Source organism: Miscanthus floridulus, chromosome 19, assembly GCF_019320115.1.
Source record: "Miscanthus floridulus cultivar M001 chromosome 19, ASM1932011v1, whole genome shotgun sequence".
Lineage (NCBI taxonomy): Eukaryota > Viridiplantae > Streptophyta > Magnoliopsida > Poales > Poaceae > Miscanthus > Miscanthus floridulus.
The window spans coordinates 23,486,833-23,623,400 of NC_089598.1; the positions used below are offsets into that span (position 1 = coordinate 23,486,833).

Consider the following 136,568-nt stretch of genomic DNA (forward strand, 5'->3'; position numbering starts at 1 on the left):
CGACACCACGTTTAGCCCATCACTCGAGCGCCGTAAGAACCTACATAAATGAGGGTGCTCAACGACACGAGCAATTTACTAGAGTTGTCTTTGACGCTCCGCCAGGGAAGGCACAATACCCCTCACAACCAACCGATCCGAGTCGGAAACAATCACCACTTCTGCTCAACGATCCCTCAATCTCCGAGCCGTCTAGGTGTCGACAAACAACAAGAGTAACAAGCACCACCAGCTTATAACTCGATCACCTAGTGTCATTCGATGCAATCTCACAATGCAACGTACTAAAATCACTCACTCGCAATCGATTTGCACTCTTGTAAGAACAAGTGAGTTAGAGGGCTTCCAAGCACAATCAAGCATGGACACTAAGTCCCCAAGGTGCTCAACGTCATCCAAGGCCGAACACCACCTCTATTTATAGCCAAAAGGACAAATAAAGCCGTTGCTCAAAACTCAGCCGAAGAGCCGTCGAACCCAGGCTCCGGACCCAGGGTCCGAACCATGCCACACCAGGGTCCAACGCTCAGATCTCTGTCACGTGTCCCCGACTATTTAAAGATAACCGTTGGCAAGCAACGGCTACTTTCGTGTGCTCAGCCACCTCCCGGACTGAGCTCTGGACTCTCAGTCCAGACCAACGCACAGACAGGCCCGGGGCAGTCAGAGAGCTCCCGAGAGCCTCAAAACACCATGGACTCAGTCCAGTTGGGGCGGTCGGGCCAAGCCCTTGGTCCAAATCCCCCTCGCTGTCTCCCGTCGCGCCACATGGCCTAGGGTCAGCAACTAGACCCATAGCCGTTGGGCCGGAGCCCCTACGTCCGGAGCCAGCACCTAAGTCCGGAGCACAGCCGGCCACGCTCGAGAGTAAAGGGAAGGCTCCGGATCCTCAGACCATGGGATAGAGCCCCAGGGTCCGAAGCTCGCTAGAACCCCACCTGGCTAGGGTTAGGTACCTGACCCTCACGCTATGGTCCGGTGAAAGCTCTAGTTTAGTTTTGGTTAATTGATAAAATGCTAGGTACTAACCTTTGGCTCTAAGTGAATATGAGATAGGTTAGTACACACCAAGTGTTGGAGCAAAGATGAAGTCCGTGGTAATGTTGGTGGACATGTAATGATGGTGATCAATCTCTACACTTGGAAAAGAAGAAAGAGAAAAACAAAAAGGCTCAAGGCAAAGGTATACTTGATATGAGCTTTTTGTTTTGGCACTCAAGACACCTAGTGGGTGTGAGTGTGTTTAGGATAGATAGCCGTACTACTAAGAGGGGTGAAACTCGTCGTAAAATATGGTTATCAAAGTGCCACTAGATGTTCTAATTCATTGCATATGCATTTAGATTCTATTGAGTGCTAGCACCCTTGAAAATCCTTTGCGAAAATGCTAACACACGTGCACAATGGTGATACACTTGGTGGTTAGCACTTGGGAGCAAGGGTGGAGAAGTTTGAGAAGAGGAGTTGTTCTTAAATGACCTGACTCTGGCCATGGCAGGACCGGACCCTGCCTGGCGCATCTGGTCAGTTGGCGTAGAGAAGGGCGTAGCTCGGTCTCCTGACTGGACTCTGATAAGAGGTAGGACCGAACTCAGGTGGTTATGTTCCCACGTCCGATCATGGTGACATGGTGCTCGAGAAGTTTGGCCAGAGAGGATCGAACGCGTCAGGTCACGAAAAATCCTCTCTGGATGCTTACTGGAAGTGACCAGACTCCACCTAGGGGAGCGTCCGGTCATTGAGCAACGAGTTCGATCACTGCCTATGGTGCTCGCGAGTGCGCGCGAACGAACACAGGGCTAGCATGTCCGGACATGTTCTGTTGCGTCCGGTCGTCACTTCATGCATGCGCGGGAGTCAGTCGATCGTTGGGATCGTGCGGCTGTGGTTACACATGGGGAACATGTGGCCGCCATCCAGCGACTGGACGCTGGGGGCCGTGCGTTCGATCATCCTGACCGGCGTGTCTGGTCGCCCCGAAAACAGTGCAGTGAGGGGGCCAACGACTATATTTGTTTGGGACCTCTATAAATAGAGGTTGGCCGGCCATGGCTCACTCTCTTGGACATTTCTACTAAGATTACACCCTAGTGAGCCTAGCTATTCCTCTCTAACTCATCTTGCTTGCTTGATTCATCATTTGGTGAGATTAGAGAGCATCCAAGTGCATTGCTTTGAGTGATTGCATGTAGAGGCACTTGGTGATTGTGTTTCACTGCGAGATTTGCTTATTACTCTTGGTGGTTGCCGCCACCTAGATGGCTTGGTGCTGCGAGGATCATCGAGCAGAGGGTGGTGCTTGTCTCTAGCTCCGATCGTGGTGATTGTGAGGGGTTCTTGAGCCTTCCCCGTGGGAGATCACAAAAGGCATCTTTAGTGGATTGCTCGTAGCTTGTGGATCCCATCTTGTGTTGGTTGTGCGGCACCCGGTTGCGGGTTAGGCGTGTGATGCCTATTAGCGCGTGAACCTCCAAGTGGGTGAATCCCTACAATGGGGACGTAGCTTGCCGGCAAGTAAGTGAACCTTAGTGAAAAATCATTGTGTCATCTTGTCTCGGAGGAATTCAGTGGTATTCATAGTGATTGATCTCTTGCCTGGTTTGGTGTACCATCCCTAGTTCTTCTATTTACTTTGTCATACACTTGTGTAGAGCTAGTTGTAGCTAGTTGAGTAGAGTAGCTTAATTAGTAGTAATTAGCTTTGCTAGTTTGCTCACCTAGTGTAAAGTAGTGACATAGCCATTGATTGATACTTAGAGATCATAGTATACTAGACTCATGGATAGGTGGCTTGCAACACTTGTAGTGCTAGCGCAACACTCGCTTCACCATTTAGTGATCTAACCATTTGTCTTAGTATTGTTGTAGAAAATTTTTATAGGCTATTCACCCCCTCTAGCCATTTAAGACCTTTCATCCGCCCCCCTGCCAAGGCTAGGTCCAGAGCTCCCCAGAGCCGCCTTCTCACTTCCAACTTCTTCTTTGTAAATGTGCCAACACCACCAAGTGTACATCACCATGTGCAACTGTGTTAGCATTTTCACAAACTTTTTTCAAAGGATTGTCACTCTTTTCACCACACCACTCGATCATAGAAACGTATGCAAAGTTAGATCACTCAAGTAGATGACCAATATGCAAACAAGTTTGCCCCTCTTGATAGTACGACCATCTATCCTATATTTAGTCATGCACTTCTCTACACAACCTTTGGCCGGTGAAATGAAATGCCCTATAGGTTATACATTTGCCTTACGTATTCCATTCCATCTCCTCCAATGTTGATGCCACACAAGCACCAACAACTATCATAAATGATATGATCCACTTCATATCTTCATGTGACCTTATTGGTTCATTGATCTTGACCTCACTTGCTCTTCATTGTTGCTTCAGTCCATCGGCACCAAGTCTTGCTCAAGCTTCCCTGCCATGCGGTTTATCGCTTCAAAGCCTCTGATTTGCCCTTCACGCTTGCAACCGGTCCATCAAGCCAAGACTCATCTTGATCTTCTCCACCTAGTCACATGACTCTATGTCACGTCTCATATGCACATGTGTGAGCATATCAACAAATCCAAGCCATTTCCATCTCCATGGCATGTATTGCTCACACTAGTGTACCTATGGACTAATCACCTATGTATCTCACATAACACATATTAGTCCACCATGGTTGTCACTCAATTACCAAAACCAAACAAAGACCTTCCAGCTAATGGTGAGGAACTAAGCTACTCCTACCACTACTTTTGCTCTACATTTGATTTGAGTTAACCTAAATAGCATGGATGATCATTAACATAATAAAGAGCCTTAAACTGTTAAATACAGGACATAATTGATAATGTGCATTTAGGCACCAAAAGGTAGAGGCCACTAACTCGTGTGCCATTAGATTGTCGATGTGTGGCTAAGCCTAATTCCACAGGCTAAACTAACAAACTAAAGCAGAATGGCATTGCAACACATTTAGCTCACACTACCTCCCATCTAAAGATCCTTGCCCTTAAGGATGAATGATGGAAAAAATCTTCCTAATAAAAGTTGCATCCCTGTGTAACTTTAGAAGCTGGTAGGTTGAGCCACTCAACTAACCATGGGACTACTGATTCATTGTTATGAGGGTCAAGACATCATTCAAGAATCGTAACTAGGGCCACTTTGAGGTTGTCATGCTAGTCAATCATCAATCAGAGGAAGGTCAGGGCATGGGACAGGACAAAGGTGTTGTTTAAGCTAGCTGACAAGGTGAAAGTGCAATCAAGCCCTAATTGTGGGTTTTGGTGATAATGACCACGCAATTAGAGAACTAATGAGGTTTATCAAGATGACAAGTAGGGAATTTATATTCGAGGATGCTACACAAAATGGAGGAGCCCCCAATTACAAATGTAGATGGCTTCAAACTCAAAGGAGGTTTAAATTCTTTTATATTTTGAATTTGAGTATAGGAAAAGCCGTACTATAAAGGGGGACACAATGCTTAAGCTAATATGTGCTACCAAGTGCTCAAACATACACATGCATCCTCAGATTCATAGTCAAGACAGTCTACACTTCACTCTTACCCTTGTTGTCTTGCGTGGTGCTACACTGCCACACTGCCGCACTTGAGCCGCGGCACTGCCATAACTTAAGTGACCGTTGGGGGCTGGGAGGGTATTTATACCCTTCCCCTTCCTCCCCAATGGCTCTCTACCTCTTCTTCCTCACTTTAGCATGCCCAAAACAAAGCAGGAGCTCTCTCTCTCTCTCTCCCACCATTGTTGACCTCAAGCCCCCAAGCAAATCCATTGATTTTCCCATCAATCCTTGAGGAAAAATGGTCTAAAACTCGATTAGAGAGCAGCTCCATTGATCCCCTAACTCTAAAGAGCACTTGGTTCACGCTTTGGCCAGCAGTTGTGTTTGTTACTCTTGGAGCTTGGCTCCTAGCCGGCTAGAGCATCGCCCGTGGAGCTTGCCAACTTGTGTAGCAGCCCCGAAAGGTTTATAACCATCTCTTGAAGTTAGTAAACTCACCCCTTATCTCAAGAGTTAAGTCTCTTGATTTGAGAACGAGGAAGGGTTGAAAAGCCCTAAGCCTTAGTGGCTAACATCAACAACGTGGAGGTAGGCAAGCCTTGGTGGCGAATCGAACCACGGGATAAATCATTGTGTCTCTTGTACTTGATTTACATTACTTACATGACATATTGTGGTTGAGGTGATTTCTAGGGTTTCTAGTCGATCTACTTGTGTGTGGTGTTCCTACCACTTCTAGCTCTTGATCTGTGATTGTCATACCTATAGTAAGCTAGGAAATTTCTCCGATCTAAGTTTTTGTTCATGGATTTTGAACTATAATTCAAAGTTGTCTGCAGGTGCGGTAGTGCCATTGTTCTGGTCCAGCAGTGCCGCACTCTAGAGCGGCCATGCCATAGGGTGAATTTGATAAAATTTTGAGTATTTGTTTTGACAGGCCTATTCACCCCCTCTCTAGGCCAACCAGAGATCCTACAAGTGGTATCGGAGCAGGTTACCTCATATACGCTTCACCGCGTGAGGTATGGAACCCAAAGGAGGAACTAGTGGCGTGAAGTGGGTGGATGTCAACACAGACAACAGTGAGCTGAGCGTGTCGACAGCAAGCAACACCACGCTACCACATCTTGAGGCTACTGATGCCAAAGGAGCTCTCAATGAGAATGAGAGAAGAAGGAAAGAAGAAAGAAAGCTAAAAAGAGAAGCAAGAAAGAAGGAGGAGCAGCGGTTAGAGGAGAAGAAGTAAAGGAAAGAAGAAAGAAGGCTCAAGAGAGAAGCAAGAAGAAAAAGAAGAGAAGCTAGGAAGAAAAAGGAAGAAGAAGAGAAGGCAACAAGTGCATCATCAAGTATATCAAGTAGTTCCGAAGATGGAGATGATGATGAGTCATACCAAGTGTCGAAGGGGAACAAGAAGGAGAAGAAAGAAAAGGGCAAGGCCGACAACAACAAATATGCCACTGTATCCTTTAACTATTCTTCTATTCCTATGACTAACCATGATTGGAGGCCTTTCATCAATGTGCCCATCGGCAAGTTACCTCATTTCAATGGGACTAACTTTGCCAAGTGGAAGCACTTGAGAGCCTATCTTATAAGTCTTCACCCCGGCATTTGGGAGATTGTTTACAATGGATTTGAGCCATCGGTTGATCCCAAGAACCCAACACTAGAAGAGATGAGAATCATTCACCTCAATGGTCAAGCCACAAGTGTGTTGCTTAGTGCCTTGGATGGTGATGAGTACAATAGAGTGATTGGAGTTGATATTGCCAAGCAAATATGGGACACTTTGCACCTAACACATGAAGGGGTTGACAAAGTGAGAAAGACAAGAATTGACTTATTGATGTCAAAGCTGAACCGGTTTGTAATCTTGGATGGAGAAGGGCCACAAGAGATGTTTGATAGGTTGATGACAATGGTGGACAAGATTAGAGGCTATGGTTCTGATGAGCTAGATGATCACAAAGTTGTCAAGATTATGTTGAAAGCTTATTCACCTAGATATGAGACCATAGTCAATCTAATTAGAGACAAAAAAGGTTTGAGTACTTCACATCAAATGATGTACTTGGGAAGATCTTGACCTTTGACATGCAAAGAGAAGAAGCAAATGAGAGAAAGAAACTTGGAGAATTGCAAGCAAAGCTAGAGGGCATCAAGATCAAAGATGTAATTCTCATGGCCAACAAATCAAGCAAGCAAGGCTCTACAAGCAAGTCCAAGATCAACCAACAAGCTTCAACTAGCAAGCCCAAAGCAAGCAAGCAAGTTCAAGAAAGAGTAGAGACCATATCATCTTCAAGTGAAAGTGAAAATGATGATGATCAATATGAGAAGATTGATGATGTTGCTCTCTTTATGAAGAGATTTCACAAGGGGCTAAAGACGCAAGGCTATAAGGTAGTGAAGAGAAACTTTCCAAACAAGAAAAAGAGGACATGCTACAACTGTGGAAGCACCGATCACTTTATTGCCAAGTGTCCATATGAGATCAAGGACAACAAATACAAGAAGAACAAGAAAGAGGAGAAGGCCGACCATAGAAAGAGCAAGAAGTACATGGGAGAGGCTCATATTTGGCGTGAATGGGACTCAACTAGAGAAAGCACAAGTGAGGAGGATGAGAAGGTTGCAACCGTTGCTATTCACAAGTCATCCCCTACACCAAGGCTCTTCAACATGTCCGACGATGACTACTACTCCCCTCACATTTGTCTCATGGCAAAGGGCGAGAAGGTAAAATCCAAATCAAAGGCCAAATTTTCTCCACCTCCTAGTGATATCTCTAGTAGTGATATTAGTGATAGCTCTAGTGATGATGAATCTAGTGATGAAGAAATAAACATAATAACTAAAAATTTGGATGGAAAGACCAAATTATTCATCACTAAGCTAATGGAGGATTTAGAGAGTGTCCAAGCCGAGCTAGAATCTAGAGAAGAGACTCTTATCCAACAAGAAGATCTCTATATTGCTAGCAAAGAAGCTCTTGCATTAGAGAGAAGTGAGGTGGAATCCTTGCACAAGGCTTTGGCCAAAGAGCAAGAGGACCATGCTATTACAAAGAAAGCAAATAAAGCTCTCAAGAAAATATATTGTGACTTGGATGAAAAGCACAAAGAACTTGAGATGCAATATAGCATTCTTTGGGATAGCAACTCACATCTCCCTAAGGCAAAGGAAACCTCTATTCCCTTCACTAGTCAAGGTTGTGGAAAATATTTTAATCTTGATTTGAATGCCTATTCCACTAACCTTGCAAACATGGAGGCTATGAGAAAGGAGTTTGCTAGGCTCAATGAAGTCATTGGAAAAGGGTGGATAGGTGAGACCCATTCCAATGACAAGAAGAATGATGAATCAAAAGGGCCACAATTCAAGCAAGGAAGGCATCCCTCAATCAAGCATGGGCTTGGACACACAAAATGAGCCAAGACAAATGGAAGAAGAATAATGAATGGCTATGATTGTGTGTAGTTTGAGAGAAAGGGCAAAATTGGTACATATCAGCCTACATAGATCGCGACAGTGCCGCGTCCCCGAGCGGCAGTGCCGCGGTTAAGGGCGGTAGTGCCGCACCCCACAAAAATGAGAAGGCTACCAATTCTACTCCTGATCAAACTAAGCCCAAGAAGAAGGTGTACCAGAAGAAACATGTTTTCCAGAAGCCTAAGGAATTAGGGTGGGCCACCAAGAATAGTATGCCTATCAACCAAAGACTTATGCACCTCGACAAAGCTTGACATCATGCTTTATTTTGAGGAACAACAACAGTGGGAAAGTGGTTGCAAAATATATTGGAAAGGAAATAAACATATATAGAAATACTTCTACTTGGGTTCCTAAGATTCTTGTGACTAACATGCAAGGCTCCAAGTCAAATTGGGGACCTAAATCTAGCAACTAAACTTGTTTTGTAGGCATACTCCTCCGGTGGATCAAGTTGGGTGCTTGATAGTGGATGTACAAATCATATGACCAGAGAAAGGAGTATGTTCTCATCATATTCCCTGATGACGCACTCAAATGAAAATATTGTCTTTGGAGACAATTCAAAGGGGGATGTGATTGGTCTCGGTAAAGTTGCTATAACCCTTGAGCATTCAATTACAAATGCATTACATGTTGATTCGTTATGTTACAATTTGTTGTCTGTTTCTCAATTGTGTGAGATGGACGATAATTGTATCTTTTCGGATAAGGGTGTGGAAGTCTTTAGAAGGGAGGATTCCTCTATTGTCTTTACGGGTCAATTAAAGAACAAGCTTTGCTTAGTTGATTTCAACAAAACTAAAGCTAAGCTTGAGACTTGTTTAGTGACAAAATCTAGCATGGGTTGGCTTTGGCATCGCCGACTAGCCCATGTTGGGATGAGGAACTTGAACAATCTTCTAAAAGATGAACACATCCTTGGACTAACAAATGTTCACTTTGAGAAAGATAGGATTTGTAGCGCTTGTCAAGCCAGAAAGCAAGTTGGAGTACCTCACCCACCAAAGAGCATCATGACCACCAAGCAACCATTGGAGCTAATACATATGGATCTCTTTGGACCGGTCGCCTACCTAAGTATCGGGGATAACAAATATGGTCTTGTTATTGTTGATGACTATTCCCGTTTCACTTGGGTATTTTTCTTGCATGACAAGTGCCAAGTTCAAGAGAAGGTGAAGATATTTGTTAGAAGAGCTCAAAAGGAGTTTGGTCTTCCCATCAAGAAAGTGAGAAGTGACAATGGGACTGAATTCAAGAATACTCTAATTGAGGAGTTTCTTGATGAAGAGGGCATCAAGCATGAGTTTTTAACTCTATACACCCCTCAACAAAATGGTGTAGTAGAGAGGAAGAACCGTACACTCATTGACATGGCAAGGATAATGCTAGATGAGTATAAGATGCCGAACATCTTTTGGTGTGATGCCGTCATCACCACTTGTCATGCCATCAACCGCCTCTACCTACACAAGAAGTTGAAGAAAACTTCATATGAGCTTCTAACCGGTAATGTAACACCCTCGGTGTTACACTATAAATCATTTACTAAAACATGTCATGAGGATCATGTTTATATGTTAATGCATGTAATAAAGTGTGTAGATCAATTTCTGTAACTTGAAATGATCAACTAGAATGCAAAACGAAAAGTTACTCCACGATTCGTACAATTATCAAGTATGGTTGTAAAGCAATTTTTATTGAGTAAAATTACTATAGAAGTTATATATGGGGCTTAAATAAAGTTTGGAGTGTGAACTTTGTAGAAGATGATGAAATACTTGCTGTTCAAAAATAACCTTGCTAGCTAATATTTGCAATAGCTTAGAAATGCAATTTGAAATAGAGTTCAACTCAAAACTTAGAAAAATTTCCAAGTCTGTTGACAATTAGACATTGCTATGTTTAGCAAACTATTTTGAGGAATTGGGTTAAAGAGCGATGTAGTGTTATAGCTTGATTAAGTAGCCTCATATACCATCTTGAGTGTAGTGAAGACCGTTTATGTTTAGGAGTAACAGCTTGGTCGCAGTAGAAGCTTTAAAATCCATGCACACCACGTTTCCCGTTTGCTTCCCCCATGTGGATGCGGTCACCGCTCATCAGTGGTCGACGTCACTGCATTAGTGTGCCTCACGCGCCCGCATGTTGCCGCGTTAGGCTGGTCGTGTGCCGTGGGAATAGTCATGGGCGCTGCCGTGTGAGGCCGCCGCTATTGCCGCGCGTCCGTGCCACGCTGCCGTGCTACCAAGTCCGCCATGCATCGCGACACACCTACTACCGCTGCCATCACCACCCCCATGCTCGTGTCTGCGCTGCAATGCTCGGTGCCCTGGCACGGTTTGATTCCGTGCACGTGGTTGCACCCACCATCATCACATCATTGATGGCACTACGACGCGTGGGCCAGGCCGGCGTGAACACGCACATGCTCATTCGCTAGTGGCATGACTAAGTCACTGCAGTTACATCAATCGCATCCCACCAAGGCGTGTCATAGCAGAGCCCTGGCCGCATTCCACCATCCTCGCTCTGCCTCCCATCTCTCTACCGCTGTCGTCGCCTTGCGCCGACTAGTGCGCCAGAGATAGGTCACCTCTATTCAATTCGGCTCGTCCACACCTCCGCCCTCACGTCTCCTCGTCGCCCAACCCCTCACCATCTTGATGATGGCCTGGCCAGGCGCCAATTTAGCGTCTTCCTGCCGATGCGCCGTTAAGGCCGCGCCGCGGCCATGACCGAGGGCAAACCTCCCATCCATCCACCCGAACCCAACTGCCCACGCCAGTAGGTGTGCCTTGCCTTCCTCTTTATCATGCATGCCTCGGCTTAGTCGCTACCAGCTCTACCCCGCCGCTGGCGTGATCGTGCCATCGTGGTGCACCACTACATGGCTCAGCTGCACGTGGCCAGCTCCTCTCCACCACTCTCTTTGCCAACGCTCACCGCAGCTAGGCTCACGGTAGCCTGTTAATGCTCACTCGCTAGCTAGATGGGTTTGTTTATGCTTGAGTTCACTAGGGTGGTTGCGCCACCGTCACGGACGAACACGTATCGCTGTGGCTGGCTCCAGCGCATCCCATCACCCCGCGCTGCCGCTAGGTGCAGCTGGTTGAACCAGGGATGGAGGCCGGTCCGACCATCGGGCCAGTGGCAGTCCCAGGTGGCCGGCGCAGCCGTGCTAGGCCACCGCTCGCCGCGCCGCCATGCACTGAGCCCCCGCGGTGTGTGTGGGTAAATTAGAGAAAGGCCTAGGGGTTAAGGGAGAGGGTATGTGAGTAAGTAAAATAGTGTTGGTCCTTGGTTGCGAATTAGGGAAAATGCAAGGTCTCTTTTGCAAAAATGCTGAAGCGCGCGGGACTCTCCCGCCGCGGGCCGCCTCGCGCGTGGGCCTGCTTTGCGTGGGCCGTGCCTGCGGGCCACGCGTGTGGGCCACGCGGATGGGCCATGCGAGAATTGGTTTTCCTTTTTCCAGCGAATTAGCAAATATTTTTCTAATTTAGTTTTGAGCTAATCTTTGAAAAATTATAGCAAATTCTATAGATGTCCAAAAATTATGAAACTAGTTTTGTTAGGTTCCTAAAATTGTGCTCTATCTATTAGTATATTTAATTTATATATATATTTGTTGATACTAGTGGCTATTGAATCATTTGAGAGTGCTTAATATGATTACGTTAAATAATTGTAGGAATTTTTGTGGTAGATTGGTGATAGCAAAAACCGTAAAAATTTTACAGTAGGTTCATTGTAATATTATGTGATCACTGTAATTTTTGTAGCTTTAGAATAGACTTAACATAAGGGTAGTTAAATGCTCTTTATTTCAAATATACATTAAATCATTAGTAGAAATAAAGATATATTCTTCATTTATAAAGCTAGGTGTTTGTTAGTTGACCCCAACACTTTATTTGATGAACATGATAGTTAGCTTAGTATCCTAGTCACTAGAGCTAGCTTAGTAGTTTACCATGTGTATTCTTATTTTAAGAGTTGCTGTTGCTGAAATGCTAAGTGTTGCATCATCATCGCATGCATGTAGAGAGCGAGTTGGCGGAGATCTTGAACATTGGAGATCACGAGTTTGAGGAGGTGATTGAAGAGTATGAGGAGGAGATCCTCGTGCAGGAGGAGGTCCTAGAGCCACCACAGACTGACTGAGCTGTGCCCAAGGCAAGCCTCGGTGCATAACCCTTATTTTGAATAATCACTAGATATATATATGTGATGTGCATTTATGTTATAGGCATTTTATGGAAACTACATGCATAGATAACCTACCTATGGGTTCTACTAGCATAGGTCGAGTAGCTGCTATGCTTAGGCTATCGGTAGCGTGAGTAACCTGCTGTTACTCACAACAGGTGATTATTATTATCACTCTCATGATAAAATAGTGAAAGGAAATGGAGACCGGATAGGGATATGGCATGGGTATTAGTGTGTGTAAGAGGTTATGTCCTGCATCTAATGAGGCATAGCTTGGTTACACTATTTTCCCTATCCGTGTCGGTTAAGGGCCGGCCGTTGCATTGGGTTCTAGTCAAGTCATAGACTTATTATCCTGAGCACATACTTGTTTATGGGAGCAGGGAAGGCTCATTGCTCTCTTGTCATGGCTTCCAGCTCTTTCCGGACTGACTGATTGGAGACAGAGATGGTCGAGGTCTAAGCACCACACTGAGTCCAGGACTCAAGTGTGGGGGCATAGAGTCTAAGTTTCGACGGTGACCTAGACCCCTTGACAGGAGAGTAATGGGTTGGTCCTGCTTATGCCTAGGGTACAAGCGGGGCATGTGTTTTGGGGTACCCAGCTGGGCACATTGATTCACGAATCACCGGTTAATCCGGTACAACTTGTCTACAGTCTAGCATCGTAGTAAGACCTGGAAGATGAAAGATGGTGAAACAGGTCTGTTTGCTCAACTCTTGCATGAAGGTAGAACATGTGCTTACCTAGAATGGTTAGATAATGAACTAATCATGACTGCTAATAAGAAACATACATAAGGATTCACTACTAGTATTGCTTTCCGCAAAAAAAGAAACCCAGCAAACCATAAAGCTTATCATATCATTTGGAGTCGGGAAGTTATTCCCACTAGTCGGGTAAGTCTTGCGAGTACATTGTGTACTCAGGGTTTATTTATCCCTGTTGCAGGTGCAGCTTGAAGAGTAGCTGTTGTGTGGAGGATTCTTCTGGGGGCACAGACAGATCCTTATATTCTACCATTAGATGTTTATTGTAATTTTGCTATTTAAATTCCGCACTCTAAACTTAGTATTGTAATAATGTATTTCTAAGAACTCTTGTTGTATGAAATGGACTAAGTATTGTAAACTCGTTCTCATTATTGGACCCTAGAAGAAAAAACATGGATTATTTGAGTTCTCCCTTGGGGTGTGCTCGACGGAACCATCCGATGTAGCTTACTTTTGGGGCGCTTAGTGTCTGGTGGAAGATGAGCGCCTCCAGAAGCGGGCTATTTTGGGTGGTTCTACCACAGGTTGTATCAGAGCCAATAATGAGTCTATGAGTTTCATAACTCTTTTCAAAACCTAAAATTTGACCAACAAAAGTTTTGCGAAAAGTAGGATACGATAAAATTATGCGAATAAGTAGAAGCCCTAGTAATATGGTCTATCTAGGATAGCGGCATTGGTTTTATCTAATCAAGTTTCTACAGGTACACTAACTTACACTACGTAAGAATCATTTAGCAAGCGGAAAGTGAGTGTGCGATGTGCCGAATTTTTTTGCGAATGCCTCTATATTCTGGCTTGAATGAACTGGTAGGCCGATGCACGCATCTTGAAAAGAGAATCTTACTTAAACTAAACTTCCCCCACACATATAATTTGGATTAGTGAATTGATAGGGTAACCTAAAAGAATGGCTTGCTAAAAGTCTTATCATTTCTCTAAGTCTCTTGTTCCTAATCTGGAGGGTTGTCCCTGATGGTTGGTTCTTATCTGTTTATAGATGAACCTAAGGTCTGGTCGGGGGAGTACCAGCGCTGGGGCAGACCAGGGTTATAATGGTTGTGGTGAGGACATTGGCAACACCAATGAGGATAGCCATGAGGCCCCACTTCTGGCTCCTCCGTTGTCGCCACCGCCACCTCTGATGACCCATGCGGAGATGATGGCGGGGATGATGGCTGCTCAGCATGAGTCAGCTCGTGCCTTGGAGATGCTTGCCCAGGCGATTGGTGGCTTCGCCCATGGGGGCCACAAAGGCAATGACAGGAATGGGGGTGGTGCTCGCGGTCTCGAGGGACCCTATTCTTACCAGGATTTCTTGAAGATGCACCTACCCATGTTCACACCGACTGCTGAGCCTCAGGATACGGAGCATTGGCTTCATATTCTAGAGCAAAAGTTTTTGCTACTCACTGTAACTGAGGAGCAGAAGGTGCGCTTTGCAGCGCAGCCACTATTGGGTTCTACTAGTGCATGGTGGGACACGTTCAATGCCATGAAGCTAGTGGATCACTGTGTGACTTAGCAGTAGTTTACCGCTGCTTTCAGAGAGTTCTACATTCTTGCTAGTGTACTGAATAGGAAGTTGATGGAGTTCCTAGACCTAAAGCAAGGAAGCATGTCTGTGATGGGTTACGTGAACAAGTTCAACCATCTATCATAGTATGCTGGGACCCATGTTGATACTAATGAGAAGAAGAGGGACCATTTCTATCGTGGCCTCTCTTGTAATCTACAGAAGGAGTTGTACATAGGGAACTACCAGACTTTTGGTGCTATGATGAATGCTGCTATTGCCATGGAAGGACTTCACCGTGACTCTTAGGTTGAGTGGAAGCGCAAGTAGGTGATTACTAGGTCTTCTAGTCACCCCAGGCTTAGAAGGTACAGGTTGTCAGGCGGGTGCCCTATTAGTCTTTGAGTGGGCAGTCATTCCCTCAGCCTCAGCAGACCTACCAGGCACCTTCCACTCAGTACCATGCACCTTCTCAGCAGGTGCAACAACAGCCTCAGGAACAGCAGGTTTCGCCTCGTCAGGGGCAGGGGAACAAGCCTGGTGCTTGTTTCAAGTGTGGTAAGGAAGGCCACTATGCTTGGGAGTGTCCACAGAACCAGCCTGTGCAGTCTTTCTAGCCTTCAGCCAACTCTCGTCTAGTCAAATAGACGATTATCAAGAAGAAGGTGCCCGTAAGACGCTCTGGGCAAGTCAACTTCACTGAGGCTGAGGAGATCTTACAGAATGAACCGGTGATGGCTGGTATGTTTACCATTGATTCCCACCCAGCATGTGTGTTGTTTGATTCTGGTGCATCACATTCATTCATGAGCATGCGGTTTGCATAGAGGCACAATATATCTCTTATGGCTATACCTATTGCCTATAGAATCAGTACTCTGGGTGTGTAGTTGTGCGTTAATATTCAGACGGATACAGTCGGATTAGTGCTAGCCACTCACACTTACCGCCTCCAATTCATGGTGCTGCCGGGCAAGGCATAGATGCAATTCTAGGTATGAACTGGTTGTGAGTTTATGGGGTAGTCTTGGACCTTAAGCAGAGAGTTGTTGAGTTATGACTTCCTTCTTCTAAGGATAGGATGTCTCTTCTTATGCCCTCTGATCCAGTCTTACCAGTTGCTGCTCATGTTAAAGCTTCTCCTGATCTTGCCTCTATTCCTATGGTCTGTGAGTTTTCAGATGTCTTTCATGAAGATCTACTTGGGTTGCCACCGGATAGAGATGTGGAGTTTTCCATTGAGTTAGAACCTAGCACTGCTCCTATTTCCCGGTGTCCCTACCGCATGGCTCCTAAAGAACTAGCTAAAATAAAGAAGCAATTAGAGGAATTATTAGAGAAGGAATTTATCCGTCCTAGTTCTTTACCATGGGGTTGTCTAGCTATTTTTGTGAAGAAGAAGGGCGGTACTCTTCGGATGTGTGTGGATTACCACCCTCTCAATGTGGTAACCATTAAGAACAAGTATCCTTTATCTCGTATTGATATTTTGTTCGATCAGTTGGTTGGTGCCAAAGTGTTTTCAAAGATTGATCTTCGTTCTGGGTATCATCAAATTAAGATCCGGCCACAAGATATACCAAAGATAGCTTTCTCTACTAGGTATGGGTTGTATGAATACCTAGTCATGTCTTTTGGTCTCACCAATGCTCCTGCATTCTTCATGTATCTCATGAATTCAGTCTTCATGCCGGAGCTGGATAAGTTTGTAGTGGTGTTCATTGATGATATCTTGATATACTCCAAGAACAATGAAGAGCATGCACATCATCTTTGGATAGTACTGACTCGATTAAGGGAACACAAGTTGTATGCCTAAATTCAGAAGTGTGAGTTTTGGTTAGATCGAGTGTAGTTTTTGGGACATGTTCTGACACCTGAAGGTATCTCTGTAGACCCAAGCAAGGTGCAAGATGTGTCTAAATTGGAAATCTCCTAAGTCAGTGCATCAGATCCGTCAGTTCCTTGGTCTTGCTAGTTATTATCGGTGCTTCATTCCTGACTTCTCCAAAATAGCTCAGCCGATGACCAAGCTGCTCCAGAAAGATGTCAAGTTTGTATGGAGTCCGGCTTGTGAAGAAGCTTTCCAAGCCCTGAAGAAATTTCTTACCACTGCTCCTGTTCTTGCCCAACCAGATATTGACAGGCCATTTGATGTGTATTGTGATGCCTCAAGGATTAGACTGGGATGCATGCTTATGCAGGATGGACGTGTGATAGCTTATGCTTCACGTCAGCTGAAAAAGCACTAGGTGAATTATCCCACCCATGATTTAGAGTTGGCTGCTGTGGTGCACGCTCTAAAAATTTGGAGGCATTATTTGTTGGGAAATAAAGTACACATTTTTACTGGATCACAAGAGCCTCAAATATATCTTCACTCAGTTCGAGCTGAACATGAGGACAACAGAGATGGTTGGAGCTAATCAAGGATTATAATTTGGAGGTTCATTACCATCCTGGAAAAGCTAATGTGGTAGCTGATGCTTTGAGCCGGAAGTCGTATCAAGTTGAAGAAGCACCCTTGTCTCTCAACCATGCTGAGGTGCTAGCCTATATTGCTCTAGTCTCGGATTTACTCGAGCAAATTATTATAGAGCAAAGGTATGATGCTTCCGGAAATCCCACACATCAAGAAGTTAATTGCCGAAGGGCGTGGACCTCATTTTAGTATTGATAATCAAGGTGTAATGAGGTTCAAGAACAAATTGGTTGTTCCCTCAAGTGAGGAACTTAGAAGAAAGATTTTGGAGGAAGCTCATCATTCCAAGTTGTCCATCCATCCAGGAAGTAACAAGATGTACCATGATTTGCGCCACTTGTATTGGTGGTCAAATATGAAGCAGGATATCACCAAGTACGTCGCGGAGTGCGACACTTGTGGAAGAGTTAAGGTAGACCATATGCGTACCCCGGGATTTTTATAGCCCTTGCCTATCCCTGTTTGAAAATGGGAGAAGATTTCCATGGATTTTATTGTGGGTTTCCCCTGCACGTCCAAGGGCTATAACTCTATTTGGGTCATTGTGGATCGCCTTACCAAGTCCGCTCATTTTCTCCCGGTGGATACCAGATATTCAGCCAAGAAGTATGCCAAGTTGTATTTTCACTGGATTGTGACCCTACATGGAGTTCCTCTTACTATCGTCTCTGATAGAGGGTCGGTCTTTGTCTCTCGTTTCTGGGAGCAACTTTAGCAATGTCTTGGTACTAGTCTCCTCAGAAGTTTAGCTTATCATCCGCAAATTGATGGTTAGACAGAAAGGGTAAATCAGGTACTTGAGGATATGTTGAGAGCTTGTGCCATTTCCTTTCCTGAGAAGTGGGATGAATGCTTGAACTTAGCTGAGTTTTCTTACAACAATAGCTATCAAGAAAGCATTCGTATGGCACCCTTTGAAGCTCTATATGGAAAGAAATGTAGGACACCACTTAACTAGGTTGAAGTAGGTGATCGTGGATATTTTGGGCCTGATTTTATCAAAGAAGCTCGAGAGCAAGCTAGTATTATTCAGAGCCATTTGAAGGCAGCACAAAGTCGTCAGAAAACTTATGCGGACAAGAGAAGAAGGCCCTTGCAATTTGAAGTGGGTGATCATGTGTATCTCAAAGTGTCTCCCAAGAGAGGTGTGCATTGATTTGGTGTCCATGGGAAGTTAGCTCCTCGCTATGTTGGGCCTTATAAGGTTTTGGAGCGATGTGGTCCTGTTGCTTATCGTCTCCAGCTTCCAGATATTTTGTCAACAGTATATAATGTCTTCCATGTTTCCTAGTTAAAGAAATATTTGCGAGTCCTCGGTGAAGCTTTGGAAATTGAAGGACTTCCCCTCTAGCCCGACTTGTCTTATATTGAGCATCCTGTCAAGATCTAGGACGAAAAAGAAAGAGTGACTAGAAACAGTGTGGTGAAGTTTTACAAACTTTAGTTGCAAAATCACTCGGAGGACGAAGCAACGTGGGAGCAAGAAAGCTATATCTTGAAGCATTATCCCCACCTTCTTTCTAGTTCACTGAGTTAATTGTTTAAATCGGAATTTATTTCTTATATCTTTTCCCACACTAGGCACATAAATATCGGGACAAGATTTTATTTAAGGGGGTAGATTTGTAACACCCTCAGTGTTACATTGTAAATCATTTACTAAAACATATCATGAGCATCATGTTTATGTGTTAATGCATGTAATAAAGTGTGTAGATCAATTTCTGTAACTCGAAATGATCAACTAGAATGCAAAACAAAAAGTTACTCCACGATTCGTACAATTATCAAGTATGGATTGTAAAGCAATTTTTTATTGAGTAAAATTACTATAGAACTTATATATGGGGCTTAAATAAAGTTTAGAGTGTGAACTTTGTAGAAGATGATGAAATACTTGCTGTTGAAAAATAACCTTGCTAGCTAATATTTCCAATAGCTTAGAAATGCAATTTGAAATAGAGTTCAACTCAAAACTTAGAAAAATTTCCAAGTCTATTGATAGTTAGACATTGCTATGTTTAGCAAACTATTTTGAGAAATTGGGTTAAAGAGCGATGTAGTGTTATAGCTTGATTAAGTAGCCTCATATACCATCTTGAGTGTAGTGAAGACCGTTTATGTTTAGGAGTAACGGTTTGGTCATGGTAGAAGCTTTAAAATCCATGCACAACACGTTTCCCGTTTGCTTCCCCCATGTGGATGCGGTCACCTCGCGTCAGTGGTCGACGTCACCGCATTAGTGTGCCTCATGCGCCCGCGTGTTGCCGCGCTAGGCTGGTCGTGTGCCATGGGAATAGTCATGGGCGCTGCCGTGTGAGGCCACCACCCTGCGCGCTGCCGTGCTACCAAGTCCACCGTGCATCATGGCACGCCTACTATCGCTGCCATCGCCACCTCCCATGCTCATGTCTATGCCACAATGCTCTGCGCCCTAGCTCAGTTTGATTCCATGCACGTGGTTGCACTTGCCATCGTGACGTCATTGATGGCACTACGACGCGTGGGCCAGGCCGGCATGAACACGTGCGTGCTCATTCGCTAGTGGCTAGACTGGGTCACTATGGTTACGTCAACCGTGTCCCACTAAGGTGTGTCACAGCAGAGCCTTGGCTGCATTCCACCATCCTCGCTCTGCATCCCATCTCTCTGCCGCCACCGTCGCCTTACACCCACGAGTGCGCCAGAGATAGGTCACCTCTATTCAATCCGGCTCATCCGTACCTTCGCCCTCATGTATCCTCGTCGCCTGACCCCTCACCATCTTGATGATGGCCTGGCTAGGCTCCAATTTGGTGTCTTCCCATCGGTGCACCGTTAAGGCCACGCCACAGCAATGATCGAGGGCAGACCTCCCATCCCTCCACCCGAACCCAATTGCCCATGCCAGTAGGTCTGCCTTGCCTTTCTCTTGATCATGTGTGCCTCGGCTTAGACGCTACCAGCTCCACCCCGCTGTTGGTGTGACCGTGTTGTAGCGGTGCATTGCCACACGGCTCGGCTGCACGTGGCCAGCTCCTCTCCACCACTCTCTTCACCAACGGTCACCGTAGCTAGCTCACGGTAGTCTGTTAATGCTCACTCGCTAGCTAGATGGGTTCATTGATGCTTGAGTTCATTGGGGCGGTCATGCCACTGTTGCGGATGGCCGCGTATCGCTGTGGCCGGCTCCAGCTCGTCCCAACGCCTCGCGCCGCCGCTAGGTGTAGCTGGTTGAACAGAGGATGGAGGTCGGTCCGACCGTCAGGCCAGTGGCGGTCCTAGGTGGCCGGCACAGCCGTGCTAGGCCACCGCTCGCTGCGCCACCATGCACTGAGCCATCGGGGTGCGCGTGGGTAAATGAGAGAAAGGCTAGGGGGTTAAGGGAGAGGGTCTGTGAGTAAGTAAAATAGTGTTGGTCCTTGGTTGCGAATTGGGGGAAATGCAAGGTCTCTTTTGCAAAAAATGCTGACGCGCGTGGGACTCTCCCGCCGTGGGCCGCCTCGCGCGTGGGCCTTCTTCGCGTGGGCCGCGCCTACAGGCCGCACATGTGGGCCACGCGGATGGGCCGCGCGAGGATTGGTTTTCCTTTTTCCAGCGAATTAGCAAATGTTTTTCTAATTTAGTTTTGAGCTAATCTTTGGAAAATTATAGCAAATTCTGTAGATGTCCAAAAATTGTGAAACCAATTTTATTAGGTTCCTAAAATTGTGCTCTATCTGTTAGTGTATTTAGTTTATATATATATATATATATATATATATATATATATATATATATATATATATATATATATATATATATATATATATATATATATATATATTTGTTGATACCAATGGCTATTGAATCATTTGAGAGTGCTTAATATGATTACGTTAAATAATTGTAGGAATTTTTGTGGTAGATTGGTGATAGCAAAAACCGTAAAATTTTTACAGTAGGTTCATTGTATTATTATGTGCTCACTGTAATTTTTGTAGCTTTAGAATAGACTTAACATAAGGGTAGTTAAATGCTCTTTGTTTCAAATATACATTAAATCATTAGTAGAAATAAAGATATATTCTTCATTTATAAAGCTAGGTGTTTGTTAGTTGATCCCAACACTTTATTTGATGAACATAATAGTTAGCTTAGTATCCTAGTCACTAGAGCTAGCTTAGTAGTTTACCATGTGTATTCTTATTTTAAGAATTGTTGTTGCCGAAATGCTAAGTGTTGCATCATCATCGCATGCATGTAGAGAACGAGTTGGCAGAGATCGTAACCATTGGAGATCATGAGTTTGAGGTGATTGAAGAGTACGAGGAGGAGATCCTCATGTAGGAGGAGGTCCCGGAGTCACCACTGACTGATTGAGCTGACACTGCGCCTGCCCTAGGCAAGCCCCGATGCATAACCCTTATTTTGAATAATCACTGGATATATATATGTGATGTGCATTTACGTTACAGGCATTTTATGGAAACTACATGCATAGATAACCTACCTATGGGTCCTACTAGCATAGGTCAAGTAGCTGCTATACTTAGGCTATCGGTAGCGTGAGTAACCTATCGTTACTCACAATAGGTGATTATTATTATCACTCTCATGATAAAATGGTGAAAAGAAATGGAGACCGAGCAGGGATATAGTACGGGTATTGGTGGGTGTAAGAGGTTGTGTCCCGCGGCCAACAAGGCATAGCTTGGTTACACTGTTTTCCTTGTCCGTGTCGGTTAAGGACCGGCCATTGTATTGTGTTCTAGTCAAGTCATAGACTTATTATCATTAGCACATACTTGTTTATGGGAGCAGGGAAAGCTCGTTGCTCTCTTGTCGTGGGTTCCGGCTCTTTCCGGATCGATGGATTGGAGGCGGGGATGGTGGAGGTCTAAGCACCATATTGAGTCCAGGACTCAGGTGTGGGGGCTTTGAGTCCAAGTTTGGACGGGGACCTGGACCTCTTGATAGGAGAGTGATGGTTTGGTCTTGCTTATGCCTAGGGTACAAGCGGGGCATGTGTTTCAGGGTACCCAGCTGGGCACATTGATTCGTGAATCACCGGGTAATCCGGTATGACTTATCTACAGTCTAGCACCGTAGTAAGAACTGGAAGATGAAAGATGGTGAAACAGATCTGTTTGCTCAACTCTTGCTTGAAGGTAGAACAGGTGCTTACCTAGAATGGTTAGATAATGAACTAATCATGACTGCTAATAAGAAACATACATAAGGATTCACTACTAGTATTACTTTCCGCAAAAAAGGAAACCTAGCAAACCATAAAGCTTATCATATCCTTTGAAGTCGGGAAGTTATTCCCACTAGTCGGGTAAGTCCTGCGAGTATATTGTGTACTCAGGGTTTATTTACCCCTGTTGCAGGTGTAGCTTGAAGAGTAGCTATTGTATGGAGGATTCTTCTGGTGGGCACAGACGGATCCTTATATTCTACCATTAGATGTTTATTGTAATTCTGCTGTTTAAATTTCTCACTCTGAACTTAGTTTTGTAATAATGTATTTCTAAGAACTCTTGTTATATGAAATGGACTAAGTATTGTAAACTCATTCTCATTATTGGATCCTGAAAGAAAAACGTGGATTATTCGAGTTCTTCCTTAGGGTGTGCTCGATGGAACCATCCGATGTAGCTTACTTTCGGGGCACTTAGTGTCTGGTGGAAGACGAGCACCTCCGGAAGCAGGCTATTTTGGGCGGTTCTACCATAGGTAACAAGCCTAAGGTGTCCTACTTTAGAGTGTTTGGGTGTAAGTGTTTCATACTTAACAAGAAACCCAAAATCTCTAAGTTTGCACCTAAAGTTGATGAAGATTTTCTTCTTGGTTATGGATGAAATGAGCATGCCTACTGTCTCTTCAACAAAACCTCTGGAAGAGTTGAGATTGCGGTAGACATGACATTTGATGAATCTAATGGCTCTCAAGTAGAGCAAGTTGATTCAAGTGTTGTAGGAAAGGAGGATCCACCATGTGAAGCAATCAAGCAATTGATAATTGGTGATATTAGACCACAAGAAGATGAAGCCACTAAAGTGTAGGTTCCTCAAGCTGCTACTGCACCAATTTCCACTAACGTACCTGATGCTACACTATAGCAAACACCTGCTGCAACTCTAGAGCGCGATAGTGCCGCACTTGAGGGCGACAGTGCCGCACCTACACAGTCAGCAGCAGCTAATTTGACTCCAGCTCGCAGACAAAACCTACAACCCATATTTGAGCAAGATGATGACAAAGATCTAGAAGATGAACAAGAGGCCATTGAGCATCCAAGGCTAAGGCAAACAATACAACGGGATCATCCCGTAGATAACATCCTTGGGAGTCTTTGAAAGGGGCTAACAACTCATTCACATTTAGCAAACTTTTACCAATATTACTCGTTTGTTTCCTCTTTGGAGCCTCTTAAGGTAGAACAAGTACTTGGAGACCCGGATTGGATGATGGCCATGCAAGAAGAGCTCAATAACTTCGAAAGAAACCAAGTGTGGACTTTGGTGGAATGACCCAATACCAATGTCATTGGCACCAAGTGGGTCTTCCGCAACAAGCAAGATGAGAATGGAGTGGTGACAAGGAACAAGGCAAGGTTGGTTGCTCAAGGTTTCACTCAAGTAGAGGGCTTGGACTTTGAAGAAACATATGCACCGATGGCAAGACTTGAAGGAATTCGAATGCTTCTAGCCTATGCCGCTCATCACAACTTCAAGCACTTCGAATGCCCTATTCAAGAACTTGTCTATGTTGAGCAACCACTAGGCTTTGAAGATCACAAGTTTCTCAACCATATCTACAAACTCCAAAAGGCGCTCTATGGTCTTAAGCAAGCACCAAGAGCATGGTATGAATGCCTTAAGGAATTCTTGCTTAAACAAGGCTTTGAAATAGGCAAAGCCGATCCTACCCTTTTCACTCATAAAGTTGGCAAAGATATATTTGTGTGCCAAATATATGTCGATGACATAATATTTGGTAGTACTAATCATTCTTTTTATGAGGAATTTAGTAGGATCATGACCAAGAGATTTGAGATATCCATGATGGGTGAATTAAAGTTCTTCCTTGGATTTCAAATCAAGCAAGTGAAGGATGGAACTTTCATTAGCCAAACGAAGTACACCCATGATATGCTCAAGAAGTTTGACATGGTGAATGCCAAGCCTATCAAAACTCCCATGCCAACCAATGGACATCTAGATCTCAATGATGAAGGGAAAGCCATGGATACTAAGGTATATCGTTCCATGATTGGCTCTCTACTTTATTTGTGCGCATCTAGACCCGATATTATGCTTAGTGTGTGCATGTGTGCTAGATTTCAAGCTACCCCAAAAAAGTGCCACTTAGTGGCCATTAAGAGAATCTTGAGATATTTAGTACACTCTCCTAACCTTAGCTTCTGGTATCCTAAGGGCTTTAGGATTGATCTACTTGGGTATTCGGATTCCGATTATGCCGATTGCAAAGTAGATCAAAAAGGCACTTCGGGGACATGTCAATTCCTTAGACGGTCCCTAGTGTCTTGAAGTTCTAAAAATCAAAATTGTGTAGCCCTTTCCACCGTCGAGGCCAAGTATGTTGCAGCCGATGCATGTTGTGATGTGCTCAACTACTTTGGATGAGGCAAACCCTTCAAGATTTCGGATGTCATTTCACTAAAATCCCACTCTTTTGTTACAACAAAAGTGCCATAAAGTTAGCCAACAATCCCGTAAGCCACTCAAGAACTAAGCACATAGACATCTGACATCATTTCTTGAATGACCACGAAGCCAAAGGAGATATCAAAATTCATCATGTGAGCACCGAAAAGCAACTAGCCGATATCTTCACTAAGCCTCTTGATGAGTCAAGCTTTTATGCTTTGCGTAGTGAGCTAAATATACTTGATTCTTGTAACGTGGTTTGAACTATAGCACACCTTGATTGATGAACTAGCATGGATAGGAGAAATAAATTAGAAAGGTTTAAATATTGTGCTTCAAAATGATTTATCATAAGAAACAAGTGCATTATGATCATTGTTTGTATTGATTAATTGCTACTGATCATAGTGTGCTTGAGATATGTGTCCATATCCTATATGTATTTAGCTATTTAGTTAGTAGCTAAATCTTGCTGTTCTAGGAAGTGCGGCTGTGCCGTGCTTGCCTTGCGGTAGTGCCGCACTTTGAATTTCAATCAAAATTCAGCCCATGATAGCAGTTGCCGTGGGGGCCCATTTACTCTTCTTATTTCACCTGGCCCCAGGGTAACTCTCACCTCATTCTCACCTGTAGTCGCTGCCTCTCTCTCCCTCCATTTCTCTCCCTCTCACGCACGTAGCCGTGCCACCGCCGCCGCTTTGTCTAGCCACGCTGCCACCTCCGGCATTGCCATGGCCCGCTGTTGTTCTTCTACGTTGTCATTAGTAGCAGCCCTAGCTCATGGATGAATCTGATTCATCTCTTTCCTCCTCAATCTACGTGAATCAAGGTGAAACCCTAAATCCTTCCTGATCTATGCAATGTGTCGATTCTAGTTGTCTTGGATGGTTGATTGAAAGGTATATAGTAGTTTGGATGGTGTATTAAGGATTGATTGAAGTAAAAATTGTGATTCAACTTTGGAACCAAACTGACTACTGCGGCAGTGCCGCACCTCTATGGCAAAGATGACAATGCTACACTCATGGTTCGATGGTTGACTCACTTTATCTATTTCACTCAGCACCCAATGCTAAGATTCATGATTACTTGGCTTTCTCTCAATCATATCTAGATGAATTGATGACATAGACATGCATATGTTTTCTGAGATTGTATAGTGGGCTAGGAGTTAAATTATGAAGTAAGTTTAGTAGACAAGAAGATGCAAAGTGCAGTCTTGGTGAAACAACTAGTACGGCAGTGCCGCTTCTAGGTACGGCAGTGCTGCACATCTGGGGGCAGCACCTCATCAGCTGCTTCTCTCGCTTGCACGTTGACTCTGGTTGATTACTTAACTTGCTTTATAGGGTAACTCCTATTCTCCATTTGTATAGTTTCTCATTTTGGTCTATGTTTTTGCGTAGATGGCCTCCGGAGGTGATGATGACCGGAGGGGGAAGAGGAAGATGACAGAGCCTCGGGATAACCAGATGCCTCGTTGTGGTCATGGTAGGACCACAAAGGGTAGCAGTAGTGCAGTAGGCAGGGATGTTGCCAGAGATAGGGGGAGGAGAGATCAGATGATTTAGGATGAGTATAACTTAGAGAGGGTTGGCCGCACTATGCCTCCAGGTGCTTACCCAGATACTCCACCTCATCTTTAGGAGTTTGACAGGAACTACATCAGAGAGTATTCTGAGGATGTAGTCATGAGGCTTCCTATTGACACACATGCTCATCCCGTGCTCAACTATGCGGGAAAGTTGAAGATGGTGGAGGAAGCACATGAGAACAATCCCTATGAGCACCCAAAGGATTTGGAGATAGACTACATGTTTTGGAATGAGTTTCATTCCAACTTCTATGCATCTGTAAACTTCAACTCCAAGAAATCCAAGGTTGTGAAGATGCAGTATGTTGATTGGGAGGAGATGAAGGCAAACAATGAGCCAGAATTCAATAAGGTGATCAAAACTTGTGAGTTGTTTGGCCTCACTAATATTATGAGCTTTAGATATAATTGGAATGAGGAAGTGCTAGCCCAGTTCCATGCTACTTTCTTCTATAGCATCTACACTGATGAGATTCACTGGATGGCTAAGGGACGGCATTATAGAGTTGATTTTGTGACTTTCAGCCGGATCCTTGGTTTTGTAGAGGAGGAGCGGGGCTTCACTTATATTCATGATAAGGCTAGAGCTGAGATCCGTGATATTTCCTATATGTGGATTGACAAGAGAAGTGCAGATGGGAAGGTCAGTGGCCTAAAGAGCTATTATTACATTCTGAACAATTTGATGAGGCACACTACCAATCCCAAGGATGGAGCAGCTTCTGATCTTAATGGATATGTGAGGAATGTGTTTGCTAGATTTGCTCCTGGAGGTGACAGGTTTAATGTCCCTCACTTCATGTGGTGTGAGCTGAGGAACGCAATGGAGGATGGGAGAAAGGGGATACCCTATGCCCCCTATCTCATGTTTATGATTGAGAGGGTCTCTAGCTATAGATTTGAGAAAGATGGTCTTCACACCGTCTACAAAATTGAGAAGACCTGAGGGGCAGGTGCTAGCAGGGTAGTGAGACGCTCTCCATCAATTGAGGATGTGCCTGAGTCATCCCGCTCTAGGCCTCGCAAGGAAAAAAAGATGGAAAAATTTGGGAAGTGGATCAAGGCCATCTTCACCACATGCACTTATGCAGCGAGGACCGCATATCAGGACCGGTTGGAGAACCGTGAAGCCAACCGGGAGGCTAGAGGGTGTGCAGGACCAGTTTGATGACCTCCCTAGTCTTTCTAAGATAGATTTAGAGGATGAGAAGGAGGAGGAGCAGGAGCAGCCAGAGCTTGATCCTCACACAAGTTTGAGGACCACCTTGTAGTCCATGAGGAGGAGCACCAGGCGTGAGCGCCACACTTCGACCACTCATCGCCAAGGGAGGGTGGTGGTGTCTTCCTCCTCCTCCAACAACGACGATGGTGATGGTGGAGAGAAAGACGTTGCAGGTGCTAGTGGAACTGCTGGTGGGGATGATGTCGATTGGGACACCATCCAAGAGGATGATGAGTGAGTGTTGGTCTTTCTTTTTTTCTTCTCTTTTTGGTGTTTTATACCAAAGGAGGAGAAAATTAGAGGGGTCAACAACTTTTTCGATGCCATGGAGGTTGCTGCAGCTAGAGTTATGTCCATATTCGTTTAGAGTAGTCTTCGTTAAGTGAGAGTTTGAGAGTCCATTAGAAACTCTATTTATATAATAATGCTACTTAAGTACTTTATATATGTGTGGGATATGGACATATATTAATCTATGCTGTCGTTTGTGATACAATTGTGCTAGAATATATATCTTTTTATGTATCACATGTTGTGTGGTATCTGTTCTGATATGTGCTATTACAGCAAGTGCGGCAGTGTCGCACCCAGCTGCAACAGCAAACCATGTTGTGCATAAACTGTCATTTACATCACGTTTTACATACCTAACATGGTATGCAGCACCCCATAGGAGCATGGATGTAGGGGGAGCCCCATCACTTTCACTAAAATGTGAATCTTGGATTCTTATGCCAATTTGAGAATTCAATTCTCTATTCACACATTTAGGGGGAGGCTCTACACCCATGGCTCAAAAATCTCAGTATTTATTTTATATCTTTTGTAAGCTCTAATTGGATTGTCATCAATCACTAAAAAGGGGTAGATTGAAAGTGCAATCAAGCCCTAATTGTGGGTTTTGGTGATAATGATCACGTAATTAGAGAACTAATGAGGTTTATCGAGATGACAAGCAGGGAATTTATATTCGAGGATACTACACAAAATGGAGGAGCCCCCAATTACAAATGTAGATGGCTTCAAACTCAAAGGAGGTTTAAATTCTTTTATATTTTGAATTTAAATATAGGAAAAGCCGTACTATAAAGGGAGACACAATGCTTAAGCTAATATGTGCTACCAAGTGCTCAAACATACACATGCATCCTCAGATTCATAGCCAAGATAGTCTACACTTCACTCTTACCGTTGCTGTCTTGCGTGGTGCGGCACTACCGCACTTGAAGAGAGGCACTGCCGTAGTGTGGCACTGCCGCACTTGAGCAGCGACACTGCCGCGACTTAAGTGACCGTTGGGGGCTGGGGGTATTTATACCCTTCCTCTTCCCCCCAATGGCTCTCTAGCTCTTCTTCCTCACTTCAGCACGCCCAAAACAGAGCAAGAACTCTTTCTCTCTCCCTCCATTGTTGACCTCAAGCCCCCAAGCAAATCCATTGATTTCTCCATCAATCCTTGAGGAAAAATGGTCCAAAACTCGATTAGAGAGCAGCTCCATTGATCCCCCAACTCTAAAGAGCACTTGGTTCACGCTTTGGCCGACAGTTGTGTTTGTTACTCTTGGAGCTTAGCTCCTAGCCGGCTAGAGCGTCATCCGTGGAGCTTGTCAACTTGTGTGGCAGCCCCGGGAGGTTTGTAACGATCTCTTGAAGTTAGTAAACTCACCCCTCATCTTAAGAGTTAAGTCTCTTGATTTGAGAATAAGGAAGGGTTGGAAAGCCCTAAGCCTTAGTGGCTAACCTCAACAACGTGGAGATAGGCAAGCCTTGGTGGCGAGTCAAACCACGGGATAAATCATTGTGTCACTTGTGCTTGATTTACATTACTTGCATGACATATTATTGTTGAGGTAATTTCTAGGGTTTCTAGTCGATCTACTTGTGTGTGGTGTTCCTACCACTTCTAGCTCTTGATCTGTGATTGTCATACCTGTAGTAAGCTAGGAAATTTCTCTGATCTAAGTTTTCGTTCATGGATTTTGAACTGTGATTCGTAGTTGTCTGCAGGTGCGGTAGTGCCGTTGTTCTATTCCGGCAATACCGCCCTCCAGAGCGACAGTGCCGCAGGGTGAATTTGATAAAAGTTTGAGTGTTTGTTTTGACAGGCCTATTCACCCCTTTCTAGACCAACCAAAGATCCTACCCAAGGAATATAAGACATGGTGAAGTTGATAGCCCTCTGGCAGTAGTATTTTGTAATTTATATGCCACTTTGCCAATCCAGTCCAATTGCAAAAGGGGCTGTAGTACTTGGAGTGGAGGTTTCAGTGTTTATGAATGCTAAGTGAAGTGTAGAGATATGGTTGGAGCTTTAGGTAGACCATGATCGCAAGTGTTGAGTTGTTTAGCTTGAAGCTTGATTCTGGATTATTGAGCTTTGTGGAGATTCTATTTGGTGAGTTGTTGATCCAGCTGCTTTTTATGTAGAATTTGACGAGCATGTCATATGGGCAGTCCGACAGGACAACTTCGGCCACCATAGAAGGAGGATAACTATAGAGTGCTTGAAATGGAGTCATGTTGAGTGATGTATGGAAGCATGTGTTGTACCACCAATCTGTCAAAGAGAACTAATAGAACAATTTGGTGGCTTGACAAAAACCCATGCATAGGCATTGATTGACTCTCTCAGCTTGACCATCTGATTGATGGGTGATAGCCACGGCTGAAATTTAGTTGGATCCTCATTGATTTCAATATTGCTTGCCATAAATTACTAGTAAAGACCCTATATTGACTAGTGGCAATGGCAAGAGGAGATCCATGGAGCATGAAACATTAAAACCAGAATGACATAGACACTGTTCGCTGGTCTGAACTTTGGCTGAAACTGGCTGAAAAACACTGTTCCGGCTGAATTGTTGTGAGAGAAAAACACGGTTCTAGCTGAAAAAACAAGCCGAACAAGTCAAATTTAAGACAAGCGAACGGGGCCATAATCTACAATCAATGGATGTTGTCGACGATTAAAGATCCAGAGACATGAGATGACTTTTTAGGCAATGTTTCTGGAGAAAATATTGGTACAAATTAATATATGGAACATTGCATAACGATTTGGAAAAAAGGGAGAAAGAAGGGGATTAACATCCAGCTAAACCGACATGGCCAGTCCTCAATCGGGCCAGGCCGGCCTCCCTCTTCCATGCATGCGCTTGGCTGGGCTGCGCCCCCATGCTAAGCGGCCTGGTCAGCCTACCAAGCAGCCAGGCCAGCTGGCCCACATGCCGGTCACAAGGCCAGCCAGGCCGGCTGGAAGCCGTGGGCCCCTCTTTGGCTGGCTCCTGCCGCTGGATCTCCTTGGCCGATCGGCCGGACAAGGCCTCGTTTAGTTTGCAAAATTTTTGACGAAATGGTACTGTAGCATTTTTGTTGTTATTTAGTAATTAGTGTCCAATTATAGTATAATTAGGCTTAAAAGATTCGTCTCGTGAATTTCGTCTAAACTATGTAATTAGTTTTATTTTTTATTTATATTTAATGCTTCATGCATGCGTCCAAAGATTCGATGTGACGGGGAATCTTGAAAAATTTTGCAAAATGAAGTTGAACGGTACCAAGCTAGCCTGCCTTGCTGTACCCTGCTGCGCCTCCCTGTGCTGGCCGCTGCCGAGCCGGCTTGGCCGAATGAACAACTACCATGCCTTGGCGATGCCTTGACATTTGTTTCATTAGGAGGATAGAATTACACGATGCAATTACGACCTTGTAGCGCAGGTTACAAGCCGCTAAGACAGTGGTAGAAAAACCATTGGACTACAAACACTTTAGTGATTTGTGGTGCACATTATTTTATATGTTTGATGTTATCAGCTAATGCACATCATCCAACTCATGAGATTCTTGTTATTTTAAAAATCGTTTGCAACTTTTACTCTTGCTAAGTGGTAACCACGAAGCAGAGATTGGGAAAAAAAAACTATAGCTTTTGGCCATCCCTAGGTGTTAGCAACTATTTACCAAAGCTGATTTTGACACCTAAGCTAAGTAGCTAACTTTTTTTTTTGAGAATTACACAGTACAACATAGACGTCCATAACATGCATACACACTCGCCCCTATGAACACACGTATGCAAAACATACCCCTATGAGCACCTCCGAATGACTGAACCGGCAGATCTCAAGATTCACAAAGTCAACACAGGTTCACCTACTACTAGAAGCATAGCGCCGTTAAATCCAGGAAAATACGAACATCCGTGTCAAGTCGAGAACTTGAAGTCGGGTGGGCAGATTCCACCATAAGGAACCCAGCCAACCGATCTATCAACTACAATAGAAGAAACCTATTTTAATTGGAACCCAACTTTAACTTTGCACAAAATCAAAACTCCATGTAACATTGTTGCAATAGGACAAAAATAATCGAGCAATTGACATTCTGATTATTAAGGGTAGTTTATTCTTTATTATATCTTAGACCATAGAAGCCAATTGACTTAGGCTTGTGGAGCACATGCGTCCAAAATCAACTGCGGCTAGACACTTGGCACGTTGAGCACCGTACGAAAATCGGCGTGTTCGTTGGTAGGTTTCTGGGCCGGTTTAGGCTGGCTGGTGTTCTGTTGGCTTGTTGAATAAGCCTGGCTGAAACCAACAAGCAAACATGGTGAATAACTGAAACACCCTCTTGCAAATCAATTTTATTTTATTTTGTGCCATATTTACAATATTGCACTCATACACACCCGCTTGCTCCGAGAAAATGCACAAAAAGCAAAAAAAGGATACCAACGGTGCCCTTGGACGCTACTGTCAGCCTGTTCGCTTGCTCGTAAACGATCGTAAATTTTCAGTCAGGAATAGTGTTTTTCTCTCACACTAAACCAGCCATCAGTAAATAATCCACGATCGTTTACGGCCTCCCGAACAGGCTGACGCCGGCGTGATGCGGCTGCAGCTCCACGATGACACGAGGCGGAGGCCCAAAGTCCGCTGAGCAGAGCAACAGGCTCTTATGCCCGCCCGCCTCCCTCAGACACCTTGAACTCCGGCCTCCGGCATGGCGCCGCCACCGCAGTGGCAGAGCGGCGAGGTATAAGTTAAGTAGCATATTCACGCATGGAATGGAATTTTGATTCCAAAAATACTCGAATACAAAGCGTTTGCATAACCCAATTTGGAAACAAATATCTCTAAACCTCTGGTAGCCAAACGAGTTAGAGCAGTAATAGCTTAGCTCATTATCATTGGTATGGACACTGCGTAACAAATTGTATATCTTGTTGTAAGTTCATCCATATTTCCGTCCTTCACACTCCCTTTCGGTATATCGGTTACTCCACTCCCAAGAATAAGAGTTCTGGTCGATTTTACTAAGAGTAAGAGACAATGAATTTTCTAAGAGTCTTAATTGGTTTATTGTCAAATCCGTGACCCGAACTCATGACCTCATGCTTAACGAGCTAGAATAGCGCGCGCCTAATCACGATATAGAATCTAATTCCAAAACATATTGGAATATAAAGGAAACATATTGGTATATAAAAGGATGCAAGTTGTATGTTCTGTTACTAACGCGCGTGTATATTTTGCTAGTATTCATATGACTTGTGAAAACAGGGCATAATTTGTGAACATAAATTGTGGACGCAAAACTTTCTGGTACAATTTGTTGAAACAAAGAGTTGTGCCCAAAGTTTCTTAAAAGTTTCGTTTGCACAAAATCAGCCACAAACAATTTCCAAATAAAAGTTACGGAAACATTTTTAAGAAAATCATGCATACTAAAATTTGACTGGATTTGACATGAGAAAGAGGAGTATTTTTTTTAGATCTACCTCTAGGGGACCGGACCGCTCAAAGTCGACGTGCTCTAAGTTGCCACTCGCTCGCCCACCAGGTCGACGTTGACCTCCACGGCCCATGGGCCGTCTAGGCCAAGCCGTCCTTTTAACTTGTCACCAAGCCCCCACTACTCTCCCCTCAAAAAAATAAAAAAGCCCACCTACTCTCTGCTTAAAAAAAAACAAGCCGCCGTCCTTTTAACTCGTCTAGCGCCTGCTGGAGATAAGAGAGAAGAAGACAGAAAAGAAGGTGACACTGACACTGGCATGAGGAATCACAGCAAACTACTATCGTCAAACTGGAGATGGACGCCAATATATAGGACTGCAACATGTTTCAGCTGGCCAAAGTGTGCGGATCCAAGAGCCTGAGCACGACGGAGAGCCCTTTCGACGGCTGCAGAGTCAGAAAGGAGACCGGCGCGTGCACGTACTCCGGCGCCACCTCGAAGGCGAACCGCCGCAGGATGAGCGCCAGCGTGGCCTTGGCCTCCAGCATCGCGAAGTCCTGCCCGATGCACGACCGCGGGCCCAGGGAGAAGGCTAGCAGCGCGTTCGGGTACGCGGCCGCCCTACCCACGCCGTCCTGAAACCGGAGCGGGTCGAACTCGCCGGCGTCCGCGCCCCACACCTCCTCGTCGCGGTGGAGCGTCGGGAACGGGATCGCCAGGTGCGTGCCCTTGGGCACCTTTACGCCGCAGAGGTCCACGTCCGCCGTCGCCTGCCTGTCGATTATGTTGGCCGCGCCGTACAGCCGGAGCGTCTCGTACAGCACCATCGTCACCTGCAAATTAATTAACCACGATCACGGGCACCGTTGGTTTAATCACAGTAGTCTTGTACTTCTCGTTCATGGCCGGCCGATCAGGGCTTTAATTTAATTACTTACAAGCTTGAGCTTGTTGAGGGCGTCGGCGTTGAGGGGCACCTCGGCGCCGCTGCACTCGCGGAGCACCTCCTCCCTGAGCCGCTGCTGCCACTCATGGTGGGTGCCGAGGAGGAACATGGTCCTGGGTCAGGAGGTGCGCGGTCGTGTCGTGGCCGGCGAAGAAGAACGTTTTGCACTCGTCGATGATCTCGTCCATGCTCATGACCTGCTGCGTCTTGCCGTTGTTGTCGCCGGCGTTGGCCTCCAACATGAGGCCGAGCAGGTCTTTGCCGTAGCCCTTGGATTCCTTAGCCGAGGCCTGGCGCTCGTCGATGATGGCCGTGAGCGTGCCCCGCACGGTGCGCTCGAGCTGCCACCGGCGCACGTTGGCCTTGGTTGGCACGTGATCCATGCCCGGGACGCGCACGACGACGTTGTTGATGGAGGCGAAGACCATGAGCTGGAGTTCCCGCTGCGCCAGGAACACCTCTTTCCCCTGCCGGTAGCTGCTGCCGAACACGGTGTGCGAGATGACGTCGGCGGTAAGCTCCGTGAAATGTTTCCCCACCTCCACCGTCACCTCCCCGCTCGCCGATGCTGCGGCGCGCGCCTCCTGTTGGAATCGGTGGACCACCTCCGCCGCGCACGCCGCCATCGCCCCCGTCATCGACTTGAGCCTGTCCATGGCGAACGCCGGGTGCACGACGCGGCGGTGGCGCGCCCAGTCGTCGCCCTTGGTGAAGACCAGGCCCTGGCCCAGGAGCGCCATGAGGGCCGGGCCCGGGTACGGGTTCACGTACAGCCCGGCCTTGTCGGAGAGGATCCGCTTCGCCATGTCGAGGTCGCCCGCCCAAAGCCTCGGTGTCGAGCCGGTCCACGACACGAACACCTTGCCGTAGAGCGACGCCCACGCCCGCACGTGCGGCATCACGCGGGGCACGATGTCGTTGGAGCTCCGCTCCAGCGCCTCGTCGCTCGACGCCGCCAGCATCGCCCTCGCTTCCCGGTTGTTGCCCACGTAGAAGCGGCACGGCAGCCCTCGGACGCCCTGCGGATATATATATGCAGCGGCAGCGGCTGCTCTGCTCTCCCACAGTCGCTGGTGTGGTGGGTCCGTCGATGTCGCCGTTTCCGACTCCGAGCGGGCAACTGTCAACTGTGGTTAGCAGCGGCGTCCTCGGCTATCGACTGTGACAGCGGGCAACTGTCAACACGTGCAGATAACGACTTCTTCCCCACGGCGCACGCCCTCGGCGTGGCCAGCGACATGCTGGTGCTGTCGTGCGCGCTGACGGAGGATACGCGGCACGTGGTGGACCGGGGGAGCTGGGCAGGGGCGGCGTGCTCGTCAACGTCGGCCGCGGCGGCCTGGTCGACGAGCCGGAGCTGGTGCGGTGCCTGCGGGAGGGCGTCATTAGCAGCGCTGGGCCGGACGTGCTGGCGGAGCTCCTCGCCATGGACAACATCGTGCTGTCAGGCCACAGGGTCGTGCTCACGTCGGAGTCCATGTGCTCCAACCCTCGCGCCAAAAGACCGAGCGGTCGGGCCAAAAAAGAGCGAGGTCGCAGGGTAGAACGCCTGGGACACGATGGTCCATTGGATGGCAGCCAACGGCATGGAAGAAATGGCAGAGTTAACCGGTTTCCCTCTACGGGCAGTCGCAGGGTAGAACGTCTGGGACACGATGGTCGATTGGATGGCAGCCAACGGCATGGGCATGGAAGAAATGGCAGGGTTAACCTGTTTCCCTCTACGGGCACGTGCAGTCACCCCACGTAGAAAACTACTTATATGGCCCAGCTCTGCACATAGAACGGGTTTGCATACGCGTAGCACATGTCTTACACTTTTGTCCTCGCTTCGTTTAACAAGGTTAATCCAGAGGTGCTATGTTTGAAACGACAACGCTTATAAGCTAGTCCTTACCCTCCTAAACTTTCAAGATGGTACTAAACCCACTAATCACAACCACAAGTGTGCCACTTTGATTATATGGGTCAACTTCATAACTACTACATACTACTAATAGGTTGTATGTTATATTCCTGTCAGTCAAAGCACACTACCACATTACCTCTAGCTCTGTAGTAACTAAGGAGTAGACTCAGCAATCCTAGTAGTAGAATAGAAGAAACCAATGATGTGATCCCGAGACTTGCGACAGAACTGCACAACACGCAAAAAAAAAAAAGGAATTGTTATACCTTAGTTGTCTGAATTTTTGGTAAGTTTCAGGTAACAATTCGCAAGAGATAATTAGTACAATTAAAAGGATAACTATAGTGAGCAACTTTTTTTGTAGCCAATAGCCAAATAATAATAAATTGCATGTTATCTGATTAAAAAAAAGACACCAGGGGAAGTGATAAAAAGACAAGATGAAAAAAATCAATACACATGATTGTGACATCCCTTATCCAAATGAGCTCGTCTACAGCAACATACAAAGAAAACATACATGCTGAAAACTTCAGAAAATCCAGTACGAAAGTAAGGGATTATGTTATATTAGACTAGCCAATCCAGACACGCCGCCTGAACTCACTAGACTTTGGACAAGCAAAGCCAAACCACCTCCTCTTCGTTCTTAAAAAAAGATGATTGGACCTGGCCCATCGATTCACAAAATCACAATATTATGAGCCTTTTTGGCAGGGCTTCTGCAGGGGCTTCAGCTCCGGCTTCTGTAGAAGCTGTGCCAAACGTCTGTTTTGGAAAGGGCTCCGCATAGGGAGCCGGTCAAGAGCCGGAGCTATTTTTTGCCTGCGCAAGAGAAGCCTCAAAAACGAGCTTCGCGCGGCTCCTTGCTGTGGGTTCACGTCGTCTAGTGCGAAGGAGCTGTTTTGTTAAACGTTTTCCAGAACGGCTTCAGCTCCTCCAAAGGAGCTGCTCCTTCAGAGGAGCCAGAGCCGAAGCCATTTTCAGAGGAGCCAGAGCCCTGCCAAACAGGCCCTATAGTTCCATTGTGAAATATGATAACGAAACTGAGGAATCACATCGCAGAGGACAGATTGGCAGGTGACACGTGAACGTTGTAGGAAATTTGTACTCCTACTTTAGTTCAAATGGAACTTGTGATAAGTATGGCTTCCAATCCCCTCTACTACACATCCAAGAGCTTGAGCACGACCGGGAGCCCTTTCGACGGCTGCAGCCTCACGAAGTCCACCGGCGCATGCACGTACTCCGGCACCACCTCGAACGTGAACCACCGCAGGATGAACGCCAACGTGGCCTTGGCCTCCAGCATCGCGAAGTCCTGCCCGATGCACGACCGCTGGCCCAAGGAGAAGGACAGCAGCGCGTTCGGGTGCGCCGCCGCCCTGCCAAGCCGTCCTGGAACCGGAGCGGGTTGAACGCGCCGGCGTCCGCGCCCCACACCTCCTCATTGCGGTGAAACATCGTGATCGGGATCAGCAGGTGGGTGCCCTTGGGCACCTTCATGCCGCAGAGGTCCGCGTCCGCCGTCGCCTGCCTCGAGATCATCAGCACCACGCCGTACAGCCGGAGTGTCTCCTACAAGAATATTTTTTAAATTTTAACACTTTTTGTAAATTAATTCTAAATATAACACTGTTTGTTTTTTATTTTCAAATCTAACATTTTTTGCCGCGCCTATTGTCATGGCGCGGCGAAATGCCTGTGCCGCGCCATGCATGGTGGCACGACAGGAAGGCTGACGTGGCGACGATCAGAGCGCTGACCGATGACGTGTCAGGGGCTGCCGCGCCGCGGATTTAGCCGCGGCAACCCGCGGGAGGTGCAACAACAGGCACTGCTGTGCCTACGCCTGTGCATCCTGTAGCAGTTGATGGAGACGCAAACAGTAGGATATTACTGTAGCAACAGGCATGTTGCTTTGCAGGTGAAGGGACATGCTGCCCCCATCAAATCACCTAGCCTCTAGCTATATATTGTAAGTATATTCATTCTTTTAACCAGAGCAGATTACACGTTATTGTACCATATTTTACTACTTCTGTTGGACGTAAGTTATATGTTCAACTGATGTAAATTGATTATACGTAAATAAGAAAAGTCAGCAAACTATTATCTGATTTTTTTTTACTTTTTTTTAATTTTTTGTATGTTTTATTTGGTTCCCCTTTGAAATTTTCTAATTTAGCTTATTAATTGATTTGTATCCAGCAACACACAATGTCACTGTCCACTCAACCAAACTATGTGGTCCATCAGTCAATGAATAAGACTCAGCTGCTGGTTCAGGGCCCACACGGAAAGTGATGGCTTAGCTTATGGGTCTGATAATAGTTCAATTTTCTAGACTTCACTATGTACTCAAATATAGTTCGGTTTTCTAGACTTCACTATGTACTCACTAGCGGATTTTGATAGGATATTTCTCAGATTTGTTGTATATTTGCATTATGCAGTAAAAAAGGAGGGTACTGTAGACTTATTACCATGGTACATAGATGATGCTAATCTTTAGAGTTTAAAACATTTGCAAAATTTAAGATGAATAGAAAAAATAATTTTTAGAATTTTATTTTGAAACCTCTCACTGCATTTCAGGCGTTGTGTGATTCACATGGTATATGAAAGTTTTAAGGTGAGTAGCAACTGTTGACTAAAGTACACCAAAACTAGCACCACTTAGCCCTCGTTCGCTTGTCTTAAAAATGGCTTGTTCGGCTTTTTTTTCAGCCAGAACAGTGTTTTTCTCTCACAACAATTCAGGCGAAACAGTGTTTTTCAGCCAGTTTCAACCAAGTTTCAGACCAGCGAACGGGGCCTTAGGGATGGTGGGGAGACTTTTTTTATGATCTCAACAAACTTCTATGCGGGTCTGATTCACAATTAGGAAGGCAAAAGGCACCATTTGGTACAACAGCAAAAAGAATAATGTTTCACATGTGGTGTACTGGTGTTGTGTGGGTTAGCTGAGATTTGACATGAAAACTGGGATTTGACATGTAGCCCTTGTTTAGTCCGAGAAATTTGGATTTTGGGGCTACTGTAGCATGTTCGTTTTTTATTTGATAAATAGTGTTTAAACATGGATTAATTAGGGCCGTGTTTAGTTCAACAGCCGATTCGGAGCCGCCCAAAAAACAGGTATACTGTAGCTACAGTACCATTTTGTTTTTATTTGGTGATAATTATCCGATCGTTGACTAATTAGGCTCAAAACGTTCGTCTCATAGAGTACAACCAAACTGTGTAATTAGTTTTTGATTTCGTCAACATTTAATACTCAATGCATGTACCGTAAGTTTGATGTGACGGGGAATCTTCTTTTTGCATAGTGCCAAATTCTGGAAAATGGGGGAACTAAACATGGCCTGGGTTCAAAACGTTCGTCTCGCAATTTCCCACAAAACTGTGCAATTAGTTTTTCTTTTCGTCTACATTTAATGCTCCATGCACGGACCGCAAACATTCGATATGACAAGTACTGTAGCAACTTTTTATAAGTTAGGGTGAAACTAAACAAGGGCGTAAACAACCTCTAGAGAGAAAAAGAAGCCCTATTGAATTGGCTTTCGTATTTATCCTGATTCCTAAGAAAGACCTAGAGTATGACTCTGAATACATAGCTAGAGGCTAGATGATTTGAAGGGACAGCATGTCCCTTCACCTGCAAAGCAGTAGGTAACTGCACGCACTAGGCCTGCTGCTACAGTAGTATACTGTTGTTGCGTCTCCATCGGCTGCTACAGTATGCACAGGCACAGTAGTGCCATGCTGTTGCACCTCCCGCGGCTTGTCGTGCCCAGATTCGCGGCGCGGTAGCCTCTGTCATGTCATCGGTCAACGCTGCGGTCGTTGCCACGTCAGCTCTCTCGCCGCACCATCATACATGGCGCGGCATAGACATTTCGCCGCGCCATAAAAATAGGCGCAGTAAAAAATGTTAGATTTGAAAATAAAAAACAAACGGTGTTAGATTTAGAATTAATTTATAAAAAAGTGTTAAAATTAAAAAATATTCTCCTACAACACCATCGTCACCTGAAACAACATAAGACCATGGCTGTGATGCGCGCTCGCCGGCGGTCACCGTGTGCATATACACCTGCTAGCTAGCTTAATACTACCTCCATCCTAAAAGAACGTAATTCTAACGTAGTATCACATTTTAATACTTTAAGTTTGACTAATTATAGATAAAAAAGTATTTATGCTTATAATATTAAATAAGTATCGTCAGATTAATTACGAAATATAGTCTCATAATAAATTAATTTAAAGCCATAAATACTAATATTATTTACTAAAAATTCTATCAAACCTAAACCACTTATTGTGGCACACAACCTTGCACTTTTTTTTTTCAGGACAGAGGTAGTAAGCTAAGGCGGAGGAGGCTCACGAGCTTGAGCTTGTTGAGGGCGTCGCCGCGGAGGGGCACCTCGGCGCCGCCGCACTCCCAGATCACCTCCTCCCTGAGCCGCTGCTGCCACTCGGGGTGCGTGCCGAGGAGGAACATGGACCAGGTGAGGAGGTGCGAGGTCGTGTCGTGGACGGCGAAGAAGAAGGTTTTGAACTCGTCGATGATCTGGTCCATGGTCATGGCCTGCCGCCGTCGTCGCCGGCGGCGTTGGCCTCCAACATGAGGCCGAGCAGCTCGCTGCCGTAACCCCTCGCCTCCTTTGCAGCGGCGAGGCGCTCGCCGATGATGGCCATGAGCGTGCCCCGCACCGTGCGCTCGAGCTGCCAGCGGCGCACGTTGGCCTTGGTGGGCACGTACTGCATGCCCGGCACGCGCACGTTGTAGATGGAGGCGAAGGCGATGAACTGGAGCTCCCGCTGCGCCAGGAACACCTCCTTCCCCTGCCGGTAGCTGCTGCCGAACGCCGTGTGCGAGATGACGTCGGCGGTGAGCTCCATGAACTGCTGCCCTACCTCCACCGTCACCCCCTCCTCCCCGCTCGCGGCGACGCGCGCCTCCCACGCCCGGATCACCTCCGCCGCGCACGCCGCCATCGCCCCCGTCATCGGCTTGAGCTTGTCCACGGTGAACGCCGGGTGCACGACGCGGCGGTGGCGCGACCAGTCGTCGCCGTCGGTGAAGGCGAGGCCCATGCCCACCAGGGACAGTATGGTCGGGCCCAGGTCCGACTTGCCGTACAGCCCCGACCTGTCGAAGAGGACCCGCCTCACCATGTCGTAGCTGCCCACGAACAGCGCCGGAGTCGAGCTGGACCACGTCAGGAACACCTTGCCTGGACACACACAGCCAACCGTGTGACACGACCACAGCGAAAACTTGTCAGAATTCAGAATTGATCTTGCCCGCTCGCGTACCGTATAGTGACATCCACGCGTGGTACTGCGGCATCACGCGCGGGATGTAGTCGTGGGAGGTGAGGTCCAGCGTGTCGCCGCTCGTCGCCGCCCGCATCGCCTGAACCTCCTTGTTGTTGCCCACTAAGACACGGTACGGCGGCCCGCGGACGCCCTCGCCACGGCGTACGGGCGCCACACCAGGTGGAGCAGCACCGTCCACAGCCTCGTGACCACCACCACGGCGACGGCGGCGGCGACCAGTGCTGCACCTCCCGTGCCCATGTCGAGCAACTAACAGGATACGAGAACTCGCGGTGCACGAAGCAAACTGCAATCCGCACGAAGGAGGATTGTACTGCGCTGTGATGTCGTCGCGTGTTTGTGTGTGCCAGCAGTGTTACTGTGTGTGTATATTGAAGCTGACTCGCTATCTACCCCTCCGTCTCCAAAGAAGAGTTGATATGAAAATCGTATTAGTTAAATTTTCTCAATTTTGACTAGATTTATTATAAGAATCTTGTCAGGAGGAGACATAAATGCTATGAGAATCGTGCCAGGAGGTGACATGAATGCTAATAATATTTACTATAACCATGATTAAAGGTGAGCTAATTTGACCAGCATGGATCTCATAATTACATTCTTTTGTGGACGGAGGTAGTACTCTATTCGTCGATAAAGAATGCAATTATAGGATTTCCGCTGGTCAAATTCTCTCAAGTTTAACTGAGTTTATAGTAAATAGTATTATCATTTATGTCTTCAAATAACTTTATTATGAAAATATATTCTATAACTAATGTAATGGTAATTATTTTGTATAAAAAATGTCAGTACCTTTTTATATAAATTCAGTCAAAGTATAGCCTATTTGACTTCTCGAAAAATGAGAATTGCATTCTTTTATGGACGAGGGAGTATAAGGCAAGAGCTTTGTGTGGCGAGTGAAGATGTGACGGGTTGGGTGCGGACTTTTGGTGAGATCATGGATGACTCGGGTGTCTAAGTACTGCGTAGTAGTCCTTCTGTCCCTAAATATTTATCGTTTTTATTTTCCGAGAAATAGCTTTGACTATATATATATATATATATATATATATATATATATATATATATATATATATATATATATATATATATATATATATATATATATATATATATATATATTAATATTTATGGTATATAATTAATATCATTAGATATATATTTGAATCTAGTTTTTAATATGAAGATACAAATGTTGCACGTATTTTCTACAAATCGAGTTAAACTTTTGACACAGAAACCAACGACGACACTTAATCGGGACAGAGGGAATAACTTTTTTGCGTCTTTGTTTTCTTCGGCTTTCCCATGGTAACATAATTTTTTTTATCTGACTACTTGATCGAGTAATGCATGAGATCAACATGTGGACTTGTGTGAAAGAAAAGTTGGTAAACTGCTACCTGTGGATCAACGGAGGCCCAGCTCTGTAGTAACTACGGAGTCGAAGTAACTACGGAGTAGTAGTAACCAGGACGATGATCTATCGCATCTCATCTTCTTCTCCGTGACCCGTTCCAATCGAAAATCATACACGCCATCCCTGTGGATCAATGGAGGCACAACACCATTCAGATGATTCAGACCTGTAACTCAAACAGCAGATGCACTTAAAGGCCAGAAAAGAATAAAAGATAAGGAATAGTAACTTACAATTTTCATACCTTTAGCTTTACCGTTGGCAATTGAGGTTAAGCTGTGTCACAGCATTTCCTCAAGGCTAGAATCTACTACTTGCTGACAAGAGCTGCAACTTCCTGAGCCACTGGCATTTGTAGATCTCGTAATGGTAATAGATAAGCTGTGACATTTTATAAAACAAAGTCGACATTCTATTGCATTGAACAAATATTACAAGATCAACTCCCGCTACAAAGATTGGTCAAACAACAAATAAATGGCAAGGAAGCAACAATGAATTTGGTTGCTTCATAACATTACATGAATCAGCGAAGCCGCTACAATGCAATGAAATAATCCCTGTGGTACTACAATCCTACATCAAGAAACAGCTACTAGCGATCTAATAACTAAACAATGTCATGTATCCAGGGTGACGTGAAATTCTTGAACCACGGATGCTCAAGCGCTTCCGCCGCTTTGAGCCTCTTCTCAGGGCAGAAGGCCAGCAGGCCCGTCAGCACATCACGCCTTGTCGCTTAACTTATCAGCCTGGCTTATCAACCATGGAACAGTGTTTTTCTCTCACAATAAATCAGCTTCAGCCGACTTATCAGTCGTAGAAACCATCAGTATCTCACATCTGATTGGGGATGTCAGCAAATTGGCTCGACAGCAGCATTCTGACGTCGATGACCTTCCTAGCAGCTGGAGTTCGACATCACGTGACTCTATGAACTGAATGAATGGCGTATTTTGCACTTCTAAGGAATCACCCGGAGCTAAAAAATGATGCATAGGAAAGCTCGCTATGCATGTTGTAAATGTTACACGGATACTTCCGAAGCCGCGTATCGCGTATCCGATACGTATCGGATACGGATACGTGTCCGATACGCCTAGGATACGTATCATCCGAGTATCTGGTTTTGTATTATTTTCGTTGAAATCGGATACTCCACCGGACACGTATCCTGCGTCCCGATACGGCCCAGCCCAGTAGAAGCCCACGGAGACAACCTCAGTCCCGCACGCCCGCAGGTCGCATTCCCGTGGTCGCAGTCCCGTACGGAGACAACCTCACGGCTGCGCCCGCGCGTCACGCCGCAATCCCGCTTGCCGGCCGCCAGCCACCGGCGACGAGCCTCCGCCTCCGCCTCCAGGCGCCACCAGCCTCACCGCTTCCTCCGGCGAAAACCGTTCCTCTCCGGCGCGCTACCTCCGTTCCGGGTGAGTCTAGGCGCATGGCCTCCTCCCACGGTCGGATCCTTGTCGGCCCAAGTCTGCGCGATTCGTGGATCCGGTGGCCTGGGTCTGCGCCGTCCACAGCAGTACAGCACCGCTCCTCCCCTCCCCTTGCTTCTGCAGGCCTGCAGCGCACCCCCTCCTCCACTGTCCCCCTTTTTTCTCATGGAGACTAGTTGTCTCTCCGCTAGCCGCACGAATCCTCTCCATCAGTCCGTCCTCACCTCTTCTTCCTCTCTCTCTGCAGGTCTGCGAGGTAGTGCCGGCGACGAGGCCTCTCCAATCCCTCCGGCGAGCTCCCCTTCCAAAGTGGTGACAATGAAACAATTGAGGAATAGGAACTTGTTGCGGCATAAATTGCAAGCCTGAATGCCTTCTATTAATTTTCTAAATTTGAGACTATTATATTTGAGAGTTGATGAGACTGCAGACCTTCTGTGCTGTAATAATAGTACTCTTAGAGTCTTAAGTGATTAATTGCAATGTTTTATTGTTATCACTTATCAATTTTAGAACATGCTGGCTGCTGTTGCATGAACTTGCATCAATTTCAGAGTTCACAGTTCAGAGTTCAGACAATAGGAACTTGCTGGCTGCTGCTGCATGAACTGCAAGGTGATGTACTGAACTACTACTGATTAGTGATTACTGAATACTTAAGTAGTCAAGTTTTAGTAATAAATTGATTGATAGTTGGTTACTTGGTTTTTCTGTGCAAATTCTGGACTTGGAGTCTTGGAGAACTCGAGAATGGACAATTGAAGTGTCGGGTACCTTAGAACGGGGTACCCCAAGCAAACCTCAAATGGGTCGCTAAAATTCCATCTAAAAAATAAATAAATAAAGCTAGAAGGTAAGCCGTGGGCCCCTCACCCGCCACGACCGAGCCCACTGGGTCCTCCTCCTCCTCGCCTCGAGCCTCGAGCAGGAGGTCTCGGCATCCTGACACTAACTCCGCCTCGCGCGAGGCTCTCCAGGGAAGGCCTCGGCAGGGAACGCCGTCTCCGCCTCGCCCGAGGCTCTCCAGGGAAGGCCTCAGCAGGGGGTGCATTCTCCGTATCACGCGAGGCGTCTCGCGCGAGGCCTCGGCAAGGAGCCCGATCTCCGTCTCGCGCGAGGCCTCAGTCTCCGTGTCGCTCGAGGCCGGGTCGCCCGTAGCCCGTCACCCCCCGCCTCGACCGACCCTCCAGACAACGCGTCATGTCTCATTAATACTTCAACCACTCCCGCAATCTCAGCCGGACGACGGCTCAACGCCACAGATTGGCCGACGCGGCCCGAGGTCGCATCAGCGCCATACCGGCCGGGACAGGGCACGGCGGGGATTACCAGCCACTCTGTCCTAACACTGTGTCCACGATCGGTGCCATACCGGCTGGGACAGGGTACGGCGGGAATTACCGGCCACTGTGTCCTAACGCTGTGCCCACGATCAGCCGCCCGCTCGAGGCCTCGGCACTGTACACCAAGGTCTCGGCGATCTTGGGGTTCGCGCCTACCGAGACCCCTCCACCGTGGTGCAGCCTCGGCACCGACCAAGCCTCGGCCTCGCACACAGTCCGTCCACAGTGGCTTGCACGTGCACCACCGCACCCACTCCGAGGCAGTCCCGGGGTTCCCACGACGCACAGAATCTGATGGGACGACCACGCTGCTCCAGTGCTCCAAGGACGAACCACTCCGACGACCACGCCGCCATAGGAACAGGCTACAGGGCCCGGACACGCTGCCTCTGTTCACACGACGCCGTATAGTTAGCTCATGTACCATCCTAGTCCTCCCTTCAGGCTATAAAAGGAGAGGACTTGGGCCGTTTTAGGGGGACAAAGGAGAACACCTTGTAACACACACACACACACGCACATCCCTACCGCCTGAGAGCAACGTCTCAAGCGGCCCGCACGACACCCTGTCGAGACCTGGGACCAGCTCCCTCTCTCCTTTAGCTTGTAACCCCCTACTACGAGCACTTCGGTGCAAGGAATACAAGATCGACCTCTTAGACTGGACGTAGGGCCTCGATTGCCTGAACTAGTATAAACCTTGTGTCTCTTTGCATCACCATCCGGAATCAGGAGCACGCAGAACAAATTCACTGGTTGGTTGAGGACCCCTCGGTCCGAAACACCGACAGTTGGCGCGCCAGGTAGGGGCCTCTGCGTGTCGGTTTCGTCATCCCAGCAGGTTCCGGATGGCAGACCCCGTACAACCATTGCGTCTCAGCACCGTGGTTTGGTTCAGGAGCCTAGAGTTCATGTCTCTAGGGCATGAGTACGACATGGTACTCCTCACTCCTCGAGCCCCACTGTCCGACGATGAAGTTACGCCCCGGCAGCCCAGGCGCAGGCGGCGCCTGGGCGGCCGCTCTCGCTGCGCTCGCCAAGCACGACACGAACAAGGCCACCCCGACGCTACGCGAATCCGAGGCGACACGCCACCCCCGCCGATATCCTACGACCAGTTGTTGGCACAGGGTCCCTGGCTGGGGACCTGTCTAGCCTGAGCTTGGACAAAGGAAAGTTGCCTGTGGCACGCGGCGATGCCCAGTCGTCAAGCTCCGCTCCACCACTCCCTGAAGAGCCGACCCCGGCGGGGCAGAATCTGGCGACGGCACCGTCCCCATACCCCTTTGGGTTGAGAAATGTCGCCGCCTCTTACGCCTACGCTTACACTGCCGCTCACGAGCATCCCTCGGAATGCAGCCAGCGCTTCGCTCTCGACCTAAGCACCCACGCCAACTCCTCGGATGAGAACGAGGCATGGCCCGGAGTGGATTTCTCCGGACTCCACGACCCTGGGGCTTTGCGCCAGTTCTTGGCCGCAAGCGACTACTGCTTCAGCTACTCCGACTCCGACGACGAAGGCACCTATGACCCCACTCGCGAGTGTTTTCACGTCGGGCTTGGGATGCCGAGGGCGGGCAAAGAGGACGAGGGGGCAGGTAGCCGTTCCCTGCTTCGCCCAGGCGCAGGCGCCGTCACACCTCCACGCGCCGTCCTGTCGGCCGCACGAAATGAGAACGTTGCTCTTGCGCGACCTCAGCGCCCAGACCTAGAACAGCTCTACAAGCTCCAGGCCAAGGTCGAACAAGACCAACTCCTTCTGCAGCAGCTTCGAGACTCTCTCGAACAGGAACAGCGAGGTCGCGGCGAAGGTGGGGGAGCCCGACAGAGGCCCCGCGATGTGCATCACCGTATCCATGACGACGAAGGGAGTGAGCAACCCCCAGTCTTCAATCACGCTAGCCAGAACGTCGCGGCTGCGGCAATGCTGATCCGCGCAATGCCCGAGCCTTCTACCACGGAGGGGCGGCGGGTCCGCGGCGAGCTCCGGGATCTCCTAGAGACCGCCGCGGTTCAGCAGGCTGAGAGTTCTGCCTCCCGATGACACTGGGGCGCCTCGAACCTGCCCACGGCACCGCCTCGGCAGGACAGGGAAGCCCCAGCTCGTCCCAAGCCCGACCGAGCACCGATAGCCCACAGGGCCCCCGTGCTTCTGGACCGCCTCGGTAATCGACGCGAGGTACAGGGAGACCATGAGGTGGTCAGCAGGCGATGACGCCACGACAACGAGGGGCCCGCTCGGGGCTACCACCCACACCGAGGCGGTCGCTATGATAGCAGGGAGGACCGCAGTCCTTCCCCTGAACCGCCAGGCCCTCGGGTCTTCAGCAGGGCCATCCGCGCTGCTCTTTTCCCCGCCTGGTTTCGGCAACCAGCCAATCTCGCGAAGTACAGCGGCGAGACCAACCCTGAACTCTGGCTTGCCGATTACCGCCTGGCCTGCCAGCTAGGTGGCGCGGACAATGACCTACTCATCATCCACAACCTCCCCTTGCTCTTGTCAGACTCAGCGCGAGCCTGGCTCGAGCATCTTCCTCCCTCACAAATCCACGACTGGCGCGACTTGGTGAGGATATTCGTCGGGAACTTCCAGGGCACATATGTGCGCCCTGGGAACTCCTGGGATCTTAAGAGCTGTCGCCAGAAGCCAGACGAGTCTCTCCAAGACTTCATCCGGCGCTTCTCCAAACAGTGCACCGAGTTGCCCAGCGTCGGCGACTCGGAGATCGTCCAGGCTTTCCTCTCTGGCACCACTTGTCGGGACTTGGTTCGAGAGTTAGGTCGGAACGTGCCGCGCTCCTCGACATCGCCACCAGCTTCGCCTCAGGTGAAGAGGCTGTTGGAGCCATCTTCCCCGACACCGACACCAAGGGTAAGCGGAGGGATGAGGCACCCGAGGCCTTAGCCTCCCACCTCCCCGACACCGACACCAAGGGTAAGCGGAAGGACCGTACATCATTGCCCGAGTGCTGAAGCCCGGGACCTACAAACTAGCCAACGAGAAGGGTGAAGTCTTCACCAATGCTTGGAACATAGAACAGCTACGTCGCTTTTATCCCTAAATTTCCAAGCATTGTATATATCGTTTCTCGAAATACAATTAAAAAGCGTTCTTTAGTTGGTCTAACTTTTCGAGAAACCCCCCGAGCCCATCGTAGGCCTCGGCAATACAGTAACACGGCAAGGGAAAATCGGTTCTGCCTCGGTAGAACCAAGCCTCCCTCGGGGGCTAGATAGGAGACCCCCCCTAGGCGTCCCCTAGGTCCCATGCACCATTCTTCAGTTGTTTTTCGCAAAAAACTCCTACGCCAAGTCCCTAGCAGGCCCTGACGAATCAGTTGTAAAAACCCCTCGGACCAAGGTGTGTTTCCTAAGCAAGAGGCCGGTAGAGTCGCGAGACGGCCTACGCCTCTGGGCTACGACACTCCCTCACTACCTCTCGCTCAAGGGATGGCTTAGGCCCTAAGGGGGTGTTTTGCAAACGAAATCCGATCAGGAGCGACAGAGGGCAGAGGCTCGGAAACATAAGAAAAACAACTAAGAAACACAAGTACTTCAAAAGTAAGGGCCTCAACGGCCACAAGCGTTACGATACAAAAAATAACCCATATTCTATTTTTACATAGCCCCTGGGGCCCAGATCAAGGCTCAGGGCCTTCAGCACCGGCAGATGGTAGGGGAGGAACCACCTCCTCTTCGAAGAGCGTCGCTAGCGCCGTGCCAGGGCCTTCCGCCGCCTCCATCAGCTTCGCGACCGCCGTGTCGGCCTCCTCCTCATCATCAGGCAGAACATAGCCATCACTGATGGCCGGGAGGTCGACGCCAAGGTAGTGAGAGGAGATGACGGCCAGCGCCCGCTTGACACCCGTGTGCAGTGCCCCTCGGAGCCGCTCGCGCATCTGGCTGCTCAGCGCAATCAAGCGGCTCCCAAGGGAGCTGCCTGACTAAACCCCCTCGACCTCCAAGGCCTCGCAGGCGGAAAGGGCAGCACACTTCAGCGCCTCGTGCTCCCCGATCTTGGTCTCGAGCACCGTCTGCACCGCGCTGGAAGCCTCGGCGGCCTGAATGATCTCCGCCTCTGACTCTGCACCGCGGAAAATGAAATGAAGTCGAGCGAGAGAAAGGACAACCTAAGTTAGGGATGGAAGCCCATGGAACTCACCCTTGGCCTTCTGCTCCCAGCGACGGGTCTCGGCTTGACAGGCCTCGGCCTTCTCCTTCAACCGTTGGGCCTCGAACCTAGAGGCCTCGGCCGCCCTAGAAGCTTCACTTCCCAGCTCTGCGTCATATAAGGAAGTCAGGGAGCAAACATAAGGAAAAGGAAACAAAACAAGGGGACTGGAACTCACCCTCGACCGTCCCCTTCAAAACCACAGCCTCGATTTGCGAGGCCTCAACCGCAGCAAGGGCCTCGTTCAGAGCGCCTTTGGTCAGCCGGTGCGCACTCTCCTCTGCCCCTAGCTGCCCGGCGAGGGCCTTGCCCAAGGCCATCGCTTCTTCGGCCCGGGACCTGAAGGCATCCCGATCGCTGACCGTGCGGGTAAGCTCCTCCTCCAGCTCCTTGACCTGCACCGCCAAGGGGGTGAGCTGCGTCTGGGCTATGGCCGCCTCGACCTTCGCGTCGGCACAGCGAAGGCGGAGGTCCTCCACCTCCGCGCTTCGCGCCGATAGAAGCTCGTTAGCGTCGGCAAGAAGGCCCCTCTGCCGCTAAAGCTGGTCCTAGACGCCCCTCTCCCACCGGAGAAAGACCGACTTCCCAAGCGACCGGGTCTCGAGCTCCTAGGGAAGCAGAACGAGGGTCATTGGTCGCAACAAAACTAGGAAAGGAAACGTCGCGCGAGAAAGGAAAACACGAACCTGGGCGACTCCAGGCAGTTCGTCGGCCACCACGGATAGCGCCGTCCGTAGCGACCGCTCCGCCAGCTGGCGGTACTGCTCGAAGGTGTTCCAGCACCCGCCCTTGGCCACGTCCTCAAGGGCGAACAAAGGCTCCCCCTCAGGGTCGTCCCGGCTCCGCCACAGTACCCGCGGGTGATCCCACCCGTGAGGCTCGGGTTGGACCCGCACGAGGGCCGAGCTTCCCTCGTCCAAGAGCGGCGCCGGCTGCTCCACGGCATCGGTCTCCTCGGCGTCGACCACCTCCCGCGCCCGGGAAGTATCGTCGGAGGAGATCGGATAGACCTCCGCCTCCCGGGCGCTCTCTCGCAACAACGGCGGGCCCTGAACCAAGGGCACCACCGAGGCCTCCGCCGCCTGCATCTCCGCCTCCTGCACAGACGGCCTCGCCACCATCACGACGGCCTTGGTGACCTAGGGGGCTCCGGCCTCTGCAATTACGGCCTCGGCGGTCTCGGGGGCTCTGGCCTCCGCCATCGTGGCCTCGGCAGATGCAGAGACACCAACCACGGCCACCGCGGTCTCGGCGGTCGTGGGCGCCATAGCCTCCGTCGCCTCAGCCTCGGAGACCCTAGGAGCCTCGGCAACAAAGGGCACGCCGGCCCCATCCGACTCGTGAGCCTCGCCCCCACGAGGCAGAAGCGCTCCCTCCCTCGTCTGTGTAGGGGTCGCCTCGGCAGCCCCTCCTTGGGCGGCTGGCCCCTTTGGGTCGACCCTCGCCGACGCCACGCCGCGTTGGATAGCGGCTTGTGCCTCTGCCACCCAGTGGGCGGAGGAGCCGGGGCTCGCCTTAAGCGCCTTAAGGGGCGCCAAGGGGAGGTCATCCGCAGGCCGCTTCCGACTAAGGAAAATTAACCTACAGGGTCAGCGCAAAACCAAAAAAGCAACTGGAAGGCACCATGACCCTGCCAAGAATACACTTGCCTTGAACGGGGCGGCCCCCGCTGAAAGGTCCTTGTTTGGTTTTGGTAATTGAGTGACAACTTAGGTGGACTAATTGTGTTTATGTGAGATACACAGGTGATTAGTCCACAGGTACATGTGTGTGAGCAACATATGCCATGGAGGTGAAAATGGCTTGGAGATGTTGCAAAGCTCACACATGTGATGATGAAGGAGCTTATTGCATATGTGACATGACATTGAGTCATGTGATCAAGATGGAGAAGATCAAGACATGACTTGGCTTGATGGACCGGTTGCAAGCGTGAAGGGCAAGTCGAAGGCTTTGGAGTGATGGACCGCGTGGCGGTGAAGCTTGAGCAAGACTTGGCGCCGATGGACGATGGCAACGGTGAAGAGCAAGTAGAGTCAAGATCGATGAACCAATATGATCATGTGATGATATGAAGTGGATCATATCATTGTTGATCGTGTTGGTGCATGTGTTGCATCAACATTGAAGGAGATGGAATGGAATGCGCAAGGCAAAGGTATAACCTAGGGCATTTCATTTCACCGGTCATAGGTGTGTAGAGAAGTTTATGACCGGGTTTAGGATAGATGGCCGTACTATCAAGAGGGGCAAACTTGTTTGCATATCGGTCATCTAGTGCCACTCGAGTGATCTAACTTTGCATTGTCGCTAGGATCGAGTGGCGTGGCAAGTTGAGTGGTTAACATCCTTTGGGAAATGATTGTGAAAATGCTAACACACATACACATGGTGGTGTACACTTGGTGGTGTTGGCACATTTACAAAGGAGGTGGTGTTTGCAGGGGTGAGATGGGTTTTGGGTCCCTCTCTCCCTCCCGCCGAGCTTGTGAGGCGGGATTCGGCGCTTTCGAGAAAATGGAATGCCTATTTTCTATTATGCCGGATGCAAACTCTTGGTGGTTAGCACATTGGACCAAGGGTGAAGATGTTAGAGGAGAAAGGGATTCGGTCTCACTGTTTAACAGTGACCGGACGCTGAGTCCGAAACGACCGGACGCTGGAAGGCTGCGTCCGGTCAGGCTGACGTACGGTGACGCAGAAGCTGGAGTGTGACCGGACGCTGGCTGCGTCCGATCGCGTTCGACCGGACGCGTCCGGTCATGCTCGGGAGCTTACTGGAAACGACCGGACGCTGGGGGTTCAGCGTCCGGTCAGTTGAAGTGCTGCGTCCGGTCGGCAGATGACCGTTGGGATCGGAAGATGACCGTTGAACGCAGGGGACACGTGGCGAGTATCGCGTGACCGGACGCTGAGGTCCAGCGTCCGGTCGATCGGACCGGAGCGTCCGGTCGGCCCGATCGTTGCCCAGTGAAGGGGTAACGGCTAGTTTAGCCCTTGGGGCTATAAATAGAAGTGGCCTTCGGCCATGGCTGGAGCTGAGCACCTCAAGGGACTTAGTGTCCATGCTTGTGAGTGCTTGGGAGCCCTCCATCACACATATACTTGATAGTGATCATTCGATTGTGTGAGTGAGCGATTCTAGTGCGATTGCATCGTGAGGTTGCATCGAGTGGCACTAGGTGATCGAGTTGCAAGCCGGTGGTGCTTGTTACTCTTGGAGGTTGCCACCTCCTAGACGGCTTGGTGGTGGTCTCCGTCGAAGCGCGCAAGAAGCTTGTGCGGCGCTCCGGAGAAGTGCTTGTGAGGGGTATTGTGCTCGCCCCGCGGGAGCCGCGAAGAGCAACTCTAGTAAAGCGTGTCATTGAGCTACCCTCACTCAAGGGGTTGGTTGTGCGGCACCCTATTGAGGGTTTGGCGAGTGATGCCAATCAGCGCGTGAACCACCAAGTGAGCGGTCGACACAACGGGGACTAGCGTGTTGGCAAACACGTGAACCTCGGGAGAAAAATCATCGTGTCAACCTTGTTCTTCCCGTTGGTTTGCATCCCCATTACACAAGCTTGCATTTACTTTCATATATATTAAGCTTGTGTAGTTGCTCTTGTAATTAGATAGCTTGTGTAGCTTGCTAATTACCTTCTAGCTTGTGTAGCATAGAAGTAGCTCCTTTGCGTGGCTAATTTGGTTTTAGTAACCTTGTTAGTCACATTGCTTAGTTTGTGTAGCTAAGTAATTGCGCTCTCTAATTAGGTATTGGTTGCCTTGTTATTGAGCATTGCTAGTGAGAATCGTTAGCTTTGTGCTTTTGCTTACTAGCATGTGTAGGAGCTCCCTTGTTGCTTAAAGTACTAGTGACATAGGTTTGTGTGACCTTGCTCCTAGAATTGGTTAGGAGAGCTCTAGCTAGCCCGGCACCTTAGTTGCATAATTAGTATCTTTGCAAGGTGCTAGTGAACATATATAGAGGGGTGTAGTCTTGGCTAGACCGATTGTTTTTATTCCGCACTTATATCGGTTAGCCAACGCGATTAATTTTAGAAAAGACTATTCACCCCCCCTCTAGTCCGCCATCTCGACCCTTCACCCGCTTCGCCACGGCAAACCTCATCCGCAGCGGCAGAGGCAGCGGCAGAGGCATCGCCTCCGTATCCATCGACGCCGGTCGGTCTTTAGCTAACCCCGGCGCCCCTTTGGTCCTCTACAGGGGCGGTCGCGTTGCCTCCACCGCCACCTGCTCCACCATGGCCGTCGAGCCTACCAGGCTGACGGCGCGTTTGCCTAACGCCCGCGCCTCGGGCGTGTCGGCCTCGACCCCGGAGCGGACAACCGCCGGCCCCGGGTCCGCTTCTCCTCCCCTTCCCGGGGGTGCCGGGCTGCTTGCCGACACCCTGGGCGCCACCTCCACGACGTCAGGAAGGTGGTCCAGGGGACCTCGCCCTCCCTCGCCCTTGTCGTTCCTGTCTGAGGCCTCCGTCGACAACGACGTCGACGGGGATTCCTCCAGCGGGAGACCGTCCTTCCGTTGTTGACGGCGACGCTTATCTAGCTCCTCGCGCGCGAGGATGTGCTTCGTGCGCTTCGCCGCCTTGGCGTCCTTTCGCCTCTTCTGCGCATCAGCGTGAGCACGGTTGACCGCCCACCGCCCTACGTCCTCGGGAACGGGTGGTGGAGAGGAGCGCACGTCCCTCATCCCCTGAAGGAACAACAAACGCGCATGAGGGAACAAGGGGTAAGGGGAGACTGAGGAGATTTAGAGGCTACAGCGGCACACGACTTACCAGTGAAAGGAACCCCCGCGACGGCCGCATTGCGATAGGGGTCAAGTTGCTGCCCCTCAGCTTCGCCTCCACCGTCTCCCCCACCCGACGAAGAATTTCCTCGTCAAAAAGGGCGGAGGAGGACATCCGGGTGCCCTCAATGGGCTCACCCGGCTTCATCTCGAACAGCCGCTGCCGCCGAGCCATCAGCGGCAGCACCCTCCGGTGGTGGAAGGCGGCCACGACCACAGTCACGGTGAGGCCATGGCCCCGCAGCCTCGCCAGCCCCTCCAGGAGCGGCTCCAGCTTGGGCTGGTCGACCTTCGGGACACCCCACTTCCATTTCTCCGAGCAACTCCCCACAATCCGCCCGGTGTAGGGGGGAAGCCCTCCGTCGTCGTTGCAGAGGTAAAACCAACTCGTGTACCACCGGCGGTTGGAGGACGCGAGTTGGGCCGGGATGTAGAGGTGCAGGCGGTCCTAACGCACTTGGAGAGTGCAGCCTCCGGCCCACGCCGCCTTCCTCTTACCCGACGTGCCCATCGTCTTGGTAGTGTGCCCCGCCCGGAACAGATGGAGCCACAACTCCCAATGGGGAGCGATCCCTAAATACCCCTCGCAGACGGCAACAAAGATAGCCGCCTGAGCGATGGAGTTGGGGTTAAAATTGTGGAGCTCCACGCCGTAGTAGTGCGGGAGCGCCCGCATGAACCGGTCCACCGGGACGCCGAGGCCGCGCTCGTGGAAGGAGACGAAGCTTACGACGTAGCCGTCGCGAGGCCTCGGCTCTGGCTCGCCGTACGGAGCAATCCACTCCGGCCTAGTGGGGTCTGTCACCGGGCGGAGGAGACCACCGTCGACAAGCGACTGGAGCATCTCCTCGGTGACGTCCGACGGATCCCAAGGGTCCACCTCGACAACGACGATGTCGCCGGCCATGGGTGCGATGGAGAAATCAGGTGCGGCGGTGAGTTTCTTCTCTCCCTCCCATGCTCTCGTTTTTTTCTCGCTTTCTCCCTAGGCTCGCTCTTCTCTCCTCTTCTTCCCAGCACCCACTGCTCTAGCGACGGCTCGACGAAGGCGGCGCTAATGCAGGCAAGGTAAGACGAGGAGGGGCGAGACTCCCTAGGTATTTATGCAGGGAGGAGGCGAAACGAACGGGCGATGAAATCGGGGAAGTTCCCCCCCCCCCCGATCCGGTGCTGTTAACCACGAGCCGATTTCGCCGGCCCACGCGCCCACGTCTCTCGCATTAAATGCGAGGACAATTACGTCCCATCCACCACGCCACGCTCGGCCACTACGGCAGCAGGTGTCGTTTCGACTCCCCATGAAACTGCCTCAAAAGGCATGCCGCCCGTACCGAGCCAATAGGGAAGATATTCCCTGCGGCCTATTCCTTTCATATGAAGGAACCAGGCTCTGAACCTATTATGATCCAGGGGTTCGAAGGCTAGGCCCCAAAGGGTTTCGACAGCCGCCCCAGGATAACAGAGTTAGGGACGACCGTAGGTGAGCCCACACGGGGCCGAGGCCCAAGCAAGCAAAATGCTTGGGACGCCCAAAGTTGTGTCCGAGACCGGAGGAAAGTCTCCGAATGGGATCCCACCGTAGGGAGGCACCAAGCCATCGAGGCCTAGCGAACGGCCTCGGCACCCACTAGAGACATCCTCTGGTACTCTTGGAGTGTGTCTCTGGACCGCTAGCCGTCCCCTAGCGAACGGGGTATGGGCCTCCACTCGGACTACCCGATAACAGCTCACCGGAAGTGCCACCGCTCGTGCCCATCGAGGGTAGCGAGGCACATTCCACCCCTCCTTCCGAGCGAAAAGGAAGCGCGAGGGTCACACAAAAAGTCAGGGGAACCCCCGACGGCCTTCTCGTTTTATGCAGAGGCTAGGGGGCTCTTCCTGCAACCTTGCCGAGACCCAGCGACCCCAGCTCGCACTCAAAGGGGCTCGGCAAAACAAACCCTCCTTCCAAGCGAAAAGGAAGCGTGAGGGTCGTACAAAAAGTTAAGGGAGTTCCTGACGGCCCTCTCACCCTATGCAGAGGCTAGGGGGCTCTTCCTGCAAATACACCGAGACCCCACAACTCAGGCCCGCGCCCAAAAGGGGCCTCGGCAAACAAACCCTCACGCGCAAGGGGCGTATAAAAAGTCAGGGGAACTCCCGACGGCCCTCTCGCTCTACGCAGAGGCTAGGGGCTCTTCCTGCAACCTTGCCGAGACTAGAATGGGCTCGGCAAACAAACCCTCCGTCCGAACGAAAAGGATATGTGAGGGGCGGATGAAAAAGTCAGGGGACCCCCGACCGTCCTCTTGCTCCAGGCGGAGGCTCGGGGGCTCCTCTTGCACCCAAAGACCAAGACAAACGGTTCAAAGCCATGCTAGAGGTTTCATTACAAAACACGATAAAGGGCACCGAGCCCGTTACGGTTCAGGGGTTTGAAGGCTAGGCCTCCAAGAGGTTTCGACAGCCGCCCCAGGGCAACAGAGTTAGGGACGACTTCGGGGCGAGCCTACGAATGGCCCAGGCCCGAGCGAACAGTCGCTCGGGGCGTCCTAAGTCGTGTCCGAGACCGGCAGGGAAGTATCCGAATGGGATCCCACCGTAGGGAGGCATCGAGCCACCGAGGCCCAGCGAATGGCCTCGGCACCCACTAGAGAAACCCTCTGGTACTTTTGGAGTGCGTCTCTGGACCGCTAGTCGTCCCCTAGCGAACGGGGCTCGGGCCTCCACTCGGACTACCCGATAACAGCTCACCGGAAGTGTCCACGCTCGCGCCCATCGAGGGTAGCCTGGCACATTCCACCCCTCCTTCCGAGCGAAAGGAAGCGTGAGGGTCATACCCAAAGTCAGGGGGGCCCCTGACGAACCTCTCGCTTCGTGCGGAGGCTAGAGGGCTTTTTCCTGCAGCCTCGCCGAGACCCCCGCAACCCGAACTTGCGCTTATAGGCTCGGCAAATGCAGTAAGAACTACTCGCTCAAACGCGAAAATGGAGAAAGCCCCTGGAGGAGTAACTTCACTCCTCCAGGGGCTCGGGGGCTACACCCGGCGGGTGCGCTCGCACGCACCCACCGGAACCTCAAAAAAAAAACCCCAATACCTACGGAGCAAGTATAAACCCAGCCTTGGCAAACCCTCAGGGAGAGTGCACGCACTCCCCCCGAGGCTCGGGGGCTACTGTCGGGTACCTTAGAACGGGGTACCCCAAGCAAACCTCAAATGGGTCGCTAAAATCCCATCTAAAAAATAAATAAATAAAGCTAGAAGGTAAGCCGTGGGCCCCTCACCCGCCACGACCGAGCCCACTGGGTCCTCCTCCTCCTCGCCTTGAGCCTCGAGCAGGAGGTCTCGGCATCCTGACACTAACTCCGCCTCGCGCGAGGCTCTCCAGGGAAGGCCTCGGCAGGGAACGCCGTCTTCGCCTCGCCCGAGGCTCTCCAGGGAAGGCCTCGGCAGGGGGTGCATTCTCCGTATCGCACGAGGCGTCTCGCGCGAGGCCTCGGCAAGGAGCCCGATCTCCGTCTCGCGCGAGACCTCAGTCTCCGTGTCGCTCGAGGCCGGGTCGCCCGCAGCCCGTCACCCCCCGCCTCGACCGACCCTCCAGACAACGCGTCATGTCTCATTAATGCTTCAACCACTCCCGCAATCTCAGCCGGACGACGGCTCAACGCCATAGAATGGCCGACGCGACCCGAGGTCGCATCAGCGCCATACCGGCCGGGACAGGGCACGGCGGGGATTACCGACCACTGTGTCCTAACACTGTGTCCACGATCGGTGCCATACCGGCTGGGACAGGGTACGGCGGGGATTCTCGGCCACTGTGTCCTAACGCTGTGCCCACGATCAGCCGCCCGCTCGAGGCCTCGGCACTGTACACCAAGGTCTCGGCGATCTTGGGGTTCGCGCCTGCCGAGACCCCTCCACCGCGGTGCAGCCTCGGCACCGACCAAGCCTCGGCCTCGCACATAGTCCGTCCACAGTGGCTTGCATGTGCACCACCGCACCCACTCCGAGGCAGTCCCGGGGTTCCCACGACGCACAGAATCTGATGGGATGACCACGCCGCTCCAGTGCTCCAAGGACGGACCACTCCGACGACCACGCCGCCACAGGAACAGGCTACAGGGCCCGGACACGCCGCCTCTGTTCACACGACGCCGTATAGTTAGCTCATGTACCGTCCTAGTCCTCCCTTCAGGCTATAAAAGGAGAGGACTTGGGCCGTTTTAGGGGGACGAAGGAGAACACCTTGTAACACACACACACACGCACATCCCTGCCGCCTGAGAGCAACGTCTCAAGCGGCCCGCACGACACCCTGCCGAGACCTGGGACCAGCTCCCTCTCTTCTTTAGCTTGTAACCCCCTACTACGAGCACTTCGGTGCAAGGAATACAAGATCGACCTCTCAGACTGGACGTAGGGCCTCGATTGCCTGAACCAGTATAAACCTTGTGTCTCTTTGCATCACCATCCGGAATCGGGAGCACGCAGAACAAATTCACTGGTTGGTTGAGGACCCCCGGTCCGAAACACCGACATGAAGAATGGAGATACTTTCGGAGTTCCGGTCTTTGCTTTGGCTGGTAATTGCTATTGCAAGGTAATTTACTACTTTCACTCTTTCGCGATTTTAATATGCGCTATTATCTATATTTATTAAAAAACAGTAAAATGTATCCGCGTATCGGGTTTCTTAGAAAATTGTCGTATCCGCGTATCAGTATCCTTCCGATACCGATACGCGTATCCGTATCCGTGCAACTTAGGTTGTAATGCTCATGAATGCTCTATCGCAAGTAAGGGTCTGTTTAGTTCCCAAAAATTTTTGTGCAGTACTCACATCGAATCTTGCGGCACATGCATGGAGTACTAAATGTAGAAAAAAAAAACTAATTGCACAGTTGGGTGAGAAATCGCGAGACGAAACTTTCGAACCTAATTAGTCCATAATTAGACACTAATTGCCAAATACAAACGAAAGTTCTACAGTAGCCAAAACCAAAAAAATTTTGCATCTAAACACGCCTTAAGCTGCTGAATACCCCCTGCAAAAGGGAACCTGAAAAAGTTTGATGTCAGGTTCAAAAAAAAAAAAAGTTTGATGTCCAGATTACAACTAGTCGATTTCAGAAACCAAGCTGTCATAAAAGGTGCAAAGCTCAACCGTGATGTCCCGAGTTCAGAAACCAAGCTGCCATTTATAGTTCAAAATATCAGCGAAGGAAAGATTTAATATCATTTTTTGGAATTTTTTGAACAAAACCTAATGTCTGAAATGGAATGAAGCTGATACCTGCAACAGGGAGAGTGTTGGAGTTGTTCCAAATTCACTCCAAGATATAGGCCAGGCTTCTGACGGAGCGAAGCGGAGGCCCGTCGCCGGAGGCTTGGGCCGGAGCGTAGCGGAGTCTGAAGCTGGCCCATCAGGTCTCGCCCCTATGCTCGGGGGGTGCGGGGGGCGGAGCCCCCCGCGGTACGGTACGGTATATACACCCTTGCTAGGGTTTTGTGGAGACTTGATTCTCTTGTAAGCCGCCATAGGCGTGTAACCCAAAACTCTTGAGATAGTGAGATTGTTGCTGGCTGGTGCCCGTGGTTTTTCCCCTTCACATCGGAGGGGTTTTCCACGTTAAATCGTGTGTCTCCTCTGTGGCTTGATTCTTTACTTCTTATTCCTATACGTCGTTCATAACAGAGAGTTCCTTAAACACCTCCTTCCCATACCTGTCAAGTACTAACAAGCAATGGTGACCCTACAGATTTTGACATAATTTTACATTAAGGTGACCAATATGTAGAAGTTTATTTAAATATACAAGACAAATTTAATTGTAGACCATTTGCCGGAACCAATACAAATAATACTACTACATGCTTATATATTGGTTTTTGAGGTCCCTTGAAGTCTTATGATGGACAGTGTCACCATATGTCATGATCCCTGACTACACATTCCTGAAGAATTCTCTACATGTACAATCCACATACTCTTATATCACTAAATTGTCATTGTGATCTCTGCTGAATGCCATTGAAGATGAATATAGGTTGAACCAACAATGTCCCGATGAGAGGTTGATAAGAAAGAAGTTTAATAAACTAAATACCACTAAACAAAGAGTCATTTCACGTAGATAATAACTGTAACGGAAAAAAAAACATTGGAAATAGACTTGATGAGAGGAATTTAGTGACACTCCACAGAGAAAACTGGAAACTAAGGAGGTGTTTGGTTTCCCGGACTAAATTTTAGTCCATGTCACGACGTTCAGATGCTATTTAGGACAACTAAATATGAGTTAATTATAAAACTAATTACACAGATGGAGAATAATTTACTAGACGAATTTATTAAGCCTAATTAATCCGCCATTAGCACACATTTACTGTAGCACCACATTGTCAAATCATGGACTAATTAGGCTTTAAAAATTCGTCTCGTAAATTAGCCATAATCTATGCAATTAGTTATTTTTTCGTCTATATTTAATACTTCATGCATATGTCCAAATATCCGATGGGACATGGACTAAAATTTTCCTGTAGGAACCAAACACCTCCTAAAACTCTGCCCCCAAATGGATTGCAAACTATTCATAATATTCAACAGATCCTCATCAATATGAAAGATTCAGCTATTCGTTTCATCTATCATTGGTAAAAGAGGACAATAAGACACCTAGTAAGAAAGGTCCGAAGTGAACTGACAAAAAGATGTGCTGAGTATTATGATGTGTAGTATTCTGATCTTAACATGCCCTATGGGCTATGGCAGAGTTAACCGGTACCTGTTTGTTCGACTGGGTCAGCGAGAGAGCAAGTATCCTCTGTGACGATGCTTCCCGTCAGTCAAAGCACACTATGACATTAGCTCCAGCTCTGTAGTAACCAGGACGAGGATCTATCGCATCTCATCTGCTTCTCCGTGACCCATTCCAATCGAAAATCATACTCGCCATCCCTGTGGAACAATGGAGGCACAGCACCATTCAGATGATTCAGACTTGTAGCTCAAACAGCAGATGCACTTGAAGGCCAGAAAAGATAAGGAATAGTAACTCACAATTTTCATACCTTTAGCTTGCTTTACCGTTGGCAATTGAGGTGAAACTTCAATTTTCAGAGCATTTCCTCAAGGCTAGAATCTACTACTTCCTGACAAGAGCTGCAACTTCCTGAGCCACTGGCATTTGTAGATCCAGTACTGGGAATAGATAACAAGAGACAGTTTATAAAACAAAGTCGACATTTTATTAATTTATTGCGTTGAACAAATATTACACTGATCAATTCCTGCTACGAAGATTGGTCAAACAACAAATAAATGGCAAGGAAGCAACAATGAATTAGGTTGCTTCATAACATTACATGAATCAGCTAAGCCGCTACTTACAATGCAATGAAATAGTCCCTGTGGTACTACAATCCTACATCAAGAAACAGCTACTAGCAGCGATCTAATAACTAAACAATGTCATGTGTCCAGGGTGACTTGAAGTTCTTGAACCACGGGTGCTCAAGCGCTTCCGCCGCGGTGAGCCTCTTCTCAGGGCAGAAGGCCAGCAGGCCCGTCAGCACATCACGCCCAATCTCCGACAGATCTGCCAAACATTCTGGATCAAGCTTTCCGGCTGCAGAGGTCATCCGATCTCGAAGCTCGGACATCTCGTCAAACATCTCCTCATGTGTCTCTGCGTGGAACAGAGTCTCACCGCTTAGAAGCTCCGCCATAACGCACCCGAGGCCCCACATGTCGACAGCCGGACCGTAGTACCAATTGCCGTCGAGCAGCTCCGGCGCGTTGTACTGCAGCGTCCCGACGGGGGAGGCCTCATGCGCCTTCCCGGCGGGCTTCTGTCGCGTCGCCGATCCAAAGTCACACACTTTGAGCTCGCCGAAAGGGCAGACGAGGATGTTCTCTGGCTTCATGTCCCGATGGATGAAGCCCACACCATGGATCTTCTTGGCAGCGCTGAGGAGCTGCTGCATCATCACGCGGACCACGTCCTCGGACAAGGGCCTCCACATGGAGTCGCGGAGGCTTACCCCGCCGTGGACCAGCTCCAACACAAGGTGGACGTCCCCAGTGCTAGGGTCGGCGGCGACATCCTGGATACCGATGATGGAGGGGTGACCGCGGCACACGTGGAGGCAACCGGCCTCCATGGCGAGCGCGCGGCGATCGGGGTGGCCGATCCATTTGAGCGCCACCTTCTTGCCGGTGCGGCGGTCGCGCCCCCTGCGCACGACGCCTTCGGCACCCTCGCCGAGCACCTCGAACAGCTCGAACTCGTCGATGCTCCGGGGACCGCTGTGCCGCGGTCGCTTGTTCGCGTCAGCAGCGCGTGCTTCTTGGTCCGGTACCGGGCGCTTGCGAGCCGTCGGCACCGCCGCAGACATGATCTCAACTCGAGATTGGGAGACAAGGCAGTGGGAATCTGGGATCGAAAGTCGAGCGGAGAGCAGAGAGAAAGCGAATTGCGAATCGAGATGGAACGAAGCGATTGGCAGAAGGGGAGGGAAGGGGATCCGACAGCTGCGATGGTGGTGGCCGGTGGCGTCGCTCTAACGCCTACGAGTTACGACTCCGACTCGAATTCAATTTTTGGTTTCAAGTAGGATAAGGGCCTCGCGTTTTCGGCTTTTCGCGGGCGCGCGAAAATTGCTTGACTGCCGCGAAAATGGCCTGACTGCTCTGGGTTTATGACGGCGAGGCTTTGCTGACCTCACCAACGTTACTTTCTGACATCAGCACAGACTTTCTTAAACAAAAATTCTTTCAAGAAATATTATCTGTTCTTGTTTGCATAATATAAAAATCGCTATGATGGAACAAAATAGAAATTTACATTAGCATGCACCAAAAAACATCAATAATAGCCATAGAAAAAAAAATAACTAACACAAAAAAGGAATCTTTGTGTGGCGAAGAAAAATATATAACAGTCGGGAATTAAAATTAAATTAAATTTACATGAACAAGAAAACGCTATTTCGATGAATAAAAAAATGCGAGTAAAATTAATTAGGTGATGGAACAAAAGAAGATGAAGGTTCATGGGCAAAATTGGCATCACAAAGAAAAGCCAATGAACAAGAACTAAATTGCCGCGGAGTTATATATTTGAAAATATAAAATTCTAAGAATAAAACAAAGAAAAATCCCTCAAAAATAAAACTATTTGACATCGGCAGAACCATCATATGTTGACATCATCATCAGATCACTATGCTCATAAGTGGGTCGACCAATCTCAAATGTTCCATGCAGCAAAAGAGGAATAAGATTTTGCGCAACGAGATCTCGCGACTCCAAGTCTGATGTGACTTTTTTTATTTAAATTAGTTTTCACATACATAATTGGATTAATAATAAAACAACTGCAGAAGTATACTACTCTCACCAATTGAAATGAAAAGATTTGAAGTTCAACATTTCTATTGATAGAATCTCCAATTAGCGAATTTTCTTTTCCTCGTATGTTTAAATAATCAGAGTTTTTTTCCATCTGAGCTGGGGTGGACTTATATGAAAATCGCCCGAGCTTAATAAGATCTACAACTTTGTAGCTTACAACTTTTATGTTTGAAGCTATATTAGTACCAAAATAATCAGTGAAGTGTTTAGACATACAACTTTTACCGATGCAATGTTTACATCTATAGCTTTTCTTCATATGGATATGAACAATGTATGGATCATTTCGGTACCAAGACGACATCAAACAGAAGTGTTGTGAGCTACAAAGTTGTAGATCCCATCGACTAATGCCATAATCATATAAATTTAATCTTTCAAACGACAACATATAAAATGAGATTTACTACATAGGGGGTGAATAAATAGCCATCGAGGTATCCACTTGTAGCATAGAATATCTTAAAAGTATAACATTTTCATATGACCACCAATAAATTTATGTAAAAATGTAGTACTCAATAAATTAATAACTTTGTAGCTCACATCGTTTTTTTGAAGACATCTTAGTGTTGAAATAATCATTACAATGTTTAGGTTTACAAATACGTATGCGAACATGCTATGTAATAAGATAACTTCAAATAAAAAGTCATGAGATTAAATCTTTTAGATTTCATCGAGCTCTACAAGTTTATATAAATTTTATCTCCATCCAAGCTAATATGGAAAATGTATAATTTTTTAAGAAACATTACAAAGAACAAAAAAGTAAATTCAACCAATTCAAATGGTATAAAGGAAAATTCTACCAATTCAATTAGCGATATGAGTATTTTTTATAAAAATGTTATCCAGCCATTTATTTTTGCAAAAGGTGAATTAAAAATAGAAAAATAGGGAAAATCCTAATATGATCTAAATGAGTGAATTTTTGGGCTTTGCCATGGGTGTCCTTGTTTTGCCTTGTCTAGGAGACGGGCAGAAGCTTTGCTGCATATTGTAACTGGTAGTAGTAGAGATGTTTCGGGCATTGAAGTGTATATTGCTTTGGGTTTCTTGGAACCTTTCGGTGGCATTATGAGATTGTTTGTATTCCTTATAATTACTGCAAATAGCTTTAAGTATATAATTGGTTTGACTTTCAAAACCTAATGTCAAAAGTCAAAGTGACACAATCGAAGGTAAAGACTGACTGAACTCAATATTCTTTTCACACCACCATGTCACATCATGTACATGAGTGCTCTATTTTGAGAGGCAAACCGCCATGTTCTCCAATGATCATTTTACCCTTGTATGTGATCAATCGGCTACACCCATGGAGTGAGGTAAGGTCTTCTGGCTACATGTGACATCCGGCCCAGTTTAGAATTTAGCCCATAGTGGCACATATATAAGTTAATGAGATATTATGAAGAGTTTAGTCCCACCTTAGTTGTTAAATGTGGGATAGACCAACATATAAGGCTTCTAGAGTCTATCCTACCATCCCTGGGTTAATCCTTTTACGCGAAGCGAGGACGAAAGTGTAAGTGGGATGGCGGTAGGTGTGGTTCGCTCAACATGCAGAGTGGATCTAAACCGTTTGGACTCTGGGGCGTTACAAATGGTATCAGAGCTGACCTTCGCGGTCACGGGCGCGTGCGGGTCAAGATGTGCGGACATGGGGTTCATTGCGCGGGTCAGGTGTGCGGACATGGGGTTCATTGCGCGTGTAGGCCCTGCGGGGTGCACGGCATGGCACATGTGTCGGCACTGGACGTACGGTTGCGTGTGCTAAGAGGGAACATTCGTGGTCATCGTTTGCCCGGTTGTGGGTGTGTTGGGCCGACGAGGACGTCGATTCCTTTGAGGGGGGGTGTATGTGACATCCGGCCCAGTTTAGAATTTGGCCCATAGTGGCCCATATGCAAGTTAATGAGATATTGTGGAGAGTTTAGTCCCACCTTGATTGTTAAAGGTGGGATAGACCAACATATAAGGCTTCTAGAGTCCATCCCACCATCCACGGGTTAATCCTTTTACGCGAAGCGAGGACGAAAGCGTAAGTGGGATGGTGGTAGGTGTGGTTCGCTCAACATGCAGAGTGGATCTAAGCTGTTTGGACTCTAGGGCGTTACACTACACTACGATGATGATGAGGTGGATGATGATGAACACATTGGGGTCATGATCTTCCTAGATTACAATGTCTGAGTTAGAGACAGAGTGTGGATGATCCTTGATTTCTCCCTTTCTTAATGGTAGAGAGACGAGAGAGGAGGAAACATAGTGAAGAAAAGAGTGAAATGGAAAGTGGTTAATGGTAGAGAGACGAGAGAGGAGGAAGCATAGTGAAGAAAGAGTGAAATGGAAAGTGGAAGGATAATGTTGTGTTGCTGCTTGTCGATCTAACATGTGAAGTACTAGGGGTGTGGGGCGTGGACACCTCACTACATGCAGGAGCTGAATCACTGTAGTGTTGTTAGATGGTCCAACCACCTAATTTGACTTGGTCGATTGATTAGTCAACATAGTGTTAGGTGTGGCAGTACAATAAGGATGAGAGGCTACGACGACTGATTTGACAGCAAGGTCTTTACTAGGATTTGGTTGGACGGCTATGAGCTTCTATGCCTCTCATGTAAGTGAATTTGGTGATTAATGATAACATTGATTTTTGTGACTAACATTTTTGTTTTGGAGAAATAGGTTAATGTTAGGTTGCAAAGCATGAACATGAAGAAATGTCCTCAAGCATGGATGAAGAAGCAAGTTGAGGAACACCCAAGCATGAACATAAAGAAATGTTCTCAAGCATTGATGAAGAAGCAAGTTGAGGAACACGGGGCGTGAGGAAGGAGCACGCACATCGACAACAACCCAGACAAGTATGTCTCCCCAATTTCTGTAGTCCTCCTCGGCTAGGTCCACCCGTCAAATGTGCAGCAATCAATTAGTTGCGTTAGATGGAAAATAGAAAAAAAAACATCCAATGGAGGAGATTAGAGGTGGATAGGATAGATTAGGCACTACAAGAGGTTAGGTCTTCTATGACTAACTGATTGTGATAATTACAACCTTTTTCTTGTCATTGTATCCCTTCTGTGACTATATGGCTGTGGTCATAGAAGGTGGGTCATAATCCCCCTTCTGTCACTAACAGACCAAATTGTCATTAATCTTAGTGACAATTGTACGTTTGTCACCAGGTTATGACGACGGTATTTGTCACTATAGTTGTCATAATACATTAGGCGGGATGATGACAAGTGTACTATCCAAGGATCTGACGTGGCAGATGATGTGGTGCGTGACGTGGCCCATGTATCATGGGCTGCTTTCCTCACTAGTTAATTGGGCTAAAACTAGTTTGGCCCACACGTTGTAGCTGGCCTTTTTGACCCAATTTCTTATGAATCTTTTTAGCCCATTCTTTTTTTTCTCTAGAGGCCGAGCATTCATATTATCAACCAAGCCCATTTAAATATTCATCACAAATAATAAATCACATCACCAATTACATAATAATCACAATTTTTAACGTGCGACCATAATATTTCCTCCAAACACAATGCTTCATACAACATTAGGTGCTCCAAATGTGTCATGATCCTGGTTCTTCCGGGAACATTACAACCCATATAAATATATCAACCAGCTCAAATACACATGAGCAAACCCATATACATACATCAGCCAACCCATATAGTTCTGTGATCTTATATTAACATCTCCATACCAGGTATCTTGTACTAAATTTCTTCACGTACCAGCATGCCTCCTCTTGAACTCAATGGTCTGTTACATGAAACACCAGATAATTAGAGATAGAATCTCATAGGCACGTCACTATTTTCAGCTAGCAACTTGACTAGTTTAACCACTCTGTGTATATCATCATATTGCAGTATTAGTTTTGAAGTTTATGTTGCCAACACAAGACTACATTCAGGAACTGCATGTCAAAAAAATTGAAAAAATAAATTAGCAGCAAGCTACTAAACGCAGCAGAAAAAGAATAATATGGGCTATGGGCGCGGTACTAACAGCAAGCTATTTAAAGCAGCACAAAAATGAAAAAAAAAGTAACTAGCAATCAATCAATTAATAGGTACAAATATTTCTCAAAGCAGTAAAACAAATCAATAGTAAATAAGCAGCACACTAATTAGTCAGCTAACAGGAGCTTCTATTTACACATGGGCAAAATAAGCCAAGCTTAAAAAATAAAGCATACTACTGTTGCTGCTATGCCGAGCTGAACTCTACTGAACTGAACTGCTAGCAGTAGCTACTGAAAGTACTTCACAGAACTGAACTGAACTAAACTGCTGCTATGCCGAACTGAAAGCTATATAGCTACTGCTACTGCTGCTGCTATGCCAAACTTTCGTCATGAGCTATTGTCACAAAGATTGGGAAGGGCACACGGTGACGGTTGTTTATGACTAAAACACATCTTGGTCACAAACGCTTGTCATCTTCTCAAAAATTATCATAAACGCATCGTTTCTATGACTAAAAAGTGCTTTGTCATATGAAAATTGTCATAGAAGGCATAATCTCTTGTAGTGAGGGCGAGCTATATTTTTCAAGTAATCCATTCCTTTGTAGCGTAGATATAGATATATACTATGTATAGACATTTAAAAAAAAACATAAGAACGTGCCCCTAATCCAACAAAAAAATCCATTACACAAAAGAGGAAGCTGTCACAAGTTACAAGAACAGGTACACGGCAATGGCAGAGCCAGCCATACGGTTCTGTATTACTAGTACATAGCTCGTGCCTCGTGCAAGAAAATTCTGCACCAAACTCATGCTAGAAACAACACCTGCTCTAGCTCCCCCTCAAGCTAGGCAGCTCATGAACCTGCACAACACAACGCCACCCCCTTCACCCTGCAAGCGCCGACGCTGGAAAGTTCATGCATGGGCGTCAAACGTTCGATCTTCTCGGCGGCTTGGGCGAATCGCTCGCTCTTGAGCTGAACACTGATCTTGGGTACTGAGAATCGACCATCTCCTGTAAATTTCCCATCGAATACTCGTCTCAGTTATGCTTAGAATTGAAGTTCGTTATTAGTCGTGTTGGAAAAAAAATTTGAAACGGAAGTGTTGGAAAAAGGTTTGGTTGTTATGGACGGAGGATGCTTACGGTGGCGTGCGACAGTGAGACATTGCTGTGGAACGGCGAGTTGTGCATGCCCATGCCGCCGCCGCCCCTGATGGCGCCGCAGTACTGTATGTTGTCCTCGCCGAGCGCGCGCAGCCGGTTGAGCTCTGGGAGCACGACGGCGCCGAGGTCCGGCCGGTCCTTGCGGCGCAGCTCGCAGCAGCGGAGCGCCATCTCGGCGAGGCACTGCGCCTCCTCCAGGGGCCAGTCCGGCACGGCGGGGTCGAGCATGTCCAGCAGCGCGCCGCGCTCTATGGCGCGGCCGACGTGGTGCGACAGCCCCATGGGCTGCTTCGCCGTGATGATCTGCAGCAGCATGACGCCGAAGGAGTAGATGTCGGACTTGACGCCGAGCATCCCCGTCTGCTGGTACTCCGGGTCGATGTAGCAGAAGGTGCCCGCGGTGGACGTCATCCGGTACTGCGTCACGGTGTCGGCGACGGACGGCGGCACGAGCCGCGCCAGCCCGACGTCGCTGATCTTGCTCACGTAGTTGCGGTCCAGCAGGATGTTCCCCGGCTTGAGGTCCCGGTGCACCAGCGGTTCCGGCTTGGTCTGGTGCAGGAACAGCAGGCCCGTGGCGATCTCGGCGCAGATGCGGAACCGGTGCTGCCAGGGGATGACGGGCCCGGCGGCGCCGGAGGAGCGGCGGAACAGGCAGTCGTCGAGGCTGCCGCTGGCCATGTACTCGTACACGAGGCAGCCGTACTCCGGGCACGCGCCCAGGAGGAGCACCATGTTGGGGTGGCGGATGCAGCTGAGCACCTCCACCTCCTGCTGGAACTGCGACCGGCCCTGCGCCGCGTCGGGGCGGAGCACCTTGATGGCCACCTGCGTGTGGTCCAGGAAGCCCTTGTACACGGGGCCGTACCCGCCCTCGCCCACCTTGCGCGCGTCGTTGAAGTTGTCGGTGGCGTGCTCGATCTCCTCGATGGCGTAGCGGCGGTACCGGACCTCGTGCGACATGCCGCTGCTGCCGCGGTTCTTGCGCTCCTCGGCCTCCTTGAGCAGCTTCTTCTCCGCGCTGATCCGCTTCTGCACCTCCATCTCCGCGATCCGCTGCGACGCCTCCGCCGCCTCCATGGCCGCCTTCGCCTTGGCCTTCTCCCGCTCGATCATCGCCATCGCCGAATCCTCTGTTATCCGCGAGTCCTGCGTCTTCTGCTCCTCCTCCATCTTCCACCGCTGCAGCTCCATGGCCTTCTGTTTGGCCGTCAGCGCCTCCTTGCAGGCCGTGCTGTACATGTCCATGGTCTGCTTCAGCTCCAGGCGTAGCCTCTTCATCTCCGCCTCCACGTCGTCCTGCTGTTATTAGCATAGGAGTGCATGCATCGTTTCTCTCATCAAGAATTCAAGATGGTGACAATGGACATCAGAGTTGGGCTAATAAATAAAACAAAACAAAAGAAATCAAGTCACCATGCCGAGGGAGCAGAAGGAAGAGCTGCTGCTCTGCGAGAAGGTGGTGTGGTCCATGCCGCCGCCGAAGGAGTCGCCGCCCCACTTGCTGGGCGTGCGCGACATCTCGAAGCTGTGGTCGTAGCTGTCCACGGAGCCGTTGGACATCCGCGGCGGGATCGCTGAGTGGTGCTCGACGCTCCGGCGCCCGGTGCTGCTGACGAACGAGATGTCCGCCGAGTCCGGCATGGACATGTGGCTGAGGTCGGCGTACGACTTGCGCGTGTTGGCGGGGCCCCCGCGCGCGAACGGCGAGCGGAAGTTGTCGACCCGCGGCGTCTCGCCGTGGTCAGAGTGGCCCCTCGACGACGAGGACCACCGCTGCGACTGCGGCGGCGGCTCGGGCTTGGGCGTCGCGGCGGCGCCCTGCGCCGACTGGATCTGCGACCGGAGCGGCGACACCCGCGGCGCGGCGCGGATGGAGTTGCGCTGCGACGACACCTTCCCCTTGTTGACGATGTACACCGTGCAGAAGTCCGGCGCGCCCTTGGAGATGGTGGTCGGGATGTCCGCCTTGAACCGGACGAAGCCGCCCCTCGCCGTGGCGCCGAGGACGAGCTTCTCCACGGCCGCCTGCGCCGAGAACTCGATGATGGACTTGGCCACGTCGTGCTCGTCCAGCACCACGTCCTTGCAGTGGATCTGCAGCAAGGCAGCGTACATGTCAGAACCTCTCTCCATCAGTGCACGACGACACGCATGCGTGCTCGGATGCTCCGATCGTCACGCACGTCTTTGCGGGTGCAGAAGCATCGGAACGGGAGGAAGAGGTCCTTCATGTGCGGGTCCGTCGGCTGCTTGAACCCGGCGGCGTCCTCCACGCCGCCGGAGGTGCCCTTGGTGTTGACGTGGACGAGGACGATGGTCTGCCCCTTCTGGACCAGCGAGTCGATGGCCCACTTGAGCGCGTTCTGGCTGTTCTTGTCCTTGTCGATGCACACGGCCACCAGCGGGTAGCCAAGGTCCGTCCCCGCGTCCCTGCCTCCGTCATGGTACGACCGCCCCATCGTCAGTCGTCGCTGTCGACGGCGGCGTATGGTGTGACCCTCCTAGCTTCCGCCGGATTAATCGTTCGGCTCACGAGCCACAACACGACGACCGACGAGGATCTCAGTGTTGTGCCATGGCCAGATCGATCGATCAACGGACGGGAGGACGACGGGGGCACGCCGAGGGGCCTGGAGGGCACGTCGTCGGTCTTCTTCGCAGCTTCCTGCTCGAAGGGTTGACCCCCGTTATATTAAGCACACCATTTTGGGGATGTGGTGGCCGTCTGGGCCGTACGTGCCGGCCGAAAATAGAGGTGTTCACCGGGGCTTCAACCCTCGTTCAACGGGTGGCCACTGGACAACGGATTCCTGCCCTTTTGGAACACGTGTTATATTACTCGAGTTTTTTTTGTTTACCTTTTTATTTTTTGGGAAACAAAGACCCATCGTCACAAAACCACCGTGCTTGCATTGCTCACGAGTGCACAGGATTTCAACTTGTACCTCCTCCATTCCAAACTAGTATAGGTTATTTCAGCTTTTCCAAAGTCAAACTCAACTTCTTTAACTTTGCATAGTTTATAGATAGAAAAACATATCAAAATCTATAACAACAAATTAGTTTCACTAAATTTTTTCATAAAATATATCTTGAAAGTGTGTTCACTTAAACATGTAGATGCTAATATATATTTTTTATAAAAAGCTTTGTCAACGTTAATAAAGTTTCACATAGGATAAAGACAAAGTGAGCTATAATTTTGAAAAAAAGAGAGGATTAGTATGACATCATGAATCTATAGGAAACACGTTTCATGCCGTCTAAAGCTAAAATTATTTTCCTATAGATTATGTAAGATGGTGAGATTTATTTCACTTATCAAGCCATTACCTCTTTTACTCTCTTACTTCCAAATTATAAGACATTTTGGCTTTTCTAGATACATTTCTATAAAGCTAAGTCAACCGTAATGCGCTTAATTCATTAAAAAACTTGTTAGGTGACTCTATTTTCAAATATTGCATTTGAAGTATACAGGTGCGTTTGGTTGGGTGTCTAGCTCTCTATCCAGGCTTCAGGAACGCGTTCTAGCTTTTATTTGGTTGCCTCTTTTGGGCCCAAATGCCAGACCCAACTAGTGCACCGACCATCCCTTGGTCAGCTACCGGGAAACGCTCGGCCCCTTCATTTTCAAGGAGCCTGGCTTAGCTTGTACAGGCGACAGGACTGATTCCGCTCACATCCGTGCTATTTCACCGCGGCTCGCCTGCCTCTTCATTGCCTTTGTCGCCGACATGTCATAGCCCCAGGGTTCGCACTCTGCCTCCACCCTATCGACCACTGCCCAGGAGTCGTTCTCTGCTTCCATCCCGCCGGTCGCCATCCACGTGATCCACGGTCCGCTTCCACCTCGCCGGGCGCCGGCTGTTGGTGGATCCGCGCTCCATCCCCACACCGTGCGACCATCGCCAGAGGCCGTGCCAGTGGTGAGTATCCGCCTCATGCTCGCTCCAAGAGCTCCGCCGCTGGGCTCGCGCCTCCACCCGTCTATAGAGTCATCAACGCAGACTAGATTCAGTCTATAGAGCCGATGGAAGAAAAAGAACACGAGCTCAAGAACAAAGTGAGGCCGTGAGGGAGAGGTGATTTTGGCTAGCCTGTTCGTTTGCTCGTAAACGATCGTAAATTTCCAACCGGGAACGGTGTTTTTCTCTCACACCAAACCAGCCAGCAGTAAATAATCCACGATATGATACGGCCTCCCGAACAGGCTGATTAAAAAGAGGTGATCCTATCTAAGCTAGCTAGACAACCAAACATGATCTAGATAAGACAGACTTTACTAGTACAAGCAAACCAAACACATGCCTCTTGTTTACTGGAACCAGGGTTAGGCTGGCTAGGCCTAGTTGGGTAGCTAGTCTAGTCTAGATCTAAGGTTGTTTAGTTCGTGAAATTTAGGAATCTAGCTACTGTAGCACTTTCATTTTTATTTGGCAATTAGTGTTCAATTATGGACTAATTAGGCTCAAAACGTTCGTCTCGCGATTTTCCAACCAAACTGTGCAATTAGTTTTTTTTCGTCTATATTTAATGCTCCAGGCACGTATCGCAAGATTCGATGTGATGGCTACTGTAGCACTTTTTGGGAAACTTTTTAGGAACTAAACGCAGCCTAAAACGTGAACCAAACACAACCTATGTCGTGTACTGTCGCTAAACCAAGTTAGCTTCACTGGCCATAATAAATAGATAAACGTTTCTTGTGTCTTGGTTGATTTAGGGCCTCTTTGGCACGACTTATGCCGACTTCGGCTTCATCTATTTTGCGCAAATCGAGGCACTGTAGCGTGAAGCCGTTTTGTAAGCCGGGGTTAAAATGAACTAGAAGCCGAGAAAAGCTAGTTTTTCTGGCTTCACCGGCTTTGGCATCACCGGTGAAGCCGTTTTGGATGAGCCGTGCTAAAGGGGCTTTAATTTACAACAACAATGTATTCGGTATTCATTTGGTTCCCCCTCAAAAATATCATGTGAACGCGTTAGAATGAAGCCTCAGGTTTATGCATGGAATCAAAGTATGCCTAAAGTTAAGCATGCATATTCTTTACCGATACAGTCTCAATATTTTTACATATATATTAGGTTCCTGTCCTCGGGTATATCTGACCTTTGCTCAATTGTATAATTAGATTTATTCAAGTAACAGATTACAATATTGCAGCAGTATATTTTCTTTCCTCAAGTCTCTTTCATAGTATTAACTACTAGGGTTATTTTGATCGAAGCCATTACAATTTTCACGTTTTGAGGATTTACCATTCCAATTCATCTAATAGGAAATTTATCATTATAATTGTTGAACTCACTGACAAATGCCATTATAGATGTATCTGGCGTCCTTGGGCCCACCTGCAGGTCATGTATCTATGTTGTATTCTCATATAGACCAAATTGCCCTAGGGGACAGAAGGATAAGGCCCGATTCATATCCGCTCGATTCATCGTTTCAGCGATACGCGTCCACAGCTTCTAGAACAGCAACCTCGATTCATGTCTCGTCGGCGGTGGCTTTGGAGACCGGCGTGGGCGCAGGCTGCCGATCGCGGCAGGCGAGTGGTCACGGGCGGTCCGTCACTGTGGTGGCGCAACGGGCGGTCGCTACGGAGGCAGTCGCGGGCGGGCGCAGCTGTCGCGGGCAGGCCGTCACTGCGGTGGCGCGGTAGGCAGCCAAATTTTTTACATTTTGGCCCCCTTTTTGAAAGTTTCTCACAAATAGACCCCTGGCGGAAAGAATTCAGAAAATGAATCCTTAGCTCGGCGCCAATGGTGTTGGCGCCGAACTAACACGTCTTGGCGCCAGCGTCTCTGGCGCCGAGCTCCTGGGCACGATAGATGACATGGCACTGAGCTCGATGCCAGTCACTCTGGCGCCAAGCTCGGCGATGTAGATCTTGGCGCCGAGCCTTTAATACCTATGGCCCGCGCCTCTCTTCCTCTCGCCCTAGAATAGCCGAGCTCCGCGCCGCCGCCGCCGCTGCCCACGCCCTTCCTCCACCGGCCGCCCTCGCCCACGTCGAGACGTGTTACTAGCATGTGTAGGAGCTCCCTTGTTGCTTAAAGTACTAGTGGCATAGGTTTGTGTGACCTTGCTCCTAGAATTGGTTAGGTGAGCTCTAGCTAGCCCAGCACCTTTGTTGATTAATTAATATTTTTGGAAGGGGCTAGTGAACATAGATAGAGGGGTGTAGTCTTGGCTAGATCGATCGTCTTAATTCCGCACTTGTTTCGGTTAGCCGACGAGATTAATTTTAGAAAAGACTATTCACCCCCCTCTAGTCGCCATCTCGACCCTTTCAAGTGGTATTGGAGCCCGGTCTCTCATTTGTGGTCTTCACCGACCCGAGAGGATGGCGTCTAATGGGCTAGATGTTTATGAGGCACACATTTTTTATGGCACAAACTTTGCACTTTGAAAAAATCACATGCTTGATCATTTTCGTGCAAAGGGACCTAAATTTTGGTGGGTTGTCACTAGTGGTCTCACCCATGTCTTGGATCATAGAACTCTAACCAAAGCTCAAAGAGTCCTCTATGAATTGGATGCACATGCTTGTTGTTTTCTATTGGATGCTTTACATTTTGATTTGATGAAGCAAGTAAACTACAAGGGGACCGCTCATGAGATATGGGAGTCCATCAAGGAAACCTTCGGTGATTCCTCCACATGGGATGATGGCAAATTCAAGAAGGAGGATGAGCCTAAGAAGGAGGTGCATGAGTGTGTTGAGCATAAACACAATTTGGTGATTGTGGAAGATTGCTCCACCTCATGGTCAAGTGATGAAGATGATGATCGATCCACTACAAGTTCACTTGACAAAGTTGATGTTGACGCCACAAGTGTTGCAAGTGATGATGCTACCCCATGCACACTTGATGGTGATGATGGTTCATGCTCAAGCCATGATGATGCTACTACAAGCCTATCCACTACATCACATTGTCTCATGTCACAAGATGACACCAAGGTATCAAACGATGATGTGGTTGATCATGTTGATTCATATGATGAGCTTGTTAGTAGACTTACTAGCATGACCATGTCTTTAGAAAATGAGAAAGCTAAAACATTAAAATTAGAAAATGAAAACTCATTTCTAAAAAACTCTTGTGAAGAACATAAGAAATTACTTAATGCTTATAAATCTTCACTTGATGAGCTTAAATTGAATCATGAGACACTACTTGCATCTCATGATGAATTATTAGAATAACATGCTTCTCTCATTAAAGTATTTACAAAGAAACTTAAAAATAATGAGAGTTCATCACATGGGTCAATTGATCAATCACATATTATTGCTAACCCTTGTGATGTAGGCAAGAAGCATGTATCCACCTCTTGTGATGATTTATTAGATATGCCATGCTCTTCACAAATAGATGCTTGTTTTAATTCTATGTCTTGTGAGACTAACCTTTTGAAGGAGAATAATGAGCTCAACATACAAGTGTAAATTTCAAGTTGTTGGTGATTCATTGGATATATTTAATGGCTTGCAAATATTTGAGTTGAATCATGCTAGTTGGATGATCATGAGCTAACCAAGGTATATCTTTTGTTGATCATTTCATTTGGGTGCATATAAGTTGATTGAATTGGATAAATATGCAATGTTGCTTGCTATGAGATGATTGAATGGATAATTGATTAGTAGTCAAGTTTGAATTGATTTGTGTTGGATAAATTCATGAGATGACATTTAGTAAGTGGTTTGAATGGATATATGTCTTATGGAAGTATTCAAACAAGTTAGTATCAAGTTTGATTCATATTTACTAAAGTATAGCTCAATTGTTGAAATCTGTCCTATATTGCAAAATCTGAGCTAGCTATAAACTTAGCCATGTTTGAGAAATCAAAACTTATTGGATTGGCATGAAAATTGGTGTACATGCTCTAGACTTAAGGTATAAGATGCTGTAGAAATTTCATGAAAATTGGATAAGAAATGCTTCAGTTTTGGAGTGGATCTTGTCAGCTATAGTGCAGCAGTTTTCAGCATATAGCAGTGGTGGAAGAATTGATATATGGTAGCAATATAGAAGTCAAATGAAGCTCAAATTTTTACAGCTGCTAGATAACTTAGTAAAGAACATATCCACCAAATTTCGTGGTATTTGGATTTGTACTTTGGGAGATATGTTTTTTTTAAGGGTATAAAATCTGTCAGAAAAGTGACAAATATTAGATTGATCTAGAGTCACTTTGATTGAAAGGTCCTCAAGTTGGAAATATGTTTACAAGTGTTTGAGGTACCTAAGTTTGGTTTTGAGATGATCTAAAAACATGACAAGCAAAGAGTACAAGGCCATTTGATTATGGAGTGTACTTTGCACATATTCGGTACTCAAGATGAAGATCAAGATCAAACTCAAGATGAAGTTGAAGTTTAAGTTCTAGTGACTATTGAAAATCATTTGGTAGAAAGAAAAGAACTTAAACAAGAAGAAAGAAAATGATTTAAAGAAAGAATCGAGGTTACTCATCAAGTTAAGTCCATCAATTGATCAATAAATCAAGTTATTTCAACTGAGTATCAACAATGGTTCTTAGATAGAGGTCACTTCTCCCTAGTGTAGGGGCTTGCCGCCTATGTGTAGGTAAACCAAGTGTGGTACTTGGAAGGCTAACATGAAAGTGGTGATCCGAGGAACATTTGAGATGCTTAGTTGAAGAAATCAAAAGGGTTGATCAAGAAAAGCAAGCAACACCCAAAAGAGAGCTAATCATGATATTTCAAGTGGTATTCTCAAATTGATACTCTCATACAAGCAAAGATCAAAAGATAAAGCAAGTCAACCACAACAAGAAAGTACACTTGATCATAAGTGGTATTCATTTCATATGGGTGAAGAATGAAATTCAACATGTTGTCTATTGGTCTTCACCAAGCTTATAATTAAACTTCACATTGCTATTGGAGTAATGAATTAGAATCTATGTGACTATCCTCTACTCCAACATAGCAAATGTATCATTGTAATGTGCATGATCATTTCATCCCTTACTAGTATGTGGTTAGTGCATATAGTACATGCTTCATAGGATCATGCATAACAAATAAAATGTTTAAATTCATAACCTACCACTATTGCTTAAATTATTACTTGATCTAGTGGTTAGTATATAAATTTGTTCATGAGCTAGTGATCCCATGTACTTGATCTAATTTGGATTGCTAACAAGTGACAAGTACAACATTGGCAAGATAACCCTTGCAAGAGGTGTGAAGAAGCTTGTCATTGGTTCAAACCGGACTTGAAAGCTTAGGCAAATCAATTTAGTTCAAGTCAATCATAGAAGCTCATGATAGTGATAAGAGTACAAGCATAAGACAACAATGCAAATGGATATCTAGTTTGTTTGTTTCAAATAGTATCTAGACTCAAGTATTTCATCAAGAATCTACAAGTTCTATCTAGATCAACTCACAAGTGATATTCTATAAGTGGTACTCATCAAACAAGTGGTTCCATACTAGAAGATTCTTTCAAGTGATATCACATCTACACATAATATCAATCATGCAAGAAAATGGTTCCACAAGTGATCCTCAACTTTAAGTGGTCATCAAATGAAGAATGCATCCCTCAACTACAAGAGCTCAAGTGTATCAATTGGATGACCCATGGTATCACAAAGGGGAGTTGTCACACAAATTGATAACAAGATCAAAGAATCTAAGTGTGGTATCTCAAGAAGCCCTACACAAGTTACAAGTGGTATCTACAAATGGTGTCATTCTAACAATCAAGTGATGTCCATCAAAAATACAAGACTCAAACCTCAACCATCTACCCCAAATGCATACCCTTGCATCAATAAGAAGCTCACCTTTTATGGAAATTGATGACAAAGGGGGAGAGATTGTACAAAGATATGAAAGCTTTTGTAAGGGGAGAGATAAATTGTGTAAGGGGAGAGATAAGATATGAAAGCTTAAGAGGTTGGACATGGTCATGGACAAAGAGGGAGCAACATTGAAGAAAAGAGATGGATCAAAATTCTTGGACAAGAGAAGCACACAAGTAGGGGGAGCAAGCTCATGAACTTTGATTGATTGCATTTGATATGTGCATATTCATGTGCTTGCTTGCATTGCATAAACTTTCAAACTCAATATGCATGCTTGTGTGGTGTATGCTAGTTGTAGAACTTGAATGATGATTTGATAACTAGCATGCATAGGATGATAGCTAGACACTTGGTATGTTTTTTAAAGTAATGCTAGTACCTTGCTTCTAATGTTGATCTCATGAGGTATCTAGTGCTTTTATGTCCAAGTGATATCTAGCTAACCATGGTGCTAAGGATGAACTTAAAGGTACAACTCCGATTGGTACACGCTTCAAAGGTTTATTCTATACACCTTAGCATCATTCGGTAGTAATTACTCTCCCACAATTTTAATCTATGCATATGTGCGAGTTTCAAATCAAACACTCTAGCACATATGTAGGGGGAGCTAATACTACCATCTCGGGTTTGTGGTACTTGTCTAAAATCATTTTCACATGGTAAAATTGCTTGGGCAAGCAACATAAATCCAAAAGAGCTTAATTTCCATATCTTTGTAGAGTTGTCATCAATTACCAAAAAGGGGGAGATTGAAAGGTCCTTGTTTGGTTTTGGTAATTGAGTGACAACCTAGGTGGACTAATTGTGTTTATGTGAGATACACAGGTGATTAGTCCACAGGTACATGTGTGTGAGCAACATATGCCATGAAGGTGAAAATGGCTTGGAGATGTTGCAAAGCTCACACATGTGATGATGAAGGAGCTCATTGCATATGAGACATGACATTGAGTCATGTGATCAAGGTGGAGAAGATCAAGACAAGACTTGGCTTGATGGACCAGTTGCAAGCGTGAAGGGCAAGTCGAAGGCTTTGGAGTGATGGACCACGTGGCGGTGAAGCTTGAGCAAGACTTGGCGCCGATGGACGATGGCAACGGTGAAGAGCAAGTGAAGTCAAGATCGATGAACCAATATGATCACGTGATGATATGAAGTGGATCATATCATTGTTGATCATGTTGGCGTATGTGTTGCATCAACATTGGAGGAGATGGAATGGAATGCGCAAGGCAAAGGTATAACCTAGGGCATTTCATTTCACCGGTCATAGGTGTGTAGAGAAGTTTATGACCAAGTTTAGGATAGATGGCCATACTATCAAGAGGGGCAAACTTGTTTGCATATTGGTCATCTAGTGCCACTCGAGTGATCTAACTTTGCATCGTCGCTAGGATTGAGTGGCGTGGCAAGTTGAGTGGCTAATCCTTTGAAAAATGATTGTGAAAATGCTAACACACATACACATGATGGTGTACACTTGGTTGTGTTGGCACATTTGCAAAGGAGAAGAAGTTGGTGATGAAAACGAGCGAGTCGCGCTGGTTACAGAGTGACCGGACGTGTCCGGTATGGTGACCGGACACGTCCGGTATTTGGTGGCGTACTCAGCGACCGGACCGGACGCGTTCAGTGTGAAGCAGAAAAGGCAGTGTTCGGCAGAGTGGTCGATCGAACGCTGGCAGCGTCCGGTCTGATGTGACCGGACGCGTCTGGTCATCCATGGGTGCTTACTGGACTCGACCGGACGCTGAGGCTCAGCGTCTGGTTGGTTTCTAACTGTCGCGTCCGGTCGGCCCTAGAGGCTTAGCGTTTGGTCGTTTCGGACTATGCGTCTGGTCGTGTTGTCAAAGAGCCATTGGAGGCAACGGTCAGACACATGGCAGTCAGACAGCTACCAGACATGTCCGGTATAGCGACCGGACGTGTCTGGTATTCATGATCGGTGCGTCCGGTGCAGCGTCCGGTGCTGTATCTGGTCGACCCGAAAAACGCCCAGTGAAGGGGTAACGGCTAGTTTAGCCCTTGGGGCTATAAATAGAAGTGGCCTTTGGCCATGGCTGTAGCTTTGATGAGCTGAGCACCTTGGGGGACTTTGTGTCCATGCTTGAGAGTGCTTAGGAGCCCTCCATCTCACACATACTTGATAGTGATCATCCGATTGTATGAGTGAGCGATTCTAGTGCGATTGCATCATAAGGTTGCATCAAGTGGCACTAGGTGATCGAGTTGCCGGTGGTGCTTGTTACTCTTGGAGGTTGCCACCTCCTAGACGGCTTGGTGGTGGTCTCCGTCAAAGCCCGCAAGAAGCTTGTGCAGCGCTCCGAAGAAGTGCTTGTGAGGGGTACTTGTGCTCGCCCTACGGGAGTCACAAAGAGCAACTTTAGTAAAGCGTGTCATTGAGCTACCCTCACTCAAGGGGTAGGTTCTTGCGGCGCCCGACGTACGGGCTTAGCGGGTGATGCTAATTAGCCGCCAAACCACCAAGTGAGCGGTCGACATAACGGGGACTAGCGTGTTGGCAAACACGTGAACCTCGGGAGAAAAATCATTGTGTCAATATTGTTCTTCCCGTTGGTTTGCATCCCTGTTACACAAGCTTGCAATTACTTTCATATATATTGAGCTTGTGTTGTTGCTTTTGTAATTAGTTAGCTTGTGTAGCTTGCTAGTTATCTTCTTGCTTGTGTAGCATAGAAGTAGCTCCCTTGCGTGGCTAATTTGGTTTGTGTAACCTTGTTAGTCACATTACTTAGTTTGTGTAGCTAAGTAATTGCACTCTCTAATTTGGCATTGGTTGCCTTGTTATTGAGCATTGCTAGTGAGCTTAGTTGACTTTGTGCTTTTGCTTACTAGCATGTGTAGGAGCTCCCTTGTTGCTTAAAGTACTAGTGGCATAGGTTTGTGTGACCTTGCTCCTAGAATTGGTTAGGTGAGCTCTAGCTAGCCCGACACCTTTGTTGATTAATTAATATTTTTGGAAGGTGCTAGTGAACATAGATAGAGGGGTGTAGTCTTGGCTAGACCGATCGTCTTAATTCCACACTTGTTTCGGTTAGCCAACGCGATTAATTTTAGAAAAGACTATTCACCCCCCTCTAGTCGCCATCTCGACCCTTTCAACTCGGCACCTTGCCGAGAATCTACTCCGGAAGGATGGTGTGAAGGGTAACTTTGATTTGTTCCAGGAGGCTGCTCGCCAGCTTGAGGACAAGTACTTTCTAGAAAAATTAGAGAAGGTCAGAACCGCATCAAATGCAGAAGGTACACAATGGATCACAGGTTTGATGAGGGATTTGGAGAAATGGACGAGAGCTCACGACGCTGGTGGATGGAGGTACGAGTTTCAGTGCAGCAACATGGTGGAGTCATTCATTAAGTTGCTATTGGGGATACGTGGTATGCCCGTGAATGCAATCGTTCAATTCACCTTCTATAAGCTTATTGCCTGGTTCAACGATAGACACGCTCATGCATTGCAATTGCGGAGTGATGGAGAGATATGGGCTCCGAAACCAAAGGCACACCTAGAGAAGGCAAGAGAAAGGGCTGGCACACATGAGGTTACATGCTTTGACCACGCCACAGGGACTTATCAGGTCGAGCATAGGGACGGTACAACGTTCGACGGCGAGGTTGAAAGGTCCTAATGGCTAGAGGGGGTGAATAGCCTAATAAAAATTTCTACAACAACACTTAACAAAAAGGTTAGACAATTATGAGGCGAAGCGAGTGTTGCGCTAGCCTACTCAAAATGCAAGCTACCTACCACAATTCTAGTTTAGATAGTATCTATTCACACAATAGCTATGACACTACCCTATGTCAGTGTGCTCTCAAAGGCTAACTAAAGAGCCAAACCAACCAAGCAAGTAAGCTCTCACAACTAGCTACACTAAAGAGCTTGACAACTAGTTTGCGGTAATGTAAAGAGAGTGATAAAAAATGTTATACCACCGTGTAGATGAAGGAACCAATCAATCACAAGGATGAATAACAACGAAGACCAATCACCTCGGAATCAATAATGAACACAATGATTTTTACCGAGGTTCACTTGCTTGCCGGCAAGCTAGTCCTCGTTGTGGTGATTCACTCACTTGGAGGTTCACGCGCTAATTGGCTTCACACGCCAAACCCTCAATAGGGTGCCACACAACCAACACAAGGTGAGGATCACACAAGCCATGAGCAATCTACTAGAGTACCTTTTGGCTCGCCGCCGGGGAAAGGTCAAGAACCCCTCACAATCACCACGATCGGAGCCGGAGACAATCACCAACCTCTGCTCAACGATCCTCGCTGCTCCAAGCCATCTAGGTGGTGGCAACCACCAAGAGTAACAAGCGAATCCCACAGCAAAACACGAACACCAAGTGCCTCTAGATGCAAACACTCAAGCAATGCACTTGGATTCACTTCCAATCTCACAAAGATGATGGATCAATGATAGAGATGAGTGGGAGGTCTTTGGCTAAGCTCACAAGGTTTCTATGTCAATGCAAATGGCCAAGAGAGTGAGCTTGAGTTGACCATAGGGCTTAAATAGAAGCCCCCACGAAATAGAGCCGTTGTACCCCTTCACTGGGCACAACGCGGGGTGACCGGACGCTCCGATCAAGTTGACCGGACGCTGGACCTCAGCGTCCGGTCGCCCGACGACAGCCACATGTCCCGATCTCAATGGTCACTTGAGTTGACCGGACGCTACGCTATAACTGACCGGACGCTGAGCCACCAGTGTCTGGTCATTTCCAGTAAGGTTCCAGAAATGTTTTTTTCCCGACCGAACGCGTCCGGTCATGCTTGACCGGATACAGCCAGCGTCCGGTCACATGGTGTCTTCCTCTGTGCTGCCACGTCAGCATGACCGGACATAGCCATCTAGCGTCCGGTCGCTGAGCGACCCAGCGTCCGGTCATGAGACCAAAACGCATGCCCTCTGCTGCCACTGACCGAACGCGCCGGTCCAACCGAGACCAGCGTCCGGTCACTTACAGTGACCTCCGTCTTTTCTGTCTAGGGCGCCGGTGGCACCATCGGACTGTCCGCACTCTATGGGCAGACACTCCGCCGATGAAGTTCTTAACCCTTGCTCAAATGTGCCAACCACTAAGTGTATCACCTTGTGCACATGTGTTAGCATATTTTCACAAACATTTTCAAGGGTGTTAGCACTCCACTAGATCCTAAATGCATATGCAATGAGTTAGAGCATCTAGTGACACTTTGATAACCGTATCTCGATACGGGTTTCACCCCTCTTAATAGTATGGCTATCAAACCTAAATGTGATCACACTCTCTAAGTGTCTTGATCACCAAAACAAAATAGCTCCTACAAATTATACCTTTGCCTTGAGCTTTTTGTTTTTGTTTTTCTTCTTTCCAAGTCCAAGCACTTGATCATTACCATGGCATAATCTTCATCATGCTATGATCTTCATTTGCTTCATGACTTGGAGTGTGCTACCTATCTCATGATCACTTGATAAACTAGGTTAGCACTTAGGGTTTCATCAATTCACCAAAACCAAACTAGAGCTTTCAGAGGTTCGAGAGTTGAGGATACATGTGGTTGTCCTCCAAGATTTCTAGTGCACTTGTGGTAAACCAAGGCAGTACCACTTTCTATATTCTCATTTGGTGGCAGCAGCTAGGCATCATAACTATAATATCGAGAGAAGGATACCTCACGAGTTTAGTGTTGACACGCTTGTGCACACATGAAGCCCCCGCTTCATGCCTTTCCGGGACCCTAGAGTGTGGCCTCCATATGATGGGCCGAAGTACATTACGGACCCAGCTTACCATTGGAACAAGCATGGATCAAGGCAGAGGACAAGGCACAGGATGGTTATGGATCAGATACCCGGAAGAACGAGGCATGGGAGAGGAACTCCATTTGTTACTGACCTCGAGCAGTACGAGTGCGGCAAGTGCGGTAGACTTGGCCACAATTGATGAAGTTGCCATTGGCAGATTAGTGAGGTGGGACTATTGGTTGATTTTATTATTTTATATTTGTCATATTCATTTAATTAATTATGCATGTCTCAATTTATGCTTGTATTTGTGTCAATTACTTATACATTTCTAAGTTCATGTTTCGTTGTATATTAAAATTCTAATTCATTCACTTTTTTTCTAGGATGGAGCAATTCCACCTACTCGACCCAACGTACGAGGCGACCCACCGAGGACGTCTCACAGCACTGGGGCAGGTAATAATCTTTAAGTTTTGTTCAAAATTTGGTGAGTTTACATGTGTTCGTGGAGTAATAGGAGACTATATTTTATTCGATGCAGGACCTTCCGCTCCTTCGTCCTAGAACCACAATGGGTTCTTGGACATGCGGTACGACGACATGTACACTCCTTTCCTGCAAAGAGCTGGCTTGGATGTCATCTCTTTTCAGGTCCGTCGTGGGTTGCCCAAGTTCAACTCAACGGCCATAACTGCGTTGGTTGATAGGTATTAAATTGAATCATTGCCTCCATTCATGGCCATTTGTTCATGTGATTGACTTTTTGACAAGTAATCTTGCTTTGTCTTTAATACAGGTGGTGGCCGGAGACTCACAGCTTCCCCCTACCTTTTGGGGAGATGACAATCACGCTTTAGGACTGTCAGAAGATGCTAGGCCTAAGGATTCACGGCAACCCAGTCATCGGGCAGTGCAGGTTAGAGGGCTGGAGAGCACAAGTGGAGGCCTTCCTTGGCTGTGAGCTTGGCGAGCAAGGGGCTCACACTTCTGGAGTTCCCATCTCCTAGCTACGGGAAGAGTTCGCACAGTGCTCCGAGGAGGCAGATGAGGAGACAGTTGGGTACTATTGCAGGGCATGGATCCTACACCTATTTGCCTGCGTTCTCTTCCCCGACGCCACGGGTGACAGTGCGTCCTGGAAGTGGATCCACTGCCTGAGTGACTGGGACTAGGCGGGTCACTACAGCTGGGGCTCTACAGTCTTGTGTTTTCTATACCGACAGCTGTGCGAGGGGTGTTGTCGATCTTCGTCCAACCCGTCACTTGGCGGATGCATGTACTTGTTACAGCTGTGGATGTGGGCTCGTCTTCTAGTTGGCCGTCCAGAGGTTCTGGCTCGTCGTGAGTGGTTCCAAGGTCAGCCTCCAAGTCGGCAGCCGACGTGGGCGTACCTTTGGGACTAGGTCAGGGTTCCGTACGCGAGGTTAGACCGGGCGTACATTGAGTTCACGAATGAGGTAGACATGCTGATGGCGTCTAGCGTAAGTAAATTTTATTTTCTATGCTGCTTTGAAAATGATTAGTATACCATCTAACATCCTTTTTGAACATGTTGCAGGTGGAGTGGGAGCCGTACGGTGGAGAGGGCGCACTTCCTTTTCAGTTGAGCAACGTTTGTGGGTTCAACGATGACTTCTATAGGATGAGGTGCCCTCTAATCTGCTTATATGCTTTCGAGTTTCACCTGCCAGATAGGGTTGCACGCCAATTTGGAGTGAGACAGCTTTGGCCTATGGCTCTGTTCTCGACTGGCATTGACTTACACAAGTAAGTATTTTGATATTTCAAATGTCTCATGATGGTCCATTTCTATTAATATGGTTACATATATATGAATTCAAGTAACGATGACATACGTGTAGGTTGGATCGTCAGAAGAACAAGAAGATTTTTGACTAGGAGAGGCACCACCAGTCCTTCATTGAGCAATGGAAGGAGATGCACGATAACATGGACGGCAACAACGAGCCGCACACGAACCATGAGTTCAGGTGGTACCAAGCTTGGTACCAGCGTGCGACACGTTGCAGGCTAAGGGTACAGTGGACAGAAGATGACTACGTCGACATTGAGTCCTCCGACGATGAAGACACATCGTACGACCAATCAACTCATGCAGGAAAGCAGGTGGAGGCAGGACCGATCTTGGACAGAGTGGTAAGACAATTGCCTTATTTTTTTACGTTAAGTTGCACAACAGTACATTAGGCGTTCTTGAACCGACATTAGGAGTTATCTATTTTAGTTAGTGCCACCTTCGAGCCGTATCACCCTTATAATACGTTAGATTCTTGTACAAAAGAAAACAAAACCTATTGCTATCTGTTCAGAAGTATTATTACTGAGAACTTTGTTGCAGGGTAATACACTCAAATGCTCAGTTGAAGAGATTGAGCGCATTCGGCCAAGAGTCAGTGACGACTACATACTTGGCTTCTTGGACGTAAGATTAAAAATATTCTTTCAAACATATCATTAATACGTTAGATTCTTTCAGTTAACATAGTTTTGTACAACAAAGGTTGTCCCATCGTCTACGCCGTGCGGCTGGTCGTTGTGGTTGCAGGACAGACACGACGTAAGACGTGTACGTTCCTTCCGCACGCAGAGGAGGCTTATGTTCCTCTATCCAAGCAGCTATAGGGGACGGGGACGAGGACGAGGAAGACGACGACGATGACGTGGACAAGAGGCATGAGGAGCTTGGCCCCTCTCAGCTCCATGACGCTCCCTCGAATCATCCTACACCGCCTCTTGGCACTAGGCAACGTCGTCCGCATGATCCTTACACTCTAGGTACGAGCGCTCTAGGTCACAAGGGTAAGGGCAAGAGTAGGAGACAGTGAGGGATTTGATACCTGTTAGTATGCACTATTATAGATTTTGTATTTAATTTTGTATAACTATTTGGGACTGTATGGACATTGTGGACTATTTGGACTGTGCAGAACATATTATATTGGTTGTGATGTTCGTTGTGGTTGCATTTTGCTCCTTGGATGATAAAATATTTAGAATATATAATGATGTCTCTGTTTGTAACTGTGGATGCTCACAAAACAAGGGAAACTCTTGCGAATTTTTTTGTGAAACATTAATCATACTACACTGCTACAAAGGCACAAATATAGTACACAGATTAACTATAAATTTATTAGAACATGTATAATCCAAACGTACCGTACATACGCTTTGTGGATGAATCTAGGGTTACCAAGCAACAGTGAACGAATCTATGCTTTTCAGACAATAAAAATAGACTTTTCAGATATAAGGACAACAACGATTTATCACATCACTGACATAGTACTGTCATGCAAGGAAGCACATCTCCACTCTATCTTCACCATCCATCTTATCACTGACATAGTACTGGCATGGCAGTGAGCTCGGCGCCAGAGTGACTAGCGCCGAGATCACTGCCATGTCATCTACCGTGCCTAGGAGCTCGGCACCAGAGACGCTGGCGCCGAGATGTGTTAGCTCGGCGCCAGCACCAATGGCGCCGAGCTAAGGGTCTATTTTCTGATTTTTTTCCGCCAGGGGTCTATTTGTGAGAAACTCGCGACGTTCACAGCTGGCGGATGCGGGTGCTGGTGTCCTAGTCGTCGTTGCAGGCGCCGGTGGCGCAACCAGCTTGGAGAGCCGCCGCCGTCGAGAACGAATCGAGGCTGGTAGGGTACGTCGCGTTGAATCGGTCTCTATGTCCGGGATGGCCTTATCCTTCTGTCCCCGGGGGCAATTTGATCTCTACGAAAATACAGTAGGGGTACGGCACCTACGGGTGGGCCCAAGGACGCCAGATACGTCTATGATGGCAATTATCAACGAGTTCAACAATTATAATGGCAAATTTTCTATTAGATGAATTCTAATGGTAGATATTCGAAACGTGAAAATTGTAATGGTTTCGATCAAAATAACCCTAACTATTTTGTTGATTTAATTTGGCTGGTTTTGTTGGCCAAGGGCCTTTCACAGGTTGCTTCCCTTTTTTTTTACCAGAAACATGTGCGTCACTCCTGATCTTCATCTTATTCTTCCAGGAAAACCTCATGTGCTGATGAGTTCATGTTATCTATTTTGGGAGATGGCAGAGGAGGTCGAGTCCTAATTTCTTTTCGTTTCTTTTAATGTTTGTAAGCACCCTAATTTTAGATATTAATAACTTCTACTATATGTTTACTACCGTTTAACCTATTGTGTTATATACCCCTAAAATAGAACTCATGTCTTACAATTGAGGAGTGAAAAGTTTGATGTTTTTCCTCCAAAGATCAGTTTCCTTTCTCTGTCATGTACACATGTTTGCTCGGTTACTCCTTAATGGTTCTTTCGACATTTTTTCTGACATTTTATTAGGTTCTAAACTCCCATGTTCCAAATTTTCTTCCACACATTATTTTTTTGTCTTTATGCAATGAACAATACAACAGGAATTTATTTTATCTATAATACTATTTCAAAATATATCTATTTGGACAGAACAACACACTATGCCGTTGTTTCCACAGAACATCTATTATTTAAACAGCTAGGAAACGGGTGTTCGTTGGTCCGGACGAACCGTTCTGTGCGCCCACGTTTTTTTAATATGTGCCGTCCGGGTTGATTTGTTTTACGCGTCCGGACGGACTACTCCGCGGCCACGCCCCGCTCGTGTGTCGTTGCTCCAGACTCGCTCATCGGGTCCGGTTATATTTTAATCCATGGACGCAAGAAAAATATGTGCATGCCTCATTAAAAGTTCCGAATGTGAATACGTGACATGCATGTATACGAGAAGATGACATAATAACATGCATGGAGAGCTGTGCTGAATGACCAGCTAGACCAACGTATGACCACCATCTATACTTGCATGCATGTGCACAAAAATACATTTGGTCCAAAAATAATTATAGACCACAAATATACGTGAGTCTGATTATATTGCGAGTCAACTCAGCATGGTCAACATAAATAGCAACCATTTTCGCCCTGATATGTTAGAGCCACACATAAAATATTTATATGGTTTGCTTAATAATTTATTTTGCCTGATTAACCATAGTTAACACTGTTCCAAAATTTCATCATGCAATGTCTTTAATGGTAATGCTACGAAGCGGGCGTTCATCCGTCTGGACGGACTGCTCCGCGTGCTTAGTCCACGCCACTCGCTCCGTGCCGTTGCTCTCTCTGACCCGCGTGGATTCGCCCTGGCCGTCGCGCGCCTCGCCTCCTGTGGCCGTCTCGCAGGGCCGCCTCCACCACACCAGTTCATCGCGGTCGTCCGCCCATGTTGCACTAAAAGCGTATGTTATAAACATATATGTCAAGTGTTTCAGATGTTCCAGATTTATATTGCAAATGTTCCATGAGGATATTGCGAAAAAGTAGATCTAGATGTTGTATATGTTGCAATGGCTATACACGTATGTTGCAAGTGTCTATTCAAAATGTTTCATCTACTTCAGATATATGTTGCAAGTGTTTTATCTGAATGTTGCATATATTACAGTGGCTTATGTTGCAAGCTTATGTTCCAAATGTTTCATCTGCTTCAGACATATGTGCTTTCATGTTGCAAGTGTTTCATGAGTAGGCGCAGGCAGTCCTCGTAGGCGAAGGCGGTCCCTGTATGCGCGATACAGATATTGCAAAAGTAGATCTGTATAATGTTGTCATGGCTATACACATATGTTATAAGTATCTATTTAAAATGTTTCATCTACTTCAGATATATATTGCAAGTGCTTTTACCTGGATGTTGTATATATTATAGTGGCTATACACATATATTGTAAGCGTTGTTTTAAATGTTTGATATGCTTCAGACGTATATTGCAGAAAGTGTTTTCATATTATAAGTGTTTCGTGAGTAGGTGCACGATAGATAGAGCGTCTGACGGATCTGATTTGTCCGGACCACTGGTCGGTCATTTCTTTTTCGGAAAAAGTCTACTTAACCCCCCACCTATCATACTTGGTCTACTTCACCCCCTAACTATGAAACCGTCTGTTTTATCCCCTGAACTATCTAAAACCGTCTGTTTTACCCCTTGAACTATCTAAAACTGTAGCAAAACCGCCGCTGAAAAACCGCCCAGGGAATAAAACAGACGGTTTTAGATAGTTCAGGGGGTAAAACAGACGGTTTCATAGTTGGGGGTGAAGTAGACTAAGTATGATAGGTGGGAGGTTAAGTAGACTTTTTCCTTTCTTTTTGCGTGTGTGGGACTACTCAATAGCAAAGGCAAACGATCAATAGTTCAAGTTCAAGATTCGTTGCTCTGGCTTATAATGCAATTTGTAACCTCCACTACCATTTCTCCACGTGTGTAGCAAAAACTGGCGCAGCCTAGCACACCCACCGTGCAGAACACACAGGTATCCAAATGCTTTCGACAGAATTCCTTATTTTATTTGACATCAGACAAATGACCCGTTCCTTTCTTGATCCTCAAAAAAAATTTCGTTCTCTATTTGACACCGAGTTCAACTTTCGTTTCTTATACGACACTCCGTTGGATTTTCCATCCGTGAACCGTTAACTGCCATGCGAAAAGACGATTTTGCCCCTGTGGGCCCCACCACCCTTCTCCCTCCTCTCCTCCCTTTCTCCCGACGTGTCCGCGTCCGTATAAGCAACACGCCGGCGGTGGAGACGGAAATGGGCTCTGACTCAGCGAGGCCACGGAGACGCTTGACGGACAGCTCCTCGAGGTGGAGGCAGGAGTGCAGGACAACCTCGATTCCCTTGGCTCCGAAGGCACAGGAGCCGACGGAGAGCTTGCGGAGGTTAGCAGCCGCGGCGGCGAGCGCGGCGACCCCATCGTCGGTGACCGCGCGCAGGGAGCGAAGTTTGAGGCGACGAAGGCCTGGGCCGAGGCAGTCGGCAACTTGCGCGAGGGCCGGGTCGCCCACGCTCTCAGCGCAGCAGTCGCACTTTAGCACGAGCTTGGAGACGGCGGGGAAGCGCGCGAGGAGGCGGGGGAGGGCCGAGACGGCGAGCAGCGGTGCCCTGGCGTCGAGCGCGAGGCGAAGGCGGGAGGCGGCCTCTACGGTTAGCTAGCGGCGGCACACGAGGGAGCAGCGCTTGCGGTCGTCGGAGCCGAGGAGACCGAAGACGAGGGCGAGGAGCTCCTCGAGGAGGTCGGCGGTGTGGTCCTCCCCGGCGGCCTCGGCGATGGAGGAGAGGACCTGCAGCGGCGCGGAGAGTGCGGGGGACGGAGGCAGGACCGGGGGCTTGCGGCGGCGCGGGACGGAGGGGCACTGGCCCATGGGGCATGGGGCGGCGGCGGATCTGCCGAGGAAGGGGAGGAGAGGAGGGAGAAGGGTGGTGGGGCCCACAGGGGCAAAATCGTCTTTTCGCATGGCAGTTAACGGTTCACGGATGGAAAATCCAACGGAGTGTCGTATAAGGAATGAAAGTTGAACTCGGTGTCAAATAGGGAATGAAAATTTTTTGAGAGTCAAGAAAGGAACGGGTCATTTGTCTGATGTCAAATAAGGAATTCTCTCAATGCTTTTTGGCATTCCATGGATTGGGTAAATTCCAGACCCCACCACTCCACCTAAGACATTGTTTGAATACACATGTATTCATTTCAATCCACATATATTAAAATAGATTGGAGTAAAATTAAACTAAGATTTATTCTAATCCACTCTAACACATTTATATTGAATGAAATACACTGGCATCTAAACCGGACCTAATACACGTGTGGAAGTGGAACCATAACCACCCATGACCGCCCATGGAATGCTTTCGATGACCGCCCATGGAATGCCGGAAAGCATTCAGATACTCGTGTCTTCTGAAGAATTGCATGCACGCCCGTGATATAAACAAATTGAGCTACAAATTTGAATTTAGTAGTCAGACCGTCGATAAAAAAAAAGTTCAAAGCCTATCGTTCATCTATATATATAAAAAAACTACTATTAATTTAATAAACCTGCCATAAAATTACAAAAAACACAAAAGCAGAATTTCACCTAGAAAATAGAGAAAATAACATGCATGAGAATGGCTGAACATATTACATGTACATGTAATATTTATAGGTTAACTAGAATCGTTGATTCAGGCATTCAGCACTGACCATCCAAGCACACACCAGACGTACACACATGCATGGTTTTTAAAGTCTGCTACAAAATTATAATTTGAAGTCTACTAGGTGTTCTAGCTATGAAGAATTTCTTTAACATGAAACATCCAAACAAAAGACAGCTATGTATTTGGCAGCAACAGATAACTTTGGAGACAACTCCAGCACTAACAACTCTCTGTCCTTCCATCAAAACTTTTTTCCCTGCATCATTTGAAACAAAAGTAAGACAAGATTATTTGACATAGAACTTCAAAGATATTTGAAAATAAAATGGTCTCTCTATGCTACAAAATTATAATTTGAAGTCTACTAGGTGTTCTAGCTATGAAGAATTTCTTTTACATGAATCATCCAAACAAAAGACAGCTATGTATTTGGCAGCAACAGATAACTTTGGAGACAACTCCAGCACTAACAACTCTCCGTCCTTCCATCAAAACTTTTTTCCCTGCATCATTTGAAACAAAAGTAAGACAAGATTATTTGACATAGAACTTCAAAGATATTTTAAAATAAAATGGTCTCTCTACATTTCCTCTTGCTTCTTTGTCTCAGCATTCATGCTCACTAACAGCTAGAAATTCACTGCTACATTTTTCAACCAAAGAGATATCTATTATGTTATGCAGATTGATAGATGCAAGAAGATTGCTAAGTAATTTCAAAACTACAAACTGCGATCAGTCACAAAGACAAAGGATTGCAATAATTTACACTATCAGAATTTCTGTGCAGACCGTACAAGTTTCTAAGAACTGTTACTTGTTCTTAGAAAATTCATCGCCAAGTTCCAACAAATAAGGTTCACTCCAATAGGATATGCATATTTGGAACTGCTTTAACATGTGTATAGCATTGCAGCAGACTGACTAGTACATCTGCAGATGAACAAAATTCTTTTCTGCCTGATGCTCCACAAACAATTCAACCTACGGGCTACCCACAAAAGTGATAATGCATTCATCAATTTCGCAAAACTAATTAATATATCATCAGTTTCACAGAGGCAATAACAAGATGGAAGAGGAGCAGTACCAGATTACGCTGTTCTAATCTTCTTCCTTAACCACTTGAGTCGTGTAGAGTCTTTCGCGGTCATGAAAATGACCCTGTTTTGTGGATCTTTGAATACATCAGAAGCCTCGACCTTCTCATCATCTGATAGATCTTCCATGTTGTCCACAACAGCAATGCACACTTGGATGGGGAACTCATGCGCATTAGTTCTTGCCCTTTTCTGCTGCACGGGTTCAGCCTCTCGGCTTGCTTCTCTTTCAGTTCCAGAAACCATCCCATCATCTCAACAACCTTCCCATCTTGTCTGCGTTTGAATCCTGCTCTTTCCGCTTTATCACTAGACACTGGATTTTTGTTTCTAGAAGTAGCAGGCCTTCTCTCTCTTTTGTTTAATGATGAACTAGTGGTTGGTTGGTCCACAATTCTTACCTCATCATCATCATCCATAGCATGTCCCGAAGGGTCAAAAGGGCCCTTTTCAGTTTCTTCCCCAATATAATTGGCTTGTGTGATGTCAGATTGAGAAGGTTGTGTGGTAGCACCTTGATAAGGATGTGTGACAGGAACTTGGAAAAAAGGATGTGTGATAGCACCTTCATAAGGCTGTGTGACAGGAACTTGGGAAGAAGGTTGTGTGTGTGATACCACCTTGAGAAGGCTGTGTGACAGGAATTTGGGAAGAAGGTTATGTGATACCCCCTTGATAAGGCTGTGTGACAGGAACTTGGGAAGGGGCTATGGATTTGAGGTAAAGTTTAAGGTTCCCTCAGCAGTTTGTCCTGCACCAAAAAATGAAGTAACTAATGATTAATTCAACTGAATGCGACATGTTTGATTGCAAGGAAGATAAAGCTTTAGCATTGATGATATACCATCATATAGCTCTCCTAAAGACTCAAACAATGGGAAAGATTTATTCCGAAATCTCTTGGCCTTAGGATGGGACTATTGAATACAATAATGAAAAGTAATTAGCAATAGAGGTTAAACCAACAATACATTTAAGAATTTAACAAGAATTAATAGTTGTAATAGACAAGAAATCTCACAGTAATAATGTTGTTCCAAACAGCTTCATCTCCCTCAATCCTGCACAGCTTTTCATTCCAATGTGCACCACTTTGTTTTCTTGCTTCTTTTAGAACTCTGTATTCCCTCTTTAACTCTCTGTCTTTGTCTTGGATTTGAACCTTCGTAAATCTGACATACGGGAACTTCTCATGGAATAATTTGACAATTTTGTTCCATGCTTCTGTTGACCATCCATTCTGTCCCCTATAACATTCATTGTTGTGCTCATGAAGAAGGTCAATCAAAGCCTTTTCAAGTCCCGCATCCCAACTCGCTCTAGAATGATCAACTGTCACAAAAAATGTAGCAATTAGAATGGAATTTTTGCTGCAACAAGCCTACTTGCATCTACTATTCAGTTAGAAGCAAGAAAGCAACAACGGCCAGTACAGCTGTTGAAAAATGAAAGTTCAGCAGGCCCTAAAGCAGCAACAGCCAGTATAGCAGCAACAGCAGCTAGTACAACCTACTGAACTGAACAAGTAATAACAGGACATACCTTTTGGTGATGGTTTTCTCTTTTGTGTGCTTGAAATCTTTGGAGAAGGCTTTCTTTGGACTGCTGCAGCTTTCATCAAATTGATCCTCAGAGACCCCCTTCCAAACATTATTACTGTAAATACAAGAATCTGATATTTAGCGCATTATTACTGTAATAAAAAACAGGTTGTTGAAAATAGAAGAACCTGATAGGGAATAAAAGTAAAAAACACAAAAGCAAAATAATTCAAAACTAGTTAAGACTCACATTTATTAGGACACGTTACGACTGTAGTCATTCCACATATTTAGTGCTATCATATCTCTAACTGTGTTCCCATCCTCTATTTGGCTGCTAAGAGACATCACATCATTATTGTAGTGGTTGTCACCTCCAGGGAGATCAACAAAATGTTCTGGACATATATTGCTTGTTTGGCGATTCAACCAACCGTCATCCCCATTTTGCATCCGTGTAAGATTGTGGAGCACCATTGCTGTAGCTGGTATCTTCACTTGGTTTTCAATGGGAAACGCAACGAGACAATTCCTTTCATGTACTCCTAGAAGCTCTCTAACCTTTTCTTCACCAGACTGACTTGAAGTATGCATTGCTCTTTTCTCTCTCCCTCATTACTAGTTAGAAGATATAGGGCAGGCAAAAAGAACAACATAATCTCCTCATCCTCCTCTTCTTTTCTCTTCCTAATTATCAAATCCATTATCTTCTAACTAGAAGGAAAACTGAAGCTAAGATGGCTGCAGCTAGCAAAAAAGCAAAAAAAAAAAAAGGCTTCAGAAAATAACTAGCTACAGCCCAGAGGTACAGGGAAAAAACCACATTGTTAACATGGATATTTCATTAACAGAGCACGCAGATTGAGTATACATTATGACAGCACATAACGCTCAATAACAGAGAAATTCAAGTATTTTATTACGCGATCATCAATCAGACAAAGCCTAGTATCTAAACTTAGTGCTCCAACATGACAGCAACACTACATAAACAATAGACCATCAACTTCAGAAACTGTTCACCACAGTTTAACCCATTAGACGGTAAACCACATATGCAATATGCACATATAAATGGCACTGTCAATGGCAGTTTAACCATCCTTCATCAAAAAGGAAATCCATAAACTATATTAAGGTCGGATGCGCATAGGAAATGAACAAGGTAGATACACAAGTTTATAAACACAGATAAGAAAATTGAAGGAGCATAAGCTTTGAAAATTAAGGATAGCCTCAAGCTAGCCTCTGCAAGGTACCACCTGCCCCTGCACGCCACTGCATTGGAGGCAACAAGATGCTCTCCCTGCCATCTGGGTCTCTCATCTCATGATGGTTTTCCTAAAACAACTAGGGGATGGGGCTGGCTGAGACTGAGATCGCCCCCCCCCCCCCCCCCCCCCCCCCTCACTTGACCCTCACCCAGCATGCATGCACACCACAGCACAGCGTCCATCACCAATCAGGATAGGATGATAGGAAATTTACAGAGATAAATAATGACTTGCCAGGACACAGGCATCCATCCATCTAGCAGCCTCCAGGGAGGTGAAAAAGAAACTACTACACCACACACTACCATGCCATTGGCCATTCCAATGCATGCTGATCTCATGAATAGAAGATTCTCCTTTCCCACACCAGTGCAGTGCATATATATATATATATATATATATATATATATATATATATATATATATAGAACTACTATCCTGTAGCTGGCTACAAAATAACTTATTCTGTAGCCACTTTGAGTTACGATAATTACTATGTTAATTTATGAGATTATAGTAATTTCTTACTAAGTGGTTTAATATAACGTTATGGTAAATATCCCCATGTGTTATAGTAACCCAACTATCGTAAATATGTATTGACATTATGGTAAATTAGTATATAAAATTATAGTAAATGGAGGTGGCCACAGAATAACTTATTTTGTAGCCGGCTACTGAATAGCCTCTCCCTATATATATATATATATATATATATATATATATATATATATATATATATATATATATATATATGGGGAGTATATTCAGTAGCCAGCTATAAAATAAGTTATTCTATGGCCACATCCATTTACGATAATTTTATATACTAATTTACGATAATGTCAATACATATTTACGATAGTTAGGTTACTATAACACATGGGGATATTTACCATAACGTTATAGTAAACCACTTAGTAAGGAGTTACTATAATCTCGTAAATTAACATAGTAATTATCGTAACTCAAAGCTGGCTACAAAATAACTTATTCTGTAGCCACTTTGAGTTACGATAATTACTATGTTAATTTATGAGATTATAGTAACTCCTTACTAAGTGGTTTACTATAACGTTATGGTAAATATCCCCATGTGTTACAGTAACCCAACTATCGTAAATATGTATTAGATAATAGATATGTCACAACTAAATCACAATTAACCATGAATTCAGAAAGAAAACTTGTAAAGAAATTAATGATTGGGTATTGCCTTGTATTAAAAGGTTTTTGTAAAAATTCAGATAATAACAACCTGCCAAGCCAGATATTTGGTCTGTAACTACAACCAAATATATTTGCAATTGAGTATACATTATGACAGCACATAACACATCGTTACATCTGCCTTGAACAGTGGACCTACTCAAGTGCCACCCATCCCTTGATTATTCATACTTATACTTCCTACCCAAGAACTCGCTACAAATCAGCCTCACATTGTGCACCGCATATCAAGCAAGCAAGAATGACAAAGTCTTCCGCTATTCATCAATTTCACAGAACTAATTGATGAATTCATCATATTCGTAGAGCAGTAACAAGATGGAAAATGAGCAATACTCCTACCAAACAACGAACAATTCAGTCCACATCATCCATTAGTCATTAATAATAATAAAAAGGAATACACAAGATTTGAACCTGGTACTTAGTCAGGTGGCAGAGGAGGACACAATTCAGTCTTCTTGGGGCCAAGGTTGAGGAGGAGGAGCTTCTCCTTCTGGTACACCACCCACTTATCTTGGATATCCTAGCAAATCTAGCATAGGAACGAGGGTTTCAACAAAGGAGAAGATCAAGAGAAGGGGTGGAAGATGGAGGAGGAGAGATGCACCCAGCGCATTTGCCCATAACCCATCTCCTGGTTCACAGCCTTCACAACTCTAACCCGGTCGGGCCATATCGTCGTGCACGGGAGGGCGTCCAGTACAATGTGTCTCGTCTGTAGCGCTCTAGACTTTGGTGAACACGTGACTATAGATGGCCATCGGGCCGTGCCGGCACGGCACGGAATCGTGCCTCGACGGGCCGTCGTGCCGGCCGTGCCGTGCCTAGGCCGTGCTCGTGCCTGGCCAACGGCCCATGGCACGGCCCGTGGGCCGTTTTGCCGTGCCGTGCCGCCCGGTGGGCACGGCCATTTTCACCGGGCCGTGCCGGCCCATGGCCCATGCACACTTCACAGTTCACACAATCACACAACACACAGATGACAGATCATATGATGATGAACTTATATTCAGAATGAGCTGTTTTGTGCAATGCTGCCTCATTAAAAACATTTCTAGGTAAAACTCACCCTTGTGAGAAACCCTAGAAAGAAAAAAAGAGTGCAGCCAGCTCTAAATGTCAAGGTCTTATAGTTCTATCCTATTAGGATAGCCAACATCAGTGGCAAAGTCATTGTGACTTAGTGAGTTCACAGATCACAGCAACAGGAAGCTAGGAACAGCAAAAGTTCTATCCTATTACAACATCAGGTCATCAGTGGCAAAGTTCTTCCTTCATTGATCATAGTGACTCACTACAGCACACCAAAAGTTCTTGCAAGCAAAGCAATGTTAGTACCAGCAGTACTTGAATGTAAAGAAAAGATGCAAAATGGAACTTGAATAGTTGAATGTTGAGTGACTACCTCTCATCTTCTCTTCTTCTTCTTCTATCCACCAGCAGCACCAGCACCAGCACCAGCAGTACCGCCGCTGCCGCTGACACTGCCGGAGCTGCTGACACTGCCGGAGCCGCTGCCTTCGCCTTGTTCATCGAGGAAGAGATTCTTGAATGCCTCCTCAAGGTCCAGGTCCTCAGGTGTATGCTGTTCTCTTCTTGCACCTTGCTCCCAGTCCTTGATGCAGGTGAGCATCTCAACATGCTCAGGCAACAAGCGCCGCCGCCGATCATCGAGTATCCTGGATGTACAGCTGAAACAGGACTCGGAAGAGACAGTAGACATAGGGACAGACATAATATCTCGAGCCATAATAGATAGGATTGGATAAGTTAGCTTGTGGTCACGCCACCAGAGGAGTATGTCAAAGGATTCCTCATAACATGTGACAGGGTCACTGTCCAAGTATGCTTTGAGCTCACTAACAACAGATGGAGTATGAGCTGAGGGGGAAGAAGAGACAGGGGAATCACCAGGACCTCCAAAGATCCTTCCCCATGCCTGTTTTGTCTTACCAGTATGAGCTGAAGGGATTGAAACCCTCTGAGACCTCACTGCACCAAATTTCTGTTCATAATTGCCAAACAATTTATACAATTCATCTTTTACATCAGCATAGTATGAACTATAAATGCATCCAGTTGCCTTAGCAAGCAATTCAAGCACATTAAAGAACCCTTTCATCTTAGCTCTAGGATCAAGAATGAATGCATATGAATAAATGAGTGGAATTTTCTCCCAATATTTAAGGAATTTAAGTTTCATAGGAGTAGCAATCATTCTAAAATTAGCATCTCTTTCAGCATTTTGCAAATGTTCAGCCATGTCAAGCATATGGTGCAAAACAAGTGGAGTTGTGGGATAATAAACCCCAGACAGCACAACAGTAGAGTTATAGAAGAGTTCCAGGAATATCATTATTTGTTCAGCAACATGCCAATGCTGTGCAGTCAATAAAGTAGAACCATAATTAGAGGTAATAAACACATCAAAGACTTCTTTGTATGGCAGCAAATGTTTGAGCATCAAAAAAGTAGAATTCCATCTAACATCCATATCCAAGCCAAACTTCCTAGGTCTAAGACCCTGAGCCTTGCAGTAGTTTTTAAACAATGCAATTCTTTGATTAGAGGAATTTAAAAAACTTATTGCAGTTCTGAAATCTTCAGTATAAGGTTTCAACCTCTTCATGCCAGATTTAACAATAAGATTGATGATATGGCATGCACAACGCTGATGCACAAGCAAGTACTGCACCTTGTTAGGATCAGTGGGGGTAGGTGCAGGATAAGAATCCAAATAACCAAAGAACATAGGCTGCAAAATCTCATATGCCCTAGAATTAGCAGAAGTATTGTCTAGAGACACAGAAAATACCTTGTCTATCAAACCAAACTCCTCAACCACACTAGCAATCCTATCAGCAATGTTATCACCAGAATGTGAAACATCAATCAGCCTTAAACCAATTACTTTTTTCTGTAACTCCCAATCAACACTAACATAATGAGCAACCACAGATATATAATCCTCTTTAGCATTACCAGACCAAATATCAGATGTCAAAGAAACAGAAGATGCAGTAGGCAACACAGATTTCATAAGCATATCACGTTGTTCATCAAACAGTTTAGACATATCTCTAGTGGTGGTCTGCCTAGAAACCTTTTGGAACAGAGGATTATGAGCACGCTTAATGTAATCCTCTCAAGCATCAGTCTCACCTATCCCTAAAGGAAGGTCTAGCCTAGCAATCAAACGGCACAACTCAGTGCGAGCAATCAAAGGATCATACACCCAATTGTTCAAACCATCAGTATTCAGAGCAAGCTTAGACTGGACAAGACTAGCCTGATCACGTTTTTCATACAAGAATTCATGTGCTGTCTCAAATGGCCAGTGCCAGCAGCCGATCTAGCAGTGTATCGCGCATGACAATGTTTACAGATGGCACGTACTCGAATTCCCTTCTCCTTAATCTCATGGAAGTAATCCCAAACAACAGAAACGTTCTTACCAGAGGAGGTACCATGAGTGTCAGTGGATACCTCAACTCCACCATCGTCGTCGTCGCCATCGACATCAATGGGCTGGTTGCCGTTGAAAGCTCTAGTTTGGTTTTGGTGAATTGATGAAACCCTAAGTGCTAACCTAGTTTATCAAGTGATCATGACATAGGTAGCACACTTCAAGTAGAAGAAGCTAATGAAGATCATAGCATGACAATGGTGATGGCATGGCGATAATCAAGGGCTTAAACTTGAAATGAAGAAAGAGAAAAACAAAAAGCTCAAGGCAAAGGTATAAACCATAGGAGCTATTTTGTTTTGGTGATCAAGACACTTAGAGAGTGTGATCACATTTAGGTTTGATAGCCGTACTATTAAGAGGGGTGAAACTCGTATCGGAATGCGGTTATCAAAGTGCCACTAGATGCTCTAACTCATTGCATATGCATTTAGGATCTAGTGGAGTGCTAACACCCTTGATAACATTTGTGAAAATATGCTAACACATGTGCACAAGGTGTTTACAGGGTTGAGATGGATTCGGCGCTTTTGGAAAAATGAAATGTCTATTTTCTATTGCGCCGGATGCAAAATTCTTGGTGGTTGGCACATTTGACCAAGGGTGAAGAAGTTAGAGTTAAAATGGAGTTGGTCGAAATGATGCTGGCGTCGGTCTACTGACCGGAGCTGGGTCACTCAGCGACCAGACGCTGAAAGGCTGCGTCCGGTCGAGCTGTCAGACGGCACAGTGGGTAGGGTTGAGCACCAGATGCTGGTCTGCGTCTGGTCAAGGTGGACCGGACGCGTCCGGTCGAAAAAACATGCCTCGGGGAGCTTACTGGAAACGACCGGACGCTGGGGCTTCAGCGTCCGGTCAGTTTTGACCGGAGCGTCCGGTCAGCTTCGTAGCCGTTGGAATCTGACGAACAGCGTTTGAAGCTGGTGACGCGTGGCATCCATCGGGCGACCGGACGCTGAGGGCCAGCGTCCGGTCAGTATGACCGGAGCGTCCGGTCAGAGCGCGTTTTGCCCAGTGAAGGGGTATAACAGCTCTATTTGATTGGGGCTCTATTTATAGCCCCATGGCCGGCTGTGGCTCAGATCTTTGGCCATTTTCATTGATATAGCAACCTTGTGAGCTAAGCCAAAGCCCTCCCACTCATCTACATCATTGATTCATCATCATAGTGAGATTAGGAGTGATCCAAGTGCATTGCTTGAGTGATTGCATCTAGAGGCACTTAGTGATCGTATTTCGCTGCGGGTTTCGCTTGTTACTCTTGGTGGTTGCCGCCACCTAGACGGCTTGGAGTAGCGAGGATCGTCGAGCGGAGGTGGTGATTGTCTCCGGCTCCGATCGTGGTGATTGTGAGGGGTTCTTGACCTTTCCCCGGCGGAGCGCCAAAAGGTACTCTAGTGGATTGCTCGTGGCTTGTGTGATCCTCATCTTGTGTTGGTTGTGCGGCACCCTATTGAGGGTTTGGCGTGTGAAGCCAATTAGCGCGTGAACCTCCAAGTGAGTGAATCGCCACAACGAGGACTAGCTTGCCGGCAAGCAAGTGAACCTCGGTAAAAAATCATTGTGTTCATCATTGATTCCGAGGTGATTGGTCATCATTGTTATTCATCTTCATGATTGATTGGTTCATTCATCTACACGGCGGTATAACCCTCTTGATCACTCTCTTTACTTTACCGCAAACTAGTTGACAAGCTCTTTAGTGTAGCTAGTTGTGAGAGCTTGCATGCTTGGTTGGTGTGGCTCTTTAGTTAGCCTTTGAGAGCACACTAACATAGGGTAGTGTCATTGCTCTTGTGTGAATTGACACTATCTAAACTAGAATTGTGGTAGGTGGCTTGCATTTTGAGTAGGCTAGCGCAACACTCGCTTTGCCTCATAATTGTCTAACCATTTGGTTAAGTGTGGTTGTAGAAATTTTTATTAGGCTATTCACCCCCCCTCTAGCCATTAGGACCTTTAAGCCGTCACCGAGGTCGATGCCGAACAGACCGGCTGCATCATCACGTATGTCGTCGTCGTCCTCAACTTCCAGTAGGTCATCCGCGTACGGCGCCTGGTCCTCGTCGTCGCCGAGGGGATGATGATTCTCCCCCCGCGTTGCGAGGCTAGAACCGCCCGCGGACGAGCCGGACAGCCATGCCTGACCTCGACCTCCAGCAGCACCAGCACCGCCCCTCAACGGGCGCTTGGGCGGCCTGGCCATGTCTACTCCAGAGGAGGAAGACGCAGCGTCAGGCGCCAACCTGCACGCAAGAAGAAGTTAGAAGAAGAAAAAGTGAAGAACTGAAGAAGAAGTGAGAATAAGACGAAGAAGAAGTGAGAAGAAGAAGAACAGATGACAGATCTAGGGTTAGGGTTAGGGAAGAAGTCCAACCTGTGTACCCGGAGCCCGGTGCCGGTGATGAAGAGGCCAACCAAGCAGCGAATGAGACAGACAGACACAGATTAGAATCGACGGCGAGAAGAAGAAGAAGTGAAGAACTGAAGAAGAAGAAGTGAGAAGAAGACGAAGAAGAAGTGAGAAGAAGAAGAAGAACAGATGACAGATCTAGGGTTAGGGTTAGGGAAGAAGTCCAACCTGTGTACCCGGAGCCCGGTGCCGGTGATGAAGAGGCCAGCCAAGCAGCGGATGAGACAGACAGACACGGATTAGAATCGACGGCGAGGTGGTGGAGGATGAGGGACTGCCATGAACACTCACATGGTTCACGGAGAGGGGAGTGAGGGACTGAGAGTAGAGGAAAAGGAGGGAGGAGGAGACAGCGGGGAAGCAGGGACCAGGGAGGAGCGCCGGCGTAGTCACCGCTCACCGGTGATGGGGAGGACGGACGAACGTCGGCGTCGGTGGCGGTGGATCTGGATCTGGATCGAGAATGGGAGAGCGGAGCGACTGAGCGAGAGGCCGAGAGCGAGAGACTGAGAGAGCCGCGGCGGGGGAGAGGAAGAGCCGAAGAGGATTAGGTTAGGGTTTGGGAGGGGGATGCGCCGCGGCCGGCCGGACGCGGACGGCTTATATACGACGAGGGGAGAGGCCAAGAGGGGTGCGTGGGGTGGGCCGGCGGCCTGCCTTCGTGGGCCGTTTCTCCGACCGGGCCGCCACCGGGCCGCATCATGCACCGGGCCGTGCCCGTGCCGTGCCACGGGCCAGGCCGGCGGGCCAGGCACGGGCACGGCGGCCACCGGGCCGAGCCGGGCTCGGGCTGGGCCAAAACAACGGGCCACGGGCCGGGCCGGCGGGCTGCATGGCCAAATATACACGTGACATGGCGGGCCACTCACCGTTGATCCAACAAACTCCATGGAGCACGCACCATCCCACGCGAAATACAGCCTATTCGCTGGTTGGTTTTAGCCAGGCTTATCAGCCAGCCAACAGTGTTTTTTCTCATAACAAACCAGCACCAGCCGGACTTATCAACCCAGAAACCAACCAACGAACCGGCCGATAAATTGGGTACGGATGGTGCGGACGCCCCGGCGAGACGGTGACACATGGATCTCAATCTACTGGCTGACTTCGCCTTCCCGCGATGGCTCGCTGCCAATCTGGCGGCTTGGCTGCTCTCGCCTCCAAGTCTCCAACGTGCACGTGAGCCCGCCTCATCTTCGGCCGCCGCCGCTACCACTCATCTGCGATTTGTTCACCACGGGCCGCCGTCGCCACTTGCCGTCGCCGCCGCGAGGATACCTGACCACGTGATATCCTTTTCCTGTGATTTTCGCAGCTATTTTTGGAGATTTTTTGTTCTTCGGATTAGACTGCACGCTGGGGAAATTTGTTGAGGGCTTTTGGTGCTAGGACATTTATTAGCGAGGAGGTTAACAACCGAGGTCACCATAACAACATCCAGCTCAACACAGTTACATATTTTTATCGAAATATCTTTCTAGCAGACGAGGACATTGCGGTATCTTGCTGAACTCTGAGTAAAAAATCTATAAATCCTCCTTGGATGTATGGTGCAAATATGGCAGAAGATTGCTCGGGCATACAATTTGTAATGTCAAATTGATGACTTACCATTAATATCATATAGCCCTGTTCGCTTAAACTTATTAGTCATGGTATAATATTTTTTTCTCACAATAAATCAGCGAACAATATTTTTCAGCCTGACTTTTCAGCGAAGCCATCTTTTGCAAGGTCGTCACCATCTGGAACATCAACATTAGCAGCAGCATGTAAGGCAGCGTTTGCTTCCACGGTACCTGCGCGCATGGATGCCGATCTGCCTGCCCTGTCTTGGATTGATTTTTTTTGTCACGCTAAGTGTGATAGCGGCGGCCGTCTCCCTTAGAGCAAGTATAAAATTGGCTTATAGCCAAGCTAATCAATATTTTTATTGATGTAGAAAAGAGAAGGAAGAAACGAAGAGAGCTTGGCTTTTATGCGAGCAACAAGCTAGGCGCATAATTATAGACACTGGTGGGTCCCAATAAAGATGTATGTGAGGAGGAATAGTAAAGAGAATGGAAACATATAATAACTACAAGAATGTCCCGCACGTTGCTGCGAGAATCGCTGGTGAAATTATACTGCTTATATTTACTAATATATGAATGAATAAATATCATAATATATGTTAGTGGGTGATTTTTAGCATTCTAATGTGAACAACTTAATATATGTTAGTAAATGATGTGCTTTCCTAACGTGAATAGCTTGAATGAAAACAGGGCTGGCCCTGAGTTTTTTTGGGCCTGGGGCGAAACCAATATCCGGGGCCCTTTAAGTACATGATAGTGACAATACTTATACGTAAAAATACATATGCAATGTCAATGATAAACACATAATTTCATATGCAAAAACAACATTCATATGAAACAATTCATACATATAAATTATCTTTAAAACTTATGGATAGACCATCTCTGTGATTGTATCAACTCATTTACTCGTGTTTTTTTTCACTGCCGGAAGCTTACTTTCTTGATGACATGATACTGTTAAAATTTGGAGAACGAATTAGCCAAAAAAAACACCAATATGGTAATTCACATTAACTTAAATCTGAAATTAAATCAATTTTTGTATGGTTGCACCCTAATTTTAATTGAGCACGAGCAAAGAATCAGCGATTACGCATTATGCTTCAATGCTATAATGGTGAGGGCACTCCTGTAATCAGTCAAACTCAACCAATATAAATATATAATCACGTTCAATTCCAGAGCATAATAGGCCAGCAGAGGACGTACAAACCTATTCTGATTAAATCGCCGGCACTGGCATCGAGTTTTTGTGGACTTGGTCTGCATACCTAGATCATACTCACATGGAGCAAACTGTAGAAGCTTGCTACTTGCGTCTTTTTTTTGACAAATGCTACTTGCGTCTTGGTATCTCGGTGAATCGCGCGTCTTGCGTTGCGTCGCTGCCATCTCATGTGCGTGGTCCGCGGACAGTGATTCGCGTCTCGCATCACCGCCGCGCAGGAGGAGTCGAGGTCGAGGAGAGCGCGTATCGGTGTGTTCGTGTCACCCGCGGACTAGCCGGGTGGGGATAGCTTCTCGTGGTCGCAGATGCCAACTGCGTCCTTGGGTAGGCTGACAACGCTGCTGGGCCTTGATTGCTAACATGTCAAATACATATACCTGTGTTGTGTACATACCTTAGGGTGGGGCCCCTTGGGGGCCCAGGGTGGCCGCCCTGCTTGTCCGCCCCCAGGGCCGGCCCTGAATGAAGACATAATGGTATATGTTAGTTGAATATGTTAGTGAATGTTGATGTGGGCACTTTGCATGAAGAGATAGTTACATGTGCTAGATAGAGGGATGTTGTAGAGGATGCTGAAGTAGACACTTTGTATGGCAAGATAAATTACTAGTGGGGTTTGAAAATATAAGATACTAGAAGGATACCCCACGCATTGCCACGGGTTTTTTTTCCTAAACATAAATCTGTTATATACATATCATTACTATATGATGTTATATATATTGTGTATACATGAATTTGAATTGCACGTTATTTTATTGTATCAGATCTGGTAAAAAATTGGTAAGCTAATAGAAAAAAACCAATAAAATATTTTATTACGTTATAAAGGAATATGTGAAGAAACAAATAGCATATGTAGATGACTTGTATGTTAATGGATTAAAGATTTAAAGTATTGCACACGATATAGATGACGTGGACATTTTCTGTAATTAATAAGTGATGACATGTACTTAGCGTGAAATGATATGGATATCTTGCATGAAGAGATAGAACATCTATTGAGATTGTTTAGTGGAGAATGATGTGTATACCTTGCATGCAGGGAAAAATCATCCGGTGAAGTTTAACTTTATAAAAGTATATAGATATAGATATAGATAAAGAAATTTTATAGATAAATTAAAAACTAACTATTATATAGCTTGACTTTTATCACTTACTTATAGCTAAGCACTTAGAGCGTCCTCAACGAGGAATTCCGAATCGCCTGCCGATTAGAAATAAAAAAAGGAAAGGAACTCCAGCCAGATCGCATATATGGAGTGGGCCGTGGTGTCGGCGATGGTAAGTGCACGGGGTAATATGCGAGCTTGGCTGACGAGTTTGTCGCTGGCTGCTCAAGTTTTCACGTTCTCTCTCTCGTCACGTAGGCAAATAGGTGCTTATTTAGTTCCTAAAAAGATTCTTAAAAAATGTTATAGTAGTCATCATATCGAATCTTACAATACGTGCATGGAACATTAAATGTAGATAAAAAAAACTAATTACACAGTTTGGTTAAAAATTGCGAGACGAACGTTTTGAGCCTAATTAGTCCATAATTAAACACTAATTGCTAAATAAAAATAAAAGTGCTACGATAGCCAAATTCTTAAAATTCACGAACTAAACACGCATGGGCTAACAAGAAGATTCTTGCTGCGAGGCCCTTTTCCATCCCCCCCTCTCTCTCTCTATATATATATATATATATTCAGCTACCATCTTGTTGGTTTTAGTCAAAACAATATTTTTCTCTCGTAACAAATCAACACGCAATTGTCAGCCAGAAATCAGTCAGCAGGTGCATGCATCGTGAGTGTGGGAGACCGAGCAAAAAGTCCACGTGTCACCGTCTCGCTGGGCGTCCCCGCACGGTGCAGCCGTACCTAAACCCACGAGGCCAGGAGTCGGGCTCCGCACGTGGCCGCGCCGCCGCAACCACAACGCTGCACGCGCGTCGCGATCCAACCGCCGGCCCACCTAAACATCCGTACGACTGGCAGTGGCAGGCTGGCAGCTGCGCACGCGTGGTCGCGCGGAGTTCAAAACGGCCCGCGCGGTGCCGCAACTGAAGCCGCATATCCAACGGCATCTCATCGCATCGCATTGCGCGCGCAGCCGACGCCACGCCAGCCTCGCCGAAGCAAAGACGATGGCGCCCGCCGCGTCCTCCCCGCCGCCGCACGTGGCCGTGGTCGCCTTCCCCTTCAGCTCCCACGCGGCGGTGCTGCTCTCCTTCGCGCGCGCCCTGGCCACCGCCGCCGCGCCGTTCGGGGCCACGCTTTCGTTCCTCTCCACCGCGTCCTCCCTCGCGCAGCTGCGCAAGGCCAGCGGCGGCTCCGCCGGGAGCGGGCTCCCGGGGAACCTGCGCTTCGTCGAGGTCCCCGACGGCGCGCCTGCGGCGGCCGAGGGAACCGTGCCGGTGCCGCGGCAAATGCAGCTGTTCATGGCGGCCGCGGAGGCCGGCGGGGTGAAGGCCGGGCTGGAGGCGGCCCGCGCCGCGGCGGGCGGCGCCAGGGTGAGCTGCGTGGTGGGCGACGCGTTCGTGTGGCCGGCGGCGGACGCGGCCGCCGCGGCCGGGGCGCCGTGGGTGCCCGTGTGGACGGCCGCGTCGTGCGCGCTCCTGGCGCACCTCCGCACCGACGCGCTCCGGGAGGACTTCGGCGACCAGGGTGCGTTGGATTCTCCTATTCTCTAGATAGTTCGTTGTGATATTGAAAAAAAAAGTCTTATCTTCGCTAGAAAAAGAATGAAAAGGTCTGATCTTGAATCTTGATGCATCATTCACAGCCACGAACAGGGCGGACGAGCTGCTGACCTCCCACCCGGGCCTCGCCAGCTACCGCGTCCGTGACCTCCCCGACGGCGTCGTCTCCGGCGACTTCAACTACGACATCAGCCTCCTCCTCCACCGCATGGGGCAGCACCTCCCGCGCTCCGCCGCCGCCGTCGCGCTCAACACCTTCCCGGGCCTGGACCCGCCCGAAGTCACCGCGGCGCTCGCGGAGATCCTGCCGAACTGCCTCCCGTTCGGCCCCTACCACCTTCTCCTCCCCAAGGACGACGCTGACACCACCGCCGCGCCAGCCGACCCGCACGGCTGCCTCGCCTGGCTGGACCGCCACCCCGCGCGCAGCGTCGCGTACGTGAGCTTCGGCACGGTGGCGTCCCCGCGGCCCGACGAGCTCCGCGAGCTGGCGGCCGGGCTGGAGGCCTCGGGTGCGCCATTCCTGTGGTCGCTGCGCGAGGACTCATGGCCGCTGCTCCCGCCGGGCTTCCTGGACCGCGCCACCAGCACCGGGTCCGGGCTCGTGGTGCCCTGGGCACCGCAGGTGCCCGTGCTACGCCACCCTTCCGTGGGCGCGTTCGTGACGCACGCCGGGTGGGCGTCGGTGCTGGAGGGCGTGTCCAGCGGCGTGCCCATGGCGTGCCGCCCCTTCTTCGGCGACCAGCGGATGAACGCGCGGTCCGTGGCGCACGTGTGGGGGTTCGGTGCCGCGTTCGAGGCGGGCATGACGCGCGCCGGGGTGGCCGCGGCTGTGGAGGAGCTGCTGCGCGGGGAGGAAGGCGCGCGGATGAGGGCCAGGGCGCAGGAGCTGCAGGCCGCGGTGGCCGAGGCGTTCGGGCCCGGCGGCGCGTGCAGGAAGAACTTCGACAAGTTCGTCCAGATAGTTTGTTGCGCTTGAAAGTTGTCTTTGCTGTTAGATACCCCTACCCGTTCGTTCAGAGGTTTTAGTGTTTTACAGTACTGTATTTACCAACAGAAGAATGGAGTACTTCCGTTTTCTCCTTGTGAAATGAACATTTGAATGTGATGACATTGGTTTTCCTGTTTGTTGGGGCTTCTGCCCAGTGGCCGTCACTCATCTCACCGTCGTTGTCGCGGCCGTCCCCATCAATCACCGGGCGACCGATGGCAGAGGAGCTGATCTGATTTCTGTCAGTTGCTGTTGGATCGATTCGGTAAAGATCAGCATCGGTTATTTACCCTGTTGGCTTAAGCTGAAATTTGACTTACGTTTGTATGCTGAAACGTTGTGAGAGAAAATAATATTTTATAGCTGAAATGTAGCGCGAACAGGGCGATCGATCCGCCGGTTTTCAGTATGTGTCAGTCGAGGTCCGTTTCTGATTGCGTATATGGTCATACCGCGTTTATCTGGGCTAGTGGATCAGCTGATTGTGTATGGTCGCAACATGGATCCTCTCTACTACACCATGCACTTTGTGGACGGGTTGCGGGATGATATTAAAGTTTCTGTGCACTTGCATGGTCCTACATTGCTCGATTTTGCTTGTGCTCTTGCATTGTTATTGGAGGAATTAGCGGGATGCTGGTCGGAAGAAGCACTTCCGCAAGCCGGGTGAAGAGCATAAAACAACATTCCAGACTTATACCGGGCATTACGAGTTTCGGGTCATGGCTTTTGGTCTATTAGGTGCATCCGCCACTTTCCAGATGATACACAATCGAGTTGTTTTCTTTTGTTAATTTATTTATGGCCATAACTGCTACTATCCCCCTATAGATGATAATAGTTTAACATCATCCATCATAATTTTTTGATATTAAATTGTAACCAAACATCTGATTGCCAAATTGTGGAATTCATGTCAAGAATATCCCTTAGACAAGCCTGGAGTCAAACAGAACTACTCCATAAAATGCTTGCCATGAGCAGTGCTTCTTCGGCCCCAAATTATAGGTTGTTTTGGTGAAATACCTTTTGCTATGCCTAAATGTACATTATGTCACAGTTAAAACTATGTATCTATTAAAATCAAAATCCTATCATTTGGAATGGAGAGAGCAATTCACTTTGGGAAGTAGGATCTATCAGCAAGCACAGTTATATTATACTGTTATCATGTTGAAGGTTCTCATCTTTAGCTAATTAGCTCTGCCTTTGTGGAACTACTCATTTGGGCTAATCCTACTTTGTCAACCTCTTGGCAGCTAGGCTAGCACATAGTAATTTCAAGGTTGTGCATGTACAAAAAAGGGAACCATCCAAAATTACCAAAGCTCCTAGTGAAATAAACTTGTAAAAAGTAACCCATGCTAAAGCTTACCCTGGAATAATTCAGCTGGCAATGGCATCATCAGTCCTAGCAGCTGAAAAAAAGGGAGACAAAGGCAGATGAGGAGATAATTTGGTTCCTGGAAAAGAGAAGTCACCAACAATAAAGGTTCAGCTATTCACCTTTATAATTCATCTGGCAATGGCATCATCAGTCCTAGCATTTTTCTGAAGTTTAGGGAGCATCACCGTCGAGTAAGGGGGAACATTGGGTTGCATGGTAGCAAGGCAAACCCTAGGAAAAGAAGCAAAGCTTATTATTTTGGAGGAGTGCAACACTACGATGTCTGTGCCGAAGACACAGGGGAGGTAGTGTGTGCGCTGGCTGTCCAAAACCCAGCAGAGCAAATCATGACTGATGATAGGTCTGAACTACACTGTCACCAGTTCCATTGGTGTGTTCTTCCCATCCCTCCACGCACTAGCCACTTAGAACTACAGATATCAAGTAATGATGGCACACATGTAAAACAATAACTCGCTAATAACACACACCAGCCACACAGTTGAATGCAATTATGCAAACGTATAATTGTCTATTATTACAGACATATAGATATATGATGGCACACTTGCAAAACAACAATTTGCTAACAACATGCTCGCCGCCCCCACAATTAAATGCGCCGCAGCACAGTTGAATGCAATGGAATTGCAAGCACACACATGAACAAATAGAATCCATATATAGAATCATTATTCCTTGTATCACCACGACCTCGATAATAACATCAGACTGACGATCCCCCACAAGTTTAGGATGAGCTTACACAAAGTTTAGACCGAGCTTACAGCCTTACATAGAGTCATAGACTGCTTACGATAGTAGCTACGACTTGTCAACTAATCCCGACAGAAAAGCCTAGTGTCAACTAAGTGTTGTTTCAACTTGCCAACTAATCCCCTAATTGTCCTTACTCATCAACCTCTATCTCCTCATAGGCGCATCCAGTTTCATGGTACTGACGGAGTATGTCAAGTCTAGGCTCATTCCACTGGTCGATCGAATCCGCAACTCCGGGAAGCTGATCAAGAATGGCCCGTCGTCTCTCAGGATTGGAGTAGGCGAAGGGGGCGGACTCTTCAGTGAAAGAACGTAGGCGATGACTGAGAGTGAGATTCAGTGGATGCTCCAGCAGGGAGTTGATGCGGTCATCCGCCACCTTCACCAGCATCTTCTTCTTCTTCGCTGGCCCCGCGGACATGGCCTCCTCCACCGCCTCTGGCTTGTTCCCCGCAGCCAAGACCTCCGCTTCTGCTGCCTTGTTCCCCACTGCGAACTCCTTTGCCGGACCCGCCGGAGCCTGCTTGGTCCCCCTCGTCTCAAGCGCCAGCGCCTCCACCTCCATAGCCTCGATCACCTTCGAACCCTAACCTCCCTCTCTCCCTCGAACCTTATATCTGGATGGGTCCCTATCTGGTTGCCAGGTCGCGGGCTCGCGGCGGTTCCCATCTCCGACTGCAATTCTCTTATCGGAGAGACCTCCCTCATCTATTACGTGACCTCCCTCATCTACTACAAATAATATAGATAGATTTTTGCTCTTGTCTTGATATATTTACATCTATGTGGTCCATAGGCAAAGTGGCAAACAGCTATAGCATTCAGATGCATTGCATACACTCCTGCGAGCCAAATGAATTGTTAATTTGAAAGAGTTTCCACTTTGGGTCTGCAAGGTAGGGATGCGTGGGTTGTGTGCATAAGCAGGCTAAATCTATGGTAGCTCGTGTTAGGATCAATGGATGTGTACCTCTCTGTGACCATAAACCGTAGTTAGGCTCCTTGACCTTGCGGAGCTTCACCGCAGCGGCAGCGTGGACGCCGATGCCGCCCTGGATGCAGCCTCGCGGACGCCAGTGCTCGGCGTGGTGGTGAGGAGGCGAGGTGGCGATACAGTGGGGGCGACGGCGGTGGTGGGGGCACATCCCGTTGCTGGCAGCACGTTTTAGGATCGGATTAGAGTTTTCTCTGTAGGTGGGTGGCGGCTCCGTTCAACCTCGTTTAGCGAGTCCTGATCCCCACCTTACCTTTTATATGTGCTGTGCGACAGAGGCCCACCAACCGTATTAGGGTTAGGCTCCTCCGATCAGGGAGCAGAGACAAGGGTCCAATAGACCGTTGGGCCTATTGGTGGAGATCAACTAACATTCTCCCCCTTAATCTCATTCCATCTTTCACTTTCATATCATTTACTTTTGTTCATTCCATTACAGATTAGCTCATAGAGCATGTCTCATCGTCACGGTCCATTGCCGATAGACTTAACAGCTACAACTCACTACTCTGTTCTGAAATAGATACTTATCTTTAGGCCTTCTTTTGTCTAGGAATATTTTAGGCTTTCCCTTAAACCCAAGCTAGCTACATGTTCTCTGAATATGTTGGGTGGTAAGCCTTTTGTAAGCGGATCCACGAGCATCCTTTCTGTTCTTATATGCTCAAGACTTATGACTTGATCCTGGACTTTATCTTTCACAATATAATACTCTATGTCAATGTGTTTGGCAGCACCACTTGACTTATGTTGTGAGCATCCTGTACTGCCAGATTATAATCGCAGTATTACTTTAGTGGTCTATAGATGTCGTCAACCACCTTCAAACCGGGTATGAACTTCGTTAGTTAGTTCACCTGTCCGTTGTCTCATAACACGCTATAAATCGTCATACATTGTGGACGATGTAGTGAAAGTTTGCTTTGAGCTTTTCCATAAAATATCTTCCATTTGCGAGATGATAGAAAATCCACGTCTGGATATGTATTCACTCTCGCATAATCAGAATCTGAATATCCCACCATGTGGAGTGAATCAAATCTTCTATATATCATCATGAGGCCTTTCATTCCTTGCAAATAATGCAAGACTTTCTTTACTAATTTCAGTGTTCTATTCCAGAATTGCTCTGGAATCTGCTAAGTAAAACCCGATAACAAATGCCAAGTCAGGGCGCGTACATACTTGAGCATGTTGCAAGCTTCCGACAGCTGAAGCATATGGAACCACTTTTACTTTATCGATTGAGCTCATATTGGTTCCTGGGGCATTGAAAATCCCTATATCTGTCGCCCTTGACTATAGGAGCAGGTGAGGGACTACATTTGTGCATACTGAATTTCTTTAAGATCTTTTCTATGTATGCCTTTTGTGACAGTCCTTATACCCTTTTCTTCTATCTTGGTGAATCTCGATCCCTAGAACGAACGAGACTCCGCCAAGATCTTTCATATCAAATTTCTTTGTCTCCAGTAGTAGACTGACATCACTACTAGCAAGTAAGATATCATCTATATACTGGACAAGGAAGATAAACTTCTCATTCTTAAACTTTGTATTGACACAATTGTCCTCTACATTCTCTTTAAACCCAAAATTCTTTATTGTCTGATCAAACTTCAAGTACCACTGTCTTGAAGCTTGTTTTAATCCATGAATGGATTTCTTTAGGCGGCATCCCATTCATTCTTTTCCTTCCATGACAAAACCTTTCGGTTGTGCTATGTAAACATTTTCCTCCAAGTCTCCATTGAGAAATGCCGTCTTTACATCCATCTGATGTAATTCTCAATCGTAATGTGCCACTAATGCCATTATGATTCTGAAGGAAACTTTACATGAGACTGGAGAAAAGGTCTCATTGTAATCAATCCCTTCTCTTTGCATAAAGCCTTTTGCCATAAGTCATGCTTTATATGTTTCTATATTCCCTTGATAGTCAAGTTTTGTTCTATAGACCCATTTACAGCCTACGGTTTTGGCTCCTTTAGGAATTATTTCCAAGTCCCAAACTCTATTGGCATTCATCAATTTCATTTTATCTTCCATGGCCTCAAGCCACTTTGATGAATGATCACTTCTCATGGCTTCTTCAAATGAGGTGAGATCATCCTCCATTTGAAATTCCTCAGTGTTGTACACTCCATAATCAGCAGGAATAGCTGATTTTCTAACTCTTTGAGACCTTCTAGGGGCCTCCACTTTTGGCACATGTTCTATTTGAGGCTGTTGTTGCTCTCCCTCATGTGTGGCAATAGGTTCTATAGGATCCTAAAGAACATGTTCCTCATTTTCATTCATTGTTGGCATAGGTGGAATAACAACAGGTGCTGACACCATAGTATCTTGCACTGTCGGTGCAGCGACAGCATGTAGTGAGAAAATTGGCTCATGGATCATTGGAGTGGGCGCATACACCCGCTTCACTTCAAGGTCAATTTCTCGAGCTACCATGCTCCCCCTCATCTTTTCATCCTCTAGGAAAACAGCGTGTCTTGTTTCCACAAACTTTGTATGTCACTCTGGACAGTAGAAACGAATACCTTTTGACTTTTCTTTGTAGCCAATGAAATGATAACTTACTATTTTGGGATCCAGTTTCTCAATGTTTGGGTTAAATACTTTAGCCTCAGCAGGGCTCCCCCACACACTCAAGTGTTTAGTGAGGGTACTCTTTCTGTCCATAACTCATACGGTGTTTTGGGCACCGACTTTCTTATACTTTATTGAGAATATGAATGGCCATTTTCAATGCCTCCATCCACAGGCTCAACTGTAAGGTGGAGTAACTTATCATATTGCCCACCATATCCATCATGGTGCGATTGATTCTTTTAGCTACTCTATTCTGCTGAGGTTTACCCGGTATAGAATACTGGGCTACTATGCCATTCTTTTAGGGTATGCCGACCATAGTACTCCTGCACGGTTAGACCTGACTATCTTAATCTTTAATATCTTAAATTTATTCAATACGTTTTTTCTTTCTTTGATTGGATAAATATAGCCATAATGGGAGTAATCATCTGTGAATGTCATGAACGAATTATAACCATCCACACTCTTTACAGTAAAACCGACCACAGATGTCTGTGTGAACAATCTATAGAATTCCTACGCTTCGTTTGTCATCTTTTCTTAATTCTTTTTACATACTTTCCTTTTATGCATTCTCTGCATTGTTCTAAAACTGAGAGCTCTAATGGAGGAAGAATATCATTCTTAACTTGTCTTTCCATTCGCCCCCTTGAAATATGGTCTAAACGATAGTGCCATAATTTCGACAACGTATCGTGAGCTTTCTTATGCCACCATTTCCAGAGTAACACTCTGTCACCAGCTGCTTTATCAGCTGGGTAGCATATGTCTTTGAAGAGCCAGTGAACTGACTCTTTATTCTATCGAGGTACTCGGTGACTGTGTCATACTCTGAGATTGAGCCCACAATTACAGGTTCAATCATGTTCTTTATCACAGCCAAAACATTTCTTGTTGGCAGTGACCCACTTTCTATGCACAAAAGTCATAGGACTATCTTTTAGGATTCAAAATCCCTCTCTTTAGTTGCCTAAGTGGCATCATTCTCTTTTGTCTCCCTCACTGGTGCCACAAACTCAGTGGAACACGGTGAGGTGACTACCCAGTCCACCTTAGATAAGATGAAAACCAGGTCAAAACTTTTCATAACATAAAAAATAACACCATTTGAATGCCTTGATTCCAACGTTGGTCAAAATCAAAACATACAATTATTCTTATACACTAATTCTATATCACCGTTGGACAGAAATAGAATTAATGCATAAATCTTTAACTTTCACAACTATTCTTACACACTAATTCTACATCACCGTTGGGCAGAAGTAGAATTAATGCATAAATCATTAAAATTTACAACTCTTCTTATACACTAATTCTACATCATCGTTGGGCAAAAGTAGAATTAATGCATAAATCATTAAAATTACGATATTGTTATTAACAACGTTGGTCAGAAAATAACAACATCATAATCATGCCAAATCTCTTTTTCTCTAATTAAATATCACATTGGTTCAAAATAACTGGAGAATCAACATTTTCTTTAGCAGCGGAAAAAATCTCTTTTCTTAAATTTTACCCACAGGGAAAATTGCTTTTTCTATTTTCTTTAATCCATTAATCAATTTCCAGAAAATAAACATTTACTGGAAAAACTTTCCTTTTCTCCAGTTAAATATCATGTCTATTCAAAATCACTGGAGAATATACATTTTCTTTAGCAGCGGAAAAACTCTAACTCAATTTCTTGAATTTTACCCATAGGTAAAATACCTTTTTTTGAGCCATTAATTCATTTTCCAGAAAATAAAAACTTTACTGGAAAATGAAAAAACAAAAAACTAATTGATTCTCTCATAGTTCTTTGATTGGGCTGGAACTGCCACAGTGGCCCGGCCCACCATCGCCTTTCACTCTCGCGCGCGTGCGCCGCGTTGACCTAGGCCGCAACCTGGGCCTGGGCCGGCAAAGCGGCCTGCCGCTCGCGCCCGCTTGGGCTGAAAGCCGGCCCGTGCTTCCATTGCCGTCAGATCTCATCCGACGACCATCCGTTCATCTCGGCCGAATAAAAAACTTCTTCGGTCGCGGTCAGCAAAACCCTAGCGTTCATTCGATTCTTTCCTTTCTCTCTCCGTTATGCCGCTCTCTTCTCTCTCAGCGCACCGCAGCCGCAACCGAGCGACGAGCTTTGACGGCGAGAGCAAGCAGCGAGCCCCGGCGCCGTCGCCGGCCCCCTCGCCGGCGTGCGCGCTCCCCAGCGGGTGAGCGCACCGCCGTCGAGCGGCCTAGCCACGGCGCCCCTGTGGCCTGTTTCGGCGAGCAGTTCACCCAGGTTCGGCCCACTTTTCCCCACGCGCCGGCGTGACAGCAACGCTGCACGGCGGCGAGGTAAGCCACCCCCTTCCCCTTCTTTCCCCTGCGGTTTTGATTCTCTTTTTCTATTCTCAGATTCGACCGATTGGGGATAGTTAGGGTTAGGGTTTCTTTTCTCTTTAGGGTTTTACTGTTTATTTACCCCGTGATGTCTTCATGGATTTGAGGTTCGGTTTCCAGTTGAAACCATGTTTTCATCTCTATCCCAAAAACCCGATCTAGGGTTTGGATGTTCTTTTTCTTCACTTTTCCCGAACCCGATCTTGGGTTAGGGTTCGATTGAACCGTATTCTTATTTTCTTTTGGTTTGATTCAAGATCTGCGAGATTATCCCCTTCCCTCTTCATTTCTTTGGTTCTTGTGCTCGGATTTCATCCGATTTGGGTTTCTTTTCTTTTTGGGTTTGATTCTGATTGGGATGAGGGGGTTAGGGTTCTGAATCTCTTCCCTTCTTCCCCTTTTCTTTCTCCAATTTGGACTGATCTCTATTTTCCGAACCGAAGGTGGGGATTAGGGTTAGGGTTAGGGTTCGTGTGCTGACCCCTGTTCTTTTCTTTCCTTCCTTCCTTTCTTTGATCCGAACACGGATCTCTTCTGTTCTTGCCGTGCGCTGGTGTAGAACAGCGGTGCTATCATCTTTTCCCCCCGCGCGGTGGCGGTGGTTTTTCTTTCTTCTTTTACTCGGTTAGGGTTAGTCACACAGTGACAACCTGCTTCGATACCATTGTTAGGATCAAAAGTGTGTACCTCTCTGTTGGTGTAACCCGTAGATCCGTAGTAAGATTCCTGTTCGGTTCCTCTGCACGCCTTGGCTGCAGCCTCCCGGAAGCCGGTGCTCGGCACGATGGTGAGGAGGCGAGGTGGTGGCGATGCTGTGGAATGGTGGAGACCCTGCAGGGGGGGGCGACGGCGGTGGTGGGGCACATTCCATCGCTTCCAGCACTACTTTAGATCGGTTTTAGGGTTTCTCTGTTGAGTGGGTGGCGGCTCCGATGAACCTCGTAGTCCGAGCCCTCACCCCCACCTTCCTTTTATGTGTGCTGTGCGACAGAGGCCCACCAACCGGATTAAGGTTGGGCTCCCCCGATCTGGGAGCAGAGATAAGTGCCCAATAAGCTGTTGGGCCTATTGGTAGAGATCAACTAACAGCTCGGACAAGGAAGTTTCACTACCAAAATCAGTATAAAGGCATCATGCGTGGATCTCTGAAATTGATCGTGCCCACAAGTTATTTAGGCATCACTGTTCACCGTACAGCAAATAGGAACTTCAAATTCTTTCCTTAAGAAATTCTGGACAGTGTGCTTTGAAGTTGTAATACCATTGCTATGCTATCTTTAATGGTCCGACCATGCGCCTCTTAGAGTGTGTTATTTCTAGATATAGCATTTGTTATGGGAAATACCTAGCACCCGGACGTCTGCCCCCAGACCCGTGTCTGAACATAGCTCCGCCGCACCCTGTCCCATCCCCCGCGTAACATAGCGTCCGCCGTGCCCGCATAACAGGGGAGCGTGCCCGCTCGCTATGCCCGCAGCAGGTCTCAACCTCGTTGTGCTTGCGTCGTCACCTCCATAGTCAGGGTCTGCATCTCCGTTGCGTGGGGAGATGCCACGAGCTTCTGCTCCAGGACCTTCGGCGGAAGTAGCATGTCGTACAGGAACAGGCTGCATGCGCCAGCGCATCCTTCAATGGAGCGGTGCCGCCAGCTTACAGCCATGGCTCCCGCACTAGCTCTCTCTTCCTCGTTAAACAACCCTACATTGAGATCTACTTTTGCAACACTCAGATGAAATAATCGCAACATACGACTGAAACAGATGAAACATTTGGAACATACAGTTGTAACATAATCATTGTAACATATGCAACATCTAGATAGAACACTTGCAAGATACGTCTGAAACATATGAAGCATGTTGTTGCAACATATGTGTGAAACATATGCAAACATCTGGATCAAAACACTTGCAACATACGTCTAGAACAGATGAAATATTTTGAACAAACGCTTGCAACATGCCTCTAAAACACTTGCAATATATGCAACATATGCAACATCCCCGTTCTACTTTTGTAATATCCATAAGAAACAACTGCAACATATTTTTGAAACGACTAAAACACTTGAAATATACATTTGCAACATAGGGGAGGGGAAGCCTGGGCGGTCGATTCCAGCCATTGGGGGTCGAAGCCGGCGGCGAGCAGCGGCGCACGAGCACCACTAGCACCCAGCACCGACCAGTGTCGCACGCGAGCACCACCAGCACCGGCCTTAGCTCAGCCTGGCGGGCGGCACGTGCTACAGAGAGGGAGGGAGCGGGCAGCGCGGCGCACGGCCAAAGCAAGGAGCGAAGAGCGAGCGGCGTAGGTGGGACGCGCGATGACGCGGGAGCGGGGAGCGAGCGAGTGGCACAGGGGTCAGGGCATGGTGGGAGAAGGCCGAGCGGAGTGAGCGAGCGGTGTCCGGATGAGAATAAGAGATAGAGGAAGTCAAAGTTGTAGTGCACGTCACACCACGCGTCCGTCCGGCAGAGGGAGTCGCTAGCGTCGGACATCCTGTTTGTAGCACTATCGTTTGTCATGTTTACTAGTTTTGTTGATGTAAGGGTGGAGTATTATTGTGCGAGGTCTTGTAACAGATTTGCAAAAAAAACTTGCTCGTATAGGAGCACAACTCAGGGCGACTGGAATGCTTTTTTTTAAGGTCAACGGGAGAAGCGTTCTCCACCTGATTTTATATATTGACCCGAAACGGCCCCTTATATGAAGTTACACGACATTTTGCTTTGTTTACAGCATCACACAGATGGTGATGACATCTAGATAAAATTACAACATTTCTACCCTTGTCTTGCCAATTCAAAAACCTGACACCGTTGATCCACAATTTGCTTCTTTTTTTTGGGGAACCTGAAGCGCCATTGCTCAGCAGCTGCTTTGGAAGCTCCAAAGACTTGTGAAATGTTTTGCCTTTCATCTCTGAAAACCGCTGCATTCCTTGCCTTCCAGAGTTGCCAGCACGGCAGGGCAACGAAGGCTGCAAACTCTTCCCTGGGCACCCCTCTTGGAGGCGCCAATGTATGTAGGCTGCCCGTATTTTTTCCAAGCATCGATGGCATGTTTAACCTCTCCCAGAAATGCTTACCGAGTATGCAGCCACTGATTATGTGTTCTGGGGTCTCATCTTCTTCATGACAGATCTCGCAGGTGCAATCTTGTAGAACATGTTTGCGCTGTAGCACCGTACGGCACTGAGTACGTCGCTGCACCAGTAGCCACATGAACATTTGGACGCGCGGAGGGGCTGCATTCTGCCACACAAAAGCCGATCTGTCATCGTTCGGTTGGCCGCGTGCTTTGAGTAGCTGATAGACTGCTCCACTGTCCAAACCCGAAGGCCCCTTGATGAATGGCGAGGTTCCATGTTCAGGCTCATCAAGCAGCTGAGTGTCCGCTATGACTCCTTCAACATCTTGCAGTTCCTGCAGAGCCCTTGGAGACAGCCTCTGCACAAGGGTTTGTTGCAGTCCGGACTGCATGGGTTCACGCACAGTGATGTCTTTCTTCGTGCAGTGGCTGAATATTGCCGGATAAATGTCAGCTAGTGCTTCGTCCCCGCGCCAAACGTCCAGCCAGAAGGAGCAGGACTCCCCGTCACCACGCTGCACAGAGGTAATCGCCTGATATATAGTGGCAGCAAGGATCGCAGGACCTCCCAGTGATCACCATGAATGTCACCCTTGAGTGAAGAGATACAAGCCCGGCCTTGTACCCACTGAGCCCATGCCGAAGATTGAGGACAATGAAGCTTGTGGATGAGTTTCAGCAGTAAGCATATATTTTGCGTGCCCATATCTTTTATGCCTAGGCCACCGTGTTCTTTTGGATTGCAAACTTGCAGCCATGCAACAAGACAGCTCGCCGGCGAAGCTTTGCCTGTCTGGTATGTGATATCTCTTGATGATGTATTCATCACTTTACTAGCCGCTGGCAAAGAGCGGCCTTTGGTTAATAGAAGGTCTTCCAATCTCAAAATAAAACAGGTCACAGTACCCAAAACAAAGTGAAAAAAAAAACAAATTACAGTATTTAATTTACTCATGAATAGTATTCGAAATCGCAAATGCCATAGTCCTGTGAATCGAGTTGCCCACTATGGAACATGCCGTAGTCCTTTAACCGGCAGAGAATCATGGTTGGACTCTTTCTTTGTTTCATCAATTTTCAGGTGTGTCATTGAAGAACTTGGGACCTCCGCGACCGCCGCCAACCTCCTCCATGACGTGCACGCGGCGTGGGCGCCGCCGCCGCTGACCGCGTCGCCATCGTCACTGCGGCCGACAAGCGGCCGTTCTCCGAGGCCGTCAAAATCCCTCTCCCCCCACGCTGCCCACTTCCATCCTGGAGGCAGCTCTGTGGGGCGCTCCAAGGCTAGTCGCTGGGCAGACGCTGACCTCGGCGCGGGCAGCTCCGACGACGAGCCCACTCATGCTGCCACACGCCCGTCGTACCTGGACGCCGCTCGCAAGGCTCTCCGGGCCACGCCTCCGACGCCTGCGGGGACTCTGAACGCGGCGCAGCGTGTAGCCGCCGTAAAGGGAACTCACCCGGTGCCTGCAAGGTGGAAGCGGCGTCATCGGCGTAGGACCAGTGCGCCTGTTGGCCGTGGGACACCGTCGCCGCAGGCCGCGCGAGTGCCCGCGTAGCGTCGCCTTCTCCCGCAGTAGGCGGCATGTCAGCGACTCTGCTGCTGACGATGAAGATGAACCCACGCCAGGCTCCACTGCAACTTCGCCTGACGCTAAACCAGCAGATGGGCTATTGCCAGATGGATTACAGGAGAACGTGCGTGCCAGGAGGCCCATGAAGCAGAACCCGCGCTACTTCGGCCCGGCGTGGTAGAGCAAGTGAAGAAGAACCTTGTAACAAACTTGTTCCCTACTAAGAACTCATCAGTTCCTCGCGCTATTGCTGTTCTTCTTGCCTTGCTCCTGATTCGTCCGCTTCCCAGCCCCTCTGCTGCTAACAAAGTGGTACTCAGCGCCTTCGATTCCGTAGGTCTTCCCCTATCTTCCTCCTCTCCACCGCTTCGATACGGCACCGTAATCCCTGTCGGCAGTTCGATCTCCGTCTACGCTTCGGTGTTGGTCGTCGATATCCCGTAGGTCCGATCCGAGGTCGGTGTGATTGGCGGTGGCGTAGTGAGCAGTCCACACTGGAACCCCACGAAATTTCCCACGATTACTTCACCCGATTTTGGAAAGAACTCGGCGCCATGGATCCCAACTTCAAGATGCTGCTGGACGAGATCAAGGTCGTGTAGACGTCGATCGCCAACATCGACTCCAGGCTGTCCTCCCGCATCAACTCCGTCGAGCACACCATCGCGGGATGCTTCGACAAGATCGAGCATGCCGTCCAGGTGTTCGACACTTGGAAGCCCAAGGTCGACGCATCGATGGAGGAGTTCCGCGCGGAGATCGGCGCGTTTCGCAAGACCGACGAGTCGAAGGAGCGGATCTGGTCCGAGATGACGGCGCTTCGCAAGACCGTCAGCCGCACCGCGCTCGAGTCGACTACAGCTTCACCGATGGGAGGCCTGCCGCCACCGCTCGCGTTCCCTGCGCCAGCAACGGCCGCCGGCGGGTCCGTCATCAGCCCAGTTGGGCACGGCGTCGAATCAAGTCACCTAGCTGTTGTCTTCCCCAACAGCTATCTCCGGCTAAGCCTTCTAGCTGTTGTCTTCCCCAGCAACTATCTCCGGCTATAGCTGTACCTATAGCCAGAGATTTAAAACTTTGGCAAGGAATCGCGCCGCCCGGACATGTACTCGGCGACCAAACCTCCACCCAAGGGGGCCTTGCCGCTGCCTCTGCCACCGCATCGCATTGAGCACGGGCCCAGGAGGCACCGCCGGTGGAGGAACGTCGCGGTCGCGGCGTCGATGATAAACTCAAGACTCGAGAGACTACCGGCGTGCACGAGGCTTGTGCATTCGTTGTGGCGAGAAGTGGTCACGCAACCACAAATGCTCCGAGACAGTGCAGCTGCATGTATTACAGGAGTTCTGGGATATTTGCCACTCTGATGATTCAGCAGCTCCTGAACAAGATACTGATTCAGTCCACGATGCCCAAGTCCTTCTGGCAGTTTCTGTGGCAGCTCTTAGTGGGAAGTCTTCTATCAATGCTATTCAGTTTCGGGGCAAGGTACAGGGCCATTCTGTTAGTAATCTTGTGCATGTTAGATAGGTCTGCATGTTTCCGTTTTTCAGTTGATGCATTCGTGCGAACGCCGAGTTGTGGCTGCCGCGCGCGTAGGAGGCCGTGGTGCAAGACTCGCTCGCCCACGAGCCTGGACATGCAGGCATGGCCGGCGTTGCGGAGCGTGGGGATGGACGCGCTGAACTCCCGCGACGTGCGTGCCGTGATCGTGCTGCTCTTCTGTACTTTCCAATAAATATGAAAGCTAAGAAGAAAACGCTGCGTTTCTCTGGCAACACCAAAACCTTCCGCGTCTGTTCTCGCGTCAGTTGAGTTTCGTGTTTGCCGCCGCTCGTGACCTCGCCGCCGGCTTCCACCGCCAGTCTGTTGAATAATAATTGGTACCAGAGACAGGTTTCGAGGGACCTCGCTGTCGCCATGGCGTCTCCACCGAGAACCCGTGGTCGTTCACCGGCCAGGAAGGTCGACGGCTCCAAGAAGAACGACGGTAGCAGCGGTTCCGGCGCCAAGACGCCACCACGTGCGCCTTCTCCGATTCGTTCCCCTCCTCGTCGGTCACGCACGTGCGACGAATGCCGTTCGCGCACCCGCGACGCACGCCGTACGCGGGAGGTTGTCATCGAGTGCATCATCCGGGACGGCAGCTCCGACAACTGGCCGCAACCGACAAGGACGAACTACAACGAGTGGTCGCTCCGCATGAAGCTGAAGATGCAGGCGCGTCACCTCTGGGACGCCGTCGAGTACGATGATGTCGAGTTCGACGACAACCGCAGCGCGCTCGACGCGATTTCCAGTGCTGTCCCGGCGGAGATGGTGTCCGCACTTGCGACCAAGGCAACTGCCAAGGAAGCCTGGGAGGCCATCAAGACCCTCCGCATCGGCGACAACCGAGTGCGGAAGGCAACGACAAAGAACCTGTGGGTGGAGTACGAAGCCATCGCGCTCTGCGACGGCGAGCCCATCGAAGATTTCGCCCTGCACCTGACCGGGATTGTGCAGCGACTAGCAACGCTTGGCGATCCCAAGCCCGACGAGAAAGTGGTGGCCAAGTACCTCCGCGTCGTGCGCCCACGCTACAAGCAGTTGGTAATCTCCATTGAAACCCTCCTCGATATCTCACGGTTGTCAATTGAGGTGGTCACGGGGAGGTTGATGGTGGCCGACGACGTCGAGCCACCTGCGCCGCAGACAGCCGCCGGCAAGCTGCTGCTCACTGAGGAGCAGTGGATTGAGCGCTACAAGCAGAAGGGTCAGGAGTCCAGCCGCGGTGGCTCCGGCTTCGGCGGCCGTGGCAAGCGCCGTGGCAGGGGCCGTGGACGCGGCACCTGCGGCAATGGTGATGGAAGGTCCGGTTCCAGCTCGGGCCATCCGAGACCAGATAATCCTTGCAAGCACTGTGGCAAGAAAGGCCATTGGGCCCGTGACTGCCGCAGCAAAAAGGAGGAGCAGGCCCACGTGGCCCAGGACGACGAGCCCACACTCATGCTGGCCGTCAGTTCGATCTAGGAGCAGGATAGTTCATTCCTCTACCTGCTGCCGCCGCCAGCTACATCGCGTCTAGCGACCCCGGCGACCCACGAAAGCGCCGCCGTCCACCTCGTCGAGCAGAAGCTGTCACCGCAGCACACAACGGCGCAACCGCCGCAGGCCCCAGCGCCCGCGCAGCCGCCACCGGCCCCAGCGCCCGTGCAGCCGCCGCCGGCCCCAGCGCCCGCACAGCCGCCTTCGGCGACTCGGGATGTCGCAGCTCTCCACCTCGTCGAGCAGAAAATCCACGCCACCTTCGACGCCGCAGAGGACCAGGATCTGAAGCGCTGGATCCTAGACACCGGCGCGTCCAACCATATGACGGGATCGCGCACCGCCTTCGCCGACCTCGACACCGGCATCACCGGCACCGTGCGATTCAGAGATGGCTCCATCGCGGGGATTGAAGGGAGCGGCACCGTGCTCTTGTCCTGCAAGAATGGCGAGCACCGGTCGCTCCCCAACGTCTACTATCTCCCGCGCCTCACCGCCAATATCATCTCTGTCGGTCAACTTGACGAAGGCGGGTACTAGGTGCTGGTGGAGCACGGTGTGATGCGCATTTGGGATGAGGAGAGGCGGTTGCTCGCCAAGATTGCTCGAAGCCCAGGCCGGCTGTACGTGCTCGACGTCACCATCGCACGGCCAGTCTGCCTGGCGGCGCGCACCGACGACGATGCCTGGACATGGCATGCTCGGTTCGGCCACATCCACTTCGCTGCGCTACGCAAGATGGCGCGTGAAGAGCTGGTCCGTGGCCTGCCCCTTCTCAATCAGGTGGAGCAGGTTTGCGAGGCCTGCCTCGCTGGCAAGCAACGTCGAGCGTCGTTCCCTCAGAAGGCGCTCAGGCGTTCGACTAAGGTGCTCCAACTGCTACACGGAGACCTGTGTGGTCCAATCTCGTCGGCAACTCCTAGTGGCAACCGGTATTTTCTCCTACTGGTTGATGATTTTTCTCGGTTCATGTGGATCTCCTTGCTACCTTCCAAGGATGCCACCGAGATGGCAATCAGGCGCATCCAGGCGGCAGCAGAGCGCAAGTCAGGCAAGAAGATGCTGGCCCTCCGCACAGATCATGGAGGAGAGTTTGCTGCAGCGGATTTCATCGAGTACTGCGCCCAGCTCGGCGTGTGACGTGAGCTCATAGCGCCATACACGCCACAACAGAATGGCGTCGTAGAGCGCCACAACTAGACTGTTGTCGACACGGCGCGGAGCATGCTGAAGGCAAAATCTCTTCCTGGCGTGTTCTGGGGAGAAGCTGTGATGGCGGCCGTGTACCTGCTGAACCGGTCGTCATCCAAGAGCATAGGTGGAAGGACGCCGTACGAGCTGTGGACCAGGAGCGTGCCGGGAGTACATCACCTCCGCACGTTCGGGTGCGTCGCCCACGTCAAGGTGACCACGCCGAACCTGAAGAAGCTGGATGATCGCAGCCACCGCATGATTTTCGTCGGGTACGAGCCGGGTTCCAAGGCGTATCGCGTCTACGACCCCATGACCCGGCGCGTTCACATCAGCCGCGATGTCATCTTTGACGAGGCTGCACAGTGGGCATGGCCCGCTGAGCACGACAGCGAGCCCACGGACTTCATCGTCGAGGAGACCGCACCAGTGGAGCCCGCCGTGATCACCACCACCAGTACAACGACGATGCGTACATCGGCATCGCCCTCTGCGCCGAGTTCATCCTCACCAGCATTGCCAACATCCTCGCCGCCACCGGCCATGACATGGTCAATGGCGAGCTCACCTACAGCCGGCTCTAAGCCCATGACACCGAGCCCACAGGCGCACCAAGGCATCGAGTTTGCCTTGCCACCCAGTGCTGGAGCCAGCGAGCAGCTGGACAACGACCACAACGATGATGCGCCACTCCGGTTCCGCCACGTCGACAATGTGCTTGGGCAGGCTACGCCGCCCGGGCTTGCTGAACGGGACCTGGAGGAGCGACTGCTGCTGGCGAGCGATGCTAAGTCGACATCGTTCGAGGAGGCGCTGCACCACGAGTGCTGGCGCCACGCGATGCTGGACGAGATGACGTCCATCGAGGCGAGCGGCACCTGGGAGCTGGTCGAGCTGCCGCCGCACACGAGGCCGATCGGCCTCAAGTGGGTCTATAAGACCAAGAAGGACGCCGCCGGGGTCATCACCAAGCACAAGGCCCGGCTCGTCGCCAAAGGATATGTCCAGTGCCAAGGAGTTGATTTCGATGAAGTCTTCGCTCCGGTCGCACGACTTGAGTCCGTCCGACTGTTGCTCGCCCATGTCGCCTCTGAAGGCTGGGCGGTGCATCACATGGACGTCAAGTCCGCGTTCCTGAATGGCGTTCTCCAGGAAGAGGTGTACGTTGAGCAGCCCCCAGGTTTTGTGCTCAAGGGGCATGAACGCAAGGTACTCCACCTCATCAAAGCTCTCTATGGACTCCGTCAAGCCCCGCGCGCCTGGTACTCCAAGCTGGATGAGTCGCTGATCAACCTCGGCTTCCAGAGGAGTTCTTCTGAGCATGCTATCTACCTCCGCGGCGAACGCTGTCGCCGTCTTGTCGTGGGGGTTTATGTGGATGATCTTGTGATCACCGGAGGGAACCAAGCTGACATCGACGTGTTCGAGGCAGAAATGCAGGCAACATTCAAGATGAGTGACTTGGGTCTTCTCCACTACTATCTCGGGCTTGAGGTGGCACAGATAGAGACGGGCATTACTGTAAGTCAGAGTGCCTATGTAGCTAAGATATTGGAGAATGCAGGCATGGCCGGGTGTAATCCAAGTCACGTTCCAATGGAGCCACAACTGAAATTGAGCAAGGTGAGCACTGCTACTGCTGTTGATCCTACATTCTATAGAAGCATTGTGGGCTCCCTGCGATATCTGGTGAATTCAAGACCAGACTTGGCTTATTCAGTCGGCTTCATTAGTCGGTTTATGGAGGCACCGACAACAGAGCATATGGCAGCTGTGAAACGAGTGTTGAGGTATGTTGTCGGTACCCTGCATTTTGGCTGCCATTATACTCGGAAGAAGCAGGCACAGCTCGTCGGCTATAGTGACAGTGATCTGGCCGGCGATGTTGACTAACACACGGAAGAGCACTACTGGAGTCTTCTTCTTCCTCGGCAACAATCTCATCACTTGGCAATCTCAGAAACAGAGAGTTGTGGCTTTGTCCTCCTGCGAGGCTGAATATATTGCTGCAGCTACTGGAGCCTGTCAAGCAACCTGGCTAGCGCGGCTTCTTGCAGAGCTAAAGGGCGAGAAGACCAGCGCAACCACACTGAAGATCGACAATCAGTCCGCCATTGCATTGAGCAAGAACCCGGTGTTTCACGACCACAGCAAACACATAGATGTCAGGTACCACTACATCAGAGTGTGCGTCGAGGAGGACCAGGTGTGACTTGAGTCCATCGGGACAACAGAGCAGCTGGCGGACATGCTGACGAAGGCCCTTGGCAAGGAACGCTTCTGCTGGTTGCGCTCTAAGATCGGGGTCATTGATGTAAAGCACATGCACAAGAATTAGGAGAAGATTTTGTTAGTAATCTTGTGCATGTTAGATAGGTCTGCATGTTTCCGTTTTTCAGTTGATGCATGCGCGCGAGCGCCGAGTTGTGGCTGCCGCGCGCGTAGGAGGCCGTGGTGCAAGACTCGCTCGCCCACGAGCCTGGACATGCAGGCATGGCCGGCGTTGCGGAGCGTGGGGATGGACGCGCTGAACTCCCGCGACGTGCGTGCTGTGATCGTGCTGCTCTTCTGTACTTTCCAATAAATATGAAAGTTAAGAAGAAAACGCTGCGTTTCTCTGGCAGCACCAAAACCTTCCGCATCTGTTCTCGCGTCAGTTGAGTTTCGTGTTTGCCGCCGCTCGTGACCTCGCCGCCGGCTTCCACCGCCAGTCTGGTGACTAACACATTCAGCTACGATTCTGATCGACTCAGGTAGTTCCCATACCTTTGTCAGTCGTTCTTTTTCAGCCAAACTTTCTGGACAGTTAACATTGTCGCAGCCCTTGACGGTGAAAATAGCAGATGGACAACTCATACAGTGTGATTCTGAAATTCTACAACTCAACTGGTCTGTTCAGGGGTGTGATTTTCAGTCTGATGCTAAGATATTGTCTCTAGCACACTTTGATGTCATTGTCGGTATGGACTAGTTGGCTCGCTTCAGCCCAATGCAAGTTGACTGGCAAGAGAAATGGTTATTGATTCCATATAATGATTCCTTTCAGCTACTTCATGGGGAGTTTGAATCGTTGCCTCCCGGATCAGTGATTCAGATACATGCCATTGTGCCTGATGCAACCAGATCTGAAGCTCCAGTATACCCTCCTGAGATCGCTGTCTTGCTGCAGGAATTTCAGTCAGTCTTTGCTCCGCCTGAAGGATATCCTCCACCCAGAGATTGTGAGCACTTTATTCCATTATTACCTGGTGCTGCTCCGGTCAACGTTCGCCCATACCGTTATCCTCCGGCGATCAAAGATGAGATTGAGAGACAGATTTCAGAGATGCTGGCTACTCACTACCGGACTCCTGTAGTTGGCCGAGTGTCCGAAACACTCGGCAAAATACATAAAACACTCGGCAAATGGTTCGCCGAGTGTGACACTCGGCGAACAACACTCGCCAAAAACAGTGACGGCAAAGCCAACGTTGCCGAGTGTCTTTTATCGGGCACTCGGCAAAGTTGAAACCGAAAAAAACCCGAAAAAAATAGAATTTTTACCCAAAATTTTTTTTGTCGATGGAGGCCCCCACCCATCTCCGATATTTTTTCGCGTGAATTTCATGGCTCAGTGGCCGACACGATTGGAACCCGAGACCTCCTGCTGTGCACGTACCTCCTCTACCACTACACCACACTCTCACTTGTGTCTGGATTCCGTTTTAGTTCCCAATATATTATACTAAACCGAGTATAAATTGCATGTTTGAGGCCCTAAACGAATTCAAATAAAAAAGTTGTAAACTACAAAGTTTCATAACTTTTCGAGATCTACACTTTTAGTTTAGGAAGTTTTTCCATCCGAGGTCGTTTACAAAATTTGAATTTTAAAATTTTGAAATTCAAACACAGTTTTGCATGACAAGATGTTTTCAAATCAAAAAGTTGTAAACTACAAAGTTTCATAACTTTTTGAGATCTACACTTTTAGTTTAGGAAGTTTTTCCATCCGAGGTCGTTTACAAAATTTGAATTTTAAAATTTTGAAATTCAAACACAGTTTTGCATGACAAAATGTTTTCAAATAAAAAAGTTGTCAACTACAACGTTTCATAACTTTTCGAGATCTACACTTTTAGTTTAGGAAGTTTTTCCATCTGAGGTCGTTTACAAAATTTAAATTTTAAAATTTTAAAATTCAAACACAGTTTTGCATGACAAAATGTTTTCAAATCAAAAAGTTGTCAACTACAATGTTTCATAACTTTTCGAGATCTACAGAGTTTATTTTGGTTGTTTTTTCATCCGAGGTCATTTGGAAAGTTCGAATTTTAAAATTTTGAAATTCAAACGCAGTTTTGCATGACAAAGATGTTTTCAAATCAAAAAGTTGCCAATTACAAAGTTTTATAACTTTTTGAGATCTACAAAGTTTATTTTGGTTGTTTGGTCATCTGTTCATCCGACATGGTCGTTCTAACATTGTTCACAAATCTTATATATCTCTCTTGTAGTTTCATAAACTACCAGAGAGATATGTTAGATTTGTGAACAAATTTATTTTCACTTTGTCGTATGAAGAAAAGACCAAAACAAACATTGTACATCTTGATGAGTTATACAACTTTGTAGTTGAAATTTTTTTGATTTGAATTAATTTAGTGCTTCAAAATGTGCTTTGAAATTTTCTTTGCCGAGTGTAAAAAAAACACTCGGCAAAGATGCTCTTTGCCGAGTGTAAAAAAAAAACACTCGGCAAAGAGACTCTTTGCCGAGTGTTAAAAAAAACACTCGGCAAAGAGCCTCTTTGCCGAGTGTCAAAAAAAAAAAACACTCGACAAAGACGTCTTTGCCGAGTGCCGAAAAAAAACACTCGGCAAACCACGTGGCACTCGGCAAAGAGCCGGTCTCCGGTAGTGACTGGCGTGATTCAACATAGCCACAGTCCATTCTCGTCTTCGGTGTTGCTCGTGAAGAAGAAAGACGGAACGTTCCGTTTCTGTGTCGACTTCCGTCATCTCAATGCTATCACTGCTAAAACCAAATATCCGGTGCCAGTCATTGAACAACTCCTCGACGAGTTACATGGGGCTTCGTGGTTTTCGTGCTTGGACCTGACGGCAGGATATCACCAAATCAGATTGGCTGCCGGGGAAGAAGCAAAAACGGCATTTCAAACTCACTCTGGTCACTACGAATTCCGGGTCATGGCATTCGGTCTCTCGGGCGCCCCAGCGACCTTCCTCAAGGCTATGAACACGACGTTACATCCGGTGCTGCGTAAGTGTGCACTCGTTTTCTTTGATGATATACTCATCTATAGCCGCAGCTATGAAGAGCATGTTGAGCATGTCAGACTAGTTCTGGAGTTGTTGGCTCGTGATCAGTGGCATGTTAAATTCAGTAAGTGCTTATTTGCTCAACGTCAGTTACGCTATCTGGGTCACATCGTCTCGGAGCACGGGGTAGCAACCGATTCCACCAAGGTGCAGGCTGTGTTGGATTGGCCAGTTCCGAGGTCAGTCAAGGAGCTCCGGAGCTTTCTCGGTCTCGCCGGGTACTATCGCCGTTTTGTCAAGCATTTCAGCATGATTGCATGCCCATTGACAGACCTTCTGAAGAAAGGCGCCATATATGCGTGGACAGATATTCATCATCAGTCTTTTGTGGCTCTAAAGCACGCAATTACATCAGCTCCTGTGCTCGTGTTACCTGACTTTTCTCAGCCTTTCACCTTGGAGTCCGATGCTAGTGGCACTGGAGTGGGCGCCGTTCTGATGCAGCGTGGTCACCCTCTAGCTTTCATGAATAAATCTCTCAGTCCACGGTTGCAGGGGTTATCCACATACGAGAAAGAATATCTTGCCATTCTTATGGCAGTGGAGCAATGGAGGAGTTACTTGCAACATGCTGAGTTTCATATCATCACTGATCATAAAAGCTTGATGCAATTGAGTGAACAAAGGCTCCATACACCGTGGCAGCAAAAAGTTTTCACAAGACTCCTCGGTCTTTAGTACCGTATTATTTATCGCAAGGGTATTGAGAATGGGGCCGCTGACGCACTGTCACGAGTACCTTCGCCTATGTGCTCAGCCATATCTGTCATCCAGCCTCAATGGCTTAAGGAGGTCTTACTGCCTTATCAAGGTGATCTTCAAGCTCAAGACTTATTAGCCAGATTGACTAACCCGTTTGACGATGCGCCACATTATTCACTGCACGATGGCATCATTCGCTATGACGGGCGAGTCTGGATTGGGACATCAACTGATCTGCGTTCTAAACTGATTACTGCTATGCACAGTGGGGCAGTGGGGGGGTCATTCCGGAGTTCCTGTTACTTATCGCCGGATGAAGCAGCACTTTGCCTGGACCGGTATGAAAGCTGATGCCCATGACTTTGTCACTGCTTGCCAGGTCTGCCAGCAGGCTAAACCTGATCGTTCCAAGTTGCCGGGGTTGCTGCAAACGTTGCCAGTTCCTGACCGTGCCTGGAAGATTGTATCTATGGATTTCATCGAGGGCTTGCCATTGTCCGAGGGATTCAACTGTATTCTAGTGGTAGCGGACTTGTTCTCGAAGTATGCTCATTTCATCGGCCTTCGTCATCCATTTACTGCTGCCAGTATAGCTAAGTTATTCTTCCAGACAGTATACAAGCTTCATGGTATGCCTTCAGCTCTCGTATCTGATCGCGACAAGATTTTCAGTAGCACCCTTTGGAAAGAACTATTCAAACTTTCCAAGGTGGAACTGCATATGAGTACCGCTTATCACCCGCAGTCGGATGGGCAAATGGAGAGAGTCAATCAGTGCTTGGAAACGTTCTTGCGCTGCTTTGTGCACGCCTGTCCGCGTCAGTGGCATCAGTGGCTTGACCTCGCCGAATTCTGGTATAACACAAGTCTCCACTCCGCATTCGGTAGGTCTCCGTTCGAGGTGCTGTATGGGTACTCACCTACCCAGTTTGGTCTGCAAGCCGCTGACGATGCTCCAGTTACAGACATCACCAGTTGGCTCAATGACAGGGAACTGATGTCAACTGTCATTCATCAGCACCTGCTGCGAGCTAAACAGCGCATGAAGAAGTATGCAGATGAGAAGCGTTCTGAACGGCAGTTCAAAGTTGATGATTGGGTATTTCTCAAGCTCCAACCCTATGTCCAGTCCTCTCTTGCTGCCTGTATTAATCAGAAGCTTGCATTCAAGTTTTTCGGTCCCTACAGAGTCGTTGGCCGCATTGGATCGGTTGCTTACATGCTTGAGCTCCCGCCTTCATCCTCAGTCCACCCTGTGTTCCATGTTCCGCAGCTCAAAAAGGCGGTGGGTGCTCGCCACACGGTTACTCCTACTCTACCTCCATCTTTGGTACTCTGGAGTGTGCCTGCTCATATCTTGCAACGGCGTCAGGTCACCAAGGGTAAGCGCCTTGTCCAGCAGGGTCTCGTTCAGTGGTCTAACTTACCTGCTTCTTTGGCAACTTGGGAAGATTTGGAGTACTTGCGCTAACAGTTTCCTCACGCCGGTATTTGGCAGCAACCAGGCGCGCAAGGGAGGGGGAATGTCAGCGACTCTGCTGCTGACGATGAAGATAAACCCGCACCAAGCACCACTGCAACTTTGCCTGACGCTGAACCGGCAGATGGGCTATTGCCAAATGGACTACAGGAGAACGCGCGTGCCAGGAGGCCCATGAAGCAGAACCCGCGCTACTTCGGCCCGGCGTGGCAGAGCAAGTGAAGAAGACGGTAGCGTAGCCGAGTTGAGTTCTATATGTATCGACCAGCTTCTTGCTGAAGGGGTTATGAAAGAACCTTGTAACAAACTTGTTCCCTACTAAGAACTCATCAGTTCCTCGCCTATTGCTGTTCTTCCTGCCTTGCTCCTAATTCGTCCGCTTCCTAGCCCCTCTGCTGCTAACACGGCAAGGGTCCCGGTGCATCAGCGCCTCGGCCCACGGCGTAGGGTGTCGGTGCCTGGAGCGTCTCGGCAGCCCCGTCGAGGGCCCGACGTCGACGCCGATGTTTTCCAGACTGTCGAGAGTCGTTGCCACCGGCGCGGTCCGGGGAAGGCGGCACCCAAACGCCACCGCCCCATCCCGCTGGAGCTTATGGGTCTCTGCTTCAACTTCCTCGCGCATGACCACATTGTTATTTGATCTCCACCAATAGGCCCAACGGCCTATTGGGCCCTTGTCTCTGCTTCCTGATCGGGAGAGCCCAACCCTAATACGGTTGGTGGGCCCCTGTCGCACAGCACATATAAAAGGAAGGTGGGGATCAAGGCTCGGACTACGAGGTTCACTAGAGCTGCTATCCCACCCACAGAAAACCCTAATCCGATCATAAAGAAGTGCTGCCAGCGACGGGATGTCCCAACGCACCGCCGTCGCCCCTGCAGGTCTACACCGGGCCACTGGACTTCACCTCCTCGCCACTATGACGTCTACTACACCGCGGCATCGGCGTCCACGCTTGCCGATGCGCAGCAACAGAGAAAGGCGAGGAGCCTTCCCGGATCTACGGTTACACACAGAGAGGTAATCATCGATTCTAACAATAGTATCAGAGCTAGGTTGCCTCTGTGTAACCCTAACCCTAATCGGGTAAAAGAAGAAAGAAAGAGTGACCGGGGTGGCGGAAGTCACTGTCTACCGGTCACCACCGCCACTGCGCGGGGGGGGGGGGGGGGGGAAGATGGCCGCACCGCTGTTCTACACTGGTGCACGGCAAGAACAGAAAAGATTCGTGTTCGGATCAGAGAAGAAGAAGAGAAAAGAACCGAACACATCCTTTCGGATCTGAACAGAGAAGGGGTTCCCTAACCCTAACCCTAACTGGGTTAAAGAAAGGGGGAAAAGAAAATGTTTTGGCCTTAAGATGAACAGAGCCGAAACCCTAACCCTAGAACGAATCCTCATCCCTAACCGGTTGAATCCGAGAAGAAAGAAAGGAAATCCAAAGAAAGAAAAAGAACAGGGGTCGAAACCAAACCCTAACCCTAGATCCCCATTCGGATGAACGAAAAGAAAAAGAAATCAAAAGAACAAAAAACCGAATCGGCCGAATCGAATAAAAAAAGCGAAACCCTAACCCTAATTTTGACCCCATCCCCACCACGGGTTAATCCCAGAAGAGAGAAGGGGACGGGGAAGAAGGGGAAAAGGGGACGGACCCACCTTCGCCGGCGCGGAAGAAGAG

At 47.9% G+C, this 136,568-nt stretch overlaps 6 protein-coding genes and 3 pseudogenes across 6 annotated transcripts; 2 read left to right on the forward strand and 7 right to left on the reverse strand.

Moving 5' to 3' along the window:
- Nucleotides 1-32,125: 32,125 nt before the first annotated feature.
- On the reverse strand, nt 32,126-35,150 carry LOC136529111 (cytochrome P450 709B2-like; annotated as a pseudogene).
- Nucleotides 35,151-37,218: 2,068 nt separating this feature from the next.
- LOC136526775 (cytochrome P450 709B2-like) lies at nt 37,219-41,666 on the reverse strand (annotated as a pseudogene).
- A 20,369-nt stretch (nt 41,667-62,035) lies between these two features.
- Nucleotides 62,036-62,971, reverse strand: LOC136526776 (putative cyclin-dependent kinase F-2). Its single transcript, XM_066519366.1, has one exon. The coding sequence runs from the start codon at nt 62,969-62,971 to the stop codon at nt 62,036-62,038; it is 936 nt and encodes a 311-aa protein (XP_066375463.1).
- A 5,679-nt stretch (nt 62,972-68,650) lies between these two features.
- Nucleotides 68,651-71,810, reverse strand: LOC136526771 (U-box domain-containing protein 35-like). Its single transcript, XM_066519364.1, has 4 exons — nt 71,341-71,810; nt 70,571-71,251; nt 69,134-70,456; nt 68,651-69,001 (listed from the first exon to the last, which is right to left on the reverse strand). Exons 1-4 carry the CDS (start codon nt 71,614-71,616, stop codon nt 68,915-68,917), a joined length of 2,367 nt encoding a protein of 788 aa, XP_066375461.1. The 5' UTR covers nt 71,617-71,810; the 3' UTR covers nt 68,651-68,914.
- Nucleotides 71,811-93,933: 22,123 nt separating this feature from the next.
- LOC136526778 (uncharacterized) lies at nt 93,934-94,659 on the reverse strand (annotated as a pseudogene).
- Nucleotides 94,660-94,661: 2 nt separating this feature from the next.
- LOC136526777 (uncharacterized) lies at nt 94,662-95,590 on the reverse strand (the record flags this gene model as incomplete). Its single annotated transcript, XM_066519367.1, has 4 exons — nt 95,482-95,590; nt 94,961-95,271; nt 94,784-94,856; nt 94,662-94,690 (listed from the first exon to the last, which is right to left on the reverse strand). Coding segments are annotated over exons 1-4 (522 nt in total), but the record flags the coding sequence as incomplete, so codon positions are not given.
- A 3,826-nt stretch (nt 95,591-99,416) lies between these two features.
- On the reverse strand, nt 99,417-100,616 carry LOC136525725 (zinc finger BED domain-containing protein RICESLEEPER 2-like). Its single transcript, XM_066518612.1, has one exon. The coding sequence runs from the start codon at nt 100,614-100,616 to the stop codon at nt 99,417-99,419; it is 1,200 nt and encodes a 399-aa protein (XP_066374709.1).
- An 8,130-nt stretch (nt 100,617-108,746) lies between these two features.
- Nucleotides 108,747-110,493, forward strand: LOC136526772 (anthocyanidin 3-O-glucosyltransferase). Its single transcript, XM_066519365.1, has 2 exons — nt 108,747-109,337; nt 109,456-110,493. The coding sequence occupies exons 1-2, from the start codon at nt 108,818-108,820 to the stop codon at nt 110,349-110,351; spliced, it is 1,416 nt and encodes a 471-aa protein (XP_066375462.1). The 5' UTR covers nt 108,747-108,817; the 3' UTR covers nt 110,352-110,493.
- Nucleotides 110,494-125,085: 14,592 nt separating this feature from the next.
- LOC136525726 (uncharacterized) lies at nt 125,086-126,732 on the forward strand. The gene is made up of 2 exons (XM_066518613.1): nt 125,086-126,166; nt 126,233-126,732. Exons 1-2 carry the CDS (start codon nt 125,086-125,088, stop codon nt 126,730-126,732), a joined length of 1,581 nt encoding a protein of 526 aa, XP_066374710.1.
- The last annotated feature ends 9,836 nt before the right edge of the window (nt 126,733-136,568 follow it).

Excerpts from the sequence above, each read along its gene's own strand:
- LOC136525725 (XM_066518612.1), bottom strand. The coding sequence starts at position 100,616 with ATGAAGAGGTTGAAACCTTATACTGAAGATTTCAGAACTGCAATAAGT.
- LOC136526771 (XM_066519364.1), bottom strand. The coding sequence starts at position 71,616 with ATGGGGCGGTCGTACCATGACGGAGGCAGGGACGCGGGGACGGACCTT. Across the intron at positions 71,252-71,340 it reads GCTTCTGCACCCGCAAAGAC|ATCCACTGCAAGGACGTGGT; the intron begins GTGCGTGACGAT and ends GCCTTGCTGCAG. Across the intron at positions 69,002-69,133 it reads TCTCACTGTCGCACGCCACC|GAGATGGTCGATTCTCAGTA; the intron begins GTAAGCATCCTC and ends GGAAATTTACAG.
- LOC136526776 (XM_066519366.1), bottom strand. The coding sequence starts at position 62,971 with ATGTCTGCGGCGGTGCCGACGGCTCGCAAGCGCCCGGTACCGGACCAA.
- LOC136525726 (XM_066518613.1), top strand. The coding sequence starts at position 125,086 with ATGGCGTCTCCACCGAGAACCCGTGGTCGTTCACCGGCCAGGAAGGTC. Across the intron at positions 126,167-126,232 it reads CACACTCATGCTGGCCGTCA|CGACCCCGGCGACCCACGAA; the intron begins GTTCGATCTAGG and ends CATCGCGTCTAG.
- LOC136526772 (XM_066519365.1), top strand. The coding sequence starts at position 108,818 with ATGGCGCCCGCCGCGTCCTCCCCGCCGCCGCACGTGGCCGTGGTCGCC. Across the intron at positions 109,338-109,455 it reads GGAGGACTTCGGCGACCAGG|CCACGAACAGGGCGGACGAG; the intron begins GTGCGTTGGATT and ends CATCATTCACAG.